Source organism: Odontesthes bonariensis, chromosome 4 (genome assembly GCF_027942865.1).
Source record: "Odontesthes bonariensis isolate fOdoBon6 chromosome 4, fOdoBon6.hap1, whole genome shotgun sequence".
Lineage (NCBI taxonomy): Eukaryota > Metazoa > Chordata > Actinopteri > Atheriniformes > Atherinopsidae > Odontesthes > Odontesthes bonariensis.
In genome coordinates, this window is record NC_134509.1 from 25,685,966 (window position 1) to 25,830,144 (window position 144,179).

At 39.8% G+C, this 144,179-nt stretch overlaps 5 protein-coding genes across 5 annotated transcripts; 3 read left to right on the forward strand and 2 right to left on the reverse strand.

Moving 5' to 3' along the window:
- Positions 1 to 8,091: 8,091 nt before the first annotated feature.
- ccdc85al (coiled-coil domain containing 85A, like) lies at positions 8,092 to 37,764 on the reverse strand. Its single transcript, XM_075464500.1, has 4 exons — positions 37,072 to 37,764; positions 34,696 to 35,794; positions 12,655 to 12,712; positions 8,092 to 9,194 (listed from the first exon to the last, which is right to left on the reverse strand). The coding sequence occupies exons 1-4, from the start codon at positions 37,315 to 37,317 to the stop codon at positions 9,176 to 9,178; spliced, it is 1,422 nt and encodes a 473-aa protein (XP_075320615.1). The 5' UTR covers positions 37,318 to 37,764; the 3' UTR covers positions 8,092 to 9,175.
- A 1,186-nt stretch (positions 37,765 to 38,950) lies between these two features.
- sec23b (SEC23 homolog B, coat complex II component) lies at positions 38,951 to 48,746 on the forward strand. Its single transcript, XM_075463692.1, has 19 exons — positions 38,951 to 39,111; positions 40,436 to 40,663; positions 41,055 to 41,112; positions 41,256 to 41,342; positions 42,020 to 42,256; positions 42,452 to 42,534; positions 42,645 to 42,789; positions 43,906 to 44,064; positions 44,256 to 44,371; positions 44,487 to 44,610; positions 44,752 to 44,832; positions 44,948 to 45,037; positions 45,280 to 45,386; positions 45,797 to 45,950; positions 46,156 to 46,233; positions 46,405 to 46,566; positions 46,702 to 46,788; positions 46,933 to 47,154; positions 47,718 to 48,746. Exons 2-19 carry the CDS (start codon positions 40,443 to 40,445, stop codon positions 47,805 to 47,807), a joined length of 2,301 nt encoding a protein of 766 aa, XP_075319807.1. The 5' UTR covers positions 38,951 to 39,111; positions 40,436 to 40,442; the 3' UTR covers positions 47,808 to 48,746.
- A 7,602-nt stretch (positions 48,747 to 56,348) lies between these two features.
- On the forward strand, positions 56,349 to 63,183 carry LOC142379358 (germ cell-specific gene 1-like protein). Its single transcript, XM_075464501.1, has 5 exons — positions 56,349 to 56,637; positions 58,218 to 58,265; positions 61,947 to 62,099; positions 62,273 to 62,384; positions 62,889 to 63,183. The coding sequence occupies exons 1-5, from the start codon at positions 56,349 to 56,351 to the stop codon at positions 63,181 to 63,183; spliced, it is 897 nt and encodes a 298-aa protein (XP_075320616.1).
- Positions 63,184 to 64,456: 1,273 nt separating this feature from the next.
- tmc5 (transmembrane channel like 5) lies at positions 64,457 to 73,802 on the reverse strand. The gene is made up of 21 exons (XM_075464502.1): positions 73,644 to 73,802; positions 73,048 to 73,234; positions 72,429 to 72,598; positions 71,511 to 71,588; positions 71,011 to 71,127; positions 70,771 to 70,873; positions 70,056 to 70,137; positions 69,693 to 69,953; positions 69,393 to 69,535; positions 69,139 to 69,283; positions 68,790 to 68,942; positions 68,335 to 68,501; positions 67,760 to 67,835; positions 67,577 to 67,674; positions 67,382 to 67,477; positions 67,185 to 67,260; positions 66,544 to 66,677; positions 66,201 to 66,374; positions 65,948 to 66,026; positions 65,725 to 65,814; positions 64,457 to 65,637 (listed from the first exon to the last, which is right to left on the reverse strand). The coding sequence occupies exons 2-21, from the start codon at positions 73,119 to 73,121 to the stop codon at positions 65,140 to 65,142; spliced, it is 2,814 nt and encodes a 937-aa protein (XP_075320617.1). The 5' UTR covers positions 73,122 to 73,234; positions 73,644 to 73,802; the 3' UTR covers positions 64,457 to 65,139.
- Positions 73,803 to 74,533: 731 nt separating this feature from the next.
- nomo (nodal modulator) lies at positions 74,534 to 100,990 on the forward strand. Its single transcript, XM_075463694.1, has 47 exons — positions 74,534 to 74,689; positions 75,737 to 76,001; positions 76,098 to 76,237; positions 76,360 to 76,515; positions 76,605 to 76,690; positions 76,789 to 76,934; positions 77,010 to 77,157; positions 77,853 to 78,035; positions 78,216 to 78,373; positions 78,476 to 78,590; positions 79,262 to 79,359; positions 80,913 to 81,096; positions 81,195 to 81,325; positions 81,610 to 81,765; positions 81,857 to 81,935; positions 82,039 to 82,230; positions 82,892 to 83,140; positions 83,727 to 83,816; positions 83,900 to 83,945; positions 84,021 to 84,121; positions 84,473 to 84,579; positions 84,673 to 84,745; positions 85,528 to 85,680; positions 85,917 to 86,054; positions 86,893 to 86,982; positions 87,102 to 87,207; positions 87,358 to 87,508; positions 87,604 to 87,781; positions 88,205 to 88,346; positions 88,460 to 88,591; positions 89,078 to 89,214; positions 89,313 to 89,400; positions 89,595 to 89,658; positions 89,758 to 89,853; positions 90,792 to 91,013; positions 91,468 to 91,550; positions 91,791 to 91,950; positions 95,002 to 95,128; positions 95,407 to 95,520; positions 95,677 to 95,804; positions 95,978 to 96,119; positions 96,336 to 96,419; positions 98,501 to 98,611; positions 98,713 to 98,814; positions 98,930 to 99,049; positions 99,169 to 99,261; positions 99,534 to 100,990. Exons 1-47 carry the CDS (start codon positions 74,674 to 74,676, stop codon positions 99,663 to 99,665), a joined length of 6,012 nt encoding a protein of 2,003 aa, XP_075319809.1. The 5' UTR covers positions 74,534 to 74,673; the 3' UTR covers positions 99,666 to 100,990.
- The last annotated feature ends 43,189 nt before the right edge of the window (positions 100,991 to 144,179 follow it).

The following is a 144,179-nucleotide window of genomic DNA, read 5'->3' on the forward strand; positions in this document are numbered from 1 at the left end:
TTCTGGCTAATATGACCTTGTCTCAAACACCCGAAACACAGTCCTTTTGACTTTAGAAAGTCAATACGTTCCTGGTTCGTTTTCTCTTTGATCTTGTTACAAGTTTCCAAGGTGTGATTTCCTTGACAAAATAGACATGGAGTTTCAAAAGAAGTTCCTGTCTTAGATGAGCTTGCTTGCTTCGGTGTTGCAGCTGCACTTTTCTTTTCCACCACCACATTGGTTGCAAAGCTTGATCCTTTTGCTCCACTCTTGACCACTTTCCCAATTTCCTTGCTTTTTCCTGCTAGTGGTGGGTTTTTGCCTTGGAGGTCTCCAAAGAGTGGATCCGTGGCTACCTTAGACTGTCGGTCAATGAAAGCGACAAGGTCAGCAAATCTTGCTCTGAGCTCTCTTTTCTCCTTGATTTTAAATGCTTCATTGCGCCAACTTTCTCGCATCTTATAAGGCAGTTTGGATACCACCATCCTCATATTAGTAGGATTATCCATTTCCTCCATCAATTCGACATCTTGCATCGTGTTGCAACAACCAGTTAGGAATAAAGCATAGGTCTTAAGTGATTTTCCGTCTTCAGGCTTGATTGGCGGCCACTGTAAAGCTTTATCAATGTAAGCACTTGCAATCACCAACTCATCTCCATAATGTTTCTTTAAGAGTTCTTTTGCTGCTTTGAACCCCTTGTGTGATGGCATGTGTTCGCAGCTTCGAACAAGCTCCTGTGGTTCTCCTGCAGTAAACTGTTGTAAGTAATACAACTTGTCTTGTTCACTGTCCGTCTTCTGTTCAATGGCTCGTTCAAAAGCTCTAATGAACGATCTGTAGGTAAGTGGATCACCCTTGAACACTGCCACCTCTTTCTCAGGAAGCTGAGCATACTGTTGTTGCTTAGCATCTCTGTAATAACATTTTGGTTTTCCATTACTTTCAGAAGCCCACTCATGCTTCCATCATGCTGTTGCACTGCAGTGTTTACTGTAGCAACCTGACGTCTTACATCTTGCAATGGCCTGAGTGATGCCTGGCTTCTGTAAGAAGGCCTGCTCTGGGAGAGAGGGACGGGGTTTTCCTCTTCCTTCACTCTTGCGCCACCTGTTGTATGAAAACGCATGTAGCTGCTCATGCCATCCTCTGATTTCTCATACTGTTTCAGTATTCTGACTTTAGCTCTTTTTTCTGCAATAGCTGCATCTAGTTCCAACTTCTCTTTAGCCGCTTTGATACGCGCTTCCTCCATGTCTAACTCTTGTTTCCTTTCCAAAATAGCGGCACGTTCCACTAGACCAGAGAGCTTGGCTTCTTCAATAGCACGAACTGATGCACGAGAAGACACGACAGTTGAGTGTCCAGCGTGTGAGCCCTTCTTGCTATCTAGCTTATTGGACTTATGGCTCACTTGTGACACACTATCATCAGGGTTTATCTCTTCTTCAGCTTGTGATTCTTGGTTTATTTGTTGTAAGCTCAATGTCTCCTGCTCCATCCATTTTTCAGTTTCTTCAGTAAACTGTCTGATATCAATCATTTTAGGCTCAAACCAGTTGTTAATATCTGCCTCTTTCTCATCTTCAGGTAAAAGATCTCCTAATTGTTCAGTGATGGCAATAAAATCTTGGAGAACTGGATTAAATTCTTCCTGCATTATCTCTTTCACTGTTGGCAAATTATCAGATAATGTGATTAAATTGGTAACTTCCCTCCTTAAAGTTGTGAGTCGAGCTAGAAATCCTCTCCTGGTGCCAAGTAGCCTGTGCAGTTTGTCCTCAATTGCCTTCTCAGTTAACTTGACTTTCCGTTTGGTGGCTATTTCTTCAGTGCCAACTGTTTCAACTTCACCATCCGCCATATTTCTTTTCTCAATAAAGCTGTGTGCAAACTGTGTGCATATGAATCAAAAGTATTCCACTAACACTTTTCTTCATCCAATAAATGCTTTACAATTTCCAAAAACACACGAAGCTTTCAGTAATCGGTTTCGGGCTTCAATTAACAAGTTAGCATGGATCTGCAAGTCACTGAGTAGCTGACTAGCATTAGCTTCTTAGCTCGAACAGCAAGTCATTCAGTAGCTAGCTAGCAGTAGCTTCTTGGCTTAATTTAGCTTCAAACTAGCACAGTTTGTGGATTCCTTCCATCTAGCAAACGATCTCTTTAATGGCAATTCGTCCTCTCATATTTCCAGAGACTGTCCTTTTTCATATGTTAATTCAGAAGGCTTACCACCTCGTTTGCTTTGAGTAAATCCTCTCCAGAATGATGCTCCAATCTGACACACCGTTCAGAGGTGTTAACTGCTAGTTGGCTCCTTATTAGCATCCAAAAGTTCGGTTTTCAGTCACTCTTGGTCCATCCGTGAGCAGTTTTCTTACTAATTGTAGTGGCACTTTCTTTCTTAAATTTCCAAATACCACTTAGAGCTGCAGACACAGTAATTTCTTCACGCGCACGACATGACAAGTTCTGAAGGTTTAGGTGTCTTTACTTAGAAAATAAAAAGGTTACAAAATCACTTGCCGCACGGTAAGAAAACTATATGCTCCCGTGCCTAACGCAGCTCTGAATAAACTGGCTGCACGTTCTCAGTTACGTCACTCTAAGGGAGCGTCATCCAACATTTTTTATATCAATAATCATTTTCTTGAAATTAGTAATTACACAATGACATGAAATAAGAATTAAATAAAATATAAACTGCAACTATAAATTGTACATATTTTTTCCACATTCTATATTTTCTGGCTTATGGCTCTTACACAGGCTGCACAGAGATCAAAACAAGAATAAGAGCAGCCAGCACAGCACAGCAGCACACATGTTTAATGTCTGCCCCTGTACTTTAATGATGGCAGAACTGATGTTGATGGGCTGACTTGGATCAACTTCTTCAATTGATTACCCATCTCTTGCCCAGGCTCCTCTGTGACAGACGGCATACAATGCCAGAAGGAGATCACATTAACTGACCGTGTTATCCAAGAGTACAATGCCTTAGCTGGCTGAAATGATTCCAAAAAGCCATGATTTACCTAATTTGGCTCCAATATTGTTCTTCTTTCACAGTTAACTCCAACAAAAATTAATATTGATAATGGCATTCCAAATTAATTGGCGACGCTGTCCTCTTCGGTGTCACTGCTATGTTCATGCAACATACAGCAACAGGCTAGCTATCTCATCTTTCAGTTATTCTGAGCTTTTCTCCTGTTAAAAGCTACTGATAAGCACACAGGTAGCTTGTGATTCACGGTCTCACAGTCGGCAGAATGAACAATATATTGAGTATACAATACATTTCAGCCCACTCATATAGGTAAGAGATATGATTGATCAGTTTAGTTGTGATTTCAAATAGATCTCTCATTAAAATATAATTCCCTGCCCACTATGATTCTATTGAAGGCCCACCAATCAAATAGCTGAGCAAATACCCTTGCCTTCCTAGAAACACAAAGTTGGAAAGATTGTGAAAAGATGACAAAGTGGTTTCTTTTAGTTAACCCTTCACATTGTAGCACAAACTGAAGGGAGGAACTGTCTGACAGCACCGCAACACAGGTAAGGTAGGTAAGATTCTTACATTGAATAAGTACATCATTTTAGAGTCTGAACTAACCATTTTCAACACTATTGCTTGGCTGTCTTTCCATTCGTTCACATTGCTGTTCTGGTCACATCATAAAAATTACAGTTATCTTACTAGTTAAATGTGTGATTCATTAGCTCCAATACTTCAAGTCAGAATAAAGCACAATAGTCAGTCTCTGCAGTGGAACGCGTCTATATCTATTCTCAGAATTAAGGTTAATACGTCTCCTATCTGAGCTAAGATATGTGCAGAGTGGTAATGACAGATCTGTTATCTCTGTTGGCCATTAGCTTTAGTGTGCAAAGTCATTAGAGGATGTAATTAACTCCTATCGTTTTAGAGACAAGTTAATAGCAAATGAGTCTAAGCCGTATGTAGTATTGACTTGATTATGCTGCTTATGTGGGTGACCTACAAGCAGTGGGAAGTTAAACAAGCTGTGTCGTTAGGCAGCATTGAAAAAGTGTGCGTATGATCACAAACAAGTTGCTTTCACGATCACTTGCAGAATGCAGATGAAGCACAATGCGTCCTTAGTTTGCAAATAAGCACAGTGCAAAGACCTTCATCACTTGTTTGTACTGAAAGAACTTAGGGATTTTACGAATTACAGATAATGAAAAACAATAAAATACCTCCACATCTCACACTTGTGTGCACTTACTCAAATCAGAGGCGCTCCTAATATGATGCTCTCGGAGCACTCGAAGTTCAGGTTCCCTGTAGACAGAAAGAAAATTATTGGTTATGTGGGGGTGTAGGTTACATTTCATAGCAGGAGGGTCACTGGGATGCCACCGTTTACAAAAATAAACAAGGTTCTTTGATACGACGGAAATTTGAGAGTTTGTGTGTTACAATAAATCACAGTTGGTTTCCGCTCCAGCCAAATGATAAATCACTGATGGCCCCACTGAAATCCTCCTGATGCAAGAGTGTAATAAAACTCCAAACGTCCTGGCAGATGAGCTGAGGCTTAATATTTATACAGCGAGCCACTCCTTATTCACTCCCTGAAGTCACATCGGGGGAGACGGTCAGCAGGGAAGTCTTTTAGCTGTGACAAACTGCAAGAGGCTTCTTGTTTTTATCAATTCAAAATTGCCCAAGTCTTAAGATTAGCAAAAACTGAAAAGGTTACAAATACATGTGTTTCAATAGCAAAGACTTTTCCATAACAGAGTGAGTTTATAGGTTTAATGCAGCAAATGCGGTAATATGAATGAGGATATAGATGAATATGAAGGTTCACTGATGACTCGTCTGGGTTGTCTGGTAATCAGTGACTGGAGAGAAGAACACTCAGAGTGGGGATTCCATCTCAGGAAGCGAATGTCCAAGTCAATTTAGGACCCCAGATGGTACCTGAAAGAGACTAGAGTAGGAGGAAAACAAGAAGTACTGAAAGCAATAGTGATGATAGTCAAACCATGTCCAGAGGACTCCTGGGTGAAAGCCCCATGTCTGCTATCATCGTCCCCTCTCATTGCAGGTCGTGTTTATTGTGTATAAAATACAATTTGAAAGAATGAAAAATCCTGCATCTAGCGTGCTAAATATCCTAATAGACTTTCTGTTGGGATTAATTGGGAATTCTATGAGAACAAGTGGAGTTTGTCCATGTTTCTTTTTGAGGAAAAGAAAAGAGAACATTGTTTGTTGTCAAACCTGTTGTATGTTTATTCCAATTACAGACTAGTCCTCAGTTTTTTGCCAGTTGCTCCAGAAAAATAGGAAATTCATGAGAGCTCAGAGTGAGAGGCCTCGTTACGTCCATTAAATCAGTCCATCTTAACTTTAGAGCTGCTATGATTTTCTGTCAGGCAAATTTGTCATTTCAACTGGCCAAAGATTAGAATTAGAATGATGATCAAAAAAGATAAGACTAAACCTTGAGATTCGGCTCATGCGATTTTCACTCATCACTTCTGACCGTATCATTGAGGGTGCCTTATCTTGGTTTTCATTTTCATTTTTACAAGCTTGTAAGGCATCTATTTTTATATCCTAAAATAACTTGCCTCTTTTGTTTGATTTTGCCCTGGAACGTCAATTTGTCCTTTACAGTAAAACGTTCAACACACAAAGGAGGGCATTTGTTTTTACTGTTAGCATCTGCTCACATTCATGCGGTATTTGTTTGTTTTTGTATTTGATTTTCATTTTCTCTATCAGCAGCTATTAGCAGTATATGAGACAATAATATCCTTCTGCCATAATAAATTAGAACTGGGATGTTTTGGTCACAATGTCTTCGCTTCATGTGCCTCTTGACAGCAGCCATAAAAATCTTCATCCTCAACAGATGGACAGTAAAGAGCTCGACAGGCGAAGTGTTGCCATATCTGACTTCAGCTGCATGCATTTGCAGGTAGAATATGTGTGCTACAGCCATTCATCTTGAGTTGGCTTTTGTCAACTGATAGACTGATTGTTTGTGTAAATTAGATTTCTTCCTGTTGTTAGATTATTGTTACCATACAGATTGATTCTAAACACTAGAACTAAACACCAGTTCTCACTGGTGTTTAGTTTCTTTACCAGTCGGAAGATTTGATGTGGACTTTACAGATTTAGCCTTGCAGCGGATGGGTATGCAGATGGGGAGGATTGACCTGCTGTGACCTTGGAAGAGTGCCCCGGCGGAGGACGACGGCGACCTCAGGATGAGCAGGATGTGCTGCAATGCAGCAGAGCAGTTCAGGGAGCTGCATGCTCTCACCCAGACACATACACAAACACATAAACTGCAGCATTATATCATGAAACAGCAAAACATGCACAGATGCACACAAATCAATATAACCACACACACTTTGTCTTCCTGGATAAGCAGGCAGGGGTGTGTCCTACTCAACATGCCGTTCTCTGACTGGCTAAAAAAGACACCACCTACGTGAATGTGCATATTGCACAGCACATACACATGCACTTACCCCACATTTACATCCACATCCCTTCATAAACTCACATGTGAACACTAAGAAATAATGCTCTGAGATGAGCACACAGGCACATAGACTACAGAGTAGAAATAATACACGAGCTAATGGAAAATCTGTTTAATCTATAAAGGAAATGTTAAAACGATTGTATCTGGTCACATATACACACTATTTTATTATCCCCTTTTCTCTGCATCTACACATCTTTAAACAGGCAGTTTTTCCCCTTCACTGGAGCAGCATTTACTGCATCACATAAAGAAATCACTTAGTTCTCTTAGCCACTATAGATCTCCCAGTCAGCCCAGCAGGTTATCCCATAGGAGGACAACATGCAACATCAATGCCAAGATGTGCGATTTAAATACCAGCGCAGCATAAACCCTCATTAAACAGATTTTCTGAGGCCAATAAACATGCACTAATGACTCTGAGTAATCAGATCAAAGCAGATCAGCGTCAGTTTAATTTCACTTGCTCTATGAGCATACTGGTAATTGTGGGCAACCCAATATACATGTTTTTGTGACCTTACGGCCATTTTCATTTATATTCCGTTGATGTTAACACACTTGACATTAATAGCCCCTAGCTTAGATAGCTAATATCTAAATATCTCTCTAGTGATATCTAAAGTTTTTATATTAAGAAGTGCAAAAAAACATCTAAATTAACACATTCAGTTGTTGTCTGTCGTTGTCTCGTATGTTATTCTTTGTTGCCACGGAGCTTTACTATTGTGTATAGAAAATACAGCAGTGAATTACTCTGTTGCGATGGCTGACATTTTCCTTCTTTGAGCTCTGTATTTTATTAGTGTCAATCCCACATCACCCTCCGCACTCACACCAGTACCAAATGGGTATCAATACACCTTGAAAGTGGTCCCCAGTAAAAACACCTTTGTTATAAATTGCAGTGCTCTGCTTTCGTATGTATATGTGTGTGTGTGTGTGTGTGTGTGTGTATGTGAGACGATACATTTCTGATTAATTTGTGAAAATGTACATCTCTACCATAAACTGATAAACACACGCAGACAGACATCAAAAAGATTTTTGTGTTTTAGTATTTCATAGAATTTGTCAACTGTAAAGAACAATAAAATATCACCGCCCGTATCTTCTGACAAAATCATTAAAACAGAAGCATAAATGGAGGTGTTGTAAATCCTTAGCAGTGCAGCAGATGTTGCAGGATGTGAGGAAATATGATGGGTGCAGAGGAAGGAAGAACTGCCTGGAGCTTCTCCAACAGGAAATTCTTTCCAGTGTGACGCCGTTGTCTCCCATCTGACAGAGTGAAATGTTGGAACATGTGAGGGTGTCACTGCTTCACGTGTGATTGTCTGCAGGGGTTTTTGCTGGTGTTTAATTGATTTGACTGAAGAAAACTTTTATATTTGGTCAATGCTTAGAAAACAACTTATACACGAACATTGACTCATAGATTTGCTTCCAACCTTGAAACAGCCACGTCACCAGAGTCACCAGTGAGTCATTTCTTTTCAATGAAATAAAACATGAACAAACGGTGCACTTTTAGATAAAGAGGTCTGTTTATTATTCGATATATCATATGCATTATCATATAATAGTTGTAATACCAGTAAGTCAAAAATAATAATCATATAATATTTGTATATATAGATATATAGAAAACTAATCCAATAATCTACTTTTTACTTGGACTTTACTTCCTTGTAAAAAACAAAATGGAGAAATGTATCACCTTCTCCCCAGCTTAAATATAGGCGCTTTAAGGGAGAAAAGAAGATAATACAAAAAGAAAAATTACACCTGAACATTGCATCTCATAGAACTATAACATCTGTCAGCAGCTAGTAATTTTGACCATGTTGGTTTAAGACACAGGAATATTTTTTTTTCTTCTTTTCTTTGCTATAACATCTTTGAGAAATATGTTTTGTTTTTATGTTCAGTTGAAGTGGCAGAAAATGTTTCATGAGGAAGGGAGACGATGTCAGCCATGTGATCATCTGAATTTGGAGACTGAGAGGCAGAACATTAGATTACACCAGTCTCATTACACACTTTGAAGATAATGAATTTCTTGGATGAACAAGAAGAGGAAAAAAGCAGAAAACAGGGAAATAGTTGGAGACGGAGCAAAAAGTGTGGGAAAAATAATTCTGGTTTTGAACAGCAGGGTAAAGAAAGTTTTCTGTGCTTCTCCACCGATGATCTACATTTGTAAACAGAGGGTAGCGACACAAACAGTGCAATGTCCTCTTCATCTTCTGACCACACTCCATTGTCCCTTCGTGTCTGTCAAAGTTCTCTCCAGGAGGCAGACTTGCCACAGCGAGCAGGGAGCGATATCCATTCAGATCCATTAAGCCACAGTAGTCCTTGTGAGTTTTACCAACCATAACAAAAACATCCTCCTTAATAAAAAAAAAAAGATCCCACCCCATCTGCTCAAATTCTTGGTATGTAAAAATGAAAACGTGGAGGCAGGCTGTTTTGAGGACTGTGGACATGGATGAGGCCAGGGACTACTGACCGTCAGGAGCCACGGAGGATGGCTTCCAGGGGCCCTGGAGTCTATCAAGGCCAGAAACGAAGGAGGGCTGCCCCACTGCTACCCCTCCTCCTTTTGAGAGGCGTGGGTTGCGAAGTTGTCAAGAGGAGGCATCAAAGCTGTAGAGGAAAAGGTAGAAAACAATATTCTGTTTTGATTTAAATTGATTTTGATATGATTTCATAAACTTGAAGGAAAGAAAAAACAGCTGACAACAGCACCTGAGCCACTGTGTGCCTGCATTTTTGTTTGGTGGGTAGGTAGTTTGTTCAAGCTGTTCTGCTCCTGTTTGCTCCAGTGTTTTGTGGATTTCCAGTAGATTGTGGTTTCATTCAGTATATTAAACTCAAAATCCATTACCATTAGTGACATACACAATGCTGCTCAATGCAAGATTTGACTTATTAATAGTACAACAGGTCAAGATACTTTGGATGGTGGAGGAAATAGTTTCAATAGAAGGTTCCCGGTTCAAATCTCGGCTGCGGGTGTTTCTGTGTGGAGTTTCCTTGTTTCTTACTGTAGCTTTCTCTAATAGTCCAAAATGATGCATGTTAGGTTAAATTTAGCTGGTTCTAAATTCTACATAGGTGTGAGTAACATAATTTATGTCTGAATTGGTCCTATGGGCTCCAGCCCCCGTGCAACCTTGAATTCGATAAATTGGGAATAGAAAGTGGATGGATCGATAATCCCTAGCTGCTGTAGTATGCAGTTTAAAGGATGTTTGCTGGTCAGTGGATTCAAACTGATTGCGCATTACTTATAATTACTATATTGGGGGTAAAAAGTGTAATTAATTGGTTATTCCACTCTAATTCTCTAATAGACCTTAATCAAAGAAGACATTTGCCTTGTTATGAGAGGAAAGGGACATATGACACTAATAACATTCAAGACTGCTCAACCTTATGTATACAAGTGTCCCTCTAAGCGATGACAGCAAACTGACACAACAGTGTCATAACCCGGTACCTTTTAAGTGTGTGTTTGTAGGTTCAGTTTAGGTTTTTCCTGCATCATGTCTTCTTCCTGTTTTATTTTTAAATGTCTGTGTCTATCCCCACGTCCTGTTTAAATTCCCTCCTGTGATTACCTCTCCACCCTAATTAACTACACCTGTGTCTCATTGCCTCGCTCTCCTCTTGTGTTTATGCTGTCTTCCCCTTCCCTTCTCTGTCAGATCATTTGTCAGTTCGACTCATCATTCCAGCATCTTTTTTAATGTTTCTAGTGTATGAATTCTGCTTGTTTTACTAGTTATGGTTTTGGACTAGCATATTGGTACATCTGCCCTGTGAATTGGATTTGTTAGTTTTGACCATTGAACTGATTAAATGGCTTCTGAACTTTCCATCCACTAGTTAAATGGAATCAAGCAACCACTAAAAGCTGCAATACGCAGTAGCCTAAAATAAAGCATTGATCTGCAGCTCTGTTTTATCCAGGGCCTTCCCAGTTAGTCAACACATTCTCCCTCCCATGTCACCATATACAGAATTGCTGTTTTATCAAGAACCTTTTGTGTCAGTTTTCAAAGCACGGGGTACTGCATACTGCCATGTTATCCATCCATCGTGGTTAGTGACGCAGTGGTTGTGCCAATAGTTGACTGCAATAAGAAAATGTAATTTTATAGTGATGGCTTTTAAGTAACTAACATGGACTACATAAGGAGGTCGGAGGGGAGGACAGTGATAGAAAACCCTCTACCATGGGACGTGTTTGAGTTCAATCTACTGCAGATTTTCCACTTCCTATTTCATGTTTTTATTTTTAATTCAAACGCTGTTCTACTGTACTACTTTACTTTAAAAGTACTTAGTTGAGATAAGGCATTAATATTACTTACATGGAAAGGCATTAAAATTTACGATAAAGTAGCCTAGATTTTCATGCAGAAAGCTTCACCAAAATGCTCCAAACTGAAATGGCGTTGCATCCCGTTTCCAGCTCAGGAAACCTTTTATGTATCAAAGTGAGACTTGTAGGTATCCTCTGCATGACAAATAGAAAAAAACAAAAACGATGCAGCAACCTCCTGACTAACTGTCAGTATGGGATAAGCTGAGAGTGTGAAGCCCAGCTGGGGCCTTTCTGTGTGGAGTTTATATGTTCTCCCCATGTATGCGTATCTCTCCGGGTACAAACATGCATGTCAGGTTAGTTGGTGACTCTAGATTGACCCTAGGAATGAATATGAGCGTGCATGGTTGTCTCGTTTGTCTCCGTACGGCCCCGTGGACTGTCGATCTGTCTAGGGTGTACCCTGCCTCTCACCCAATAACAGCTGAGATAGGCTCCAGGCCCCCCCCCCCCCCCCCTTCTTTATATTTATAGATTAGTTTCCTTGTAGCTGCACATATTCCTCTGTCATGTACACATTCCAACATTTGCAAACTATCATTAATAAAGGAAATAGTCGCGACTTGTCATGTCCTCTGATAAATAGGTAGATAGATATATGAATAAAAGCAGTTGCCAAAGGCTGCAGAGAATCAAAAGAAAGTTAGTAAGATGTTCATCTCTGCAGGCTTTTGTGTTGCTTATCAGTGACAGATCATTTTGTTCCAGCCTGCGTCTGGTCACCGAGGGACAGCCTGACTTTATTCTCCATTGTTTGCACATCCTTGTTTTCTTTCTCTGAGCTTGCAAATCATCTCCTGACACAAGTACACCTTCTTCTTTTCCTCACCTGAGTCCCTGATATTTTTGTAGGAGGTAAGAGGGAGAGGAATTAGGCACAGCTATACTGATGGAATGAAAATATTATTGTGAAAGAAAAGGAGAATATGCATGTTGGAAAAGGTCATGGCACATGAGGGGACCATTTGTGTGGTTTGGGATTATATGTTGTGTGCATGTGCATTTTTCAATGCCAGGAGTAGCCTATGCATTCTTGCCTATCCTCCAGGGAAAGCTATGCCTTGTCCTGCAGTCATTAAATATTAACACAGCCATCTCGCCCTCCCACTGATGCCTGATGAAGATGTAGGATGGCACACAGGGACAGGAGAGGGTCACCTCTAACTCTGTAGTCCCACTGTAAACCCATTGTGATTACACCTGGGCCAGACCAAGCATTCAAACACATTACTCATCTGGAGGGAAAACACTGGACAAACACTTCCTATGACCCTGCAATGACTGCAATGACACAATATCAGTATGTTTTGTTGATCACCAACTGATAAAGATGAGAATGAAGTGCAAATACATTTCACTGCATGTTGTACTTGTATAACTATGGATATCAAAAATAAAAAATCTGAATCTGAATTTAACATTGCTATACATTGCTATACATAACATTCTCCTCGCTCATGGATTTAAAAATTTGATGTAAATCCTGCAAATGTAAATTGCTCCAACCCAACAAAATGAGAATACGTTTCGAGACGCCAGCTAAAGGGAGCAAACCGAATGATAAAATAGAATAATGGGAGCTAATTACAGGATTATGAATCCTTGTGGAAAGAACAGACAATGACCTTCATTGACTGCTCTTTTTCTTTCAAAGTCTCTAATTAACACAAAAGAGGTTTGTGGTAAAGAAACAAGGTGCAGAGGGATTCTTACCTGTCCCATAGCTTGACATTTCTACAGTTGTTGCTGCAGCAGCCGGCTGATATCAAAGCTGTGGGAAAAAGAGAGGAGAGACACAAGTCTTCAATGTGCTGTTTTGACAAGTGAAGAGTGTCTCGTTAATCTAATGATTTAGAGCTGACATCTATCTGTTTAGACAGCCAAAGCAAAGGAAAATTACTCATAAATAAACATTTTGATGGACTACCAGTACCTGCTTTTGTTATCCTTTGGAATGTATGTAAAATATGGAACTGGAAATACAACTCCATACATATTAAAGCTTTATATATGGAGCGTATGCCACTCACAGATCATGCAAAAAGAAATGGCTGAACAGAAGGAGACAGGAGAGAAAGGTTGGCATTTTGGAAAATAAACAGAGTGCATCTTGATGAAAGTGGACATGAGTAAACTTTCATTCTCTTAATATAGGAAGTATAAAAAAAAAAAAATACTAAAGAAAAAGTAGAGCGGAGTGAGGGCAAAACATTTTATCAAGAGACCCCGGTTCATATCTCCATATTTAGTGATTATTAGAGTAGTGTCACTTTCTATTGACATTTCCTCTTCCACAATCAATGAATGCAGAAAAGATATTAAAGAACAATTCCCTCAGAGAGTATTATGCTTGTCTGAGGATCAAGTATCACATTCTAAATTCCAGCTGGTCACCTGCTGATGCTTAGTTAAGAGCCTTGTGAGTCACTTTCTGATACACAGGGACCTGCTGCATATTGCCATTTATTACTCTGTGGTGGAGACGTACCAGCTGAGCCAATAGTAAACAAGGACAGACAAATGTCATTCTATAGTGCTAACCTATCAGCAATACAACTCATATGAGGAGGTTTGACAGGAGGAGAATAAATAGCACAGTCTCAAGCAAGGGACTCCTTTATGAGTCAAACTTTAAGACTTGTCACTTTTAACTTCCTTACTCCTACTACTGTACAGTACTGCTTTGTTGTGCATTAAACGTACTCGCTAAAGGTTAGACAAAAAAACTATATCGACCAGGTTAGGCAATAAAACTATATTGGTAATGATGGGCATTAGAAGTACTTGGTTAAAAGTTTCTTTTTTTTTTTTTTTTGTTGTCGTTGTTAAGTGGAGCTGCTTGAAGTACCCGAGTTGTTACTTGCAGCTGACAGCTGTCTCACTTTGGAGAGTCCCGCCAAGAATCCCAACAGCGACCCAAGCTAAAAGCCAACCATAAGGTGGCCAAGAGGTCTAAAAGAACTATTATGTGGATTTTTATGTCATGCCGCTTCTGCATTTGATACTTTGCTTTGTCACTACGTTTTCTCAACTGTCAAAAATGTCAGTAAACATGGATGGTATTACTTTCTGATGCTCCAACAAAGCTACAAAATATTCCTTAATAATTGTGAAAACATCCTGGTTCTGTGTTAGAATACACAATAAAATGTGTTTTACTGAGAAAAGCTTCTCTGACACCTTCCAAGTTGCCATGGCAACACCTCACCATGTCATCTTACCAACTCTGGAAACCCTGTACATGTAAAATGGTGCTTTGAGACTGCACCCTGCATTCAAAGCCGACACAACATCAGTATACAAAGAAGTAGGAGTAAGAACAGGTTGGCAAAACTTTCAGGTAATTTCCAGTTGGTTCAATTCTAATGTGAATTTCAGGAAAACGCATCAATATTCCCATCTCTGGATTCTTTGGCTTTAAGTTTGCTGCTTTAAATCTCTGCTGCAGTGGTGCAAATGACAGTGATTCACCTTCACAGGGTGGCTAAATGGCAATCTATTCAGGCACAGACTCACGTGATGCAGATTGATTTATATAGGCCTTAATCAAAGATGACAACAGGGACAAAGCAATCACTTTGCAGCTTGAAAGATAGATGGAAAAGTTTTGTACACCAAGTCAAGTTGTGCTATCACACGGTCCTCCTCATATCAACCTGATAGATCCAAATATACTTTCAACTTCACCTTTCTTAAACATTTGACAGGCAAGTCAACTCCATGTTGACATCTGTGACCAAAGACCTGCTGTTTTATTTATGCCTCTCAGGAAATATGTTGCTGTCAAACAAAATAGTGTAAACCTAAGTTTTCATTGCGCAGGACACTGTATTTACTGTCATACTTTTATGGATTTGTATATATAGTTCTGGTCATAATGTGGTACACTTATGCTGTGAAGAAAAAAGGGCTTCGCCTTAGCTTAGATCAAAGCCTTTAAAGCTGTTGTCCCTTCTTACCTCCTTTGCCCTTCAAAATTCTTTTATCCTTGCCGCCTTGTTTGATATCTCTATCTCTTTCTCTCCAAGCCAACAATTTCCTCCTCCCCAGGAGTCCATAATCACGTTTTCAGCACATTTCCTCTCCTTGGTGCGGCAGCATTTTTGCATTAAAGATTCATAACACTGTTGTGACGGCCACATTGTGCCAAAGATTCCAGTTGCCCCCTACACTGCTATCCTATCTTTTTCCCTTGCAGTGTTTATCTTCATGGGACAAAGGGGGAGTTAGGCATGATTGCACAAATATATGAAAACTCCTTTAAAGAGTGTGGTGGATGCAGCAGTGAGCTGGAGGGTATTTTCATTTGGGGTCAAGGCGTGTGGAATGGAACTGATTTCATTACTTTTAAGCTCATAGCATGTTGGGGTGGAAAATCACATGCACCTTGCCTCTTCTTAACACGTGAGCACAAACAAACACCAAGAAAGTGTACACACAGAATAGCTGATAGCTATTTAGATGGTACATCTGACAGCAGAAGTTAGACTGAACTCATAGTGGATGAATACAGAAGCTAATTGAGCAACGGCATCCGAATAGCCTCTGAATCTGGTTACATAATGATGCCAAAATTAAATTCAGCATTTTAACATTCAATCATTTTATCCTTTTACAAATCAGCTCTGTATTCATTTTGGTTATATCAGTGTTGAATTTTTTTTGACCGGGTCCATTACTCATGCAATTACTTTCATGTGATTAATGTTCCTAAAACAAAGAGGGTTGGATCCCTTCTGTTCCTCTGTTCAGACTCTGAAACATCCCATCTAATCCTTGAACAGAACTCTTTGATACCTTGTTCATAGAGAAATGGATATTTCTGGCTAACAGGTTTGCACTGGAAATGGCTCAAATAGTGTGTGTCATTGCTAAAGGTAATGCGAGTAAGTCTTTTCAACTTATACTACCAATTTCTTTCCTTGAAAAAATACAGTCAACTCAAAATCACCACCAATCACAGCTGTATAAACATCCTCCACAGCTAAGGCCAGCTTCACACCAACTGCGTTGCATCTCACCCATGAACAACGCTGCAGCCACGTACCATCGAGAATTTCAGCATGTTTTCTATTTCTCATGCGTGAGGTAAGTGTCAAGGAAGCAGATCTCTGAAAAATATAAAGCTAAAACATTTCTTTGGTCATTATGTTGCCCCTTGTATTAGAAACAAACACCTTTCACCATAGTTCCAGTGTTTGGGCAATATGTCATAGACATTTAAAATATAGCTCACCTGTTGTTATAATGATGATTTTCCTCCAATTCAAGAAATTATATGTGACTAGTCTTAAACTGTACCTGGACAATTTTCATGTTTTCAGTTTTCCAATCATATCAACCATGGACCGGACAAAACTCTGTGTATTTATGACCCTTACCGAAGGCGTCGTTATGTAAAAAGATTGTGCGTGCGCCTATGGGCTTCATCCACTGTATCTGCATGTCTGCATCAGGGTCCACGTGAAAAACAAACTAACTTCCCAACGATGGAGGGTACAGAAGGTGGTCAGCTAAATATCTGATAAAACTTGTGTTGCAGCAGTAACTTGGAGTTACAGAGCCATATTGGCATTAATCTGGGCTGCAGGGGTCATGTTCCTCAAAGGACCTTGCACAGTGTGCTATATTCACAATCTTTTACAACAGAGCAAATCGTTGTTCAGTGGTGGCACAGGGATTATCAGTGGAAAGCTAAGTTTTTTGTGTCAGCTCAGACAGGCTAAAGGACAATGCACTACATTAACCCTCTTAGCTTTTGTCGAAAGAAAGAGAAAACAATAATAATAATAATATTGCTTGCTCAAAACTGAATTATTAAACTTTGTTAAAGAACATTAAAAGAAGCCTGATTAGTACGGTTGGCACATTCTACGGGCAGATCAAAGCAGAATGAATTCATTCAGCTCTCAGTTCCAGCATGTGTGACTTGAACTTGGTCAGGACTGCTATACTGAATTCACAATGGTTGGATTACGTTGATATCGGGCTGCATTAGTACAAAAGCTGCTCAGGAAACTATACATAAAGATGTTGCCGTCAATGTCTGTTGATACCAAAATACTGTCAGCCAAGCTGATTCCCAGTTTCCCAACACACCGTAGAGGAGAAATATCCCAGCATGATAAATATCCAGAGCATCCTGAGGAAAATCAACAAAACGACAAAACTACGAACTGGATGTCTATTAAGGTATCTTATAGTGAGAGGCAGAGCAACGTGACCTCTTCAGAAAACAGCTGTGTTTCTACAAAACAGCAGTGCATCTAAAATATGCAAGGTTCCGAAAAAAATAAAGGCTTTTAATCTCATATTTGAGGTATTGGCCTTTGTTGTATTGATTTTTTTTATTCATTTGACATTTAAGTGATATTGCTCAGCGGTATACTCACTTCTGCTGCATAGGCTACTGGATCTCTAAGCTTAAGGTGACATTGTGTTGAAGTTGGTGCAATATGTAGGCAAACATCCAGAGCACATTTTGATTCTTTCCAGAGACATTAATCTCAGAGATATGTTGGCACTCTACAGTAAGAATGTTCAGGTGATATTTTGGCCACGTAGCATCAATATTTGACACTTTCCAGCGAAAAGGATGGTTGCTTTGACATTTAACAGCATACATCTGTGGCATATCACTACAAAAATACACATTTAGAAAGTATATCAGCATCTCTGCATGAAATATGGAAGCTGAAAGCAAGAACTATTTGAAACAGTACTGTTCCTTGTTAAACATAACAAGCTAACTGAGGTTCCGGGTCTTAGACTGCTAAAGCAATAAAATAATTATCTTGAATGGATTTTCTGTCATGAGATCAGCACACAAACAGACACACACACGGGTCACAAGATTAACTGCCGTCTTGTGATGGTGTAGTTCCGCTAACCCCAAAATCCAGAGAGTCCCTTTACAGAGAAGTTGATCAATGTCCAATGAAACTTGCTCTCTGTGAATTCTAGCCAACATCTGTGACCTCTTCAAGGGGAGTTAGAAAGTGAGCAAACATACAGCACACGTGGACGGTGTTTGTTGATCTAGTTATGGGCAAGGTGTTCAAACTGAAATTAGATTCAACAGGATATGAGAGGTGTGTAGAGGAAAAAAGGTTTGATGTGGGTCAGAGCAAGAGTATATAGATAATGTGATTAATCCAGAATAATGTGGGAGCTAAGCTTCTTAAATTCCACCTCGGTACACAAGAGGTCGAGTGAATGGCTCTAAATTTCCCCACAAAGAGATCTGTGAGATTGGCTTGGGAGAAGCTGATCCCATACTGAATAAATCAATGTTACGGATGGGGTACCCTTTTCCCTTTGCAGCTAGACTCCAAACTCTATTAAAATGAACTCTATATTTCTCATAATCACACAGTTCATAAAGAAGATTCAAGACCATTTTAAAAACATCTTGTTAACAACATAATTAAATGTCTATTCTTTTATTAATATAGCTGAAATAACAGAAATGATTTCGGGGCACTGGGCAATAAAAAGATATGCAGTTCTGAAAAAGAAGAAAATCTGAATTACTGTATCCGTGTGATTTGTCAAAAAACGGTAATTAAGTTGATATTGATGTCTGAATCGAGCCTCTAGACACACAGATCTGTTCACCTCAGTGCTGCTCATCTCTCAATAGTCTTGTCACTTTCTCCCCATCTCCCCACTCCTTTTCTCTCAATTTACAGAATCAATACAAGGTAATTTCAAATGGCCATTCACTGTGATCTTCTAAAAATTGTCTATATAAATTATTCAGGCTGGCTGTGCAGGGAAGCCTGTTGTGATGCACAGTAGATCGGGGACCTTCGGGTAAGCTGGCAGTCAGTAAGGCAATCAGAGAGTCAGAGAGTCAGGCTGAAAATGCCTTACTGGGGAGATACTCGGCTGAGCTCTGTTAGGTCGCAGCAGTTCATGGGTGTTTTGCGCAACTCGTACAGATAGTCATTTATTGATGGTGAGATATCTTCCATCATGTCTGATTGTATACTGTATGTTCATAGACAGTGGTGGAATGAGAGAGTCCGTATTGAAGAACCTAAGGAGCTAGAAACAAAGCCAACATTTGTGTATAGAAGAGCTGGCACAGCAGAGCATACTCTAGTCTACACAGACACTGTTGTTGCACCTCTAATTCTGCAACAGGGACATCATTTCATCAAACCATTTTCTATACCCACTTAATCTAACTCAGGGTCACAGGGGAGCTGGAGCCTATTCCAGCTGTCATTGGGCGAGAGGCGGGGTACACCCTGGACAGGTCGCCAGACAAATAACCATCTACGCTCACACTCACTCACACTCACACAAAAAAAGCATATCTTCTCTTCAAACAGCTATAATTTTTAGCACTCAGAAATTTTGCATTACACCATTGAAAGATACAAAATAAACATCCATCCATCCAACCATTATCTTCCGCTTGTCCGGGAATCGGGTCGCAGGGGCAGCAGCTTGAGCAGAGAAAGTAAAATAAACAAAATATGCAAATTCTTGGAACAACAATAAAAGTTGGGCCATGCCCCACATTTGGTCCAACTTCTGTGTGAAACCATTTAGTTTTTCTCTGTTGCCAAAACACAAAACCCAGTACTCTAAACCAAATGACCAATTGCCTAAACACATTTAGTAAAACTACCCCCCATTTGCCACAACCACAAACACAATTCACCTGTAGACACTGTTCACAAAACCCATCCCCTTTTTCTCAAAACTCTAAACACATTTTGCCTTGCTAAAACACATTTTGCATATATCTCTGCTCCAATATGCATTGTGAAGCTCATGTGATGCAAAATGCCACCCACAGTCAGCAAAACTTGAATACAATGAACATACCTGGTGTCATTCAGTAAACACAACGACTCATAATTGAAAACACCTATTGCAAATGATGTGACCACACCTAGATAAGTCAGTTTGCTGAAGGTTCCAAACAAAAATGGATGATCAAGGCAGAAGAAGAGGAGTTCGTGCCAGACCCCATGAATTTCTATTTGTGGATGAGGCTGGCTTCAACCTCACAAAAAGGAGGAGGAGAGGCCGTAACATCATAGGACGGAGAGCTATCGTTGATGTGCCCAGCCAACGTGGAGGAAACATCACTCTCTGCGCTGCCATGAGTTCTAGAGGGCTTCTCCACCGGCATGCTGAACTTGGTGCCTACAACACTGAGCGTCTCCTCACCTTCCTAGGAGAGCTCAGAGATGTTTTGCATGACAATGACCACCCAAATGCTGGGCCAGCTGATCACCACGACCAGCAGAATCCTGGGCCGGCTGATCTTCCCATATATGTCACCCTCTGGGACAATGTTAGTTTCCATCGCAGCATCCAGGTCAGAGAGTGGTTTAACATCAACCAGCAATTTATTAATGTGTGTCTGCCACCCTACTCTCCATTCCTAAACCCAATAGAAGAGTTCTTCTCCTCATGGCGGTGGAAGGTCTATGACCGCCAACCTTACACCAGAGAGAACCTTCTCAGGGCTATGGACCTGGCCTGTGATGATGTGGCTGTGGAGGCGTTCCAAGGCTGGGTGCGGCATGCCAGGGCATTCTTCCCACGTTGTTTGGCTATGGACAATATTGCCTGTGACGTTGATGAGGTCCTGTGCCCCGACCCAGCCCGACGACGTGATGCCGCCCAATGATTTCAGTGTCAATTTACGTTATGTACAACGTACTGTAATAAAAGAAATCGCACCCTGAACATTGTGTTTTCAATTGTTACTGCACTGTATCTATTGTGTGTAATGGATCCTCCATGGAGTTTACAGTACTCATTTCTGCATTGAGTTGTGCTATTACTGCATTTTCTGCATTATTCATTATTCCTATGAAATGCACAAATCTATAGTAAATGCCCAATACATATTTGAGAATAAATAAGGGTTGCTCAAATGCATCCTGGCAGTTGTGAAACTGTAAAAAGAACAGTCTCACACTCTGAAAATTGTGTTTTCAATATTTTTGGTAATGTGGTTAATGATGCTCAGTAGTGTTTACATTTTTGCAGGCCTTGAGCGGTATTGTGGTGTCAAAGTTTGCTTTTGAGCATATGAGCAACTGTTTTGGTGTGATGGGTTGGTTTTGAGCATATGAGCAACTGTTTTGGTGTGATGGGTTGGTTTTGAGCATATGAGCAACTGTTTTGGTGTGATGGGTTGGTTTTGAAAAGAGACTGTGAGGTTGTGTGTACGTAGCTTTAGAAAAGTGTTTTGTGTTTAGAGTTTTGTGAAAAGTGAGGGCAGTATCGTGAAATGTGTTTAAGCAATAGAGAAAAACTGTATTGATTTTTGAGTTATCCTCCAAATATAATTGGCAAAAAAACACAACCTCTCAGAAAACGTGATGGAGATCCAAACTAAACTTTTACTTATTCTTCCTTTGTCCGTGAACCATGTCCCCACCATGTTCCATGAAATTTAGCTTGGTGTTTTTTTTTGTCATCCTGCAAACTAACAAATAAACAAATGGCAATGATAACATTCCTCTTTCAAGGCAAGAGCTAAGCTGTAGGAATCACAAAGGCAGAGGTAACAAAGGGGAAGATATAACTTATGAATGGTTCCCCATTTCACTTGAATATTTGATAAGAAAATCAACCCGGGATTGAATCCAGGAAGCAATTATTTTAGCTTGTCATGAAGACTAAAGACTGAAAGTGAAACACCTAGCATCTGCATATTTGACATCTAAATTCCATCAATAATACTATAGCTACAGTGCTATAGCATTTTGCAGATTTTATTTGAACTGTCACATGCATATCACATTTTGTAGAGTGTAACAATACATAAATAAGAGAGCAAAACCTACCATACTTCTGTTTTTAATGGGAAGTGTCTCATTAAGGTGTAGCAACTCGAAGCCTCTGTTTTTGCAGTGGCTCACTGTACAGCTTAGACAATGGATAGAAGGAAGCATGTAACTCAGCAGAATAGAATTAAATAATTGCCTGCCTGCAGCCTAATCAAGGCAATAAGGACAGAGTACGTTTGTGTTTGTATGCAATTCCTCTGGTTTTGGAATTGCAGCGTCAAAGACAAACACATATACATCAAATATAGTGCAGACTCAGGTAGCCTCTTCCAACCACATGCAGAGATGTCTCAGTTAACTCTTGAGTTTCACTGTAGTCTCACCAAAACATCTGTGAGACTCAGATTGAACCAGAAGAGATCATGATTAGAAAAAAGACATAATATTGCCAGAAGGGTCTATAAACATGTCTGATATAGCATCATCCCAGAAATTTTTCTTTGTTGCTTTTGTTTTGTGGTGAAGTTCCACATCACTGCAATACGCAATTTACTATGATTCTCAAAGGCCAATTAAATATTTAAGGAGACACTTGCAAGATAAACTGCTGTTGTCCCATTTTAACATGTCACAACCCATCAGTCCTCAGTGCTGATGAATAATATAACAGAGTGGGCATACACTAGTGTGTAGAGGATTGTAGCTCTTGCATGCAAACAGAAGGATGGAGATGACAAGACACAATCTGAAGTTTCGCCAGCAGTGATGGATGTTAAACTTTCAGCCATCTCACAAATTGCAGTTTCATCTGTCACCAAGGGTCCACATTTGATAACATCTTTCTGTGTAACTCTCACAAGCCTGTGGACCTTGATCACCAATATCCTGGGACTGGAACTTGTTTTTTTAAAAGGGTTTCGTCTCTCCTCAACTGACTGAAAACTACTAACCATTTTGTGCTTCTGCCATATTAAAATCCCAGTGGATTCAGTTTGAAATAATGCAAAACATTGTATCAAATATGAGAAATGTGCAAGCAGCCTACAGAACAATGCAATGAAACACAGAATACACACGCAGCTCGCAATGTAAATGAGTTTATATTCTCTAACCCAACATCTTTGTGAAAGAAAATCTTACATTTTATTTTTGAATACTACAAACATCTCACATAGCTTTTCTCATATATAAGTGGTGAAAATTTGTTCTTTTTTATACAGGACAAAGAGACTGCATTGCCAAATTAATGAGAAATATCAACTGTGTGTTGATTCTACTTGAGAAATAATCCTGAATTCATCATTAAAAAGCATTCCAATTTAAAAAAAGACCATCTGCTGCAGTTCAAGACGAGTCAAGAATACTCCTAATGACATGTCTTACCTGCAGCTAAACCTGCCCGAAAGCTGGTTGAAAGACGTCATTAAATGTTCCCTTTTCTGTAACTGTAAAGAAAATGAGCCAGCCAGACTGGAGAAGTTGGTGCTTATGAAATAGATTCCACTATACAAAAGGAAATCTCACAAACCATAAGCTGAAAGAGACCTAGTAAGAGATAATGACACAAATATAATGCCAATCATCTCATGTTGGTAGGATGAGCCAGTCTATTTGCAGTAATGGGAGCTGCACACATACGTTGCTGTCATTCTCATCAGGAAAACCATTACATCAAATGCTCATAATGCACAACAAAGGCAGAAGATGAATTCATGCTCTAGGAAATGGATAAATACAGCCATTTGACATGTTATATTCCTGATGGGTTATCTCACTTTCTATTCTCTCAGTTGATGGTTAAGCTGTAAAAGCCATCACATAAAAGCAGCAGCAAAAAAGCCTGGTACTTGACCAGTGATTAAACACAAAACTGACAGGCACAGGCAAACAAGCTAGATGAGCGTGTTTTTTTCTTTTACAGGTGAAATATTAAATTCATGAAAATGTGCAAATTACTTAACTGAATGCAGTCTGGAGCTTTAGTAACAGCCTTAATATAGTTCAGTGTTAAAGGATAAGACCGGTTTTTTGACATTGGGCCCTTGATTTCACATTATAACATGATGTTCTACTCACCCCTGCTTGTTGTTGGTCATTTGGAGCTGTTCCGAAGATATTCGAGAGGCGTCTGGCTGCTCTCTTGAGATATTCGGCCATGAAACGGTTTCCTATGGGCAAGTTTATACAGGCACAAACTATGCTGTTTATAATTTATTAATTACTGTACACTAGCACTGATAACGTGGAGGTGCGTCGCTTACTTAAAAAAATCCGGGTTACTAATTTTGAATTTTAGCCGAATGAATAAATAGGCAGCAGGTCTGTGGGCTGTCTGTGGTAGTAGCACGACGAGGACGTCAGTAACACCCACTTTACGACAAAAATTCAAAATTACAGTAACCCGGATTTTTTTAAGTAAGCGACGCACCTCCACGTTATCAGTGCTAGTGCACAGTAATTAATAAATTATAAACAGCATAGTTTGTGCCTGTATAAACTTGCCCATAGGAAACCGTTTCATGGCCGAATATCTCAAGAGAGCAGCCAGACGCCTCGCGAATATCTTCGGAACAGCTCCAAATTACCAACAACAAGCAGGGGTGAGTAGAACATCATGTTATAATGTGAAATCAAGGGCCCAATGTCAAAAAACCGGTCTTATCCTTTAACATTATCTAAACACATGCCCGCTGTTTTGAAGAAGACATATACTGTATAGTGTCATGCTAAGACACATAAAACCTGCTCCAAAAAAAAGAATTACAGTTCAGAAAAGCAACTTCAATTGTTGGCTTTTCTGGTGTTTTTTGAATAGTTATTGTTTTAATTCAAAAATAGATTTTACAGCTTCATACAGGTCAAGAGGCAAAACTGCTCTCATATCCCGCCAAACTGCAGGGGCTTTGATTTAAAACAATCAGAAATAATTTAAAAAGTATTACTTTCATGTAATTTTTTTATAGCATTCCTTCAGAGAAATTAAACAATAGAAATAACTTTCCTAAGAAACCAGTTATAGTTAACCTGTTATAGTTTTGAGTAGAGGTGTGGAAATGTCTTCATTCTAAAAATGCACAACAATACTAACATGGACAATTCTGCATCAAGACATCTGTCAATCAAAAATTTGCAGACAATACAAAATAATAATATACAATTGTGAACTGATGATTTGTTTGGCTTCAGTGGAATGATAAAGTCACATTGTTACTATGGTATGCTATGTTCACTCAGTGTCAAAAAAGAGTGAGAAATTAAAGTGATTTATATAATATGAACAGAAACGAGGTGGGTTACTCAGACACAACTGCTAAAAAGATGCAGCTTAAATAGGAAAATCAGACTGATCTGACAAGTTGTATTTATCAATAAAAAAGAAAAAAATCATTTGAGGTTGCAAAACACTGACATACATCAATACGCATGTTAGATAGATCAAATGAGGATTTCTATCAACATATAAAATGCAATCAAATTGAACTTTGAGGCCACTAAAGATTTACGTCTAGTTTTGAGACAAGAAGGGTAAACCTATAAATCTACTGTCAAAAACCTCAAATTGTCCAGAGCAATTCAGAACGCATTTATTTGGCAGCAATTCACTGGGCCACCCTTACATGCCCTACATCGGGAGGCCCACTATAACCACCTTGTAGTGGATATGTTTCTGTCTACGTGACAAGCTTGCATGACCGATGCGTAACTGTTGCCCAAGTGACGGCTCATATTAATGACACGTCAAACTGACAGTCAAGAGACAGCTCCAGGGCACAGGCATGTCATGTGTGCCAGTTTTTTTTAAAAAGAAACCACTCTTGTGACCCCAAAACATGAAGAAAAGACAAAGAAAGAGTTAGAGTTACATTGCATTCCATTTATTTATTAGATGCTTTTGCCCAAAGCAATGTAAAAGTGAGAAAAACTCTGAGAGGCCATGCTGAGTTCAGTATCATGCCCAAGGACATTTTGACCAAAGGTTTAAAACCATGAAACCTAAAAATGCACAACTCCTCTGTGAATGTGTTCAGACTGCAGAAGGAGAGATCACAGCCAGGTACCTTGAAAAACTTACTTTTAGAATGGGCAAAAATTACAGAGCTGTGATCAAAGTCAGTGGTGGCTATTTTAAGAAATCAAATATCATATGTCTCTAACTCTGAACTTTATGTCAACTTGCATTGTCGATCCATCCTTTCATTTTTTACCACCTATTGACCTGGTCAATAGGGCAGCAGTCTAAGCAAAGATCCTCTGACCTCCCCCTCCACAGCCACCTCCTATATTTTGGGAGGACACTAAGGCATTCCCAAGCCAGCCAAGAAATATAATCGCTCCAGAGAGTCTTGGATATGCCCCGAGGCCTCCCCACACACATGTCAAAGAGACCTACCCTGAGAGGCATCTAGGAGGCCTCCTAGCCAGATATGGAGAAGCAGCGACTCTACTCTGAACCCCCTCCAGTTGACTGAGCTCCTCACCCTACCCGTAAGGGTAAAACAAGCCACCCTTCAGAGGAAGCTGATTCTCCCTACTTGTATTTGCGATCTCATTCTTTTGGTCAAGTTGCCCACAGCTCATAACCATGGGTGAGGGTTGGAACATAGTTTACCTGAACAGTTTGCCTTTCAGCTCAGCTCTCTTCACCACGATAGACTGATATCTCTGCATATCTCCAGATTGCTAAACTCCTCCACTCAAGTCAGCGACTGCCAACCTGGAATGGACAGTTCAGTCTTTTTTGATTGAGGACCATGACTCCAGACTTTCATCCATCCATTTTCTATACTTGCTTAATCCAATTTAGGGTTGCAGGGGCTGGAGCCTATCCTTATCAATCTTTGCGCAAGGATGGGCACACCGTGGACAGGTCGCCAGTCCATCACAGGGCGACACAGAGATGAGACAACCATGCACACTCACACTCATTCCTAGGAACAATTTAGGGTCACCAATCAACCTAACATGCATGCAACTCATGCATACACAGGAAGGACATGCAAATTCCACACAGAAAGCCCCCAACTAGGATTCTTTGTGGAGCACTCTTGTTGTGAGGCGACAGCGCTAACTATGACCTCAGACTTGGAGGTGCTAAATCTCCTCGTGGCTTCTCACATTGAGCAGCACGTTGTTTGCAAAAAGGTAAGATACAATTCAAAGCTGATTGATTTGCATTGTTTCCTTCAGAACTGGCGTTTTTGCATTCACTGCATCTTACTAAAATGTACTGCACTGTAAAACTTTAGAGTTTTGAGGAAGATATATATACCTTTGGAGGACACTGCGATCAAATTACTAATTAAGTCTGGGTAAGTTTTTTTTTGTAATGAGGGCCATCAACATAATTTCTTCTTTGTCAAAAAAGTCAACCCAAATCTGCCAAACATCAATTCTGCAGCCTGAAAACTGTACATGATGGAATCAGTTAATTTGTTCCAGCTTAGGTCCCTAATTCACTTCCACCGTATCACCTGATACCCTCAGACTGCCGACTCTCTGCATGGCATCACCTACAGCTGAAGCAAATGCAACATAGCTGAATGTGGTTTCTGCTGGTGACAGTAGGGCTGACTGAGATCCCCTCAGGACCAGTCCTGCCCTCATGCATGGCAGCCACTCAACTTTCAGCTAATTACCTGGCCTAGCAAGCTAATTTCCTCTCAACTCAGTGGTCTGTTCCCTGCTGGCATGTCGTAAGAGCACAAAGGCTGTTCTCCAATCCACTGGGTTTGCGTGTCTACTGCATGACTGGGGCTACTGTGGAACATTTGTCACATACCCCTGGGGTTTCAGCTGGGGCAATGGTAGTACATGCCAAGCAGCCTCCTTCATAACTCAAACTTTGGAGGTACTGATGGGGGAAATATTTAACCATGAATGTTTTATAACTCTAACCTAATAGTTTTAATTTCTAATCCTAACAAAGTGATGTTATTTTCAAGCCAACTAGAAAGAGATAATGTTTAATTGCAATGTGATGTGTTTTCATGTAACCAAGGTAACCAGTAAAATTGCATCTGAGAAGTTGAAACTCATGTGTAAAATTGAGATTTTTTAAGACCTAGCCATGACTTTTTTCTAATCCAACCAAGTATTGTTATGGATAGAAAGTATGTTGGTCTCAATCTCACCTCACACAAAGACCCATGGTTGAAATCATCCATCAAACCACCACTTTCACCTTATGAGAGCTTTTTGCCTAATTAAACAAGATTGAAGAATGACATCTGGTGAAAATGCGCGAGTCCTATTTCCACTCCCCTGCTTGTAGGGGTTGTACTTTACAGGGTGTCATTATGAGCCATATTGAGGGATATAAACAAAAAACCTATATGACCATTTCAGTTGGACAACTTGTTGATTGTTCATGAAGTACGTCAAAATTAAGCGAAATCAGTCATAGCCACCTTTGAAAGAGGAAGCAGTCAGCGGCATGATTAAAAATGACAGTGATATTCACCAGAGGTAGATAAACAAAATGCTTAATCATGCACTCCTTGGTTAATGACAGCTCTGATGGTGTATGGGCAAGTGTGTTTGGGATAATTGGCCTCAGCTGTGATTTTAAATTCAAATGCCATGATAATATTTAAATGTGGAATTTTTTTCTCTTTGAAAGATTGCAATGAAGACATCAACCTCGAGAATAACACGTCTCTCATGGCCTCACACTCAAAGTATCACTAGAATGTTTAAAAAGCTATCTTTCCTCTGCTGTTTTATATGATAATTTTATATGATAAAACACATCGGTAGGAGAAAATATTATCCTTATTTGAGAAAAATAGGGTCTTGGGTAATAAAGACATGGGACTGTGTGCCAAAACATATCAGTCTACACTGCATCATGGTACTTTAGTAAGTTTGTCAAATAATAAGAGGTAAAGCTGGAATGATAGCAAGGCTATAGTACTGAGCATCGGCCTAATGCTCTCTAAATCCTCTAATGCCAAGCAGCTGTGACAAACATTTGAGTTTCGTGCTGCTTAGGGTGTAAGACTTCACAGTTTGTCAAGGGATACTTTCCATTCATTGCCTTGGCAAGTATGGAAGGAGAGGACAGAGTGGAGTCAGAGAAAAAAAAAGAAGATGTGTTACAAAGAGGAAGACAGAAAGAGTGAGAGATGGAGGGGAAGAAAACAGCCGGTAATCCGACCAAATGCTTCCTCAACCTTCTTTCCTCAGCTCAGCCTGGCAAAGAAGCACATCCTCCAGCCTCATCCAAAAGAGGGCTTTGTAATCACAGTTCTCTCTCTGTCCGACAGCTGGTTGTTCACAGTGGCAGTCAATTAGGATGAAAGGAAAAAGGAAGACAGAAAGAGAGAAAAAGAAAGAGATAGCCAGACTTTCTCAGTGACACAGATGAGGGAGAGCATAATCTGAGGCCACAGCTTCAATGATAATTTCCTGCTGCCCTGACAGGCCACAGCACTTCAAAACAACAGCCAAAGGAGCTGGAGTCCAAACTGATGCTGCACTCACAAAGATACAGATGCAATGAGACAGGGGAATATTCTTTGCTAATTCAATTAGAAATTTCATGTTTCGTAGTGGGTAGTGATGTTCTCGAACTTTGTAAATTCCTTTGGGATAAAAATAAAAAAAAATAGATAAAGAAATAACATAAATGTGAAATAATTCTGTATGGATAATCCGGCTAGATACAAAACAAATTTATAATCGTTTGATTTTGATTTTTCTTCCCCAGTACATGTGTGCCACAATTATGGATCAGCGTTCATAACTTGATAGGGCAGCCCATCCTCAAGGGATGAATAAATATGTAATGTTACATTTGTTGGGTTTTTGTGGGGTACTGACATAAAAGGTTCAGTTGAGAAAAATATTTCATTATGTTTTCCCTAAATCTGTGGAAGTTGGTTCTTTATTATATATAACACTTTAAATGTCGCTGTCAATGCCTGTAAGTTTATATTCTAACAAATGCAGCTTAATACATAGCCTATAAAAGCATAACATTATATGCAGCATAACAAGGGTTAGTTCTTTTTAAAAGTGACAGATATCAAAAATAAAGCTCAAACTTTTTACATCTATACACTGTCTCTAATACTAGTGTCCAATAAAATGGACTAGACTTAAAAATATCCCTATTATAGGACTTATATACAGCTTGGAACAAGAAAAAAATGTTGTCCTTTTTCTTAAAAATGTCTACATTTCATAGCTCTGAATGGGAAACTCAAGCTGAGATAATTTCTCTCAGCTTCACCAAGAGGCTTCACTGATGTCACTGAATATGTCAGCAATTATGGAATTAAACTTTAGGCTATATTCATATATAACACAGGCCATCTAAAATATGGAAAACCAATAGTATGTTGGGTGCTGGAATATGATTTTTAACTGTACTATTTAAATATATAAAATGTGACAACCTCTTATAACATTTGTCAAATTTAGCTTTGCTGATATAATGATCACACTCCCAGCACATAAGTAGGGTATCTTGTGTTCAGCCGTGTTAATGTCCTCACATTTGATTGATAAATACTTGGAAATTGGAATCCAGAAATCCTAACTTCTACTTTTATAACTTATGACATGAATTAAACACAGCACTAGAACAAAGTAAAAAAAAAAAAAAACTGATCATGCATTTTTCATACTTCTTGATGGAGCTAACTGTGGCATTACTTTATAACAGTTACATAAAACAATACTGCTCCTTTATCTGAAACAGTCAATACCTGGTGACAATGTTTTGCATGGAAGATTTAGTTTTGGTTTAGCATCACATCATGTATCTATTTAAAGCACCACATCCACAAACATTGCTTCGGAGAAGCAGTTATCTGCTATTTGAAGTGAACACTCAGTTTGTTTGAATGCTCATCACTGGCATCACAAGGGCAAAAGTTCCTTTTCACACAGTGCGTCTGTCTTTTCCCATGCGACCTATTTTTTCTCCTTACGATCATCTGTGCAGCTTAAGCTAATACTCAGAATTTATGATTGCTAAAGCGGAAAACAAGATTAGGTGTCTTGCCTTTCTTGAAAAAGACACTCAAAGCAGGGGTCTTTTATGCTTTGCAAAAATTCAACCCTCCAGCCTGGGTCAGAAAACCACTAGTCTATGGCTGATTATGGGGATTTTATCATTTGGAAAGACAGATCTTTTTTTATTTTAGTCAACACTGAACTTAAGGCGCCACAATATATGCATCACTTAGAAAGACTGAAAAATTAGGTAGACTGATAAATCTAGAAGAAGTCACTGTACATGTTTTTAAATACATTCCTTAGTGAATTGTGTTTTCAGCGATGCTGGTTTGCCTGTATGCAAAGTTTTGAAAAACTACTAAGACGTGATGCATAGCATAGGTAAAAAATATCTATTACATTTGTGTACAGATTTGGATCACATCATTTATGAAATAGAAGTCAGTGCTTTGGCATTGACAAAGTCATTGGTTTTTACGTTACAATTGTCATAGTCTTGGTCATTGTTAAAATGAGGAAACAGACTTAAGCAATCTTGTTTTCATCCACTGGAATATTTACATTCACTTCCACGTTTTTACAAAGCAAAACTAGGCAGGCCTCAGTCATTTTGGGGTAATTTATTAATCCCGCCTGCAAAATAATGACAGAATGTGTGCGATAAGCCTCCCAAAAGATGCTACAGCAGATTGCATTAAAAAAGCTGGAGAGGTCAAAATGTTGTTTTGCTTTCCTTTTGGATTTTTGTCAGGAATTTAAATGGCCTGAGCATCAGCACTGCTGAGTGGCAGGTTAACATAAAACATTCATTGTCAAAAAAATAAGCTCATACAATATTCATGGATGGGACACTTAAGCACACAACCAAACACACGCACACACTCTCACTCATGAAAGTATATAAAAAATGAAATAATACTGGCAAAGGGCTTAGAGGATAATCCAGGCGGGTGGAGTGTACTACATCGCCACAGGAATTTAATACCCTCTTCTTCCTAAAATGGACAAGGCTGCAATGTTAGGTCACTGGATGGCACACATGGACATGAACACAAATCTCTGATTTGTGCATCGTTTGACCTACCTGACAAACAACTCTGTTCATAAAACTTTCTTAACCTTCATTTTCTTTATTGCTTCTGTAGTTCTGTAGTTAGTTTATGTAATTTTTGTGTATATAAGTTCATTAGCAACAGGTGGATGGTATTCTTGAGTCGAATTCAGAAGCGGTCAAGTTATTATCTGCGCTACCAAATTGTAAATCTTTAACCTCTGGCTGCATGATGATTCAATGTTTTGATCTCACTCGTAATATCATGTCGTGACATTTGATGTTAAAACCCTTGACAGGTCAGTGGAGTCCTGGAGACCCCTGTGGGGACATGTTCACGATATGAAAAGCAGCCATTCTGACAGATACCAAGACATGATATCCTAACGTGACTCCATAGCAGCACACACTCAGACTTAATGAAGTTTTTATGGCCCTGGTTAAAGGCTATTTGGTGCAGGCTTTTCACTCAGAGCTAAGATCACAACAGTTATGCCATAGTTGGCAGGCAACCAAGCCCAAGGGCCAGAGAGTGCCCCATGCACTCACAACATTTTGCAGTTAAGGATTTGTGAGGCATTAATTTGGTGTGGCTTTTGCCAACATCATATGGGTTTCGGTTTACATCAAGATTGAGCCCTCTTATAGCCTCAGGGTGCATAGGGAGCTAAAATCGAAGCAGAATCAAAGTTGTGTTTGGTGTTACACCAAAGTCAAACCGTCAGCAGATATGGCCATCTTTGGAGTGTTGGTTGATGAGCACAAGCTACCCATTGATAAGATGAATGTGTTTGCCTTTGCTTCTTTGATAGCCCGTAGAAATTTAGTTTTACATTGGAAATCCCCTGATCCACCCAAAGTGTCTGTCTGGCTCACTGAATTAATGTTTTTTTTTAAATTAGCGAAAATTAAATGCTTTTCGAGAGGCTCAACAAAACAATTTTACAAAATGTGGAAACCTCTAATTGAATACTTTAAAAATCTCCTTCCATAAGCCTATGAAGCCCTGAGATAGATATTTATTTGACCTTGCCTAATTATTGACATGTACATGGATATACAATGCCCCCTTTGTCTGTCATTATTTTTATTTTCATTATTATTAGTGTTTGTTTATTTATTCTCTTCTTAATTTTGTCATTACATTATGGACACTTTAATTCTTACTAGCATAACTACTATCATTATTAATGTTATTTTCTTTTATCTATTTATTTAATTTATGGCATTGTTCATTTATTTAACTTTGCTATTTATGCTTATGAATTTTTTTTTTTTCTTCCCCTTTTCCTTTACAGCAGTATATGGGTGTTGTTTTTCTATTTAGTTAAAAAGAAAACAAAACAATTCAAGATATTGTATCTTACTTTGTGCTTTCTTGAATAAAAAAAAAAAAAAAAAGAATCAAAGTTGTGGTTGTTGTTTATCATAATCCGATGCAATCCATAAAGATTATAAAATGGCAAAAGAGAGCATCTTTACAACTAAACTATCATTTTTGAGGTGCAGTGACTGTAGTACTTTAAAAAAATCTCGAGCCATTTAATGTTTTAGTTTCTTAAAGTTGATAGAATCTCTTCATGGGGGATTTTGAAGGTGCTTCACTGGGTTGTAAACAAGAAAAATTATAAAAGAACGAGAGCTAGATTGTGTCAATTTTTTCCCCTTCACACTGCTGGTCAATAACAGCATAATAATGGGTCTGACTGTCAAATCATCCATGCTGGAAAGTTACAACGAAAAGTACCTCAGACACGACCTCAGAGATGTGTGACTTTCATATGTCATTCAACAAGGACAAACCTTTAGTTTCCATGATACTTAAGGCCCCAAAATATTACATTTTCATACATAAGTGCAAAATATCTCTATGGCCCTTTTCACACATGCACTACAGCCCTGGAATTTTCTGAAGGGGCTGCAAGTCAAACTGCAAATGGCCTCTTTACATGTATAAAGTGCTGTCATCTACACAAACAGTTGTGTTTATCGTCATTATCGTAGACATGTATGAACCTCATCCACCATCCTCAACATATGTAACCAAAAAACACTGCCAGTGCCACAGCACACTTTTTAGCAGCATGCCCTTCCTCTTGTATGCTCTACTCAGGTGCCACTCTAGAGTATTTCTAGTTGAAACAAAACATTTTTCACATGAAGAACTTAATGTATAAGATATGAGGAATTGCCCTTTAAAGTTACATGAAGTTCCCTAATCACACAACTGCTGGGTTGACTCTGCTATGTGCAGAATGTTTATATTTCCATTGTAATTTCAGCTTCATATTGCAAAGTCAGGTAGATATTTCACCTTGAGGAATTTGTCCTTTAGCATCTGAGAGCTCTGTGCCACTCAGCACTTTTTCCCCATGACTCCAAAAATCATTATCAGCCACTGCTGGGTATTTAAACAGCAGCCAAGTTGGTTCTTTGATTTTTCCACCTCCTCTCTGACATCCATAACTCCCATAGATATCCTGGAGATGGACATGACTAGAACAAAGATTTGGGGTAAATCACTGTCTAATAAGTGTGTGCGTCCTTGTGCTGGCAGCACTGCAATATTATCCCACAAATCTGAGAATCTGGATCATTAGTGCTGAATCTCTTCAACTTGAAAAAGATATTCCTAAAACTTATATTTTCTCTCTCATCTCTTGAGTCAACCCACATTCCTCTTGAGAAGTTAAAAAAATCAATAAGGCTATACATTTCGCAACAGTCAGAATGAGGAGGAGTATCAAGTATATCTTCTAAATCCAATAAATGCTTTCAAATCAAATACTGCAATGCCAAACCCTCAAAAATGTTAGTTTTTAAAGACAGTCTGCTTTTAAGGCTTTATGCCCAGGGTTAGGTTTGACCATTTTAGTTCTTTTTTTTTTTTCAATAAAAGATCAAATGACTTGATGAGATGACAACACAAGCAATCACAGAAAAGCACAGTCATAAATACAAACACACACCTACCATTCACGCCATTATAGATGCTCCGATGATGTGGTGACAGATCATCTCCAGCTGGCCTCCTCTGCCCGTCTCTCACAGGGCTGCCAAACTTCACGTGGTCAGGGCTCATACTGTACTGATGCCTATGAGTTTCGGGGCTGCTACCCTGGACCACGCAGACCTTTTCATGGTGCTCACTGGTTCCCAAATGTGCATGCCGGGATTCAGGGCTCCCACAGCCTGTCCCACTAATGCTGCTTCTCTGGTGCCTCTGATAGAGCTCCCCGCTGCCACCCTGGCTCAGGAAGTGCTGCCTCTGGCCCAAGAGGAGATCAGAGCTGTGGTGCTTGGGGTGCTGTTCTGGACTACGCCGGCCTATGTTTCTTCCATATTTTTCTGGGCTCAGACCCCGCATAACTCGGCTGTGGTCAGGAACAGATATGGAGCCACAGCGGGGGCGGCAGAGCTGGGGCAGCGTGTAAGGGTACTCCAGGCTTGTGCTTCGGTGGCGCCCAGCTGGTTGCTCAGGACTGGACACGTCCCTGTCTCCTCCACTTCCTCCTGCTATTCCACTGATGCTGCTACATCTGGGTTTGTGGACAAGTTCAGGGCTCCCTTTTTCCCCACCACTGCCAACACCCCCCACTCCTGAAGCAAGGTGTGCTTGCTTATGGTGAGGGTGATCGGAGCTGTCAGCACTGCCTGCGCTCGAGGTGCTGCTCCCGTCCCCCACATCTCTCATAAGCAAACTCTGCCCTGGTACCAGCAACAAACTATTCTGGCTGTCTATGGAGTTACGGCATCCTCCCATCCCTATACCCCCTCCACCTCCACTTCCCCCCACGCTACCCCCTCCACCCACCATCCCCTTCTCTTCATCCAGTAGCAGGCAGAGCTCCTTCAGCTCCAGGTTCTCCCGAATCACCTCTTCTTGTCTAAGCTCCAGCTCCTTAAGCTTCTGAAGGTAGAGGGTCACCTCTTTGCGCATGATGCTGGCACTGTAACGTCCAAGACGCTGCCATTCCCTGGATACACGTTTTCCTTTTTGACGGTCATCATCTAAGAAGCAGCACAAGTCCCGCAGTTCACGATTGTCCTCTTGCAGCTTCTGATTGATGTCCTGAGAAGGAGGGAGGAAAGGTAAAAGAGAAAAAAAACAATGAGATAAACTGGGCATTAGGCTCTATTAAATCTAATATAACAAGACAGTGCTCAAAAAAGACAGATTTGCTTTTGAATCATTACGAAACAAAATAATTTTTTTATTGGGATGATACCAAATAAATTGCTCCAGCCATTTTCCAATTTGAATCTATTTCACTTCTCTTTCAGATATCACTCAAATGCTGCTTGCACTCATAATGAAATGAAAGCCTAATCCTCTCTGTCTTTCCCATAAAACAGCAGAGTCACTGTATTCAATGGGAAATACATAATGTAGATTAGTATCCTTCATCCATGTTGGAGAAGCCATGACAGACATTCGGCAATATTGGAGAACAGAGATGATATCCCCTTAACATTTTTCACAAAGCAACATTAAGCACCCCTTTTTCACCTCCAAAAGACATCCCTAATTCATTCTGTAACATTTTAACTCTGGCCTATCCTCATGCTCCCTTTCCCTGTCAAACCCTCCAGCTCTTTCCTGTGTAATTAGGCCGCTTTAATGGGTGGAGGTGACAAGGTCTCAGAGAGAGGCAAATGATCCCAATGTGCTGCTGTGGCTACCTCAGGCAGGGTCTCAACTTTAACTGTAAACACTGTTGACAGTATGCTGTATTACTCTTATTAAAAAAGGCTGTTGGAAAAGGTTAGTGAAAGTGCAATAGGCTGAATACAGCTTCAAAGCAAATGCCACATTTTCCTACAGGCTAATTGTATTTCAACATGCTGTAGATTTTTGAGGAGGAATATTCTAAGAATGTGAGGTGTGTGCAGACAGAGAGAGATCTGGACGCCAGATTTGAGCACCATGAATAGAGGGTGAGATTCACAAAAGGATTTTTCTTCTTCTGCATTGGAGGATACATTTCTGGCCCATGAAGCTCACTTAGACTAGCACTGTCTTCAGTGAGTGGAAAAGGCACGATTTGTAATTGATTTTGCTCACATGCACAAACATCACCACTGTTGTTAATCTCAAAAGCCTTATTTCCCCCACACACATACTAAAGTTGAAATTTAACACTAACCCTGCCCCAGGTTGTGCATTTACAAGTGCATGCACACATCACAATCTAACGAAGGCCTACACAATCCCACAATGAACTTCAGTGATATTTCAAACTGTGGTTGCAGCGGGGCTTTCTAAGCAGCATACCCCTTCTGCTTTGCGCGTTCTCAGGTGCGCTCCAAACCTATGATCTCATCCTTTACCAATGCGCGCCCCCTCACCTTCAGCCCCCTGATCTCGTTTAAGTGCAGCTGGAGGCTGCGATTGACCTCTCGGATGAGATTCCCATGGTCCAGAATCACGCTCATCTTGTCGGCCTCAGACCGCCTCAGCCGGCGTACCAGGTCCTCCTTCGTCCACTTGAACAGTTCCTCATCGGTCAGACCGGAGATGTCCTCGGCTGGACTTTCAGTTTTCGCTATCGACAGCTGGAGATGGGGCTGGGGCGGCTGAGTCGCCTTCTCCATTGGCACAGCTCCTCCGGCACCGACAAAAGGTAGAAAATACTTTGAGGTTCGTTCACAACCCCTGCTCGCATCCGCTCCCCGGTCGACTTAGGGGTGGAAAATGATTACCGATTGGAGATCAAGGGGCATAGTTTGGCCTTTTTGTTGCTCCACACTCTTCCACTCTCTCCAAGAGCAACAGCTGACGATGCCGGCTGGGTGCGATAAAGCCGAGAAGAAGATGTGTTCTTTATCACTGCATCATCCTCACAGCCGAGATGGACTCCATGCAGCCACTGTGCAGTGTGAGTTGCGTCCTTTATCCAGTGTCCAAATTCAATCCGGAATGTGGTCAAAAATTAGAAAAGCTTTAGTGGAAACACGCCTTCCGCTTGTAGGATGCAAGAGATGTGAGTGTCCGCTGTACGAAGCAGAAACAAACCGGGAGGAAAAAGCTCCTCTCTACCTTTCTCTAGCTCTCTCCCTCCAGGGGTTTGCCCCTGACCAAAAATACAGCTCGGTTGCAGCGCCACCTAAAGCTCAGCTTCACTCCGAACAGGCTGCCAAAAATATAGTTCAGCGCTCTCAGATTTTTTTTTAAAAAACCAACGTGTAAACTGATAATTGCCAAAAATATTTACAGAAAACAAATCGCTACTTTTCTAAGATTAGCAAGATTATAGAGGTGAGCGAAAATAAGGTGTCCTGTTTTAAAACTCAAATGGCTTTCAGCTGCACGATAACGTATGTACTCTAGAGGTGCAGTGCGGTGTTGCATTCGGAGGTTTATTGGTTGTCTTGAGTTTATCAGATTTCATCCATTGTCTCTCACTGATTTTTAAGGAATGTATTTTGAACACAGAGACGTCAATCGTAAGATTGGAAGAAAGTAAGTGCATCACGACTATTGGAAGAACCGTTTGACTCCAGCACCATGGACAGCTACTTAATGGGGACCTATAAAACGATAACACCCACCCCTCCCAGAGCTGTACAGATCTGTAGACATTTCCATGGAAGATATAGTCGACTGTTCCTTTTTTAATCCTTAAATAGGATGAGAATGACATCTAGCTGTAATTGAATAATAGGTTAATGAGTGGAATTGATAATAAGTAGTACTGTTTGATTATTTTTTCTCTATTTTTTTTTCTAATTTGTCATAAAACTACTCTAGGGTCCTGAAAGAAACATATTAAAGTATCTAATCTTTTTTAATTGGGAGTAACGTAGAAATATTATGGTAGAGACCGTGCAGCATGAAAATAAAAAACCGAGTCTCTTAACTCTATCTCTCAATTTAGAGCAGTACTCATAAATATTCTTTAACCCCTGTATACGGTGGAAGATATGATAGCAAAGTAAACATGCTGATGAATGAATAATAATACATATAGATTAAAATATAGATTAATTAAGTAATACGCAATGATCTTCCCATACTGGCAAACTGTTAATAGATGCAACTGCCCGCGACTACCACTGGGGTATACGGAAACACACACGATACGGTTGCCGTCGTGGACCATTGCAATGAACTCCATTTCCCATGAGTAGGCTACGCTCTTCCCCTGCGGAAGAACAGCACGGCTAATATACGTCATAGAAAAAAAGGAGCCAATAGGAAACGCCTGAACTCAGAGTAACACGTCATTCTAGTAAAGTGCAGGAGCCGGCTGACAGGGAGCGATCCCCACACCGACGTCTTTCTGTCCTGTACGTCCATCTGTTTGTAACTCCAAATGCTGTAATTTGCCTTCAACACAACAGTCGTTTTAGTTCCTGCCAAGACCTGAAGTCAACTTTATATAAAAGGTAAGAGTTTGGCTTAATTTTGATTGAAAGCCGATCGCCCGTTTTTCAGCTTCCATTTAAGAAGGGACAGGAAGTGGGTTAATGCTACATTCCGTTAGCTAACCCTGCCAGCTGTATGAGGCGGCGTTAGCTTCTAGATGGTTGCTATAGCTAATACTCCACTAGGATCAACGAAAGTAACATTTCGTGTTAGATTAATTGGGTTTTTACAGCTGCAACCGTTTCAAAATGATGTTTTGCTTTAGCGTACAACTTGTAAATGGAGGGATACCACAACATTATTTCTGATCCGGAGGCTCACTCGAACCGTAATCTGTGATGATACGTGGCTTGTAGCTTTTACTATTGATTCAGTGTGTCCGGGTGCATACTACTATGTGCAAGTATATCTCCCTGTGTTTCTCTGTATTTTCCCAAATCTTTCTATTCTCCTACTAATCAATAAGTTACTATCGTGAAACAAAAAAAATACATGAATTGTAGTTTTAAAAAAAACAACATGATAAACATTCCTTGGTGTAAGATCAGACTGAACAAGTGCCATGAGGATGTCATCCAAATCTCTATATGTTGGATATATTATTGTACATTTTACAGAATCTAGAGTGGCACTATCCAAACATTATAATTTGTTGAGCAGCTGAAGGGCAAAGTGAAAATGCTTAGGTGATGTAATATGAAAATAATCAACAGGTGCATCCCTACACGTTGCACTGTTGATTTATAGTGCTACAGGATTTTAGATATTTTATTCTCTCAGTATCTTGTGCCCAGCTGACTGTTTGATGCGTCATTGGTAGTTTTTTCAAATTCTTAAAATCTAGCAGAAATCATTTGTAGATTTGGCAACGGTGAGAAGGAGACAGTATGCAGGTAAATCAGGCAGCTGCTTATTGATGCTTTGTAAAGGGCGTCACTAATGTTTCATTGACACTTGCCAACAAAAGTGGAGCCTAATTGAATTGAGCCAGTCAAAAGTTTTGACACACCTATCCATTCATTTTTAGATTCCTGTTCACTGTTACCCTCGTCATCAAAACATGCAGATCAGGTTTCCTGATGACATATTTGTGCGTCATGTTTTTGAAGATCTGTGTCTTTTTTTAGCACAGAAGAGAAAGGATCCGATGGAAAAGGAGAGAATGTTCACTGTCATGAGTAGAAGAGAGCAGGTAGACAGAAGAAAAGAAGTTAGTTTGGAGCTGCACAGTTTGGACTAGCAGTGTCCCAGGGATCGCTTCTGTTTTTTTTTCTGCTGGAGTGAGGATCTCATTCTGTTTCTTGTTTATTTATTAATTTATTACATTTTTGTTTTGTGGTGAAGCTCAGCAATGTCGACCTACCAGGAGTTCATTCAACAGAATGAGGATAGGGATGGAGTGAGATTCAGCTGGAACCTCTGGCCTTCGAGTCGCCTGGAGGCCACAAGGCTTGTGGTCCCTGTTTCCTGCCTCTTCACACCTCTCAAGGAAAGGCCCAACCTGCCTCCGGTCCAGTATGAGCCCGTTCTGTGCAGCCGGGCCAACTGTAAGGCAGTGCTCAACCCACTATCGTAAGTTTCACAGAATACAGTGCCCAAACCTACATGAGTAGCTGAAATATTTATATTTATCTATATCTATCTATTTATCTATCTATCCATTCATTTATTGTTTTTAAGGTCTTTAGGGCTAAATTATTCTTTCTTATTGGTCAGCCTTTACAACAGCCCTTGGTTGTTGGTAATCATTTATGTCCAGTTCCACATCAGATTTTGACATTTGTTCTCTCTGGCAGTGGGGAGACAGGGAATTGAATATCTTTTAATCGCTCATTATCTCAGAGTGCTGAGTTGCACTTTGGTACATTAGAACTGCAAACACACCTTACATAATCCAGTCCGGTCACATTTGCGCTCCTGACATTTACATGAAAATCTTTTTTCTTTCTTTTTCCTTTTATAGTCAGGTTGACTTCAGAGCCAAAATATGGGCATGCAACTTCTGCTTCCAGAGAAACCCTGTAAGTAACGATATTCATGCCGTGGGTTAGTTATTGTGCTTTCATATACCTATTGCTGTCAAAGCTTGTGTAACCCTCATAACTTTATGTGGACTAGCTGGTTAATCTGGATCTTTCTCTCTCACTCTCTCTCTTTGTGATAGTTTCCTCCATCTTATGCAGGTATATCAGAAGTGAACCAGCCAGCTGAACTCATGCCACAGTTTTCTACCATTGAGTATATAGTACAGGTAAGTGCTAAATTTATATCTGCACTCTGACGTCAGCTGAGTTACTGACGTACTGAAGATGTACTGTGCAAAGGGCAACATTAATTGGTTGTTAGTATGTGAAGGTGGAGAGTTATTCTTTTTGTTATTCAGTCTCAGAACCGTGTTCAGTGCACACTTTCACTCTGAGACATCAGCATACTGTTGTACTTTGTGACATTTCTCAAGTCCCATAATGCATTAGCTTCAGTGGAATATAGGATTTCTATTTGTCTGCTGGGATAAGGACTATGATAAAGGACACTTGATTTGCTACATTGAAGACAGAAGTGTCATCATGACATGTTCTAATGTATTAAAGAATACAACAAGCTGTAGTTATCATTATTAGTAGTAGTGCAAATAAACTGTCAAGGCTTTCTAACCACTGAGGATCTTGCTGCTGTTGTGGTCAACAAGTGAAACTTGGTGAATAATTCATACGGTGTTCAGAAGAAATTCGAGCTTCTGAAGATCACTGGGTGTCTCATGTCGCTGGTTATATACAAACCAACTTTTAGCTTCCAGGAAACCAAACAACTATTTAGCCAAAAATCTTTCTATTTCCAGACAGTAAAAATATAAATTATTTGTCACTGTAGTGTTAATGAGGCTTGAGTTCTCACTCGTGTTTATCCCATTCCCGTAACTCTTTACAGCGTGGGACCCCAGCCCCTCTGATCTTTCTGTATGTTGTGGACACGTGTTTGGAAGAGGAGGACCTCCAGGCCCTCAAGGAGTCCCTTCAGATGTCCCTCAGTTTGCTACCACCCAACGCTCTGGTGGGCCTCATCACATTTGGACGCATGGTCCAAGTTCACGAGCTCAGCTGTGAGGGAATTGCCAAGAGCTACGTGTTCAGGGGCACCAAGGACCTCTCCTCTAAACAGATCCAGGTCAGTCCATACGAGAACATTTGGTTATCAGAGGAATGATTTTAGATACAAAGAGAAAGATTGTTGTGGGGACTAAATGTGGCATTTACAATGATATTTATGAACATCTATTTCATATTGTTGTGATTACAATTGCTTTAAAATAGTCTTTCAAACACATTAGCTGACATATAAAATCTGTTCTGCTTGTTTCAGGAGATGCTCGGTTTGATAAAGCCAGCAGCATCAGTACAGCAAGGTCGCCCTGCAGCCCCCCAGGATGCTTCTGCATTTTGCAGGTATGGAGGAGTGAAAATACGTTTCATCAATAATAGCTACTGCCTTTTCAACAGGGCTCAGAATAGTTTACTTTTGGTTTTTCCTAAGATTGTTGTGTGTTTATATCCAGGTTCCTTCAGCCTGTGCACAGAGTTGATATGAATCTGACAGACTTGCTTGGAGAGCTTCAGAGAGACCCTTGGCCTGTCCCTCAGGGCAAACGACCACTCCGCTCCACTGGCGTAGCCTTGTCTGTTGCCGTGGGCCTTCTGGAGGTACAACAAACTCTAATGCTATGCAATAAGTGGATGTAAATAACACTGAACTAGCTCAAAAAATACATTTCTGTGTACAGACGTACTAATTTACCCTTTTCATACAGCTGATTTGTGAGTCATTAAAATGCTTCAGCGTAACTCGAACTTTAGCCTCTCCATAACAAAATTGCCACATGTTACTGACTGATAATCATATGTGGCCGCAGTAGATTTGCTCTGTCAGTTCAAAGGCTGGTTCCACTTTTCCTTCTGTCTTTTCCCTCTACCATCATTACCCCGTCTCTTCTTCTTCTGATAATCTGTGTGGTTATATAACCTCTAGTGCAGGAGATCATTTCCCTGCTGTACTTTCCTTAACCAATGGGAGATGTGCCCTGATTTTTGTTCTTTCTGTGGCTCCAAACACGACTTGATGAATGAGCCTTACACAGAAAGCAGAGCTGCCAAAAGCTTTCAGCATCCAGTAACAGCTGGCTTATTCTGTGACTGAGGACAGTGTGTCCTTTTCTAAATGAATCATTGTTTACTTTTAACTTGATTTCAAAGGAAGGAAATCAAATTAACTGGTTATTACATTTGTTTTGCATTTAAATGGCTCGTTGCCAAATGTTTCATCATGTTGTGAACTTTCCCAGACTTTTGGACTTTGACTGTTGTTGGTGTTGGTTGTGAGGTTTGCACTTAGCTTAGATAGAGTCACTGAACACTTATCAACACTTGTTATAGTTCTTTTCTAATAGTGCTAAAATAGCATTGGCAGGGTGGAACATTTTTCAAATAGACTGGATAAAGAAACTTAAGATATTGTTATCTTAAGTCTCTTGTTATATTGTACATACTTGCCTTTAAAGGGTTGTCATTAGTTAATTTATACTCATTATCAGCATCCCAGGCACAAAACCAGTACTTTAACACAAGTGTTATTTATAAATGGTATAGATAACCAATGTTGTTGCTTTAAATCAATGTGATAATAAATTTGTCCTTATTCTGTAGAATAAACAGTTTTAACTACTATGTGTTGTAGGAACAAAATAGGTAGCAACATTGGTTTTGCAAATTGAGGTATAATGGAACCCACTGAAATCCGGTTTCTCCCCATCTTCTCCTCAGGGCACATTCCCCAACACAGGGGCTCGTGTGATGCTGTTCATCGGTGGGCCACCGACCCAGGGCCCTGGCATGGTGGTGGGAGACGAGTTGAAAACCCCCATCCGCTCCTGGCATGACATTCAGAAGGACAATGCACGCCACTTGAAGAAAGCCACAAAGGTGATATATGCATGGAGCAATTGCAAAAATCTGCAATCATACCTGTGTTTGACTGGCTCCTTTATCACAAATAACCCAAAATAAAACAGTCAAATTTATTTCCCAAATAGATGTATATGATGTGACTGGGTATTTTCAATTGATATTTCATGTCTAGAGTTTTTTTTTTTTGTCATTTATAACTTCCACAGTACTATGAAGCTTTGTCCAACCGGTCTGCAGTAAATGGCCACAGTATTGACATCTATGCGTGTGCTCTGGACCAGACGGGTCTGCTGGAGATGAAGTGCTTATCTAATCTCACAGGGTATGTTAGCGCTCGCTGTTTAATTGGTTGACATTATTGGATATGTATTTGTTCCTCCTTTTTTTTTTTTTTTTTTACACGTAACTAAGTTTCTGAATGTTTTGCTATGTTTCAGGGGACACATAGTCATGGGAGACTCTTTCAATACCTCACTTTTTAAGCAAACTTTCCAGAGAGTTTTCAGTAAGGACTACAATGGAGACTTCCGAATGGCCTTTGGTGGTGTCCTGGAAGTAAAGGTAAAGAAGTCTTTCAGTCACTGTAGTGCTCAGTTATAAATGTTAGAAACTTGCTATATCGAACTTGTGTCGGTTAGATTTTCAAAAATAAGCTAAGGCCATTCAGTTGATGTGAGAAAATGTTATTTTCTGTCTTTGTAGACGTCAAGGGAGCTGAAAGTTTGCGGCACCATCGGACCGTGCGTTTCACTCAACTCAAAGGGCCCCTCTGTTTCAGAGAATGTGAGTCACTGCCCCAGATGAAACGGGGCAGCTCTGATTTCTGTCTTCCATGACATTTGATCTAAGAGCTATCATTTACTGACGTTCATCACAATGTGTTTTCTGTTTTCTGTAGGAGATGGGAGTTGGTGGAACATCCCAGTGGAAAGTGTGCAGTCTCAACCCATCCACCACTTTGGGCATTTACTTTGAAGTTGTGAATCAGGTAAGTCTTTTTTTTTTTTTTTTTTTTTTTTTTTTTTTTTTAAACTTCAGCTTTTAAACTTTGATCAGACTACAGTGTGCAGAGGAGTACAGTTGCTAATCACATCAAACAATTGAATAACTGCAAATATTAGTCTATGGAACTCTTGAAACAATGGCGTATTGTGTGAGTACTCCTCACAGTACTAGCCAGTTTGCTCAACCCATGCAAAAGAGTACTGATTGTTTTGTATGCGTGTATAGCACAATGCACCAGTCCCCCAGGGCGGCCGAGGGGCGATCCAGTTTGTGACCCAATACCAGCACTCCAACACACAGAGGAGGATACGGGTCACCACCATCGCCAGGAAGTAAGACCCTGATTTATATGATTAGTGATTTCAAACAAGCAAGAAAGAACCTAAAACTGTACTTTATTAAATGTCAACCTGATATGTTCTGAACAAACTGAAAAGATTTTCTGAAGGGGAAAAAAAAAAAAAAAAAATGTCTTACTTCATGGACTACCCAATGTAAAGTATAAAGCCTGATATCTGCCTGAGAAACTAGACACGAGATGACGAGAACCAATATTTGCCTCACTGTAGCGGATGTTTGCACACCTGCAGTTCAGGTTGACACCCTCAGGGACCTGTAATTTATGCCTGTGCGTCATTCACACCACACCCACACTCACCTGCACCTCTGCTATTTCCACTGTCCTACTTTTTTTTCCCCTTTCTCATTTTTTCCTTCCTTTTTGCCTTTCTTTCCACTCAAGCTGGGCAGATGCCCAGTCGCAGATTCAGCACATCGAGTCGTCTTTCGACCAAGAAGCTGCTGCGGTGCTCATGGCTCGCCTGGGAGTCTTCAGGGCAGAGTCGGAGGAAGGACCGGATGTTCTGCGTTGGCTTGACAGGCAGCTCATCCGCCTGGTGAGTGACGAGTGTGTCCATGTTGGTCTTGACAGAAATAACATCACATAGTTGGCATTGTTAGCATTTTGTGATAAACGTAGTTCGCATGCGTCATTTTTTTTTTTTCCTATAGTGATGTCATATATGGGAGTTCCATGTTGCATTTGGTTAAATCTGTGGTATGTCTGGTATTTGAACCATGCTTTGCCTCCAATGTTTTCAGTGTCAGAAGTTTGGTCAGTTCAACAAAGACGACCCCACATCCTTCAAACTGTCAGAGTCCCTGTCCCTTTACCCACAGGTAAACCATATATTTTAAGTGTTAACTTTTGACTAAACCTAGTTTTCATTAATGTGATAGGGGTGTGTGCTTATTTTAGAGCGCATCGATAGTTTTGATTATATTAAATAAAGTTGCATGAGATTGTTTTTTTAAAATTATCATGATTGTAATATTCTTCTCCACTTGCAGTTTATGTTCCACCTGAGGCGGTCACCGTTCCTTCAGGTTTTCAACAACAGCCCAGATGAGTCGTCCTATTATAGGCACCACTTCGTCAGGCAGGACTTGACCCAGTCCCTGATCATGGTCCAGCCCATCCTCTACTCCTACTCCTTCCACGGACCACCAGAGGTCAGCCTCGTTCCCTTCACAACACCATCAATGCTCTGTTTGTCTCACTGGTAGCAGATCATGTGCTTCTCCTTGAAGCATCTGTAAGTGTTTGGTTGTAAACTGCGTCCTGAATGAATGGTTTGTTCCTCGCAGCCTGTACTCCTGGACAGCAGCAGTATTCTGCCAGATCGAATCCTGCTGATGGACACTTTCTTCCAGCTGGTCATCTTCCACGGAGAGGTGAGGCAGGAGACCACTAGAAAGGAATGCTTTGAAGAAGAGATTACATGTTTGTTTTTAAGACCTTTTAAAATAAATGTTTTAACTGTAATTGAAGGCAAAGTTACAGAGAGAATTTTTTCTGTTTCTTTTTTTTTTTTCAAGACCATTGCCCAGTGGCGAAAGGCAGGCTACCAGGAAATGGCAGAGTATGAGAACTTCAAACAGCTGCTCCAGGCTCCTCTGGACGACGCTCAAGAGATCCTACAGACGCGCTTCCCGATGCCGCGCTACGTCGACACTGAGCATGGAGGCTCTCAGGCTCGCTTCCTCCTTTCCAAAGTTAACCCCTCACAGACTCACAACAACCTCTATGCATGGGGACAGGTACAGAATAAAAACTTGATATGTTCTTATTTTCGTTTTTACTTTATTCAGAATGGTAATTGCCTAATTTGCAGATTGTCATTACCATTCCAGTTTCATTGAGAAATATGTGCAGGTGGGAACATTTTGATATGATCAAATTCTGTTGATTTGTATTCTCTTTTCGCAAGTTTTACCAGATTAAGACTCTCAACAAATAACAGAGCTTTCGTGACTATATCTAGAATACATTGTGAAAGTTTTGAAAATTCTCATTTCCTTCTTTCATCAAATTAAAGACTAAAAGCCCAGGATTGTCTACTGCACATGGAAAAAAACAATCACGACTGGCAACTCAGAAGAAGGCCGTCAGTAAACAAAGGTCTTGAATGAGTCAATCCCTTATTATAAGTGGGGAAGATTTCACATCTGAAAATGACATTAATCTTCTTATTCCCAAAGTCAAAAAAAACGGCTGCACTCTAATCTGCTGCATGTCCAACTACAGTATGTCGGTGACGTCTGAGTGATGCGTGCTGGGTAAATCTTTTAATGGCTATTATGGTTGTCCTGTGTGACCGTAGGAGACAGGAGCGCCGATCCTGACCGACGACGTCAGTTTGCAGGTCTTCATGGACCACCTGAAGAAACTGGCAGTTTCCAGCTCTGCATAGATGTCTGTTCCTCCATAAAGAAGAGGAATACAACATTCCTGCCCAGCTGTTGGGATCCAGCAACATTTCCCATGTTTTTATACAGTCGGCTGTATGTGTTTAGTTGATTTTTCATTTTTTCTTTCTTCTGTATTGACATATATGACATTTTCATGATACAAAAGAAGCAGTGGGGACATTCCTGGAAATAAAATTACACATCTGGTCATTTTCATTAAAAAAAAAATATATATATATATATATATATTTTCTTTTTTGAGAAATGACTCCTGTTCTCCAAAACCAGACTGTCACATAAGTGGGATCTAATTCTCTATTTCTGTTTTATATCAGGTGTTACCTCTGACATGCAGAGTGATAAGACTAATAACTTTAATTGTTTTTTGTTCTAAAATGTGTGTCTACTGCGTCAGACTCGGTTGAAGGTGCTGTGTAATAGAACGCCTATATATACATAGCTAATGATAACATTTAGAATTTTTCACATGAATAGATTATAGTAGTATCTCTAATGCCTGCTTAAAAAGACAAAAGAAAAAAAATGGCGAAAAGGACTTGATGCTCATTGCTTGTTCATCAGTTTTTTTTTTTTGACAGAGACATAAAGGGTCCTTCAGGGATTATGTCTCAATGTTTTCCAAGAAAATTCCCTCACTAGATAATGAGGCTCAACGTTCCGAGGAATGGAAGTCAATCACATCAGCTCAACTGAGACCGACTCAGTTTTCAATGACGAACTTGTAGGTTTATTTTTAATTTTGTAAGACACTAGTTCTCATCAGGACTTATTGACCATCTGGTATTTTGTTCACAGTGACAGCCTAAGTGTCTGTAATCAAACTTTAACATAGTGTGAAACTGTGTAAAAAGGACAGTTGTGTGGTTTAAAGCCTGTCTGGATTCTTCATGCTATCCATATAAAGTCCTTCCAGCAGGGAACAGTCTCTGTGTTGTCTGTCCTTCCACCAATAAGAGAGGCACTATTTTCACTCGCGCTACATTTGCTTAATCCTTGTATGGTCTTCATTTTTGGGACCATCTGGTGTCCCTCGGGTCAAATTAAAACAGTTCTATAACATAAGATTTTACTTCATAAACCATTAACATATATTTTCTTTATCTCAATTTCAAACAACTGAGATAATACATAAGTTTAATGAATACAATCAGTCTCTACTATAACACAATTAACAATGGAAATGTGACTACTCTTTTTGTCACAAGGTTATAATTGATGTTAAAAATCCACTATACTCAAGACTTGGGTGTCATAAATCATGCTTATCTTGGAGAATACATGGAAGCTCTTCAGAGACATTTAGGCTCTAAAAATTGCTCTCCCTGTCTCAGCATACCACAGACTTTCAGTCCGCTCCCCTCTTGACCTGTAGACACCAGCAAGGATGAGGATGCCAAAGTAGGCATGCAGATGCATGATGTCTATCTCTTTCCACGGGTCACGAAAAAACACGTCTCCCCTGAAGATTGGTCATATCCATAATTATATGAACTGAGTCAGGAATCAGCAGCTCAAAGGATGACTTTATATCCTGAACAGAAGTCACTGCAAATCGTGTGGGCCCAGGTACCATCCGTATTAAGTTAGCAGCTGAGTGAAGACCATTCAATTAGTCCATTCTTAGACAAATATGTCTGTGAGGCTCTTCAAATTCACTTTCAGAATCAGAACACTCTGAATTGAAATCTAAATTATCCTCATATTTGGAGACATCTTCCTCTTCCACATCGCTATGTGCCTGACCCTCTTCAAATATGAGTTCCAAAGCCCTCTGGCAGCTAAATCTTTTGGTCATACTGATGGTGGAACACTGTACTGTGATTTAGAGGTATCTATCTCTTTGTCTCACCCCCTTGATGTGCAGGTGTAAAGCATATAGTGTGAGAAAATTTTTGATTTTTACAATGTTATGGAATAACATCCCAAAAAAAAGTGAGAACAAACAGCTTCTCTGTGCGTTGATGATAATAATGTAACATTGTGTGTCTCTGTGTATGCGGGTCAAACTGACCCGAAAACCATATGAAGGATATAAATGTGTGGGGTATAGTAGCATGTCTGCTCAAAAGGTTTTTTGTTTGTACATATCTATCACAGAAAATAAGCTAAGGCCATTGAGTTTCAGGCAGAAAAAATGTATAGGCCTACTTGTACCATTTTTCTTCTTTTAAAAATTTGAAACGGGTCAATTTGACCCGAAAACCATACAAGGGTTAAACCCATTTTAATTCAACGCAACAACAGAGCAAGAATAAACAGGAGCTGCAGCGATTCCAGATGACCGTTTCATTGGTTTACTATAAAAGAATGTTCCCCCTGCTTTGATTTTCAATCAGAAATGCTCAGTTTAAACACCGGGCATCTGTCTGTCTGCGTTTGAGAACAGGCTTTTCTCTGTTTAGTATCGGAAATGCGAAAGATAACATGCAACAGTGACGAAAAATGATCTCACAAAACTTAACAAAACAGTAGGTGGCACATCCTCAATGCAGATTGTAGTCAGCAATCTCCCTAAAAATTGTTTTTTTTTCTATTCATCGCTACTGTGGTAAAGCCTGCATGACACACAATCCCAATCGTAAAACCACTCAGTCACCATCCACTGTCACGGTAAGCTGATTTCAGAGCAGACAGTATGATTTCGAGGATCAGTGAATGACAGATTATGAAGAGTAATCCTTATGGGCTCTGTGTTAAGAGGCAAATTCTTCTCTTATCAGCTTTAAACAGAAGTCGTCGCTGAACTACAAATGAGGTCTGTGTCCGTCCAGGGCTTAGGCCCTTACTGCGTTGCACTCCGAAGCCACATATGCTCCAAAGGTATCCAAGGGTACTTAAAAAAATGCCGTGCTACAGCTGTTAATCTCTTTTGACATGGATACTCATGCACAATACTAAGAGCTCATTTTCAGTCCATGCATTTAGTGGTTAATAGCAGAGCTGTGACATAGGATTTGAGGCCACACTGTGCATACATATGATTTCATGAAAAGAAAAATAAATATGTCTTCATTTAAGCTCTTTGTTTGCATATTTTGCCTTTGCGTGTTCGAGGAGATCCAGATGGATAAAACGTCCAAATTTGTCAGTCCTGTATCTTTAAAAATATCTTTTTTTAACATCAGTCCAAGGCTTATGCAAAGCTGCAAGGAAATATGATGTCTTAGGCTATTATCTTCTGAAAAAAATCCTCGGGATCAGTTGAAGCCTAGCAGTTACAGAAATCCATCCTTTCTTCTGTACTTGATAACTTATGTAAGATTTCTGTGGAATATGTGTCATAGTTTGTTCATAAGTAGTTTAAAACAAATATTGCTAATATCATTTCAGAGCTGAATACAGATCACATTTTGAAGTTATAACAAATATCTTGAAGGAACTGAAGGTAGTGTCTGTTTATGGGAGTGTGGGGCGTTGCGAAATGGAGCACAAAGTGCCCATAAATGGAGTAGCGGGTCATTCGAGGCCATGTGTCACTATTTACACTGAGTGCACAAGATATTCCTTTTTTAGTTGTTTTGCTCTGACATTTTAGTTCATTCTTGCTCGTAAGACAAGAGTACATACACTGAGTACGCAGTGCAGGAAACATCTTTTCATCCTGATACCACAGTGATCACTCAAGGAGCTTCGGCTTCTCTTAATAAGATATGATTTGTCCTGAAAACTAAAGTGTCATCACAAAGTATTGCTTATTTAGGCTATGTTCAGCAAAGAGAAGAGTTCCGTTTAGGGCCGGTCTCCACCGGTTACAAGCTGAGCACTCTCTCTGATTCTCACACTGAGCTCCGAGTAAGAATATAACTTCCAAAAAAGAGAAAACATACGTGTGTTGTGTGCATCACGTGGTGTGGAGAGTGGCAAGAACAGAGAGCGATGCTGTTGATTTATGGCCGAAGACAAATGCATGGCAGAAAAAAGCATACTGTCAATATTTCACACACCCTCCAAAAATACCTAAATCATGTTTTTTTTCATTGGAGTAAAACACATGATTCCATATACAGCAGTTATGAAAGAGACATAGAGGTGTAAAGTTGTGCTCTTGAACCCAATAGCTTTGGTGACCTGGGTATACTGGATGAGAGGAAATGTGGCTTTCATCAGCACAAGTAGACTGAATCTCCACCATCTTTGTCACAGTAGCTTGCATTGATCTTAGTGTTTCTGGTTCGAAAACTGAAAGTTTTGGGCACTCCTGTACCAGGGTTCTGAGAAAACTTAAAGGTAAAAAGAAGATACGCAGAATAAAACTGATCATTAAAAGGCATAAAGTTAAAGTTTAAACACTCACACAAGTGTAAACGTTTGCAGCTCGATCAGTGTATTAATTTTGCTTTGTGCAATTTAGAGTAAGACAAAGGAAATCATCCATCCATCCATTATCTATACCGCTGAATGTGTCGGTCGGGTCGCGGGGGGGCTGGAGCCGATCCCAGCAGTCAATGGGCGAGAGGCGGGGTACACCCTGGACAGGCCGCCAGTCAAAGGAAATCATATCCATGCAAAAGTTTGGGCAGAGATTTCCCCAGAGATTTCAGCTTGAATTTTACTAAAGTCTCAGGGCTTAACTAGCTTGTAAGGGCTATAAATTGTTCAACTCCAATCCAGGTGATCCTTTCAAATATTCTGACTCCATAAACCTTTGAAATATTCAATGACATATAGTAACTCATAGAGAGGCTAATTAGGACATCCTGTTTGAAAATTTGAAAATTGAACCTTTTTGGAAGAAATGAGCAAAGGCATGTCTGTAGATTTAAATGAAAAAAATCTATCTCCAAGTATTAAACACAGAGGTGGATCGTTCCAACTTGTGCCACAGCCAATGCCAGATGGAACATTTCACTATAGAGAAAAAGCATGGATTCAATTGAATACCAGCAATTCATGGGGAAAAAAAAGGGATGAAAAAAGGACGGCCTCTATAACAAAGTAATGATCCCGACACACCTCAGAATTGACATTGGACTATCTCAAGAGGTGCAAGTTTTGCCGAAGCCTTCACAGTTCAGTGATCTAAAGATGATCGCAAATCTGTGAACACATCTCCAAGGAGCAGTGCATGCAAACACACAAAAAAACAGAACATAAAGACTTGTGGGAAGAGTGGGGAAAAAAATGATCAAATGCATTTCTGTGTAGTGTGTGTTGTGTGCATGGGATTGCTTCATCAGAATGATCCTCCTCTTACAGTGGATGTGTGAACATTCATTACCTCTCACTGTGGCAAACAACTTGAGATGTGTCAACTTGAGAGCAGGGATTAACTTCTTGTTATTGCTACAAACTCAGGAGACAATCTTTGAGCATCTACACCGACATCATAAGCAATATTTACCACACTTTAGCCAAGTCATTGGACTTCTAATGTACTGCTGATAGTCCACAAGAAACTTCTCAGCTGCTGGCGGCAGCTACTGAGTGATTTAAAAACAGAGAGCTCTTCTGAAAGGGGTGGAATGCGGAGCCATTGGTACTTAAGTTGGTCTTCGTCTGAAAACACAACCCGCTATCAGAGAAGTTAATCAATTTCCTTCATTATTCTTGTGCCTTAAAAAATGTTGCTGGGAATCTCATCACATGCAGATGGAACAGCAGTCATCTTTCCCTTGGCAAAGTCTCAAATACTTGCGGTATCACCGGCAGCTCATTCATCGGGATTTGGGGCACCTTGGTGGAGAGCCTAAACCAAATTTAGTTCTCAAAATCATGCCAAAGTGTGGCTTAGCCCCTGGGATCTAAGATATCGGCTCGCTGCTGAGATAACTGAGACGTCATGCTTGTCTGACCTCGTTTATTCAGAGGAAAGTGCTGCGGCGCAGTTCTGATTGGAAAGGATGGACTGAGGTCTCTCGTTGTAAAGTCATTTCAACGGGCCACCATCAGTTCGATGATGAAAAGCAGTCGGTTTATCAGCCTGCCCTCAGCAGCTCTCTGAACGAAAGATCACAGGTCAGCTTCTTTGAAAACACACTCTGAGAAATGAAGGCGAACAGTAGCAGAAACAGCACCAGTGCTCTGGGAGATTTAAAAGGATTTACTGCGATTCACTGGATTTTATTTGAATGAATTACTGTTAATGAGTGTAAATGGGGGTTGTTGATGGAGATTGTTGACCTCTGCATGTCTGAGAATCACCAAAAAGATCAGAGTCTAATGTTTAAATGTTCTACTCCTAATGGTTATCCCTTATTATGTCATCAAAATTCGGAGAATTTTATTGAGACAAACAAAAATAGAGCCGGAGCAAGGACACAGTAATAAATGACAACAGGACACTAAGCAAACTAAGCATGGTTGGCAAGGACCTGGCAAGGGACAATGAAAACCTAGAAGTATATGTACTGGGAGGGAAGACTGCGTGAATGAATGCAGGGGACTAATGAATACAAGGAGCAGGTAGTAACATGGTGAAAGTAGAAGGGCAACTGAGGACATCTAGGGATAAAGTCAGGAAACAGCAAGACAATAGCAGATATGACCTGAAAGTACAAAGGAAGCTGGAGTAAAGCAAATAACATCAGAAAAAAACAAATGACTAAACAAAAGCCAGAGAATCTAATCAAAACTAACCAAAAGACAATAATCCAAAGCCCAACAAAACCCGCCAACTGTAACAAATACAGGTGAACACACAGAGTCATAATTCATAATACCAGGTCCTTAACATCTGTTATTAGGTTTTATCTTAGGTATCATACTGTGTAATAGCTTCTCATGTTCCTTCTTCTGGAACACTCATTTGAAATTGCTACATTTCTCACTGCCGTCTTTTTCTGTAGTCTGTTGATCCCCACAACGTTCGGTTGGTCAGCCATAATCCGTTTATCAGTCTGGATCTGGAGGTTCCGCAGGATCTCAGCTTTGTCATTCTCCACCATCATTCGAGGTATCTCCAACTTTGACTTTGGGATCCATACTCGGAATAGATGTTCCTGTACACTATTCCTGCCAGATGGCTTTCCATGTACGCCACCCACCCTGCTACTATGTGCTGCACTGTCTCAGAGGTCCCTTTGCATAGCCTGCACCTGGGGTCCTGTCTGGTGTAATAGACCCCAGCTAGCCCCTATTGTTCTGATGCTCAGCACCTATTCTTGTGCTGCTATGATCATTACATTCGTGCAGTCTTTCAGAACAGCATTTTCTAGCCAATGATGGGATTTCTTGATTTCAGCCACTTAATCAATCTGTTGGTGATGTGTACCATTGACAAGAGCCTCTTAAAATGCAGAGATGAGTCTGTAAAGTTCCCTAAGTATGAATGTGTTCAGTTTGTTCATGCCCATTTCTCAGTAAAAATGCAACGCTGTATATCAGTGAAAGAGCTAAATGTGTTTGCCCTGTCTCATATTCTGTCCTCCTAGTATCAATGAACCCAGGTCAATATGCAGATGTTGGCTTCTGAGAGCTTATTAAGCCTGGGCCTTATGGCCCTGTGAAGGTTCTGAGTTGACTTCAGAGAGACATCACTTAATTCAGACCAAGTAAGTGTATATAAACACCAACTCACCCATAACCAGAGGCGCACCTTGTCAACAGGCATGGCAGGCAACTGCTTGGAGCCCCGAGCCACTAGGGGGCCCCCGAGAGCTGAGGTGCATTCAATCAAAGATTGTCTAGCTACTTTATAAACTGTCTCAAACAGTGGCGAACGTTCGTGGTGAACATGTTTTCTTTGAACAGTTAAATTTAAATGATTTAGTCAAAGATTGTCTAGTTAACATGTCTTTGGATCTGGAGGTCATAGTATCAGCATTTGCACAAGCCAAGGCCCGTAAGCAGCATTTCTAAAAGCAGTGCATACTGTAAATTGGGCTTATGAGGAACTTACTACTGTATATACTTTGTAAATATGTACTGTAAATATTTTGTACAAAGTTTATATTGGGTTTTCAAAGTAATTTGCGGTATTTTATTCAATTTTTTTTAAATTTTATTATTAGTCTTTTTTAGTTATTTATTTATTCTTTACATGTATATTTTATAACAATGTTTTTCATATAATGTTCAGAAATGCAGTCACATTTTAGTTTTAATTTAGTCATGATATTTCAATCTGCTTAAATTGGATCAAGTGTTGAAATTGTCCCGTTTAGTGAAAAAAGTCAGTGTGATGCTTCAACTGTAACTTTACACTCATTCACAGCCCGATAATCACCTCGCATTTGGCATGTTTTTTATTCCTGGATGCAGGGAGGGGAGGCGGCATGATGACTGAGAAGGGGAACATCATAAGAAAATCCTGCGCTTAACGGAAACCAGCATCAAATCCTTTGACAACGTGATGTCAGACAGGCTGGGAGCCACCGCGTGTGACTTTAAAGGAAATGTGCCACTTTGGCACAGAGTTAAGTTCTGTGTTGGATATGCTGTCTGTTAGTGGAGGATTTTAAGAAACAGAGGAGTGCCAAATGAGAACACTTGGTCTCACCTGGTGTGTTTGGTAATTAGCCGGCACTCGTGCGTCTGTTCCACTCTGTACCTAAGAACTTTCGTGCGCATCCTTCACACGGACAATGAAGAAGACTCGCAAATCCAGGACCCTTCTGTCGGTCGGCTTGAACTTCTTCGCCCTGTTTTTCGCCATAACCGCGTTCGTAACGACGTACTGGTGCGTCGGCACCCAGAGAGTTCCCAAACCAAAGTGCAGCAAGCTGCGGACACACAACTGCATAGACTACGGGGTAAACGAAACGGACCCCAACAAAGTTGTGTACAGCTGGGAGACCGGGGACGACAGGTTCCTGTTCCGTCAGTTCCACACCGGCATCTGGACCTCATGTGAGGAAAATATCCACGATGAAAGTAAGATAAGGTGTGTGTGTTGTGCGTGTATGTGACTCTAAAGTCATGCTACACTGTTAGATAAAGTTATTTTCCTTTTAAAGAGGCATTTTGAAAGTTCCCTTATATTTTGTTTACATATTTTCAATTTGTTTAACTATCTATATATTGGTAAAATTGATATGATACTTTAAAAACGAATTGTGGCACATACAGTGGCATTTACCGGCATCTGTTGGCATTTTTTCTAATATTTCTTAGTCATTTTTTTTATCTTCTCTTATTGACACAGATCACAGCTTTTACCATCACCACTGTTACTGTAACAGATGTCCATCCTGCATAATATGTGACTCTATATCCAAACATCAGGCCTCGCTTAGAATATGCCATTTAATTCTATTTCTTTTAAACACGTTTTGTAGAACACTTTTCACTTAACATGTGATTTTTAAATAACCCACTAGACAACTTAGAAACTCTGCTTTCCATTTATTCCAGTCTGTTTTTGAAATGCAATGCAAACAGCAGCAGTTGACAACTTTAAATGAAATATATATGTATATATATATATATATATATATATATATATATATATATATACATACTGTATATTGCAAATGGGGGTAAACTCTGACTAAGAGCAGGACTTATCAGAATGTGATTGTTTCACAGTTTCAGAGACACAAAAACAGTAAAGGAGCGTGCATGTCCTTCCTCATTTAGATTACATTTGAGTATTGCAAATTGATAACACAGGCTGCAATCCCGTTGTCACGAAAAGCCTACAGTCAGGTCACTTCAGGCGAAGCTGACTGGAGTTTGATGCTGCAACATCCATCATCAGCCTGTAGCTGTGCTCACAATGCATACGATTCTTAAGATTGGGAACAATCCCAGATTCTGATTTTCAAGAAGGAATTGTTAGTACATCTCTTTTTCATCAAGTGGCTGTGCCATTGAGGGTGGGCTGAACGGTTTGAGTTGATAAGGATTATGTAACTGGGGGCCTTGATGAGTTTTTCCTCAAAACAGCTGTTGCCACCCTCCTTCTAACTGATTAAAGAGTTCCAGTCATAAGAAATCCAATGACAAGCAATGCTCGACGGATGACAGAAGGAAAGCATCACATGTGCAGGAATACACTGTGTCAAGGGTCATTTTTCTGTAAGTGCATGTACCCTTTTTGACGAGGATGAGCGGTTTTGCAGTGCATCCTTTTTAAACCATATGTTCATCAGCCTTGCCAGCTCACCATCTGGTGACACTGACTGAGGGGGGCAGAAAAAAGGCACGTTTCTGACACATGCCTCATTTTCAACATTGATTTTTTTTTTTCATTTTTGAACTTAACTTTGAATTTTGTGTTGCTGTGAGGATTACCCAGGTCACACTGAGCTGTTTGTGTTGAACAGACCTAGACAGAAAATGGGATTTAAACATATATTAGGACAGAGGCTGAGCACCACAAACCGATTCCTTTAGACCTTTTCCGAACACTTCCACCAACAAATCACTCACTGATTCCCGCTTATTTGCATACAGAATTCTACGGCTAATGTGCATCGCTTCCATGATTTTTTTTTCTGCTTTGCTGCTAGGCGAGAGATGTCGAAGTTTCATAGATTTGGCCCCGGAATCAGAGAAAGGTGAGTACCCTCTTGTCATCGTCAGGAGTTGCAAACATGATCAAAAGGTCTGCAGCAGCAGGCCCACAGAGGCCCAAAGAAGGCTGTGGCTGAGGTGTAGGGTTTGTCCACCAACTGGATGTTTGTCGTTTGGCTACTTAATAGATCAGAGTGTCCCTGGGCAGGACAATGAACACCACATTGCCCCTGATCAGCTCATCCAGCCCAATCACTCATCAGAAATTGTAAAATACATACATTTTTCCACTTGTCTAAGACAATCCCTAGGCTGTTGTTTCTTTTGAGAAGCATTCATTTAACTTGACATTGCCATGAAGAATGTCTTGAGGGGGAGTAAAACTTACGCTGACTATTGAAAACATTGTGTAAGATGATTCTCAAACTAGTAACCAATAATGTAATAGTGTAATAAACATTCTATTGATAAGAATCTCCTTCCATTTCCTCCTTCTTTTCTATAAGCTTTTGTGTTTATGTAAACAAGCGAGACTGTGAAAGTGGGTTATCATCACATAGGATCACATATAGAAATGTAGGACATTGACATGTTGATGAATTGATATTTAACCGTTTTATGCTGTGGAACAACATAGCTATTTTATACTCTATAAATATTTATAATATTTAATAAAGCTGTCATCATATCGAGCTGGTTGAGAAGCACTTTGCAAAGCTTTTTGTAGAACCTAGCCAAGATAGAAATATAAATGTGCATACTGTAACTGTGGGCCAACAGCTGTAAGATAAAGTTGCATACTTGTGAGACGCAGCAGTTTTTAATGCTGCCACAACCAATGTTACAAATTACAAATGCGACCGTTTTTTTAAAGGAATCGATACTGCAATTGCAGCACATTCTACTTGTAATTTTGTCAAAATTCATTGCTTTAAAATCCTCGTTTTAAAGAAATTAATGAAAATCAAGCTTTTAATCCTGCTGCCATGGGCACATGGTGCTTTTTAAGGGCTATTCTCTGTTTAAAAAAAAAAAAGCGGTTTGCAGATTGGTTGAGCATTTCTGCCACCTCATACCAAAGATAGTTCAGAAAGCTTCATAACAACCATCTATCGGTCGAAATAGTGAACCAGTTTATCAGCTCTGAAAAAAATCCCACTGACACTCACTATCACTACTCCGTCAATTGTCAAACGATTCTGAAGTTGTCGTGGATGTATAACGGTTCAAGCTCTGATTATCAGTGATGCTTACATGACTTCTCAGTGTATACACTACATTATCCATATACTGCTGTCTCAGGTCCCAATCAAAACTAACAAAACATTTTCTCAGCAGGTGACATTGATCAGAAACTGCAGTCCACTAAAGCTTATAGGATACATTGTAATACCATCCCTACATACTGTAGTGTATGGGATTGTCCCCTGGGAAGAAATAATAGTAACTATAAGTAACTACAGTCACATGAGTAAATGTATTTGATGGTAACCACGCTGCATGAGAATCATATTATATCAGCAGGAGTAGCATTATTTAAGAAAAAGCCCCAAAAATGGGTTCATTTTATGCCACATTTTAAAGAAATGCATCAGCCATGCGACATCTCTCTCAAATTTAAGTCAGTTTGATTTGAATGAGAGTGGAGTTATGTTCCACTGAAAACAGAAAAAGAAGATCTAAATGTAAGCATAAACATCGCTACAGGGAGTGATGAGAGGGCTGGTGAGTAGTGATGAGCAGTTCAGCAGCTTAATCTGTCCCCTTTAAACCTTTCAGTGGAATCCAGCCATTACCAACTGACAAGCTCGTCCCACACTATGACCGGACACTACAAGATAATTGTTAGGGCAAACACATCAACACGTATTTGGCAAAAACATTTTGCTTATTGCTGACCCCCTGGTGGTCAAATTTTGTCAACGTACCAACTTTGGTTTTGCTCTTAAGTTTTGTTTTGAGTGATGAAAGTGATACAGACACTAATACATTCATGCTTACATCGTTCATAGCATAATTGAAAATGTAAAAAAATGTGTGCATTTTCCTCTGAAACTTCCAATTGCATTCATAAGCAGCTTTGAATTCGGCTCGCATGAAAGAATCAAGTAGTACCTCAGTTTTTAAATGTGAACATGTGCCTGGGCTCCAACTTTGACTCACTGGTGGCACTTGTGTGCTTTAGGTGCAGACATTACTCTTTGTGAATAGAATTAGGATGCTGTCCAACAACCGACAGCATAAGGTACATATGGGGCTTGTTTATCTGTAATTATAATTACATATAATAATATATATATTATATATTATATATATAATATATATATAATAATTATACAGCCCCACCTTCCCGGACAATCGCTCCTCTCCCTGCTGCCTTCGTGGCCTGAGAAACAGCTTCTATCTGTTAATACTGTTAATACTGTATATTTCAGATACCTTATACATTTTCTTTTATTCTTATTTTATATTCATTTTTATTCATATTTCACATTTAATTTTAATTATCTTTTTTTATTGGTAGCAGGACAAGGAAGAATTTCACTGCACATTGTACTGTGTATGATTGTGTATGTGACAAATAAAACTATCTTGAATCTTGAATCTTGAACCAAAGTGTCTAATATAAAAACATCCTACTCTAAGCCTGTGGGAATAATGTGGACTGTAGTGGCAGAAAAAGAAAAAAAGAAAAGTTTTGTTTTGTTTTGTTGCCTTTTAATAACAAAAAGGGAGCTAAAACTACATTTATATCATTTTTATCCTCTCCACTACACCGTAATGTTTTTGAGATGTTTTCTTTGGCATACCTTTTGGTTTATACCTTTATTTTTTAATTCTTAGCTAGCACAAAACACTCAGATGGTAATCTTTTAGAATAAAATCATTGAAGCGTTACTGTATTTTGCTCACTACCTGTCAATCCTGGGAAATCTCAGAATACCACATCAGGAAGGGTGATAGGCAAATTATAAGAGAAGAGAAGTAATGTCTGATCTTTATGTGCAGTCAGATTATATACACTAGATTCATAGGAAAGCTGAATTAGACATCTACCTGTCTGGAAACCTCAGACATCAGTTTTGGCTTCATATAAACTGTACACTGTACCTTTTAGCCCCTCTTTCGCACCTGATGAACCTCTGGGATGTTAAACTAAAATCGATCTATTTGGTTTTTATTGGACAAATAAGTATTCTTCATTAGTTTCATTAATTTCTTTCTTTTTTTGTACATTACTATTTAGCCATTTGGGTTTCATCCAAAGCAACTTATGTGTGAGGAAACAACTTGCAAGAAACAATGGTCCTCACACCGAGTGATGAATCAATATAAGTGACAGTATAAGTAGAGCAGATAAAGAAGTGTAATAAGAGCAGGTTAGGAGTGTTAGAGGTGTTAAAAGAGTAGGTGCTCCCTGAAGAGATGACTCTAATAAAAGGTAGAGGGCAGCATTGTTCTGATAGCACTTAAGAACTCATTCCACCATAGTTACCATAAATCTATTCATCATCAGGTATTTTATGCAAATGAAAAAGTTGCTCTTTATATTATATAACAGATTGTGCTGTCCAAAGAAGGAAAGTATGCTGGTGTTACGTGTCATTGTAAAACGCACATACACGAAAATGAATTAATTGAAATGAAAAAATATCTTAAAATTCTAGTGTTTCCATTTGACATACATTTTTTGTTAATGATGTTGAAATGTGTGCATTTTACAGGCATGCTGTGGCTGTCCTTGGTTTCTGAGCTGTTGTACATTTTTCTACTGCTGGTGGGCTTCAGCCTCATGTGTGTGGAGTTGGTCCACTCAAGCAATGTCATTGATGGACTCAAGCTTAATGCCTTTGCTGCTGTCTTCACTGTGCTCTCAGGTAGCCATTAATTAGCATTTAATGCACCACATTTAAGTGTTGGATTCTGGTTTTTAAGATTATTTGTAATTTTTGGAGAAACCGTCTCTTGAGTATTACATGACTTTTTATATTTATAAAAACAAATCCTGTGTCTCAGTAGTCATTGTGCCCATTTTCTTTTCTATTCTCAGGTCTTCTTGGTATGGTGGCTCATGTAATGTACACCCAGGTCTTCCAAGTCACTGTCAGCCTTGGCCCACCTGACTGGAGGCCCTACAACTGGGACTATGGCTGGTCTTTCTGGTAGGACTCCACAGACAAGCACTATTAGGAAAGCAGATGAGAATTTCCACCCCTCATGTTATAGCTGAATGTCACCTCTCTCCAGCGTCACTGGCGTTAATGAAATAGGTCCAAAGCTCTTATGTTATGGCGGGATTAGGCTTTGGTATCCAAAGCCGCAATGCAGGCGTGATTGGAATTGCATAACGGGATAACATTTCACCCTATAAATATCCACAGTATGGTGAAATAAATTTTTCAGGATAAAAAAATTCTTGAGAATTTGTTGGAATTAACCAGCATGTATGGAGTATTGATTTGACTGTCTGATCTTGTGTATTGATTAAGCCTGCTTGAAGGGCCTAGAGCCATTAAAGTGATTGACCATCAGTAATCACCCCAAATACACTGGTTACTGACTATTTTCTTCATTTGTTTTTTATATCTTTCACACCAGTTACCACATTTAATGAATCAAAAAGTGAAACCTCTTTCTTTTTTTATTTGCCCTGTATTATATATCAGCATGGCGTGGGCATCCTTCACCTTCTGTATGGGCGCATCTGTCACCACCCTCAACACCTACACGAAGACGGTCATCGAGTTCAGACACAAGCGCAAGACCTTTGAGCAAACCATCCGGGAGGAGCATGCACGGGAGGCTTACGGATATTTCCGGGAACGCTCTTTGCACTCCATCTCTAAATCTGTGGATGTTTACTCCAACATGTCCCTAAAATGTGGAAGGAAGACTCCCATACCTGCTGACTCTTTGGACTTGAGTGACTTTGCAGGATCTTTGGGGGAAGAACAGTGCTGAGGGTGTTAAAACAGTTGCACGTGACATTTCGCTGAATGCATACACAGATACTTTTGATCCTGTTTATGCATGTGGATTGCAGGCCACATTGTTAGCTCCGTTTAATTGCAAAACTGCCTTAACTGAAACAGGTCTTGGAGCTTCGAGGCACACAGAGCTAAGTGTGGGAAGTGCAGCTGAGAATTAGAAAAAACTTAACATTTAATCAAATGAAATGTATTTCTGTTTGTGTAACTTACCACAATTTAGAATTAAAAGAAAATGTTGAGTATACCCATATAAACATTGAGTGTTTCTAAGTTGCTAACAGCCTTATTGAACATGTTCAGTCAAAATCAATGCAAAGACAAGGTGACAAGGTGTTTGTTTTGGAATAAAGTCATACATACTTAGAGCAAATTGTGTGCTTATATACAGTATATCAACTGTAAATAGATTGTGAATATGTTCGTGCACAGAATTATATCTGGAAATAGTGTATTTTTCTTTTGGATGCTTAAAATTACAGTTGATCCGTTTTAGATCATTTAGAGTGAACCAAACTGATGAACGCTGGGTTTGGGGGAAGTGTGGGGCAAGAAACAGAAATCCCAAGATTAACTTAATTAGGATTTACATAGAAAACAAGGAACATAAACATGGAAATCAGAATGGTAATACTAAAACTAAACCAAAACTCCTTGACTCAATCTGTTATTTTTTTCGGTAGTTTGATTTCCCCCGAACATTACATGGAAAGAGACATTAACAAAGTTGATGCTTGGTTGCTTTCAATTATTCTCAGGACAGCTATTATGCTTCACACCTCACTTAAAAGGAGCTTATCCCAGCTGTCATTGGATGAGAGGCAGGGTACTTAGAGTAACAAGTCCATTACTGGGCCACACGGTAACAAACAAGACAAAGAACCATGCACACTCACTGCTAGGTTCAATTTAGAATCAACAGTTAACCTGACATGCATGTTTTTTGGACAGTGGGAGAAAGTCAAGATACCCAAGAGAACCCATGCATGGGGAGAACATACAAACTCCATGTAGAAAAGCCCCAGCCAGGATTTGAACCACCTTCGTGTGAGGCAACAGTGCTAATCACCACAGCATTGTGCAGCCCTAAAACAAGACATTATATGAATAATATCTGCAGAGGACAGTGCTGTGCTATCAGACCATGCATCCAAAAAAATTACATTTTACTTTACTAGTGGTGAAGAGAAATTTTATTTTGATGTAAAAGCTATTTACATTTCCCAAAGATTACAGTCTCTGTCAGGTTTGTATTTCCACATTTTTTCCTCATTAATCTAAGCCATTTGTGAGTAGATTTTTACAAATATTCAACCAATGAAAAATATTAAGATATTGCAAGTCAACCCTCTTTAATTCATTTGATCCCCAGACTCTCGGCAAAACCTCATAACTCCAGCCAAGCTGCACCGTTAATGAAGACAGCAAAGCTGTGAGTAAATTACGATAATGCTGTCCGTCTTCATCTACTCTGACAAAGTTGTTTTCAACTCTTTCAACCCTTTTCTTTTTCACACAATGTTTTAGCCTGACAACTGATGTTCTATACCAACAACTTGTGTTCCACACAAATTGCATTTCAAATGGAACAGGATTAAGCCTTATGCTCGTTTTGATAGCTGATCAACATACTGCACGGTACCAGGCTTCTACACAACCAAAGAATAATACATTAAAATATATTTTGTATAAAAATTGGATAAAAAGGTGGACCAGCACTCTCTTCTTGCCCTGCTGCTGCAGCTATCCTATTTCTTTTTCATGTATAGCAGAAATGAAGGTGTTTAGTCTGGAGAAATCATCACATCTTTGAACTGATGCAAGTTAATTAAAAAGTGACAAGGTGTGATTAAAGTCTTAAAAATCCATTTGGTTATTCTTTTCATATTTGTTCCGTTCTCTGTGGAAAGATAAAGTCACAGTCCTTTGTTCAGTAACCATCATCGTATTCATTCTGCACCTGCTGCCGGGCCAACATGGCCTGGATGAGAGCGCTGGAGCCAGAAGGAGCTGAGTTTTCTAGTGAAGCGGACCCCGACTGAATCCTGTCCTCTTGCTCTGCTCTCTGCCTGGCTTGCATGACTTGAGTCATGACACTTGACACTGGTGAAGACAAGTCAAATGAATCATCTTGTCTGTCCTCTGCTCTTAGTCTGGCTTGCATGGCCTGTGTGACAGCACTGGATCTGTTAGCCGGGTTTTCAGAAAAATCTTTTGCACTATAGTTTTCAGCCCTCTCGTCACCCTCAGCTCTCTGACGGGCCAGCATGGCTTGCATCAGAGCGCTGGTGGTGGAAATGTTTGAGGGAACAGACACTGCACTGGTGCCGCGTCTCTCCTCGTCTTCCTCAAGCTGTTGGCGAGCGAGTAAAGCCTGAACCATGGCGTTTGAGTTGGACTGACTTCCGGAGGAGCGGGAACTCTGGTACTGAAAAAGAAAAGAAAATATTTAGAGGCTGCTGAGAAACCTGAAGTGCAAAGTGAATGTGTTTCATGAAAGATTTTCACAACAAACCCCTTTTTGTTTTTTCTGTTTGGGCTTCTTGGCTTGAGATTTCGGGAGGTTCTGTAGCTTTTCCAACAAGAAGGAATTGTCTTTCCCCCTCTGGTGAGAGAACAATACTTTGAGTAGCAGAAGCACAGACATAACTCCAGATAAAATGGCATGTGCCAAAGAGAGCCAACATTAACTCAATATAAACCAAACACATATTTAACTTTTTTTCCAACACACTCACATTAACAATTTGCTGTCTCAGGAGGCTGATAAGCTTCTTGCGGCCCTGAGCGATTTGCCAGAAGATGTACATGATGACACTGAACAGCAAAAATGTGAACAGAACAGCTTACATCATGATACAAAGAGCCAAGGAAAATTTAAACATAAAAACATTAGCACAAATGCTGTTTACATATGATTTACAAGTGGGTTTTATCCAACCCAAAACACAGAATACATACAATAAATCAGGACGTGTGATATACACTTACAGGATGATGATTGTGATAAGAAAGTAGAAGATTTCACTCCTGATGACGTTTTGATAGATCCACACAGCCCACTGAGAACCTGGAATTTCTTCCAGATGATCTATCCAGACTCCAACCGCACTGAAGGTATTGTTGAGTCCCCGAAAAGGACCACACTGCTCTGAGGGAGTCAGACTAAAAGGGCAATGCAACCACAACAAAAGCGAGGTCGGAGTTGAGAGGATTTACAGTATGTACAAATAAAGAGCTTAGCTTGTGCCAAAAGATTGAGTTAGAATTGTGGGTAGAAAGAAATATTTCCTTGAATATGTTTTGCTCGTTCTATACAGGTAAAATGAGTTACCTCCAAGCAGTGTATGCAACAATTGACAGGGCTCCCACAAAAAAAGGGATGAAGAGTATAAAGATGAAGATGGTTTGCATCTGAGCTGCCCTGCCTGATCGCCGTGGAGGCTGGCAGTTCTGCGTCAGGCTGACCTGGGGAGGTGCAAAAGAAAGACACATGGGCAACCCTTTATACATATGTACACCCCCCCCCCACAAATTTCTCTTGCAATAACTCATGTACTTTAATTTCATTCTGACCATATCTCAGCCCAAAATGAAAAATGTCAGAGCTCTGAATAGCATTGCTTTAAAGGTCATTCAGCATGTGCATGAAACATTCAGCATCACCAGATCTACCTTGGATCAAATAACAAATCATACTTCATAGTTCATCTCATTTTCTAAGACTGACCGACCTCACACAGTTCAGCCATTACGATTCCCCTGTGAATCTGAAACCCTGGCTGTCTTTTCCATAACACAAAATAAAGATCTTAGTCTATGTAATGAATGGATTTTAATTAATTATTGACTCAAGCACACAATAGAGTAATATGAGCTTTTTAGAGTATAAGAGGCCGCTCAGGCAGCAATTGCATTGTTCTGCCTGTTATACACATATAACTCGGGCCTCTAAACCTGCAAACCGGTATTTACCTTCTTTAAATAAAACAAGATGAAGAATTTGAGAATCTGGATGGCAGGTAGCAGAGGAGAGAAGTAGATTCCAATCCTACAAAGAAAAAGATGGAAAAAAAATCTAACTTTAACATAAATATAAGCAACATTTGACATGAATATGAGTTGGAGCCACTGTTAGATCCTGTAATATGTGTTGAATGTGTTGTTTTTACCAGGCCAGAGTCTGTGCATAGATGAGATCAAGAACATTTCTGGCAACATCAAACTCTGGCACCCCAAGACGTGGTTGTAATTTGGTCCCAATCATGCTGTTACACAGCAATACAGAGTCTGATTAGCATCTGAGCTTGTATTTCCACATTTCTGTGACTGTGGATGATTTATAAAAGAACAACTGTGGAACTCACTTGCTGAGAAACTCTCCAAAGAAGGATCCCAACATCAGAAAAAGGAAATCAAAAATGACCAGGCGGTACAGAGCCTGCCCTACTATGGGTTCCCAACACTGAGAGGAAAACAAGTGTATGAATTAACTTGAACTTACACTGGTGTATATAAAAAGGCATTAAAAGCTGTTTTTAAAAACGTACCGAAAAATTCTGAGACACTACACACATCCAATAGTAACATAAAACACCCAGAATGGACATCCTGAGTAAGACATTTCTGCAGTTGGAAACAAATGAAAAAAGATTTCATGGATTATTGTTGGTTAAAAAAAGTACTTAAAGAGTCAGGAAAATAAGCTTGTTTGATTTTTTTTGAAGAGCTAAATGAGATTTATTATCAGTGAATTTAGGTATACTTAGCACTGAGTTAGCATTTTATTTACCACTGATTAAACTTGTGACACTGAAGCTGTTGCCAGCCCGGCCCATTTTGCCTGTTAATAATTTATCACTTAAACACACAATCCAAAAATAAATCCATGGACTTATAGCAAAACTAAAAACCTATTGTTATGCTGGGGGACTCGAGATAGTTGTTTCTCCACCTTACCAGCCTTAAATCTAAACTGAGCTGAGCTGGATTAAAGGACTATTCTAATCCAGGGAAAGATTTTTTTTTTCTTTTTTAACAAGTAAATAGATTAATAGATTGTAACAATAAACTACAAATGCTGATGTTGTACAAATCTATCATATGTATCCCTGTTATATTTTACCTGATTACCAGGGCATAAATCTGTTTGCGCTGACTGGAGTAGTGTTCAAACTTGTTGAAGAGGGAGTAGAAGAGAGGAATAACCAGGTTCATCAGAGATACCACAAACGGAACCAGGAGAGTTTCTGCCTCCTGGAGTGGAGACCAGCTGGCACTGTCTGTCACCCGCTATAAAGATAACAGAGAATCAATCGATCATAAAACCCTCTACCGCTGGTGAATGACTTGACACATTACTTTCAGTAAGTTTTGTGACACATGCTCATAAAGACGAATCACTCGGACAAGTATCATCTACAGGTTCCTTACAAATAATATACCCACAAATGGATCGCAGCTAATTATATTTTTCAGTAAATGTCACTTTAAACAGCAAGAAAAAAGATCATTTCTGCACCTTATTACTGTTGTCTACATTCAACAAAACAAGTACTATTCAGTTCTCGAGTTGGGTACCTGCTCTTCGTAATGGCAGAGAAAGAAGATGCTGGCTCCACAGCCAACAGCCAAGCTGGTGGAGAGAAACCAGCTGCCCAAATGAATCCCAAAGTGCTCCAGCTTCTCCGAAAGCGTCAGCATCTCCCTCTGGGCTTTTTCTGATAAAGATTCCTGGAAAGGCAGCAAGACGTTAAACACAGCATTGCCAAGTTGTGTATTTAAACAAGAATTAACCTCTAAAAGGCTAACTCTAAAATTTGAGAAAGTGTTATTTACAGAGCAAGTTGAGTTTACTTATTCTACATACTACATCTTTCTCAACTTGCCCACTTAGATGAGAAAACGTTTGAACCACAGTAACAGTGACCTTGAGTTGGACACGGAGGTTGTTCTTGCACTGGGTCACTGCTCTCTCATTGGTTATGCTAAAGTCCCAGCTGCACAGAAGCTGCCATGCACTGTTTGAAGCTGCGTCTGCTAGGACATAGTTTTTCTTAAATGAGCTCGCCATGCTGCATGAGGATAAAGACAGATTGTAAAAATCACAAGATACCAGAAGGAAAAAAATCTACCATGAGGTAAAAATACTGGTCCAGAAGTTATGCAGAGGACCAAACTGACCTGAAAATAAGCACTATTCCACACATCACCATATAGACTGCTATGGTAAAGAAATAGGCCAGCTGCATGTCATACTCCACTGGACCTCTGAGAGTTTCATCGCTGTAGCCTCCATAGTACATGACAGTATAGTTGAAGTAACCCTAAAGAAGCCAAAACATTTCAAGGTAAGAAATGTAATCTGTTGTCAGCTAAAGATACTGAACAAAGCAGATTCAAATCAAACCATAATTACATGTAAAAACATTTTTTAGATGTAGCCCCGTAAAAAGGCAAAGGTGTGCAGTGTGCTCCACTTACAGCTCCAGTCAGTAACTCCAGTCCTCTGAAGCTCACATTTGAGGGTATGTTTGGCGAAGGGTCATAAACAAGGAGTGGGATTGTAATAAAGCCAAAGTTAACCAGGAAGGAGAAAATGTTGAACATGAGAAGCCACTTGAGGAACACAAAATAGGTGAGAACACTGGAGCCAAATTTGCCACCAATCTCTTTCATGGTGCCGTGCCACAGTTCCAAGGTCTGCTTGGCTGACTTTACACCGTAACCGCACCTTCGTAAAGACTGGGACAACAGATTGTTACACATATAACACATATACATAGCATAAAGTAACCGGTTATGAAACAGATTACTTAACTCAGTAAGAGTTGATGAAACACTCACCAGGGAAGCATTTTCGGAGAATTCTGTGAAGCGTGTGAACTGGCGAGATTTGTTGTAAGACTTGAAAATCAGCACTTGGTTCCTGTGAAGATAGTTCACAAGATAATTTGGTATAATCATGAAGTCCACAGGTTAGTTAAAACAGCTGTGACAATGACATAATGCCTCAGTTTGTACTAAAACCTTTGTTATTTTATTATTTCTTGTGAAGGTGAAGCGAATAACGATCATCGTCTTGGTGTATTTTTTTCTTGCATTTTTCTGCTGGGAAACACTGCGTCCTGGTTTTCACCTTGCGTGTTACCAAGCACAGGACTCTGTGCCCCTGCATTTTTGCAGATAATGTGGTCATGTTTGCCTTATCAAGCAGTGACCTCCAGCCTACACTGATTGCAGTCAAGTATTAAGCAGTTGGGATGAGGAGCTGAAAACTGGTAAGCAGAAAAAATTTCAAAAAACAAGAGCCCAAGATGTTGACTGGGGTTCTTAATGATGGCACATAAGTTTTAATGCCATAGCTGATCATCTAAGTGTCAAATGACTAATTTTCCAAGGATCTGTATAACCAAAACCCTAGGTCACATTATAAATAATTTAGTAATATAATTTATTACTGCTTATTTTATGGTTCCCAGCACTGTGTAATGGTTAGCTAAATGCTTCATGACATACGTAAGGGACTGCCAATCACCTTTTACTGCAACCCTTAACCCACCTGATTTGTTGCTTCTCTTCAAAGCTCGATGGAAGGGCCCGGATGGCCCTGACTTGGTCTCGCGCTGACATAGCAACAAGTTCCTTGACCAGGTTTTGTTCCTCTGTCAGGCATGAAACGACAAGACAAGGATTGTCTCTTATCTTTCCAAGAGCTACAATCCTGAATGCATATCGGGTGTCACACTTCACACTGCATGGATTAAACAGGTTTAATCTGACACTGGTGATGGGCACGCACCATTTTCTATCTCATTTCGGATGACGCCTTCTGTAAAAGCTGCATGGGAAGGATCTGCATCAGGAAACATGCTCATCCTTCTCATTGCCATTCCTCTCCATCTCATTGTCATGTTTCCTAGATGAACACACACGAAAATGAAAGTGTGTTTTTATGCTCAGTTTGATTTAATAGGAGATTTTCTTCATTTAAAGATCAACTGAGAAATGCATGGGTTTTGTGGCAGCTGTCTAATGCAGCCTTTATCAGTTTGATAGAGATGTTGTTCTTTTATTTGTCACTTTGTGTTCTCTCAATTTTCTTTGAGATATGACTGTTGCAATACTGGCTGAGCCTGAAAGCATTACTAATTACGGTACAGGCTGCATGCTGTTAATCCAAGACAGCCTCTCCATCCACTTTCAAGCCATGACAACAATGTTAGAGCTAAAGTGCGTCCAGAAATACAACAAATGGATAAAGACAGTGCAGCATGGAGTAAAATCTGGTTCAGTCATTACCTGACATTGCAGTAGGAAGTTGGACAGTAGTTGATCGAACAAACTGAGAAACAGGGCCAGTTTGAAATGTGCCGTGATCTGAATTTTTAGAGAGTGAGGAGGAAATAAAGAAGTATCAACAAACATGTCACTAAGCAACACAGAAAAGCCTAAATCAAACAAAGCTTGTTTCCTATAATTACACAACAGTGTATACTTGTGTATGAGTATCCAAAGACTTATTATTTTCCATTCATCATCATCATCATTAAAGGGTTCTCTATTGCATCTCACATAATCCAAGATTTTGTGAAGGGTTGTTTTTTTTTATTTTCTACATGGCACATTTAGGCACATTAAATCCAATTCAGTCTCAAGAGCCATAGCCAGTCCATAGAGCTCTTCCCAGAAGCCGTCATAGTTTCTTCAATGCTTGGAAGGAGTCTTCACAGTGCTTCTTTAAGTTTCCGGGAACTTGCAAAATCCCAAAGCTGTCGTCCAAATATTTTCTTGGTCACTCAATTTTTAAGCCTTGACTTCTGAGCTAAATTTCATCCATAGCGCAGTTTCTTCTACGTGATCTTTAGCGACAGCTAATTTTGCACAGAATTTAACTGAAGCTTAAACTGAATATACCTGAAAACCAGGAAAAAACGAGCCACTAAACAGCTGTCAGTTCATATTGTAGAGTAAATCAAAATGATAAGAAACTTCAATTTCTGAAAAGTAATCTAGTCTTGATAGCTGTAGAGTTAAAGTTTTTCTAAATCAGAATTCCCTGAAATTCCTTGGCAGTTTTTATGTGTCAGTTAGAGTTGATAGACGTTTTTGCATTGATTTTATCAGACAAATCCAAGTTCAAAACTTAGAGGTTTAGAAGAGCTGGTATACAGAGTTAACTTTAAATTAATCTTTGGCACTTTGTGGAGTTGAACTCACTGAGGTTGTGCTGCCGTGAAGGACTCCCTGAGGCTGTGGGGATTAGGCCCATGGGAACGCTCTCGCTTCCCCTCCAGCTCTCTTCCTGCCAACCACCCCAGGGTGCTCCCCGTGCAGCATCTCTCACCTCAGCCCTGTCGTAGGGATTAGCATGGGTTTTGCTAGAAGACCTAGAGGCCACGAACAAAAACATAACAAGTTGAAGTTTTTGTGTATGATATCTGTGATGTTTTCAAGTCAGTGAAGAACCTGCCATTTCAGTTTGCGATTATGATGCGATTTTTGTCTAAAATGTATACAAAACACATGTGGACGTTCTTTTGCAACACTTTTTCAAGTGTACTGTGTAATCCTCTTAATGTAAGCCAACATCTGTAGAATTTTCACAGTGATATCCATTAGTTAAATTTGTTTAACCCTATTCACTTCTATTCTTTCCCTTTGAACAAGTGTAGCTGCTGTAGAGGAGCTTATTCTCTAATGGATAATTTTAGGAGCATAAAATCCTACAGGGAGGTGCAGGATTATTTTTTTCTGAGTATGATTACATTGTAAAACCTTACAGTTCATACAACATTAAAATGAAAAACACAATATGTGTTTGTGTGGCACCACAAACCTTCTATCAACTTCCAGCGTCTCACTGTCATGGTAAGCCATGTTGAAGATTCCTCCATTACTGTAATTGGACATGAAATCCTTGTGATCCTTTCACTCTTTTTTTGAAGATGAAAAGGATTTTTCAGTTCACTCTGCTGCTGTTTGTCCTGAAAGTGTAGATATTTCAGTCCACATCTAATATTTTCCTGTAAAGAAAAAAAGAAAAGTACTTAACCTTCATCAGTGTTTCACCCCTCATTCAGCTTTAATATACTCCAAACAAGCTGCACCAAGTGTGTAGGCAAAGTGCTTTAAAACAGTGACGGCTATGTTGTTGGAGGGAAGCTTGTGTAATTCAATCTTCTGCTCTCATCTTCATCTGCTAATCATTAATTCATTCAGGAGGTTTGGTTTCCACCACAAGTAGTGACAAACGTAGCTCTGTGGTTCTAACACAAAGTTAGTAGGTTAACACAAAACAGAGAAAAACAGCCTGATAATTCTGCTTTTCATGGAGAAAAGAATGTGAACAACATGGATAAATGTAAATTTCTTTAACTGTAAAGAGAAGACATCTTAATATAATATACTCCATTCTATCATTAAACAGCTTACCTTACTGTGTTGTAACGCAGATGCAATACAAAGCTGTCCTGATGAAATGTCAAAGATTTGCATGTAGCTGGATGTGCACCCGTGAATCAGTCTTACTGTCAGTTGGATAACACACAGGACCAACAGCCTACCAGGAAGTGTGAGCCCAGCTCATAAAGGTAGAAGTCCACTGCTTCTGAAAAAGTCATAGAATTGCCCCACGGTCACTTCCTGGTGTAGGAAATAATTAAACCCTGTGGCCTAGCATGTAATTTGTAATTAGCACCCTTTAAAGAGCCTGCCCAGGACTTTTAAATGTTGTTCAAGTGCCTTATGAGTGTTGACTCGTGGCGATGCGTCCAGACTGGACTCCTATACAGACAGAAAAATGGAAAATTCATTAGTAAACAAATAATCTGTGACACAGCAGTTTATAGAGGGTAATTTATCTTGTCCAATACATGTTTGCATATTTAATTTGCTGTATTACCTGGGATTTTCAACAATTTTGATAGAAAACTTTACTAATACTTGTTTTTTTCTTTTTTCTAGATAGATAGATAGATAAAAAAAAGTAATTGCCTCTCAGACACAATCAGTTTTTCTTCTTTTGTCTTTCTTTTCTTTTCTTTTAATCTAATCGTATAATCCTTCTATGATTAGCGCAAATATGTCAATTAATTAGAACTTAAAATAGTATATCAAAGAATTTAAATATTATGTCTCACTACCAAATATGTCCATAGTATTGTAAGTAGTCTGTGAGTTATTAGGGAAAATATTGAATCTTTATAATTTCCTCCTCCCTCCTCGGTCTCTCCAACGAAGGGGAAAAAGAAATGTTTGCAGACATCTGATATTAAGTTGCGGTTGAGAGTCTCTTGGGGCCGGATCCTCATTCAGGAAGTGGTCTGTGGAAAAGGCTGTGTTTTTTTTTTTCACAGCTGGGGTGTCACCTCCCATGTATTTGACGAAGTCTGCCAGGTTAATTGTTAGTTAGCAGCAGCGTAATCCTACAAATAAATATACTTTCCCGTCGGACTAAGGAAAGATGGAGGTCGACTCAGGTAACTGAAGTTTACTTCGGTCCTCAGTTTGTTCACTAACTCAACTAACTTCGGCATTAGCTAACCAGCTAACACTTCTAGCATCGGGTTTGGATCCACCAGCTGCTAACAACAGGCTAAGTTTGTCCTGCTAGTTAACGACTTCAAACTGTGGATCATCTCATGGAGATTGTTTGTCTGCATTAGTTTTGAGTCTCTTTACCGCATTTCTTCGCCATTGTTTTGTGGTAATGGGACAAACACAAGTCCTACAAAACGTGTTGCTCCTTTAAATAAAGTTTACCAGAAATGTCGACCTTACTTCATGTTCAATTCATGTTGTTTCTTTTAGCAAAGAGAAAAACGCATGTGATTGAATAAAAGCAAACGCGATAACCCCTCAGAGTTGTAGTGTAAAACTGTAGATAAAACGTTGTAACTGAAATCTTCTTTTACTGCTCCAATAATTATATTCATGCTACAGTGATCGGTCACTGAGTATGAAATGAACACGTCAAGATAAGACATGAGGGTGAATGCACAATCTCATTGTCTAAAGTGATTTTTAGAGAAGTAATGTTTCAATTCTAGGCCACAATATGGTACATTTTATAATGACTGGTAAAGAATATTATTGTGATGGTAGGAAAAAGCTTTCCAACAGACTGGAAAAGGTATAGAAACCAGGGCCACAAGTTCAGATTTTTAACTGAAATGTTACTGTATGTATGAGTAGACCACAGTGTAACACCAGCCACATACGACTAAGGCCCAATCTTCCTCCTCCTGATCATAATCCACCATTTTGCAGAGGTATGGTGCCCATTTTTTTTAGGGATCAAGGTCAGGTGGTCATCCAAATATTTCCCAAAGCTCCTGTTGATGGGCTAGATCCTCCTCCTTGATCTCTAAAAGAGGCACCGTACTTCTCCAAAACGAAGGGGTACAGTCATGGGGGCAACCTGGTATTACCTGTGTTACATAGACCTGTTGCTGTTTGTCTTAATAGATATTGATGAATTACCTGAAGTACAACATTATAAACCTTTATTGTGTCTGTCTTTCAAGTTTTCTTCACTGATCGAAGTGGACGAATCGCAGTTAACCCTCTGCTGGACCAGCTCCCCAGCTACCAGTCCCTCCTGTACCGCAGGAAGCCGTCAACCAGTGGCACCAAACGACGGAACAGCTCCAGAGCAAGGCTAGGCTCCTCTGGCAGTGGGAAATGGGGCGTGAGTACCGTCAGCAGGGATGAGGAGAAACTGAAGAGTCAAGCGGAGCAGCGCCCCATCAGAGAACTAGCCAAACCCATGGCGGAGAAACGTAGAGACAAGTAGGAATCTCTTCCTTTATATGATTCAGATCTGTTCTAATGTGTCAGAAAATGTAACATAATACTGCGTATTTATTTGACTGTGTGGCCTGTTAGAACACAGCGCCTGGAGGAGGCCAGCAGCTGGAGACAGTGGAGGCAAAGCACCAGCAAACATCTGAAGAGGCTGAGGGATGATGCTGCAGAATGGCTGAGCTCCCTGAAGCTTTGGAGGGGCGACATCCACCAGATCGAGGGTAACACAAAGAACTTTAGTTTTACTTTAGTTTACATGAAAAACATTTCCAAAATGTACAAATCAAGGTTATGCTGTTTTAAGTGAAGCTCCGTCTGTTTTCCCTCTTTCACTTCTCTTTAGGGATGTTTGGAACGGGCATCCTGTCTTACTTCTCCTTCCTGCGCTACCTGGTCATGCTCAACCTGATCATTTTCCTGCTCATGTTCGGCTTTGTCATGTTGCCCATCATCATTGCCCCCTATGCTGCAGGAAATACCACCTACAATCAACACGATGGTGAGAGGGCAATTGTTCGTTTCAATCGAAAGTGTAAAATAAAGATGTTATTTGGTATATTTGATTTGTTACTTTTTTTTTTTTTGCAGGTAACGAGTGCGGCGCCTATCCAAGCAGCGCTCGCCGGGGTCTTGTCATCTTTCATGAGCACATTACAGATCTACTTTCTGGTGGTGTAAGTACCTACACTTTACATTTGATGGTCTTTGGAGGAAAAGAAACATCCAGGTGGATTCTGTACTCCTTCTACTTCCTGTTGTGCTTAATTTTCAGGGCTTCCTAGAACAAACCTACCTTTTTTATGGCTTCTACAAGGTGAACAAAATCCACTTTCCAAACGCCACATATAATTTGGCGCTGGCGTACCTGCTGGCAACTATTGCGTACTTCTTCCTCAGTCTTATATGGATTGTTAAAAGGTACTAAAAAGGTAAACTCATGAGAAATCGAATTCACGTAAAGGGAAGGGGTCTCAAGTTGGTCCTCTCTTTAAGGTCGGCCACTGGATTCAAACGTAGCCTGGTTCAGGATGAGGATCGTTTTCAGAGTTTTTGCAACAAGATCTTTGCTGGCTGGGATTTCTGCATCACCGACGGGAATGCAGCGAAGCTGAAGAGGAGCAGTCTGCTGTATGAGCTCAGGGTGAGTGTGATAACCCTTTCTTCGTCAGTTTGAATCTAGATTACAAGGATTTGTACTCCAGCGTCCTCCATATTAGCAAATCTGTTTTGAGTCAACATAAAATTGGCGGTTTGATGAATAATTGCATCATTTAAAATAAAATTTTCCCTGTCGAGTTTTGTGAAAGCCCTTCATGTCTTTTTTTATTTAACTGTTCACAGTGAGGAGGGACGCTCTGTGGCTGTATAGAGAAAAGCGTGGCACCCAGCCTTTGTCAAAGCGCTTTGCCTCACTGAGGAATTTAATGAATAAAAGACATATGATGGATGTCTGATATATGTCTGTTTGACTTTAGACGTCTCATTTAAGGCTGTTCACGGTTGCTCAGTGAAAGCTTACGTCCTGTGAAGGCCACATTGACTGAGCGACTATATTTTAACGCATGGAGCAGTAAGGTCTCAGAATCGTAGGCCACTCGCTGTCTCTATGTTGTCATCCTCACATTGTACCCGTTTAGATTGCTGATGCACTTATTTCTTATTCTGGTTTATTTAACTTCCATAGGCCTTTCTAAATGAGCCTGCCATGTGATCCACGATCCAAGCATTTGTTTCTATGTCCAAATAATGAGAAATGAGTTATACTGTTCTTTGCCCAGAAGTAAGATACACATTTATGTTAGAAAACTGACCCGGGTTGCCTCTTAATGTCCTCAGACTGATTTGGAGGAGGAGAGGATCAAACAGAAAATAGCAGATCGCACTCGGAAAGAAAAATGTCGGATTTACGTCATCCGCCTCATCCTCAACCTTTTCGTCATTGGCGTACTGGCTGCTTGTTTCTACAGCATTTATGTGGCCACCATCTTCTCCCAGGAGGCACAAATGAACTTCGAGAAGGTACTAAAATGTTTCAGATGAGCAGGCAGTTTCTCCTCCACTTTTTAAGTTTTTTAATCCTTTATCTGATCTGATAACTGCTCTTCCTTAATGTGACACCTGCATGTATGTATACCTACGTCAAGAATCCCGTCTGTTTGAAGTATTCTTTCTTTTTTTTTTTTTTTCTTTTTTTTAAAGCCAAATTCAAAAGAAAGACCCTTTGTGGAGCTCATCTATGAATATCTGCCCTCCATCGTTATCACCTTGGCCAACTTCATCACCCCCCTCCTCTTCTCTGTTATCATCAACTATGAGGACTACTCACCTGCCTTTGAGATCCGTTTTACTCTCATGAGGTGCAGTGGACCTCCATGCATATTTACCCATCCTGTTCATAGATGGTGGTGTTAACTTTAGAAGTAGTTGTGATTCTCCCTCTTTGTCTCATTTCCTCACAGATGTGTCTTCATGCGGTTGACTAGTATTGGGGTTTTGCTCTTCACTCTCTGGTCTCAGATCACCAAATGTGAAAAGGAGCCCTGTGACTGTGGCTACAACTACAAGCTTTACTCTGTAAGTGATTCTCTTCTGCTCTTATTCAGTAGAAATGCTTTCTTGTTATAATTTGAGTCTGGCCCTCATTTTTGAGCTTGCTGGACCTTGTCTTCTCATACTGCATTAGAAACAAAAGGTGCTTGTAAAGTCCTTTCATTTAAAATCTGTTGTTGTTACACATTTCTACAGGGTTTTAAGTGTTCTTATTTGTTCCTTAGAGCACAACCCCGGGGAAACAATCAGAGATTAACGCTTTATTGCTCTGATCTAGCTGCAAGCCCCATCCCAAAAGCTGAGGGTCCCCTGAAAAGTACCACCTCTCTTTTGAAGCTCAAATCTGACATTTCTGCCCTGGAGCTTGTTTTTCAGCCCCTGGTTCCTGCTGTTGAACTGAGGGGCCAGAGGAAAGGACCCCCTAAAGGATCCTGGTTGCTGGAAACAATTCTTGCAGTTTAAATTCAGCTTCCGTCACTCTCAGGATAGCGATCAGTTTCTTTAAGTTTCCCAAAGATCCTTTCCAACAGAGTGGATGATAGGAAGCAAGACCTGCTATGAGTGTAATTCATTTTGCACACCTGTACTTAACCTGCTGTCTGATGTCTGCAGTAAAAAAAAAAAAAAGCCTGTTAAAATCCTGTCTATAAGAAGGAGCTGTTTAAGCCTCTCCGTGTCTGTGTTGTTGTCGGCAGTGCTGGGAGACCCGTGTGGGCCAGGAGATGTACAAACTCACCGTCTTTGACTTCATCATCATCATTGCAGTCACCATCCTTGTGGAATTTCCTCGAAAGTAAGACCTCACTTTTCCCAAAGTAAAACAAAGTTGTTTTCATCTTAATGCATTTTAATAGAGAGACATGATTTTAGTGGTAAATTGGAAGTATTCTGTGTTGGGTAACAACTCGACACATTTCAGAGATAAATATTGCGCTTTTCACCTAACTCCATCCATTTGGCAGCTTTACTTCACACACTGAAATTCAAATTGCACACAAATAATGTCAGCTGATGAAATGCAGCACACTTAAAGATTCAATTTGTGTAGAAACACAACTTTGAAGGCTTGTGATTCCGTCCCAGAAAGGGAGTGAATTCAACCAACTCTTTTCATATGTTTACAGTTACAGAAAGTCTGTAAAATGAATCAAACTTGTACTTAGTTTTTCTCCTTTCTTGACCCCTCACATGTCAGGTGACCCTTTTAGGGAGTGGGGCCTTAACCCAAAGTTCCGAACCACTGGACTTAATTAACTTTATAATATAACACCTGACGAGTGAAATTTCATGTCAGTACTTCTAATGTTATCTGTTATAAAGTCTAGATTTAGCTAATTCTAGTTCTGTTAACTCAAGTAAGATTGCTTAATGCAGACAATTTACCATAATGGAGTATTTTCTTAGCTTCTGATGTCATAAATGATTATTCTTTATGGTGATAAGTATCCTGTTTAAAGGACCATTTCGGTCGTTTACAACATCCAGCTGTATTGCCCAATCTACCCATGATTTAGCCGTAGCAAAGATGCCAAAAAATGTCATCCGACCCTGACAGTGTTGCTTGCACGGAGATTTCGGACTGACAACATAGCCATGGGGGTATGGATTTATATTGTGCTTTAAACGCTATTTTTATACCTCTTCTACAGCTCCAAACAACATAACACTTACGTGGTAGTGAGTAGAGGGTCCCTAAAGCCAAACCGAAGTGTCCCGAGGTCTTCATGTGGTCGGATATAGAGTCCAGAATTAATTTAATCAAGCCAGTACCTTTCCGGAAATGTGTCTGCTGCAGCTGCCGCTACAGACCGTGGTGAAGTTGGTTTGATATTGGTTTGAAAAAAAAGACACCTTATTTCCTTATTGTGAATATCTGTCGAATATCCAATATCAAACCAACTTCACCACGGTCTGTAGCGGCAGCTGCAGCAGACACATTTCCGGAAAGGTACTGACTTGATTAAATTCATTCTGGACTCTATATCCAACCACATGAAGACCTCTGGACACTTCGGTTTGGCTTTAGGGACCCTCTACTCACTACCATGTAAGTGTTATGTTGTTTGGAGCTGTAGAAGAGGTATAAAAATAGCGTTTAAAACACAATATAAATTGATGCCCCCATGGCTATGTTGTCAGTCCGAAATCTCCGTGCAAGCAACACTGTCAGGGTCGGATGACATTTTTTTTGCGTCTTTGCTATGGCTAAATCATGGGTAGATTGGGCAATACAGCTGGATGTTGTAAACGACCGAAATGGTCCTTTAATCTCTGTCAGTTTCTTGCTTTGGCCTCATTTTTCCCCCAAAGAGCTTTCTAACACCTGCATTTCCCGGTCTTTCTCAGGCTGTTTGTGAAGCACTGCGACTGTGCGCTGGCTAGCTGGTGGGGCCAGCAGGAGTTTGCTATTCCTCAAAATGTGCTGGAGATCGTCTACGGTCAGACCATATGCTGGATCGGCACGTTCTACTGTCCGATGCTTCCTGCCATCTGCACCATCAAATACTTCTTTATCTTCTACATCAAAAAGGTGAACTCTGCTTTTCACTGTGAAATGTTAACTCTGAAATGATGATGTCAGCCATTTTAAAAAACCCTCTGTTATCGCTTTCGATCCATCTTTATCAGGTATCATTAATTAAAAACTGCCGTCCGGCCACACGTCCGTTCCGAGCATCCAGCTCCAACTTCTTCTTCCTCGGCGTGCTGCTGATTGGTCTTGTTCTCGCCTGCCTGCCTGTCACAGTTGGTGTAGCACAGTGAGTAATGCCCATAGTGTGTTAAAGATTAAGTCTGTCATGTAATTTCATGTCTGCAGGTGTAATAAAACCTTGAGGAAGTGTACTCCTATCAAGCACATTGCTGTAGTCCTGGAATTTCTAGACATTTTCTGAAGGAACTGCATGTGAGAATGCACATATCTGGATTTGGTTTTGAGTTTAGCCTCTCTGTGGTATTCAGGTGTGAAAAAGCTAAATCCGAATGTATTCACTCATTGTTTCGGTTTACAGGATTGTACTTATTTAGACTTGTTTTTGCACAGAATACACTGTTCCCAGGCGTGTGGACCATTTGTTAATTACACCACCTCCTGGGAGGTGGTGCCAACTACCGTGTCACAGCTGCCTCAGGGAATCCAAACTCTGCTCTACGCTCTGTCCTCGGAAGCCTTTGCTGTCTCTTTCTTTGTCGTTACATGGTGCGTTGTCAGTCCGATATTTTAACCTTCAATGAACACATTTGTTTTTATGTGGCTGGCTTCATCTTAACGCTTCAATTCTTCTCTACAGTTTGGCCATGTTTTATGTGATTGCACTCGCCGGAGCTCACAAGAAAGTCATTAACCAGCTAAGGGAGCAGCTAGTCATGGTATGTTCACACAGAACTCTGTAGATTTGACTGTGGTGTGTTTTTGTCGCAGAATACAGTGTGACCTCAAACCTATCATCTTGGTGTTGTTTTTGTTCCTCAGGAGGGGCGTGACAAACGTTTCCTGATCCAGAAGCTGTGCCAGGCCCAAAACCTCTCAGCAGTCACATCCCCAGTGTCCAAATGTCAGCCCCGCAGCAGCAGCAGAAGCAGCCCAAGTTACCACACCAGCTTCTCCAGCAATTTCAACGAGGCCGTGTTCCTGGCACACTCACCACCAGACTCCGCCACACATGTGTGAGGAAAGGACCTGATGTTACAGAAAAAAACTGGAGGCTGGGGCTGAAACACAAAATGAATATCTGTAAATTATCTTTTTTTTTTTTTTTATTGTGCATACACTACAACACGAGAGCTTCTGTGAGCCCGCTGACATTAATGCCTCATTTATTTTCGGTTTTCTTCTTTTGACAATCGGAATATTGTTAAACTAAACCAAAACAAAAGTTGGAAGTCAGCTGTCATGTTTTTCTTTACTGTATTTACTGACATCTTTTCCTTCTGAGAAGGACTTCAATTTAAAACCTTTAAGATTTTAAGCACTTTAACTGTATTAACATTATAACTCCTATTTCATATTACTTCAACCCATTTATATCTGTGTGTATTTGCTGTTTGTGTTTTTACATTGTATAATAATAATAATAATGCGGATGAACAAAACATTTCATCTGTCATTGCGCTCCTCTAAGTAACTTAATGGGTCTATTGATACTACTGATGATGTTGCAGACGGATTTGAGGGGGAATGTGTTTTTACTTTTTTTTTTTCTTTCATATGATGCCTTTATTATTTTAGGTGACTGCATTTTAAACCAAAAGTACGTAGAAAAAAATAAATACCATCTCTCAGTACTTTGTCTGCTCTTTGTCGGTCCACCTCCAATCCGCCAGAGGTCGCTGCCGACGACGTCTTTGGCCGCTCACTGACAACCGGAGGCAGCGTGTTGTGTTTCTCTGCTCGGCGAGAGATCAGTCAGTCAGTCAAAATGTTGCGAATTACGATCCGAGCAGACGTTGGATCCCTTTGGATTTTAGTCTGCATCGTTTATTCTCAGTTCCTGACCGTATCCTCTGATGACATAGTGGTGGCTTGTGGTGGATTTGTGAAATCCGACGTTGAAATCAATTACTCTCTGATCGAGGTGAGAGTGCTAAAGTTCCGGTTAGCATGCTAGCTAACGGTTAACTGATTTGTAGTGAGGCAAAGGTTAGTCAGGCGGAGTTATTTGGTTGAATGTCAATTTGAATGAAATGTTAAAAATAGGGGTGTTTTAGTTCAAAGCGGTTTCTCCGTTGCTGTCACATATAATGGTACATTTAATCTAGTTTAACGATGATTTAGTTCATTGCCACATTGCCAATGTGCCTTTTCAACGCAGTAACGCTTTCCTGACAGTTTATACTGTATACGAAGTTAACTTTAATGTGCATGTATCACACGTGGCTGTCACTCCTAATCCTAATATCTGTAAGTGTTGATTAGGAAGATCTTAAGTGGTCCACGTCACCAATCTTAATCCTGTCTCATTCAGTGTGCTGGGGATTAGCCATTTGGTGCTTAAACAAGCGAAGTCAACTCACTTCCAAGTTGAATGGTTTATGTTTTGATTCTACAAGTTATTTAAATAATGTGCCATATAACTTGGTATACAAATGCCTCAAACAAATAATATATCCGGTATAGTAACCACAGCTTTCTGTATGTGTGTCCTCCTTCCTGCCCCCCAGATTAAACTGTACACGAAACAAGGTTCGTTGAAATATCAAACGGACTGTGCTCCCATCAATGGTTACTTCATGATTCCGCTTTATGACAAGGTATGAGAGTCACTCACATGAGTCCTTCTGACTATATTTTTCAGTGGTGATTGTAACGCACAGTTTTAACCCCCCCCCCCCAGGGAGACTTTGTTCTGAAGATTGAGCCTCCTCTTGGATGGAGCTTTGGTAAGACATCCTCGTAACCCGCACATTCATCTGCCGACGGTCAGAGACTGCATGTAACTTTATGTCTGCCACCAGAGCCCACCAGTGTTGACCTGCATGTGGACGGAGTCAGTGACATCTGCACCAAAGAAGAAGACATCAATTTTGTTTTTACAGGATTCTCAGTCTCTGGAACGGTGAGAATTGATGAGTTACAACTTGTGCCGTTTGGATATGCAGATCTGAATTATGCAGTCAGAGATGCCTGCTTGATTCTTTCTGGAAATAAATCTGTAACGATCATCTTTACAACATTTGCTTTCTAACACGGATGCTTTTCATGATTTCTCACTAGTTTTGTTAAAAGAAGCTCCGTCTAGACATTATTTTCCAGAACATCCATTGCTACAACCTTGACTTAGCACTGCCCAAGCTTATTTCAATTTTTTTAATTAATCTAAATAGCTAATTGATGCATGATCTGTGTTACTGTAAGTTTCGCCTGTGTTCAATCATTGGTTCTTGTTCGTGTCGTGTGTATTGTCCAGGTTCTGAGTAAGGGCCATCTCCTCGGCCCGGCAGGAGTGGAAGTGAAGCTGAGCCGCGCGGGAACAGAGGAGAAACTCCAAAGTGTGATCACGCTGCCTGGAGGAAAGTAAGTTCCTCACACAGGTGCCTCAGCAGTCATCGTGTGGTTGAAACTGTTTGCCATTAAAAGACTTTTATTTCTTTGCTCTTGCTAACACAGGTACACCTTCTTCAAAGTGCTACCTGGAAATTATGATATCACAGCTTCCCACCCCTCTTGGTCTCTTGAGAAGGTTAGTATATTTGTCATCATCTGCACAGACAATATGTAGTCTGTGTTCTGGTTGCTGTGAGTTTAGTTAATTACTAAAGCTGGAAAGTTTAACTTTGATCAATGGCTATCACATGACAGCACAGTTTGGTATCTAAACATGTTAGAAAAGCACTTTTATACTGTATTATATAAATAGATTTTGATAAGAATTTTCTAAAATCTTTTAAAGTGAGCAAATGACTTTGCAAAGATGTGACCAAAGCTTTCTGTGCAGTCGCTGAATCACAGGGTAACTTTATTTTTTTACCTAAATGTTTTATTAAAGAAAACAAAAAAAAAGAAAGAATCTTATTTTTGATTAAATTTCATTAGAAACAACATGTAAACTGTTAAAAGTGGAGATGGCATCGGTGTACATAAAAGAAGTCAGAAGAAAGAGCCGAGTGTGACTTAAGAGTCTTCTGAAATAAAAGTGGGACATATCAGCAGGTTTGTAATTCATGATTAGATGTATGCAAAAACTTTTTCATCCCCATAACAAAACTTGAACATATTGAGTTCTATGTTGTCACAGTTCTCACTTAAAGTCATTAGTACTTTAGTACTCAAAGGTCTTTTTCATTTTATATCACTTAAGGGTAAGCTTCATTACTCTCTTACTCGCTCAGCTGATAAAATACCTCCTCAGGCCAGTAGAGTTATAAATAACAAACTTCCAGCAGTAAGCACACTGCTCCTGATAGCGCAGTTATTCAACCCCTCATTGCAACTTTGGCAGAAACTTTTGCTGTCTTCCTGTAGAGTGCCACCTCGGTGCAGGTCTCCAATGCCAACGCCCCGGCCGCCGACCATCTGGTGGTCGGAGGCTACGATGTCTCTGGGGAGGTCCGCAGTGATGGAGAGCCCATGAAGGAGGTCACCTTCCTACTGTACTCAGCCACAGTCAAGAGAGAGGTAAACTAACCTTATTTTACAGTGAGGAGACGAACTACATCTCAGATGTTTTTTTTTCCTCATCTATTCCACATTATTTGTAAAGTCTTTGTATATTGTTTTTAACTGAAAAAACTCCCCACATCTTCTCAGGAAAAAGGCTGGTTTTGTTGCAGAATAGTGTAGAATAAGTCATTTCTTTGTTTAATTTGACACCACACGCGATAGGAAGCATCATGGTTTGTTTTGCTTTGCAGGACATCAGTGGCTGCAACACGTCCCCGGTGGAGGGTGCAGATTCTGGGGACAGCTCCCTCATCTACCTGTGCAACGCTCTGTCCAGAGATGATGGCACCTTCAGCTTTCCCTCGCTGGCCAGCGGCGAATACACTGTCGTAAGTTCTTCTTTCTTTCTTTCTTTGGAATGAAAAACAAACAAAAACTGACCATTTTATATATTGTCATATGTCTGATTTCAGTTCCTGACTGTAATAAAGAAATTAGTCAGTGTATGGCCATTTTCCTCAATGACATGAGCAGCTTTTAAGTGTCACAGCACACAAAATGAATCCCATCAAAGACAGTTAAGTTGCTCGTCTTTGGAGGTGCTGACATCCACAGTTCTTTATCAAGCCGCTGCACCTTATTTTTATCACTTCCTTTGATATTTAGATGTGACCGCTTTGTAAAAAGCCAAATAAAAAAATCTGTTTTGCAATTGCGGTTGAACAAAAGTGGTTCTCATTTCTTTTCATAATTGCGAGTCACTGCTCTACCGTGTAAACATGTCTGACAGTAGCTCAAAACGGACAAACCAAACACTGCCTCTAAGCGGGCCTTTCAAGTTTTTCACAAGCGCTATAGTTTGTCTGATACATTTGTCAGGGAAAGGTGTGTGTGTGTGTGTGTGTGCGTGTGTGTGTGGGGGGGGTTGCTGTTTGCAACTGAAACCACTAGATGTCACTCCATCCTACACGCTGGGTGTATTTCTTCTTTTTTTTTTTTTTTACTCCCTCCCAATGCTTCCAATGGTTATTTAGCAGATTAAATCACAAACTCTACCAGCAACACGAAAAATATGCGATTTCTCCATTTAAATGCACTGAAAAGCTATTGTTGAAATGATGCCAACCAAAAAACACAGTTTAATTCAATCAATTCTTGCTTTAACCTTCACACTAATTGAAAATAACTCTCTTTCAAATGCATTTCATTCTGATTCCTTCTCCCCAGGTGCCTTTCTACAGGGGAGAAAGGATCACTTTTGATGTTGCCCCTTCAAGGATGAATTTCAAGGTGGAGCACAACAGCTTGAAACTTGAGGTGAAATTATTATCTTTACTTTTCTTCATTTGTAATCTTACAGATATGAAAGAAAACTATTCCAAAGTATCACAGCCAGACGCCTGTATGTAAAGCTGTTTGTGTGGCTCTGTGCGCAGCCTATCTTCCGCGTGATGGGCTTCTCCGTGACGGGCCGAGTTCTGAACAGTGCTGGTGGGGAGGGTGTGCCTGATGCCACAGTCTCCCTCAACAACCAGATCAAGGGTAAACATACCAAAAATACTTCATCTTTCCCGTTGGCTGTCTTTGAAAAGCAACACGAAAACAACAGACCACTGTGGGGGTGATCTACATTTTTTTTTATCGTATTCACACCCTTACTCTGTAATTTGCTTTGCCATTCTGTTGTTCCAGTCGTCAGTAAGGAGGATGGTTCCTTCCGGCTGGAGAACATGACAGCTGGTACCTACACCATCCGTGTTAATAAGGAGCTTATGTTCTTTGAGCCAATAACAGTAAAGATTGCCCCAAACACGCCTCAGCTTCCCGACATTATCACCACAGGGTATGTTTGGTCTAAGTCTGGTGTTTCTGTCTCATGGCCACATATGGCCATATTACTCACAAGCTTTGTAAACCCCTGATGTTTGTCCAACGCAGGTTCAGTGTATGTGGTCAGATCTCCATTAGTCTCCTGCCTGAAGGAATGAAGCAACAGGGCCGCTACAAGGTCTCTCTGACGCCACAGGGCCAAGACCAGGCTTCCAGTCGGACCATCGACTCGGACCCTCAGGGGGCCTTCTGCTTTCAGGCCAAACCTGGAGACTACAGCGTCCATGTAAGGCTCCAGCAGCATTTAGGTTTTGAGGAAGTACATATAACTTCATCTACATGGACTCTTTAAACTTTTATGGGAAAATCTAAAAGTTGCTGGAAACTTAAGAGGTTGCACATGTCATTTATACAGAAATGGCAAAAAATAAATCACTATGAAATGAACAGCTGACCGGACGTGACATTTGATGAATAATAAGTAGAAGTTTGAACCCACAAATTCACACATGCAGAAGGGAAATATCTGAAAACCAAAAAGAAAGAAAAGCTCAGCATCAAAAACTACGAGCTCAATTTTCAGAAATGGTCCTGAAAACGTGATGGTATTCGTAAACCAATCGGATTTTAAATACATTGGCAGATGCAACCTTTTAGTGTATATCTTAAAGTGTTCGGTATAGCTTTGATGTCACCTCCATCTGTTTAGGTCTCTCTCCCTGAAGCAGAGGTGAAAGCAGGCCTGGCTCTGCAGCCTCAGGCCCTTCAGGTCTCTCTCGTCGACCGGCCTCTCACAGACCTCCTTTTCACCCAATTCATGGCTTCTGTCTCTGGAAAAGTCTACTGCCTAGGTAACAGCGTATCAGTTGAACTTCATCATCTTTAACAATACAGATTTCTTTGTCTGTAAAGCAGCTTGATATTTTTTTTTTATCTAAGCCTACTTTGTGTTCACTTCTTCCAGCTTCCTGTGACGATCTTTCTGTGACTCTGCAACCGGTGAGTCGGCAGGGAGAGAGGAGGACGGTGCCTCTGACTGGCAGCAGCGACAGCCTCGGCTTCTCCTTTGACAACGTTTTGCCTGGGAAATACAAAGGTTACTCACGATTCAACATGCCTTTGTTTTTCACTGTGTTGTCATTTTCATAACTTTTGTAAATCGACATTTCGGAGGAGCATAAATGCAAAGTCTGCATTACTTGAAGAAGTCAGCCAGGCATTGTCTATAGACTAATTCCTTCTTCCTGTGTGCACGTCTGTTAAATTCCCTCTAATTATTCTGTAATGATTGTTGGGCAATCAATTTTTAATTACCACCTTTCGATCATAACTTTTCTACACTGCCAGCTTTCTGGGGGCATACAGACAGCGTTTCTGTGCCTTCCGGTGTGCCATCTATCTATATCCTTGTTCGGCACACACAGGCTGTTATTTTGCCTGCACGCTGCCTGCACGCACAGCTTCTTTAAAGCATCGTTTCACGGGTGTTAGAGTTGCCGAGCTCAGACTAGAATGACATCTTTACGTCCTAAAGACTCTGTGGAGAGCATCAACCTTCTTGTCCCATATTTACTACCATCAGTGGGTATTTCTCATGAGGAGTGGTGTTGGAAACATAAGTCCGTGGAAGTGGAGGTTCTCGACTCGGATGCCTTGGGGGTCGAGTTCAGACAGATTGGCTACATCCTGCGCTGCTCCCTCTCCCATGCCATCACTTTGGTTAGTAATCACTTAATACAGAAGCACTAATTTCTATGTTGTCATTACAAATGGTGGCCGTTCTACAATTACTAGCTGTGTGTCCAATGTGTCCGCAGGAATTCTTCCAAGATGGCAGCAAACCCGAGAATGTTGGCGTATACAACCTCTCTAAGGGAGTCAATCGCTTCTGTCTCTCCAAACCTGGTGAGTTTCATTCCAGTGACCTCTCATTAGCTAAACATACTATCAATTAGCATACGGAGCAAATATCAGAGCGTAGCAACTTTCCTCTTGTGTATAGTTGGAATGCAGTGTTTTTAGCCAAGAGGTCTGTGTCAGACTTGGCTGAATATAAAACTGGAACAGAGTCATTAATCAACTAAAACGGGCTTGTCCAGGTGTTTACAAAGTCACCCCTCGCTCCTGTCATCAGTTTGAGCAAGATTTCTACACCTATGATACGTAAGTAACCAGCTGGTGTGTGCATTTATTTTGGAGCTAAAACAGCGTTCACTTGTACATAAATCACTCTGCTGACGCCTGTTAATTTGTGTGCAACAGCTCGGCTCCCAGTATCCTGACCCTCACTGCCGTGCGGCATCACATGACGGGACTCATCACCACAGACAAGATTCTAGATGTCACAGTCACAATCAAGTAATTAGGACTCAATGAGGCCAGGCGCATTCTAGCTAGATACTGTCTGCTACTGTCTGCCCTTGATGTTTTTTTTATTTAAAATTAGGGCTGGGCAACGATTAAAATTTCTAATCTAATTAATCACATGATTTCCCTGATTAATCACGATTAATCGCATTTGTACGCAAAATCCAAAAATGAATTCAAAAGTAGTGTATAGCTTTTAGCATTTAGTTTTATTTTAAATGTACTGCCATATGAATGAAAGTGCCATAACATTTGTTGTGCAAACACACTTTTAACATCAGCATTTTTCTGTAGTTTTTATGTAGAAGCCTCACTCCACTGTCTGTTTCCTTGAATGACTTGCTGCTATCAGTTGTGTGTTTTGCCTTTCAAGTGATATTTTAGACTGGAACTACTACGCTGAGAAGACAATTCAACTTGGCAGTGTTTACAGATGACTTTGGTTCTGTCGACTCCGCCGTCTGGAAGAACTTTAAAATGAAAATGGCCGAGTAAAAGTTCCGTACCCTTCTCCATGTTTGGTGGATCCGCCGATTTCTTTCTTTTCCGGTTCCGCAGCAGACAGCAACAGACTTTTACAAAATAAAAGCCTTTGAGCAACAGACTTTTACAATAATAAAATAAATAATAAAACATGGGTGGTCCGTGGCATAGTGGGTTGAGCAGGCGCCCCATGTACAAGAGATTATAGTCCTCGCTGCAGCTGGCCCCGGTTCGAGTCCCGTATCGGACGGCCCTGTGCTGCGTGTTGTTCCCCCTCTCTCTGCCGCCTGCTTCCTGTCTCTCTGAACTTTCCTATCCAAAGCCCAAAAAATGTTTTATTATTATTGCGCGATAAAATATTTATCGTTAAATAATTAACGAGTTAACTCGTTATTATCGCGTTAACTCGCCCAGCCCTATTTAAAAGTGGTCCTCTCTCCGTTCAGATCGTCCATCGAGAGCGAGCCAGCGCTGGTGCTGGGTCCCCTGCGCAGCCTGGAGGAACAGAGGCAGGAGCAGCAACTGCAAGAGATTCAGCTGCGCCGCCAGGAACGGGAGCGTCGAGCAGCCGAGGAGGAGGGAGGTGCCAGAGACGATAGTCCTCCTATCCAGGAGAAGGCTGATGAGCTGACAGGCCCCTTCCACTATGAGTTCTCCTACTGGGCCAGGTCAGTTTGCAGAGAAAGGACTTTTAAAGTGTAGTGTGCTCAGTTCACACAGCATTAAAATGTTGGATTATCTAGCTTGTTGCCTAACAAGTTGGTTCATGAAAATTTTATTTTGGAGACATCATCAATGTTTCAATTCAAAGAAACACTGTCTTTCTGCCAAGGAGTCTAAATATGAACTGTCACCCGACTTTAGCTGCTCTTATTACATTTAGTTACTCACGACTCAGGAGACATCTCTTTGAATAAAAGGAGCGAATATTTTTAATACTGTTATTTATCTTAAGGATAAAGGAGATGCTCTGTCGGCTGACATTGAATATTTAGAGAATTTTTTTTCACAACACTGAAATTCTTATTTTTCCATTAATAATAACCACCAGATCTTAGAGGCACTTGCAACTGAGCCCACGTTATCATGCAGTGAGTTGATGTTTACAATATGACTGTACAGGGCTGGTGAGAAGATTACGGTGACTCCTTCCTCTAAGGAACTGTTGTTCTACCCTCCTGAAGTGGAGGCAACTATTACAGGAGGTAAGTGCCTTCTAAATCTCTCTAATTGTACCAATATGTTCAGTTTGATTCAAAGGTTTCAAGACATGTACCCATTAGTTTTGAATGAGTATGTGTATCCAAACTTTTGACTGAATGTGTGTCCTTGGTTTTTCTTTTTATTCTTTGCTGATGTAAAAGGGAATCACTGGAGAAAAAAAAAGACGAATATCAGTCTGAAAATTGAGTGAGATGCAAACAAAATGCTCTCTCTTTTACCAGAGTCGTGTCCGGGTCGGCTGGTGGACATCACTGGGCGTGCAGGACTCTTCTTGGACGGGAAGGTGTCGCCAGAGTTACAAGGTGTGGAGATATCCATCACTGAGAGAGGAGCCGCTGCACCGCTCATTACCGTGGCCACCAATGAGATGGGAGCCTACAGGTATGAGAGAAATAGCTTGCCTAAAATGCACTTGGAAGATATTTGATATATATTTTTTTTTTATTTCAAATAATGCTACCTTTGGGTTGTTCTTTAAAAGTTATGGTCTCACATTGGTGCTAAACAATGTCCACAAGTATGTGTGGCTCCTGCATGATCTAAATGTCTTCATCAGAATAAAGGATAAAGTCTGCGAGGCTTTGTCCTCACAGTCATGTACCTGCAAATTTGTTTTGACCACGTATCAAATCAAATCAAATCAAATTTATTTATATAGCACATTTCATGTACAAACAGTTCAAAGTGCTTTACATAAAATAAAAGCATTGCAGCAGAGAGTGCAAGAAGCATTAAAAAATACATAAAATAATATAAAGAGAAACAAATAAAATCATTTAAATGAATTTAAAATCAGGCAACAGTCTAGATAAGTTAAAAGATATTTCATGCATAGACACATGAGAACAGAAATGTCTTTAACCTGGATTTAAAAATGTCCACATTTGGTGAAAGTTTAATCTCCACTGGCAGTTTGTTCCACTTGTTAGCAGCATAACAGCTAAATGCTGCTTCTCCATGTTTAGTCTGGACTCTGGACTGGACCAGCTGACCTGAGTCCTTGGATCTAAGAGCTCTGCTGGGTTTATATTCTCTGAACATATCACAGATGTATTTTGGGCCTAAACCGTTCTGGGATTTGTAAACCATCAGCAGGCTTTTAAAATCTATTCTGTGACTGACTGGAAGCCAGTGTAAAGATTTTAAAACTGGTGTGATGTGTTCAGATCTCTTAGTCCGGGTTAAAACTCTAGCAGCAGCGTTCTGGATGAGCTGCAGATGTTTAATGCTCTTTTTGGGAAGTCCAGTTAAAAGAGCGTTACAGTAATCGAGTCTACTGGAGATGAATGCATGGATGAGTTTCTCCTGGTCTTTTTGGGAGAGGAAACCTTTAATTCTGTTATTTCTGAGGTGGTAAAAAGCTGCCTTGGTGACAGCTTTGATGTGGCTGCTGAAAGTCAGATCTGAGTCTACGTATATCTGTCTGTTGAGTATAAGCAAGCTGTTCGCAGAAGCTCGCATACAGTCAACATGGACATGTCAGGGCAATATTGGGCTTTCAATCAAATCTTTGACTTGTTCTTTTTCTGGAGCAGAATGACCCGAAAGCATACTTCTCTACACACCCACTTAGATAATAGTTATTGATGCTGAATGTTTCAAAATGTCTGAAGTCCTCTTAACTTCCTTGTTTGACTGTGCTTGGATTGATTGACACACATTGCATCGGGAAAGTTGAAGGAGCTCGGTGCAGATCAGAGAAAGATGATCATAGATTTACACGAGTCAGGAATGTCTCTTGGAGTCACTTTTAAACAACTGCAGAGTTAAAGAGCATCAGTTCAAACATTTGTATGTGAGAAATAGTTATTGAAAAGCTTCCGGATACTGTAGCTTCTTCCCACTGTCCACAAACGTGCACGTTAGGTTGATTGGTGGTTGTAAATTAATTGTAGGCTCAGTATGAACTTTTGTCTCGTTCGTCTCTGTTGGCCTTGAGACGGGCTGGCAAACTATCCAGGTCTACCCTGCCACTTGCCTGACAGCTGGAATAGGCCTTCTGGTGGAAAGTTTGATGGTCAGATGAGACAAAGACCCAGAGGTATATTTGGGAGAGTAAATGTATGCACTGATGTCAGTGGAACCACTAAACAGCACAAAGTGAATGGAATAACGGAGGGTGACAGCCTCACAATTCCACATAACTTCAACCCATCAGTTAGACAAATGCAGTTTGATGTTTATACGGGCCAGTGACTTAAAACCCAAACCAAAACCGGTTGTGCAATGGATAAAGCAGCCTAATGGTAAGCTTTTTAAATGGCTTCCCTAAAGTCTTAACCTCAGCTCTGTTGAATATGTGGACTGCGCTTTAAAGATGTGTGTATGCCGAGAAACCAGGAAATGAAAGCAGACTCTGGTCAAGGTGCAACAGTAAAGTGAATATTGTGTGTTTTGTATGTTTAATTTTGATCCTGTACTGAAGCCTAAAATAGATTAAAACCTGTGCACCAAATTGTTATTTTTATTTATTTGATTTTATTTTTTATTTTTTTGGAAACGAGAGGGGTTGATTGTGCAGAGATTGGGTTGGGAATTAATAATGGCCCAGTTCCATTAAATGTCTCAAGAGGGCCGTGACAGAGAACTACTGTAGCATGCTGAAAAGCAGCAGCACCATTAAATGGAAGCATATTCTGTGGCAAAGCCTGGCGATCCTCTAAAGATGATTAATCACTTTTGTATTCCATATATTCAACAAGGTTTTATGTTGAACGCAAACTTAAAGATGAGGCTGAAGCTAAATTTAGACCTAAATGATTTAAATGTCAGCGGCTGATCGATTTTCAGCTTGAATGCAATAAGTCTTGAACATAAACTCCTCTTGATTAAATATGTGTCAAGATCAAATGTAAAAAAACAAAAAATGAAGGTTGTTTATTGATTTTAATCACCTTAAACCTTCTCATCGTATTTCAGCCTCTTTTTTTTTTTTTTTTTTTTGCATAAGTCCTCTGCCTGAGATCGGCTACCGCTGATGCTTGAGTTATGGTTAATTGGGTTTGCTTTTTCTAAAATGTAAGCCTGTCGGAGGCCGAGTCCATTTAACTCTTGACTCTACGACTGTTGTTAGAAGAGCATTTACATTAACTGCCAGGGTGGAAGATAATCTTCTGAGATTCAAGCACCATGTAACATGAAATGTTTTATGGGGACTAAGTTTGGACCTCTGTGACTTTGTTCATCAGTCACAGTGCGTCTTGCATGAAACTTACTTTTATTGTAATAACTCTGACGCCGCAGCAATTATTGCTGGAGGTCAAATCGCTAAAGCTTACACAACAGCATTTGTGTCACAATTTCTGTGTAAATGATGGATCTGCACTGCGTGCATCTCCTGTGCATTCCAACCACGTGGCAAGTGTTTAATCTCCATCCTGTAAAAATTCCGCCTCCCACCTGATTTCGTCATTTCTGCTTTCGTCCCCTCAGTGTGGGTCCGCTCCACAGCGACCGGCAGTACAACATCAGCGCCAGTAAAGAGGGTTTCGTCCTGAGTCCGGTGGAGGGAACCCAGGGAGATTTCAAGGCGTTCGCTCTGGCCGGTGTCACCTTCAAGGTACATGTTACCACCGTCCTCACATGCATGCATACACTACATCCCGTTAATCACCGGCCCCTTTTGTTATATTCCCACTATTTAGCTGGCTTTTTCATGATCTGTAGTACACTTCTCTGATTATGGTGCTTTAAGTGAATGTGAAAGGACACGATGAACAGCTTGTTTGTTCCTTCTGAATGTACAGAGTGTGGATTAAAAGAGAAGATCAGTCATGGATAGTTGAATCAGACTTTGAGTCCAACCTAAAAATACCAAATATTCTGTGTGTGATCCAGATTAGATCAGAGGACGGCCTGCCCCTGTCAGGCGTCCTTCTGTCTCTGAGTGGAGGACATTTCCGTTCCAACCTTTTGACCCAGGACACTGGCCTCCTCACCTTCAGTAACCTGGTAAGAAAGAGACGGTTCTTTCATCCCATTAAGATCTGCTCCCTGCGCTGTAGTGCATCACTCCGTCAAGCTGTGTGTGCTTGGACCTCTTTTTGGCTTTAGATAAAATGAGTATTTCTGCTTTCCATAAGAAATAATTACCGTCTGTCTCTTCAGAGTCCTGGTCAGTACTACTTCAAGCCCATGATGAAGGAGTTCCGCTTTGAGCCGGCCTCTCAGATGATCACAGTGGAAGAGGGTCAAAACCTCAGCATCGATATAACTGGCGTTAAGACTGCATACAGGTATGAGTGTACCTCGCACTGTTTGTGTTGTGCTGTTTACTCTGCAAGTGTAAAATGATCTGCTTGCCCAAACTTGTACTTTTGTGCTGGTCGACAGCATCGTTAAAGGAATCGCAGGCTGAATTTGTCTGTTGTACATGCACATTTTTGTGGGCCTGTACTTCTGTCCTCAGCTGCTACGGAGCGGTACAGTCCCTGAGCGGGGACGCAGAGCGGGATGTGGCTGTGGAGGCGGTGGGTCAGGGAGACTGCAGCCTCTACAGTGAGGACACCGTCACCGACGAAGAGGGCCGATTCAGACTCAGGGGTCTGCTGGTGAGATACAACAGTTTGTTCAAATGAAACTACTGGCTTTTGAATGATCATTTTCTCCAGGAGCTGTATCAGATCTTAAAGATATACCCTTTCATTTCACTTTACAAAATACAATATGTAGATGGCAAATGAGCAGGCATTATGGACAGAATATGATTGTACTGCTGTTTTTCTGAACATCTCATTTGATTAAAATGGTGCAATGCTTTCTTGCAGCCGGGTTGCAAATATTTGATTCAACTGCGAGCTGAAGGCAATGACCACATAGAGAGGGCCTTGCCACAACACAGAGATATAGAGGTAGGTAACAACCGCTCATCATCCAGATGCCAGGCGAGGATTGTCGTCAACTTTGATTTCCTTTGATGCATTTAGAATGACAATAGAGGTAATTCTGAAATTTAAAACGTTCACTTTAGCAAGTAAAGAGAACAACAGAATAATGAATACTATACAATACAAGACTGTACAGTCTTGTTAATATATAAAATGAAGAGTGGATAAAAAGTCTGGAAGAAGATGTGAGCATATCTGCTGTCTTTGGGATTGAAAGCTTCCATTCGCGGTCGCTTTACTTTTCAGCACAAATACTTCTATATTTGGATTTACAGTGTCTGTACTTATCAGATCAGAGCACTGCGACAGTGATCAATGATCAGGTGTTTCATACGTCCAGGAACCGGTGCAAAGGTCCAGATGCATCTCTCAGGTCTTTGCTGGTTTTATTTTTCCTCCTTCTTAAGGACATCACTTTCTGATGCTGCTGCAGATAGCACGCCCCTGCCACTTCTTCTTGTGTCCTCTACTTATCCAGTTGCTCCAGATTTTATAAAGACACACTGCACACCAGGCTGAGTTAGACCAACATTTGGCTTATAGCCCTTTGGGAATCACCTTTTTGGTGCAAAAATACTTTTTCATTTGTCTGTATATGTCTTTGTGACAGTCTGATAGTATTCGTTTCTACAGTTTTAAATGGGCTCCTGCCTTTCATGTCTATTATGTGTAGGCCGTCTGTGGTGTATAATGCAAATATGATAGAATATTATTTACAGTATTACTTTATTATCAGGTTTGTAATTTAAAAAAGGAAAGAAACGGGCACAACTGTGAATGATTGCTGTCACAGGCTGCTCACGCTCACCTTCCTGTCATATTTATTTACACAAACCCTGCTTAGTACGACTGGATGACACTAATCGAGCATTGCTTTGAAAGTTGCAGCCACAATGAGTTGTGGGACATAATATCCTCTCTTTCCAGTGTTTCCTATGCTAAATGAGTTGATAAAGGAAGCAGTTCAGCTAATTTCCTTTTCATTTAGAGAACAGTTGTTATCACTGAGATAACTCGGATACTTGCAGGTCATTTCCTTCCAAAACAAAACAGACCATTGAACCGTACCCAGGCTCCAATGCAGTCCGGCTCGTTGACATTAAGTCAAACTCACCTTTTGAGAAGAATATTTCCTGCTAACTACAGATGATGTTTAAGCCTTTGGGCTGTCAGGTAAACAATTTTAAAATAGAGTGTTTTTCAAGGGTAAAATTAAGGAAACGTTTCAGGTCTGTTGTCCTTCACAACATTTAAGTTAAAGACCAAAAAAGCTCTGAATTATTTGAACTGTTCATCAGTAACCATTGTCATAGCATCTTGACTGTTCCATGCTTGAGCACATGGAAAGATACTTTCAGTAGCTTCCATCCACTGTCTTTGTTAAATACAACAACTGTGCTTGGCATGCTAATATAAATCCTTATTGCAAAGTGACATGCCAGAAAACTGAATCTGAGGGCGTCAGTGATGAAGGAACATTTAAGCCAAAGTGACCAATGTGCCAAAGTTGGCACATTGGTCGAGCGCTTTAACAGATTAGCGAAGCCATTACTGTTATGTATCTCATGCCTAAAGAAAGGCTTTTGTGTTAACAGTCAAAAGCTCAAGAGTTTTCAGAGTCAAGCGGTTTGAACACTTTTATTTCATACTTCCAACTCAGTCATGAACACTTTAAAAAAGGAAAATGGCTGCTGTAGATAGCGTGCCCCTGTCACTTTGAAAAAGGCTTTTACTCTAACTGAATTGCTGAAATAACTGTGAGAACCCTGTGATTATGACTTAAATCAGCTGCCTTATCACATGGGCCCTTTCTATACACAGAACAAAAGCAACAATAATTCCACCGGCAAAGTTTAAACCTCTCAGTTCACATTTGGAGCTTGTCTGAAAAGTGCAGTCCTTTCTTTGGTGAGGCTTAATTCCCCTTAATTCTCTGTCATTATCACAGCATGTGACATGAACAAAAGCTCTACCTCAAATTCACATTTGGTATTTCATTTACCGGGTCAAGGTATTATTAGATTAAGCTCTGATGTTCCCCTCAGGTTGGCAGTGATGACATTGAAGGGGTCAATATCATCGCCTTCAGGCAGATCAATCAGTTCGACCTCAGTGGAAACATCGTCACGTCTCCTGAACATCTCCCAACATTATCGGTATGACTTGTTATCCCTGCAGTTTAGTGTGTTTAGTTTTCCTCAACCTCTATACCATTAAGTTAAACATTAAAAAAATGATTATTTTTTTCCCTGTACAGGTGAAACTATACAAGAGCGACAATCTGGACAATCCAATCAACACCGTCTCTCTCGGACAGTCCCTTTTCTTCCACTTCCCTCCTCTGGACAGGGATGGCGAGGTATCAGCTTTGAACTTCATTTTCTGTTTGAATTTGATTGAATGTCATTTTTCGACCGACAATGATCCAGAACACTTAGTTCTCAGATCTACAGTCACCTCTCTGTCTTTTTCAGAGCTATGTGCTGATGCTGTACTCCACGCTGTCCCGCTCACAGTACGATTACACTCTGCCCCAGGTCTCCTTCACCTCCTCCGGCTACCACAAACACATCACTCTCACTTTCAACCCCACTGTAAGATACAAAGCGTTTTTAAACTTTACTTCACTAAATTTTATTATAAGACATGTCAAAATATTGATTAGCCTTCTCTTGAAATGATAATGCATGGACTGTATGTGTGTTTCCCACAGCGTAAAGTGCCTGACCAGGATGTTGCACAAGGCTCCTACATAGCTCTGCCCCTCACCTTGCTCCTCCTCTTAGCAGCGTACAACCACGAGAAGGTACATGGCAAGCTCCAACTAATCATGACAAGACATTCATAGAGATTTTCTTGCTCGACTGCTGTTGGAATAAACCTCGCTGGCGTTTGGCCTCGTCAGGGCAAAGCCTAAAAGTCTGACTGGCATTAAAAAGAATTTCCTGTTTTTTCCAGTTTTTATATTCTGTATTCGTTTCCGCTAATCCCATTATTTGTTGCATGGGTAGTTTTAATACTTCAACTTTTCCGAGTAGAAAGCATTTGTTTAATACAGTCTGCTGACCTGTTTTGCAGGTGATTCCGCTCCTGTTACAGTTGGTGAACCGCATCCAGGGAGTGAGGAGCATGGCCCAAGCCAGCAGTGACAGCGCTGCTTTAGATGAAGCCAAACGTCAGGCCAAGAGACAGAAAGCCAGGCGCACATGAGGCGCCTTCACACCACATCTTTGTACACTAAATTGAACGCTAGCAACCTTGGCCTCAGCCTCAAGAGGGCACTGGGTTACACTTCATCAGAATTTACATCCATGTGTTTTCAGTGCTAGTGAACCGTTTAGCTTGGAAAGGTGTGATTTGAGACCGGGCTCAGGAGAAGTCCAGCACAGACCACTCAACATGCGATACCACCACCTCATCAGCCATTCTGATTCCCTGGACTGTCCGCTTTTATTTTATTAATTAACAGTTGTTTTTTTTTTGTTCTGTTTTTTTTTCCCCACAGCCATCATTGTCTGAGATATCTGTCAATACTTGGAATAGAACAATTTTTATACATTTGTTTTTTTAAAGCACTTACGTGCCTCCTATTTCAGTCTTAACATTGCATATCTCGTCAAACAGGACATGGGGTCACAGTGGAAGTGGAATTTAATCAGACTTGTGGCTTGAATTTGATCAAACCAAATCGGATGAATCAGTATAGGCTTACTTATTTCTAAAAAAAACGTCTAACAAAGAGAGTCAAAGACTTGACATTATAGAATAGCTTAAATGTGACCCCTGGTGTTTGGTATTAAGCTGAACTGACCCTCATACCGTCAGAAACATGCGGCTAGCAGCTTTCTACTGTTGCCAGTCGTGTCATATTACTGAAATGTAATCCACCAACAAGTTACTGTGAAGCACTCCACTTCTGGTGGTCTTTTTATAATCTGTAAGTGTGATGTAAGATTAACTTGATTTCAGTGTTTTCATTAGCTCAGGATATAGTTGATGAATAGAATGCTGGAAATTTGAGTTTGAATACTGTGTGAGGACTTTTCTTTTTGTTAAAGTGTAGGCTGGGGGAGGGCGGTAGGGAGCTTTGGGGCTAACTGATAGTTGATTAATTTATTAAATGTGTTTAATCAGATGTGAATGATTACCCAATTTGTATGCTAGGTGTCTTTCAGAAGAGCAGTTGGTAATTTTGAGTTGACTCTTGTCAGATAAAGTGTGTGTTTAAGGGGACTAATTCATAAAAGCAAAAATGAGAATCAAAGGCTCTGTCTCAACTTTGAGTTGAGCGTAGAAAGATAAGACAACATTGTTATTTCTCAAGCTCATTGTTTCACCACAGAGCTGCGTAATATACTGTGAAAGCTCTGGAACCACAATTATTTTTCTGTATTTAATCTCAGTTGTTGCTCACTTTCACTGGAGGATGAAACACCCTCTGATTCGAAATCTTTACCACTTAGGCCACATTTAGAGAGGCTTATTGTTTGGCTGGGGTGTGTGTGTGTGTGTGTGGGGGTGGTCTTTCATTGTCATTGTGTCAGAATCTGTTTTTGACTAAATAAAGTTTGACTGAAAGGAAATTAACCTGACTGTGTCACAGCTTTGCCTGTTGGGGGCAGTGTTATTCTAGACATGAATATATGGTATGAAGGGTAAAATATGGTCAGAATGATTGCTCCTCATGGACGTTGTACACAATCTACAAAAGCAGATGTTTTGCTAAAACATTACAAAGTTGTAATGGCAGAACTATCAAGGCTTACTCTTCTGATTTCTATGCCCACAATAGCATTTTTGAGAGTTTTCCCCTCCCTTCATCCACCCCTTCTCTCCGTGTTGCCCAGCAGCATTTATGTAAAGTATGTCAGATAGCAAAGAGCTTCATAAACTATGCATGAAAACAATAGGACCAACAGGGAAAGGAGGAGGTTCTCCAAAAATATTTTCCCAAGTTAGATATTGCACAAAGTTGTGGGACATAAAGCATCGGATCAAGACCAGACCTCTGGACAGTTTTTTTTGACTGCCCACACTGTGGTTGACGGGGTTAAGCAAAGTCATAGAGCTTCCACATTACTCTGGTAACGCATTCTCACTTCTTCATGTAGCACAAGAGGAGAAGGAGAGATGCCATCTTGACTGATCTGTCTTGTCTCTGCATGATTGTGTTGGAACAATATCAGTAATGAAGTGGTTTTCACTGAGTGAGAAAATGGATGAATAATTTTGCTCTGTCACGAACTTCCCATCTTTACACTGGGATTCTGTCTTAAGTGGCTCGGTTTGGCAGCCTTGCAAACTTTGCTAATGTTGGTTTTCAAATTGACTGCCATTCAGAGCCTGGTTACAGAAAGAGAATACGTTTGTTTTTCACCAAATTGAATAATGGAGATAGTCCTTCGCTCCAGTGCCCGAGTGCAGCAATATATCAGAAATGTTTTCATTACACTGAAGTGCAACAGCTCCAAGGATTGGGGTAATCTGCGTGCTGGCTTGCTGAAGGGTCTTACAGGGACACCGTATTAGACTTTTTTCTTATTTTGCCGTGTGGAAAAAGACCATTCGTTTTAGCGGTACAGAAATACAGCATGTCCATTAACTAAGACAATTCGCTTAGATGCAAAATCACAAAGTTGCATGTGGATACTAAACATTTTTGACACCAAACTGGCTTTATAATAAGTTACCAACATCGTTAAACTGTGCAACTTACTTTCACATGGCGAATATGCCATGCCTCAGGAATGTTATGATTCAGAAAAGTTGTTGCAGCAGTGTATTTGTCCATCGGTTGAAGTTTGTAAAACTACCAGGTAAAAAATTAGACGAGTGTAGGTGGTGATCTCTGTCACTCTGTTATTAATTTTCCCTTCCAGTCCACAAACATAATGCTACATTTCAACTTCACTTCGCAAAATGAATCAAGCTTTTCCTTGTTCTCATAATTTACTCTGCAATTTAAGCAGTCAATTTAATCATCCCACCATGCACCATGGATTCGTGATTTTAGATCTGAACAGAAAATTGATTTACAACAGTCCATCTCCACAATTCAGTAAAAAAATGTTTTCAGTCTTTTAACATGCTTTAAGTATCTATTATCTCGCACATAAAACAAGTTTTCAAACAAATCCCTAAAATGATTTTACTCTGACTTTAAAAGGTGAGAAGCTCTCAGCCATTAGTGTGGTGCATTTAAGCTTCTCTGAGGTGTGTTATTCAGGGTCCTCAGCAGTGTATGGCCCCCCATTGTCTGTGAGCAAAGAGCACTGCTCATTTTGAAACCTGATTATAGTTGGGTGGTAATTTTTTTAAATCTTTCATGCTTAGCTGAGTGGTTAAGAACACATTCATCTCTGATGTGACAAACTCAGAGATTAGATTTATTTCTGCTTTACTCAGACTTTAACATGTGGTTTGCCTCAAAGCTGTGAATTTTCAACAAGCTAAAAAAAGAAGAATAACTATGGTGGCAGTAGCTGATGTAAGGTACAGCATTTGCATAAGGAGCCCTGTATTTGCATTCAATTGACTATTTTATCATCTTTTTTATATCCTCTGAACAGTTTCCTCTTAAGTGGTAAAGTATAACTTGCATTTGTGTGTGTATGCACATAAGAAGAAAATTAGTTTATCCAAATTTAATTTTGTGCATGACTCATGGTTCACAAAAATGTATATACATCTAATGTTGGCTCTTTATGTTGCTCCTCGGTTCATCCACTGTTTGGATGCAAACTGAAATCCTACAAATAGTTACTCTCTTCATTGCAAATAGTAACTTCTAGTTACTAGAAGTTAGCAAGTTTGAATAGGTTTAATTCAGACCTTGAGAGTAGGCAATACGAACGCACGCAGCCAAACATCACAGAAATATAGTATTTATCACATGCTTGTTATGTAACATAATGGGGTTTGTGGTCTTTCAATTAGAAGTCGTTCATACAAGTGTTTTCTTTAAATGTCCCTGTTAATTTCAGTTTATCAAGAGGACATCATTTACACTTCAGGTTGTTCCTGAAGCAGATGGTCACATATATAAAACTGCAATGAGCTGATGAAGAGTGGAAAAAACCCAGCAGAAACTAAAGCTTCTTTACTCATAAATATAGTTTTCTTATATGGTAACCTTATCAATTAGAAGCTTGGCCAAAATCAAAAAAGTGCTGCTTGAATTATTTTCCCTAAAAAACTCTTTTTGTGTTCCAGACAGTTTGAGCTTTAAACAACAAACTTTTGTTGTCCCTTATTATTTTGTATTCTTGTCAGAATTGTTTGTCCTCCTCTATTTCTACACGGACACATTTGACACGGTGTTTATGGGAATCCTACGCAGGAAGGGACATCTCCCCGTACCCTGTTTTGTTGAAAAAGAGTGCCGGTGTTGTGTCACTCAGTGCTCAGCCTGTTTGACAGTAGCTGCGACACCATACTGTGCTCCTCTGCTGGCATTTTGACTCAGTGAGATTGAGATGCAGCCAATTAGTGTGAGCCGTGCAGCTCTGCGTCTGTCAGGAGCAACCAGGGGAGTGGAAGCTGCAACAACACACACCGGTGTCTGCAGCTTGATCAGATAACCTTGTCACTCAACTTCAGAACACATGGCAGTATCCTATGGATGTTTGTCATAGTTGTCCTTTTATTGCCAAACTGTCTCGCAGGAATTCTTTAGGATCCCTGATGTCCCCAACAAAGGATTGTTGTTGCATGAGACAAACAGCTAAATTCCTATTATGGTCCATTCTGTAAATTAAAGTTTGTTCTCTTACTCCAAGTGAACTTAAAGATAAATAGTATACTTATCCAGAGTCCTCAGTGATTCAGAAATGTTCCCTCATCTGCTGCATTTGCATCAATGTGTCGCCTAACGTAACCCTTCCCGACTGATGTCACCCCACACTCCAGTGGCTTGCTGCCCAGCCTGATTCCCACTTACGACTCGTAATGCATGAGCTTAGACACAAGTCGTCACCGAGCAGAGAAGAGAGGAGGCAGCGATGGGTGCAGCACAACGTCTGTGGCACACCAGACATTTGATGGGAAAGCAGGGGAGGGGAGGGAATAAATATTCAAAGCGGATGATGACAAGATGTGCAGCGGTGAGGGTGATGTGTAATAGTATCTACTGGATGCTCTTTGTGGGAGCTACCCAGACTGACTCTAAAGTGCCAGTTTCTATCAGCACAGGAGGTGTGTCATGTTACCCTTTTATGAAACCTAATGCCTACTTACTGCTTGCCAGATGTGATGACAGCAGTCTCATCCCTAATGTAATCAGAGAGAGTAATAGTTCACATAAGGCATCAAAAGTGTCACGTGATTCATGACACATATTAAATTATTCACGCTTTTCATTCTCCATGATCCCCTTCTTGCCTTTAGGCTTAGTAGCAACGTCTTTTCTAACAGCAAAAATAAAACAGAAATGAAAAGATTATATTACAACCTCAATTCCACAACGTTTGGAACGCTGTGTAAAATAAAAACAGAATTAAATGATTTGAAAATCCCAAACATACATTATTTATTCACAATAGAACATAAAAAAAAATCTAATGCTGAAAGTGAGACATTTTACTATTTCATGAAAAATATTAGTTCATCTTGACTTTGATGGCAACACATTAAAAAAAAAAGTTGGGACAGGTCCATGTTTATTATTGTGTAGCATCCCCTCTTCTTTTAACTACAGTCTGTAAACATCTGGGAACAGTTGCTGAGTCTTTTGTGAGAGGAATGTTGTCACATTATTGTGTGATATAGGAATCTTGTTTCTCAAATCCAGATTAATCTGACCACAGAACAGTTTTCGATTTTGTCTCAACCCATTTTAAATTAGCTTTGGCCCAGAGAAGTGTTTCTGGATCATGTTCACATTTTGCTTCTTCTTTGCATCGTGGAGCTGAAACCCTCTGAGTGGCATTTCACAGTGTAAGGTGAAGCCCGTTCAAACACTGCTACTACACCTGTCCATGTGTTCAATCCTTTCATGGAATATGCACCTGACAATGATCACTCCCATTAGGTGTTCTCAACTGTTGTCCCTTCCTCTTTTCTTCATTCTGCAGCATCAGTTCTTCACAGTGACTGGTGGATCAAATCATTGGTCAAACCATTCAGCACAGACTCTGTGCACCAGCTGCCCCACTGCCTTTAAGGGATTTTTGGCAGTGAGAATGGTGACAAAAGCACAGACATCATGGTCATGAAAAGGATGACACTCTCTGATAAAAACTGATGCACAATGTCTCCTCCTCTCTATCTGTCTAGATTTGTCTTATGTCTACTTCTGTTCCCATACTGGCATGTGTCTAGTCTTTGGAGCTTTTTCGGAACGGGAGTGGGATTGAGACAGATGGAGCATGGAGAATATTTGAAGGGTGTCTGTAAAAAAAAGGAGAATTTGATCCGACTGCAGTTGAAAAAGTCCTTGAAGAAAGTAATGGAGAAGGACAAAAAGAGGGGGGCATGGCTGCTGACACCCTGGAGGAAGCTCTAAACAAAAGGCTTCCACATTAAGATTTTTGTTTAGCACATCAGCAGATGAGCTTTGAATATTAAATATGTAGCATCAGCTTGCGGCGCTACAAGTATCGATTAGTGCCTAACTAGGAATTAAAGTTGCCCTCTCAGGACACGAGAAGGCTTGTCTCAATTCAATACTCCACATGCTGATGGGCAAACCTTTTAAATAAAACTAACACACTGCAATCCACTGTGTTGTATATCTTGTATAGATTCTCAAAAATGTCCTGTGAAATGTGTTCTGTCTTGGTTATCGATAGCAATTTTCACAAAACCAGTAAATATGAAAAACACTATTCTGATTAAATTGTTATTACTTCTGTTCAACACACATCTATGTCACATATCAAACAAACAAAACTGAGTTTCTGGACAAAAGGCCAGTAATTCATACATCCCTTGGCACTGTCTGATCATTGCATCAGTAGAATCTGTGCTACGATCATGACAAAAATGTCACGTTTCAGGATAATTGGGGATTATGAAACTTGGTTGCACATAAGAATTAAAGTCTCATCTTACCCTTCACACTTTGCTGAACAGTCGTGGAAGAATACTGATAATGCTGCCAGATATGGCAAACATGTTTTGATTAGGCTGCAATACCTTTTACTGATTAATTTCATTAATAAGGCAGGTGATAAGTTAGCCAAGTGATAACAAAGGAGTGTTTTAACTTTTAATTTATTTTGATAACTTTGTGGCTCCTACAATTTAAAAAGATGAAAGTGTGGGGCAGAGACGCTGTTAAACATTGAGTGAGAAAAGGCACTGTAAGTAGATAAAATTGAGAGTGGGAAGAGACGAGGTGAAATTTGAACTAACCTCCAAAAGTGGTTAGCTTGAGGATGTAGATATGACAGTGGAAATGGGTTCTTATGATGATTTGTTTATGCTGTAAAAAAATTATCAATGCATAAGTTTGGAGAAATTAAGTGTGGAAACATTGAACAGAGACAATTGTAAGGTTCTACACATAGTAAATACGATTGTGTGTCAGTTTAAATAATGCTCTGCTAGGCGGATACTCAAAAAGAAATCTGTTGGAAATTAGGGAAGAGATTGCTTTGCTGTACACAAAGGGGAGGTTCTGCCTCCATTGGGAGAAGAGATGCAACAGCAGATGGTGGAAAACAATGGAAAATCCCTATCAACACAAGTTCGGCGAGGAGAGATCTGTTAGAAATGTTTAGATGGCAACAAAGACTTTGGCAAGCACACTCAGTCAGTATGAGGTATCTTCATTAGACACTGGTCCATGAATAGGAAAATAATTCCCCACGGTATTATACAAACGTTCAGCAAAGTGTCAGCGTGAGTAATTATACTGCATTACAGTTTTCAAAGAACGGTTTGGCAATTGAAATATTTACTCACTTTCAGTTACAGATCAATACCTTTCTACTGTATGCTAAAAATAAGCTACAGATATTTGACAGCTTAAGTGTCGCTGTTGAATTGGCAGGGACCCAGCCAGTAATTATAAACTCCATTCCAGAAAACTTTTTCTGAAAATGCAATAAAAAATTGTATTCGTACTTAAAGCAAAAGATTTTAGTTTTTTTCACTAAACAACATCATCATACAAACAAAGATTGAAATGTTATGGAATATACATTAACAGCACTCTGGAAGATTCCACAATCAGCTAATTTTTTGGTGACAGGTGAGGGTGTCAGGATTGGTTATCAAAGGATCATCCACCAAAGGCTTTGTCTTTCCAGGAATGGTTGTGGCTCACCACTTCATGCCAAACTGGGTCAGAAAATGATCAATAATTCCAAAACATATTTCTCAATGAATTGAGCATAATACTATGAAAAAAAACAGCGAGTCTGAGGAAATATCAGTGTGTAAAGGCCAAGAAAAGAAAACCATTGCTGGATGCACATGACCTTCGAGCCGTCAGGCATCACTGCATGACAAACCATCATGCTACCATTTTTTGCTCCATTATAGCTACATGGGCTTGGCGGTACCATGGAAAATTGTTTCACTCAACAAAATATATATATATATATATATATATATATATATATATATATATATCCACCCTGCACAGAAACACAAAGTTCTCTGGACACAAGCTCATCTCAGATGGACAGAAACACATGTTCTGTGGTCCGAGGAGTCAGAAACTCACATCTGGTTCTACATGCCAAAGATGAGAAAGACCATTGAGGCTGTTATCAGAGAAAAGTGCAAAAGTCATTGAGTGAATCAGTGTCCATGACATGACATGCTTAAAGATACCATTGATGCAGAGGTATATATTGGAATTTGGTAGACATATGCTGCCATCAAAGTGTCATCTTTCTGAGGTGGTCTGTAGTTATTTCAGCAAGACAAAGTCAAACTTAATTTTGCATGACTTATGTCAGCTTGGCCTCATAGACAGGGTGTGTGTGCTTGATTGGCCTGCCTCCCAAAGAAAATTAAATGAAGTGTATGAAAATGTATGAAGCGTCATGAAGAGGAGACTCAGACAAAGACTGAGATGTGAGGAGCAGCTAAAATCTTGCATTCAGGAAGAATAGACATAGGGGCAGGGGTGCACTTGTGCACACTCCATTTGTGAAATCAATTTTAATTCCATGTTGTAACTTTTAAGATAAACCAGTAAAAACACGATTTGGTGGTTTTAGAATTAGCCATTTGACATTGGATTATATTGGAATGGGGCCCAAATCAAATGTCTCTCTTTTCCTTATTTATTCATCTGTTTTTGCCAAATTAAGGTTGCTGTTTGTGTATTATTCTTTTCGCAAGTTTCTTCATGAAGTCTGAAAAACTCCCGCAGTCAAACAAGTTATATGTGGAATGACACCGAGTTAAGATGTTACACAAGACTTTATTGTGCCACACACAACAGAAGAGGATTTCTCAAAATAGTTCCTCACATCTCATTGAAGTTGTGCTTATCGGTGCTTTCAAACACTCAAGTTCTATGTGTGTGACTCTCAACTGCACACAACTTGTTGTAGGCCTACCACCAAGCCATTTCCATCACATTTCTGATCTTGTGGCTAAATTTGTATCAGTTTTATCATCAGTTTATCTCTTCCTCACATGTTTCTCTCCCCCAAGAGCTGTTATCCTCACATCTGTGAATGATACTGTCCCTCCCCTCATCTTTTCCTGTCTTTATTCTTACCATCCTTCATGCAGAGCCACCTCCCTTGTCCTCTTATGTGAATAATACATGTCCTCTGAGGCTTTGGATGTGGAAAGAGAATTAGATCTCTGGCATGGGCTGCTTTTCTGTCTGCTCACCACCAAGGACCCTCACGCTCGCCGTGTGTCTGGCCAGCTGCTGAGAGGAATACTGAGAGACCTCAAAGTCCCACTGTTACCAGCAGGTCACTATACAGAAACACATAGGCAAACCCTTTTATGCAGACAGTGTGTGCATAAAAGTGAGACCAAAAATCTAATAAAATCTACAATAAAGCTGTTTTATTGCATAGTGGAACACTCGCTTCTGGGTTCTTTTAATCAAGTCAAATGACAAATTCAATCCAAGTTTCTTTTTACCATAAACCCTTTTTTAAACACAAAACCATAGCAGAGACATAGTTGATAACATAATTGCTTGGCTCATTGCTTAGCTACCAACCTAGTAACAGCCCTCTGCTTTGTATTGCCTAGGTCACTATGTCACCACTGGGACTCGCACATGAGAACAGAGAGCACTGAATCGGTACAAGCTGGCTCTGTTTGTAGCTGTCCGCCATCAAATAGCACTACTGCAGGGACACAGATCTCAACGGGACTCTGCCTGCCACCAGCTGCTCTTTGATGATACAAACAGAGAAAGGGACTTGCGGGAATGTTGGACAGAGGCATCTGGCAGGGGAAGTGTCAGGTGTCTGAGACTGTTATCACCAAAGCTGGCGATGTCTATGGTCTTCCACTTTGTGGTGTGTGGATGCGCTTCAGGAGGAATGTTTGAAGAAAAAGACTCAATAATTCTCAAAAACTTCATGTATCCTGTGTATCTAAAAGTCAGCTGATATTAGATAATTACATCTCGAATGGTGCTTTTGTGTTCAGTTTCTGAGCTTTGTTGGTATTTAGCAACGTTAAAACTTGTTTGCATAAAGTCTAAAACCGATTCTGTTGCTTCACAGACTTCAGGCAATGCTAATGGTATGTATCGTGGCATGAATGTAACAAGGGAAGACATAACAGCTTCCCAGAGGGCAAGGCAAAACGTTGTGATTAGGGACATCGTCTAATTCAAATTTTCTTTGATATGTTTTATAATTCTTTGATCTCAGATTATGCAACTGTCACAAAATAATTTGCGTGTAGGGGTTATCATTCCCGTAATTCGTGATTACATATCTTGTAGTGGTGATGTCATTTGCAACCAAAGTTTGCAGAAGTCATGAATAATGGAGCTGTTGTCTTCTGGGCTTATGTCTAGCTCAGGATTGACATTCTTTCTAAGTTGACAACAGTGGATAGCTGTAGTGAAAGTGTGTATTTCTGCATAATTTTTCAACATGTTGGATTAACATTATAAAGTGGTTTTATAATGTGAAAATTAGTTTTGACTCCTAATTCTGATCGGCTAGTTTTTGCACCTAAACCTGACTGGAAAATAATTGCGGAGCCTAAACCTAAGAAATCAGTTATGATGTGGGTCCTTTGACATTCCTGTAGCCCCACTCCAGGATACTTCCAACCATCTCTTAAAGAGGTTGTGGCTTATTCATCAGTAAACACTCTGCAATAGTGCTTGTTGAGCATTTTATTGATGTGGCAACAGTTCCAAGAAAAGAGAGCGTACTTAGGGCACTACCGTTACTTTTTACTACTTTATGTTATTCTATTTATCATTATGTGTTTTTTAATCATGTGTCACAGGTGTAAGGGAACAACAAAGTAAGAATTTTATTGTAATGACAAAAAACACAATTTTCTCTTTGCATATGACAATAAATCTCTTGAATCTTTAATGTGTATTCATGAATATGCATATTAACTAAACATCATCATGTTTTCTCATAGATCCTTAAAGTAGACACACATACAAGTAATCAGTCAAATGAGACTGAAAAAAATGATTGAATATATAATAAATTAAGGTAAATATTATATCTGTTTATCTGACCTTGATACTGCTGTAATGGAGTATTTAGAAAGAAACAGCAGCAGGAAGATGACTGATTAATTCTTTAAGTCATTGGCTGCCACTATCCGTTAGATGCCAGAAGTCACCAGCCCTTGAATTTAAAATCCATGAGCTGGCTCATAGGGCTGAAGTGAAGACAATGCATAATTTGCATTTATGCTCTCAGGCAACTGTCTGGAACAAATGCACAGAGTATAGTCTTCTCTCTAAGGTTCTCAGTGCAAGTGTAAATATTTAAGCTCATATTTAAAAGTTTCAGAACTGTTTGTCCTTTTTTTTCCTACAGACTAAAGAACTGAGAAACTCGATATATAACAAGTCAATAAGTTGTTTTAATAATCACAGTAAAATGTTTTAATATGCAGCAAGTAAGAATTATTTTCAATATTTTGATAACTACAAAAGAGATTTTGAACACTTTACTCTACTGAGCGGCTTAAGTGTTATGTATTCCTCCCACTTTGAGGCAAGGATGCCAAACAAGTTCTCCAGCACCGTCCTCATCCTGGATAGCCTGTAGTTGTATTGTCCTCAATCAAGTCCTTTCCAGGAAAGGGGTATATCATGCTGCATGAGAACAGGTAGTAAGGCCCAGGGAAGTTGGCATGGGGATTTCCAGGATCTCCCTAAGCCATTTTGTACAAATGTACCTCAATCTCTGCTTTTTACACCACCAACATCAGACACTGTGAAGCAGAACCTGTCGTCAAACAAGGCAATCATGCAAAGAAGCAACCACCTTTGTAGTACAAACCAGAGTTTTGTGGTTTCCCATCAAAGGCACTGGTGCAGTTGGGGAGCTGCAGGATCCTGCCAATCATTCTCCATCAGACATGAAATGTACAAAGCCTGTAAAAAATGGTTATTAAAAAGAAAATATGAACCATAACACTGAGGATAATGCATGTTTTATTTTTCCCAACACACGATGGATGAGTATATTTAAGTAAATACAGTACAGTAAATATGACACGTATTTTCCATGACTTTGTTATATATATATTATGTTCCACACATTTCTTCTTGCAGCTATCTCACTCAATGTAGCTGAAATATGTACAGCTTTTATATAAGCAGATGGAAAGGAGGCTATACCACACAATAAATGTTCAATTTTATTATAATTGACAGATAATGATGCATAAATTGTCAGTTCTGAAAGACATCTAAGTCTTTGGCGCTTATGGAGTCTCAGAAGATTGATTGTTCTAATTGAAATCCCCTTTGACAGTTACAAGGTTACCATCAAACTAATGTTGACTCGTACAGAAGTATGAATAAAATTTGTCCCCAAACGATGACAGCTAGAAAAAATGTGGTAGCTTCTCTTAACTCTTCTAGACTTGTTTATCTGTCTAGCTTTCTGAACCCACACCCATCTTTGCCTTTCTTTGCACATGGTGTTACCCTTCAGCAGTGTGGACACTCACAATCATTATGGTTCTTGGTGTGGATGGGCCTTGAGGGTGTAGTCTTTCACACACCAATTCAACCCTTTGACTTTGTTTTTGTTAAATAAATAACATGGTGTAATGTTTCATGTGTTCTTTTGAAGTTGTGATTTCCTAATTTAAAAACCTGGAAAGAACCATGTGTTGATGCATAAAGCCTTGAAATAGAGCGGACTTTCTTTCTTCATGTGACTGTGCTTTTAGCACATCTTGACATTGAGAAACAGCAGAAAAACTTGCCAACGAAGCCAGTCTTGATTGTTCCTTCAATGTGCAGTCAGACTTGAACGTGAAAGGTGTTGGTGGGTATATCCAAATGAGCTGATCAACTGGATGCTTTGCGAGTGTTTCCTGATGGAAGGCCACAGGACGGCGGACTTGAGTGACAGCTTGGCAGCCAGTACTGGAGAGATCCATCATGGCATGACAGGAAGGATAGGGCTCTGACGTCTTGCCCTGCCCTGACAGGCCACGGCCCGTCAGCTTAATGAAGCTCCCAGTGACAGGTGATGTGACTGTTAGATTGTGTGTGCGAAAGCACGTGTATGGGTGTGGATTTTCACAGAAGTTAAACAAGGGCCCCTGTTTGGGAAAATGTTTCACATTTCCAACAGCCTCATGTTTGTCTTTGATTTGTTGCTCCATTTATACTCCAGTTATATTTTTTATTAATATTTCTAAGACTTGATAGATGACCAGTGCTTTATTTTCCTCTGCTGTTCAATGTGATTCACAAGGAAAACTCTGTCATCTCTCCCAACTTAAGTTTAACCAACTTGTGTGAGTAGCTCAGTCTCCAGGAAATGACCATAGCCTTTTACATCTCTACAAACAGAAATATGTGCATATTCTGTACACAGCTATTTTTTTAATGCATTCAGCCAATGTACATAACTTATTTTGTGGTGACTGGGGTGCCATTTAACACCAAGTCATGTATTATTACCTAACCACAGCCATGTATTATTTACATACCAAGTGTCTACATACCAAGTGTTTTACTTTTTAAACTTAACCAAGTGGCCTTAGTGTGTATGTGAAATTTAAGATTAAAAAATAGTGGGGAAAAACACCTAAAACAGGATGGACCACAGGTTTCAACTATGATATCAAAGGTAAAACAAGTGAAGAAGAGTGATGTCATGCAGAACTGGAGCTCAGGTGAAACTCAGAGATAGGCTAATGTCATGTGCCTCTGCACCTACCCCCTGACGATGGGTTGGAGCAAGTGCATAAAGAAGAAAACAAAATAGTGTTGAAATAATTCTCTGACTTCGCCATTTCTAACTTCCTTTTCCCATTCAGTGCATCTCAAAGTCCCTCACCTATTCGCCTCAAACCACCCACTCATCTTCCAATCCCAATGTGAGAGTATTATGTTCACACCGTAGAATATAGATGAACCCACCACGGTCACCTTTATTGATTTCTCCCTCACCACAGACACAGGGGATAATGGAAGGGTTTTCCTTGCTTGCCCCGATGTAGCGTTGTGTCATTTTTCTTCAGGAAGTGAAAGACAAAGTGAAAGAACTGGACTCTATCCCACTGATTCAACTGACAATACAGTACTTGTCTGATATGTCCACTATGATCAGTATTAATGGTAAGCTGTGGGGTGTATACTGGAAAAGATGGTAGAGAAGCAGGTGAGGAAACTGTCATGGCTTGAAGTTAAAAGCAGACTCTCGAGAAGCTGTAAAAGGTGCAACAGTGTTTATTATTTCACAGGTGGATATGGTCAGAGAGAAGTTGGGGAATCCAAACAGGGGGTAGAGTCATTGAAAGACGGATTTAGTTGTTAGTCTTTGTAGAACAAGAATCCAGAATGTCTTGATAATATTGCTTTTCCTTACTTGGTTTATGAAGGTGGAATCCTTGGGGGAGGGACTGGCTGTGGTGAAGTGAGGCTGGAGAAGCTGGAGGGTGAGCAGGCAGGTAGCTGCAGGGATAAGTAAATCCAATGCAGATATTGACAGAAAACTGACTCTTTTATAGAGACCGCAAGAGATACTCAGAGGGGACCCGATTACCACTTGGAAGATGAAGATAATCCAGCAAAGGCTGACTGCTCCTGCAGGTCCTTAAGAAGATGCAGGAGCTGCCCAGACTTTGCCCAGAGGAAGGGAGATGATTGTTTTTCTTGTAGTTCTCCAAACCATTGTCCTTTACTGGCAGTTGGCTGCCAATTTTAGGTGCGATAACAGTCAAAAGGTGTGGTGTGAGGGACCAAGCTTAAGTAAGGACAAAGGTATTCAAAAAATGAGGAACAATTTCAATTTAATAGTTCCAAAAATTAATAAATCCAAAAAAGTCAAATATGAATAACAATTAAATCATACAAAAAACTAATTTGGGCCCAACTAAAATGAGGTCAACTAATTTAACACTATCAACACAACCAAAAACTGACCTCCAAACAAAGAACCAAAGGCTGTTTAAATAGGGACGGAGTAATCTAAATCTGCCACATGAGGGAGCATAATAAAAGGGAAAAATGACAAAATTAGCTACAGCAAAATATAAAACAAATAAAGCAAAACTAACTTTAACTTAGCACAAATAACAAGTGAATCTTAAAGTGACAAAATTAAGGAACTAAGGCCAAATTTAACAAATAAATCCCCCCCCCCAGTCTTTTAGAAAGAGTGGTATGTTCCAGGCTTCCTCCTCCAGCTGATCTGAATTTGCAGCACCTCAAAGCAGAAGAACAAGTGTAAGTAAATCATTCAAATGATCTAAAATGCAAATGTAGAATAAATAAATACCAACACGATGTGGTGGTGTTAAAAGCATCCACCACATGTGGCAACATGTAATAATTCTTGCATTCTAAAAGTTCTTGGTTACTATTGTGGGTAGAATTGCATGTTTATGTATACAATCTAGGTAGATTAGATAATGCAGAGGATTTAGTATTTTTTATCTTTAAATGGATAAATAAAAAGAGAGTACACAGCCTCAATAGAGAGCACTGTTCTCAAAATAGACCCTTGGTATAGGATACGTTTTTTGGAGACAAGTAATTTTGATGATATTTCTTCTTGCATGTTCTCCATGTGCATGTGTGGGTTCTGTCTGGGTACTCCAGCTTTCTTCCACAGTCCAAAAACATGCATGTTAGGTTAAGAGGTGATTCTAAATGGATCATGGGCCTAAGTGTGAGCGTATGTGGTTGTTTGTCTTATTTGTCTCAGGGGTTGGCCCCGCAATGATTGGCAGTCTGTCTGTACCCTGCCTCTCACATGATGGTAGCCGGGATAAATAAACCCTAAAAAATGAGTACACACCTTTCCTGGACCTTTTTTTTTTTTTTTACAGCTTGATGTAAATATGGTTATATGAACAGCAGGGAACTTCATGTCATTTTCATACTGAATGGAGGCTGATTCAGGTTGTACACTATAGACTGCTGGACTACTCAAAGCAACGGTGGTGAGTTGAGAGCAGCAAGGGGCAGATTTTTCTCTTCTGTGTGTGTCTTCAGTTGGTTGCTCGGATTTCTAATGGCTCCAGCACTCTTGAGGACTTAATTACTACTCAAGCAATACTATGAGATATGGTCTGAATCTGTTAAAACCACTTGCCTTTTAATTGTAGCTATTTCTTACCTTCTAAAAAAAAGAAGACTTTCTTTGTGAGCAAATGACTTTGGAGAAGTACAGTGGTGAAAAACCCTCTCATTTAAAGATAAACAATCTTACAGTGAGGCTTATAACTGAAGGCACATTTTAATTTGGATTAGCTTCTGTATTTTGACAGAGACATAAGAGTCATCCACATTGTGGGACTGAATGATACACCACATCACTTGGAATTTTTGTTGTACTGTGTTAAAGAGCATTTTACTTTAATATGCTGTCTCTATAATTGATTTCCTCATGAGACTCAGTACAGATAGAATATTGAAGTTTTCAGCCTGAGTCTGTGCTCCCTCTGAATTGCTTTTATTTTTTTGGTTTCTGCAAAAGAAAGAGACTGGAACTTTGACTGGAATCAAAGGAACTGGACTAACAAGTGCCCTGTAGGGCTTTGCAGATGTGCACACAGCCCTATTCATACTATCTTCTGGGTCAGCTGTGGCAAAGCTTCCCATTCACGGAAAAAGGCATTGCTGCTACTCCTCCACTCCTTGTCTTCTTTGTCTGACGTGTGTTTTGTGGATGGAGATTGATCCAGGGACATGCATAGTCAGTGCACTCAGTCCATGCATTTACACATATTAAGGCTGCTCACGGTCAGCTGCAGAGGGACCCTCGTGGACTGCTGAGGATATTGAAATTTACGTCACAAAAGTCTCACGCATGAGTGGACATGGAAACTGTAAATTGCCTTTAATCTTTGGGTCAGAGCTTTTCGCAATGATTGTACAAGCCCTGAATCACACAGGTGAGCAGGCCCATCTGTATGGACACAAAATCCAACCACGGATGGACAGGTTGAGGTCCAAACTTATTCTGTGTTACTTTGAGACATGGGGCGTGGTACATGTAGTAACCCCGAAATCTGAAGGTGGTTGCTTTAATCCCCAACTCACCCTGTTCATGTCAAAGTGGCGAAGATACTGAACTCCACATTACCCCCAGTGGGTTCCTCAATTGTATGATGTCACTTTGTATAAAGGCATCAGATAAATCAACATAATGTAATTATTGGTGTTAGTGCCTGCTGAGCTTGAACTCCTGTCCTTTTTTCCTGTGACTCTACATAAACATTCAGACAGGATCTGGTCAGACCTAACAAGCATTACCTCGTTAATGCTGATGAGCTCAGATTAAATGGTCTGATGCACATTAAATCACTTAATCACCTGGTTAATAGGCAGAGTTTAGGGGCCACAGAGATACAGACTACCAAAGGTCATACAGAGTACAGTTAAAACTGTTGCTGTTCCTTCTCACCTGACCTCATTGCATTTCAGGGTCTACCAGAAACTTATCTTGTACATTTAAAAAATAGTATAAATTGTAGATGCTCAGTTTAAGCACTCCCCCAGGGAATCATGCAATGATCAGCTAGAGCTGACATATCAAATTATTTGCATTCACAAATTAGACCAAATATGTTTTTGTTCATGAGAATCTCTTCTTGTAAGTGTTGTCACAGATGTAAATTATAACAAGTAAGCTACAATAATGTTGTCACTTTTAATCAATCTGGCACATTTATCAGTTTAGAGCTTTGAATAAGACCCCCAGCCCTATCTATTATTAAGCGCTGTACATAATATTCAAAAGGGGATTAATATTCAGTAAAGCACAATGAGTCCATCATTCAGTCCACCCGTTCATTTTAAGTATTACATATCACTATTCAGACTGTCACTAATGCAATTATCCCACTTTATTTTTTGACAGCTATGCATTGTAAAGGCACTTAGCACATATGTGACAAGCTCAATGAAAACCTAAGGACATTACCACACACATATTTGACATGGACAATGTTATTAAAGAAATTCTGGACATCTGTTTGAAAGAAACGTATTTTCTTTAGTTATATGTCAGTCAGTATGATGTCTTTTGGTACTTTTTTTAATCCTTCACCCCTAAGTTCCATAAACAAAAAGTTTGAAAGAGTAGAGGAAGGTTGTAGAGGTTTATTTCCTAAATGGCTCTTGGTCAGCTAAATGTCCTAATTGGAAATCAGTTTTCAGTGCCACAGGATTTTCAAATCCCCATCCATAATGTCAGGACTGCTGTTCCAGGAATGTGGGATTTTGCTGGAAGGATCCCCTGGCATTTTCTTAAAAGGTCAAACGAGCTGTTCACTGTTCACTTACAATAAATTACCTTTAGAGTATGCTTTTTCACTGATACGTTCGATAATATTGGAGGCTTTATAGGTGAACTGAGCCCTTAAGTATTATCGCTATTGATTGCAGGTAATCTGTACAGGTTCTGGCATTTTAAAGCTACTACCCAAAGAAAATAGTTTGAATTTTATCAGAAAAGGAAAAACAGAAATTATTGGGAAAACTAGCCTGACAGAATATTGATGCGTTTCATTTACCAGGTAATCTGTGGTGATGTTTGAATTAACCTTTTTTTAAATTGAACAAAAACAGAAGATAAATATAAATTTTAATCTATATGTACCAGCAAAAAATCTAGATGTAGATGACACAAATTGTTGTTTTTTCTCCTATTTTTCTCCATGACAGATTAGAAGTACATTTCATTTAGAGGTTTCTTTCTTGTATAGGGGTGCCTAAAGAAGTGGGTAAGCTCTAAATTTCTGTCCCGATTTTCTGTGGGTGCTTCAATCTCATACCAAAACCTAACCAACCCATCCAGTGTAAGCAACAACTACCAGCCAGAGGTAGAGAAAGGCAGGTCATGTCTTTAGCCCCTTTTCGCACATAAGTTGCAACACAGCCGCATAAAAAGACTTCCTTGTTAATCCGGTGCTCTCCCCCTTAGCTAATTCACACATAGCAATAGAAGGGTCTCAGCGCTGCATCAGTGTGTGCTCACGCACAGCAATCTCAAATCATGGAGCCAGCTGAATGGTGTAAGCGTTATTGGTTGGAGTCGTGTGTTCAGTAATGCCAGCTATAGTGGCCTTGTACACATTGACCATTTTATCTCAGTTACTGTTTCCCTTGCTAAGGGGCACATCAGAGCCTCTTGCCTTTTTTTGTGAAAAACAGTGACTTGCGGCACTGTATGTTGTGCACAACAAAGCAGATTCAGAAATATTATTAATGGTGACTGGAAAAAAAAAATGTTATACTCGGTTACTCTCTATATACCCATTAACCCATGAAGATACAGCTCAGATATTACAGTTAACTATAAATAATACTATAATACTCTATCAAGATAGATAGATAGATAGATAGATATTTAGTATGAACATACAGGTGGATTTGTATCAAAACTCTGAAAGGAATTGTTTTTCACCTCAGCTGCATTAGACGGTGCATCCTTGGCCTTAAAGGATAACTGCAGTATTTTCAACATTAAGCCTCTTTTATGAGTCGTCTGCAATGTTTTAGAACCCCCCTCACCGCTTTTTTGATGTTTACTGCTGTCTCCGGTATTTGCCTAATTTTGATTCTTCTCAACCTGCTTCAGAATGGCAAGCATGGGGCATTTTAAAAGGTCCGTAAAAGCACCATAAACGTCCGTTTTCAAAATAATCAACTCACCAGAGTGGTTACTGGTGTGCACTGGTAATCCATATCAAATTTCGTGGCGAAAAGTTGCTTCTGTCGTGTTTTATTTGACATTTTGTAAATCCCATTGAGTTGTATTGAAGACTGGATGTTCGTTGATGTTACTCCGCCACCGAACCCGGAAAGAGGACATGTTTGTAGTTCTCTCGCACCGGAAATGCTGCTAGGTGTATTATCCTGGTTTGCATTTCCGATACCGGAGACAGCGGTAAACATCAAAAAAGCGGTGAGGGGGGTTCTAAAACATTGCAGACGACTCAGAAATGAGGCTTAATGTTGAAAATACCGCAGTTCTCCTTTAACCAAAAGTCAGTAAGGTATTACTTCAATTTGACTCCAACAGATATCATGTCTGGAAAAGTCTTTAGATATTTAACTCTGGATCTGACCGTTTTTGTAAGTACCAGGCTTTTTACCCTCCAACAGACTTTTAGTTATTGGCAGGCCAAACAAAGCTCAGAGCTGTGCACAGAGATGTTTTGTGTGATTGTATTTGTGTGAGCATGTCTGTCTGCACTATGTCTAGCTGGTTTATGTGCAAGTGTGTTGTATTCTCTCTTCTTTTTTAAGCTGGACTCTGAACATGTGCGATTGGTCCCATAAATGTCACTGTGTGCACATGAACGAATGCACTCTGAAGTAATTGGTTTGGTCTGCAGAATCACCACTGGAACTGCAGAGAACAGGATGAAAGAGGAGGAAGAGAGAGGAGGAAGAGAGACGACGCTTTGCTTCAGCTCATTAACCGACGCCTGTTAGCTTGGAAATAAATTGGGTGAGATTCCACCACTGGAGAAGCTGATTAGTTCATTTTTCTCCTCCCCCTCCGACTGATCAGTCGTAGGTGTAGTGAGGCACGGTCGCGCTCTCTTTCTCACTCTGTCTTACTTACACACACTCCGTATGAGTCCAAGCACACATACATTAAAAGTCAGTGGCCCATGGGTCCTGGAGCAGATGTGAATGAGACAGGTGTCAGATGGCTTGAAGCCTGCCACAACTCAAAGGTCACCTAGACCTATCTACTGTATCTCTGTCTGGCTGGGCTCGCAGCCAGTGGTGGAAGCTCCATCCAGTGGGACAGATGTCTGACGGAATACTTCAAGAATCAGGAAGAGCGATGTGGATTGTTCTGAACTCAAGGCTTAAAACAATTTATAAAAATCTTTCATCTCACCTTCCCTGTCATTATTGTGGAAATGTGAAATGCTTCTCTTTTAATGTTGCAGGCATCGTTGTGATGTGGAGCATTAAAGCTGAAATTTGGAATGCAGTTCACTTGCTAAATATTATTTGCATGCTGTTCAAAATGCAGACTGAGCACTTAACCAGTCTGAAAGGGCTATTGCCACATCCTGAGAAAATGCCCATCCATTTGGCAAAAAGTGCAGAGGAGAGATGATTTTTCAAAATGTGTATTTGCTGCAGTAATTCACTGGAATATATGTTTATCACTGAAGCAGTGGAAAAAAAACAGAGTACTTTGCCTCAAGACTACATTACAGTGCTGTTTAATGAGATTGTCAATACATATTCTATATACACATGTATTCTATTCCTCATTCCCACTTACACACAACTCATTAGAAGCAATACTAGACATCAACAGACACGCTGCAAGGATTAATGTGCCATTTGACAAAAAGGGATGATTTTCTTTAGCATTAAAACATTAATTCCGTGTACCAAAACACACGGAAGACTGGACATGTTATAAACTTCATGCACAGATGCACAAGCATACACACATAAATGGTCAATGTTTTTGGGCAGTCACAAAATGGCTTGTCATGCCCAAACTCCCACTGCTCCTCCCTCCTTAATAACATCATTCATCAGAAAGTGTCAGTGCTGAGATACGAGGTCGATAAACAATTTGGTGCAACATGCCTAATGGCACTCGGAGTCATTTAATATATTCACATGCTTATAAATCCTACAGATTAGAGTTTCTAAACCCTTCTACAGAAGGTTTTATACAGTACTTTTCTAACATGTAGAATCATGTATCATTTTCTGGATCTGTCCTTAATAAAAATCTGAAAGGATGGCTATTTGCTTCTAATTAAGCAGGTTTACACATTTATAGTCCAACTCCAGCAATTATTAATCCCGTAAAAATGCATCTGTGGTCTTTGAAATTGGACATTGTACGTTTTAAAGATTTTATCATGGAAAAAAAGCTATAGTGGCCTTAAAATTGCTTGTGGTATCACTCGTTATCTTTTTTCTCATTCAGTGAACGGGGATCCATGAGTATACTGCCTGCCTTGTCTGCTCCAACTCTGTTCACGCTATGCTCTGTTTAGCATGTTTAATATTAGGTTTATTCAGTCATTTAAACAAGGTTGCATGCCAACTGAAGCATCGTGATAATAATGTTTTCACTTTGTATCAGTTTTTATAATGTTTGAAATGCATATCTAGCTTCCAGCTCAGTCTAGAACCCACAGGGGTTCTCAAGGCTCCTTGCTTGGCCTTGTTGTTGCCGTATTATTGAACTAGGTTTTGCTAGTTTTTGGGATTGGTTCTTCTTATAATTTATGTAGAACATATGAACTGTCAGACCTTGCCTTTTTGAGACGGCAGATTCAAAACAGAAATATTCAATGATAGCGCTTATGGCTGATTTTTCTCATGCATCTTGCAGCACATTTTTTTATATAATTATTTTTTTTGTCTTTTATGCCTTTAATGGATAGGACAGTTGAAGAGAGACAGGAAGCAGGGGACAGAGAGAGTGGGAATGACATGCAGCAAAGGGCTGTCCGATAGGGGACTCAAACCGGGGCCAGCTGCAGCGAGGACTGTAACCTCTATACATGGGGCGCCTGCTCAACCCACTACGCCACCGACTGCCCCCACATACATTTTTTTTTCAAAAAGAACCAACAAAAACAACATCTTATGGGTATGATAACATGGTTAAAAACTATTCTTAGTCGAGAGGGTAAAAGAAATGAGAACACAAGTATTTCTAAACTTAGATTAAGAAAAAAGGGGAGTTAATCCATTCATATAAAACTTGAATCAAAGACAAATTACTATAGAGGCATCAATATGAGATATGTAACCGTTTGTTGTACAGCTGATTTACAATGTAGACTTATCATAGACTAATGTATAAATCCCTCATGAAAATCCAAACTGGTAAAATGTGGAGTTATGGAGTTGACCTTTGGTTGTGTTAAACTGGATCAGACTGATCTTTGTTGGGTTTGTGGAAAAGCTTGAACAGAGCTTAATAACCCCAACTCAACTGCATACTGAATCACTCAGATACACACGCCACGTAATCTTGATCAAGTTGATATAACATCATTGACATTTAATTGCTTTGTGGCCTGCTTGTTATTTGCTTGAATTATTCTATATTGTTTCAGTATGATCTGTATGAAAGTAATCGCATTGTCAAACAAAATAAGCCAAACTGGCCAAGATCACATACACAAGCAGAGCATGCAGGTTTCTGAGTTACTGGATTATACACCCATTCCAGACTGCTCGCGGAGAGTGTTAACTGTTGGATTACTCATGCAAACAATGTTTAGTCTTCCCTTGCCTTGCATCTGTTCATACACATATAATATGTTTGTTACTAAAAGCATCACTTGCTGTCACTCCAGCTCTACAGCCTTCTGTGTTGCAAGGTTATCACATATAGAACCTTCATGTTTGATGAAACCTCTAATTTTTTGCTCGACCTGGGAGGGGGGGTGTCACATGTTGTACAATACACAAAAATGAAAGCTGGATTCTAGACTGTGCTGATCTTAACCTGGCATGCCTCACTTCTGCGTCAGCTCCTTTGAGTGACATATACCCTGAGTGGACATGGCACCGTCATCTGATTGGGACCAAATGAGCCATGAGTAACGACAGAAGACGCCAAGCCCATTGGCTAATTGTCCTGAATAATGAGCCATGCTCTCTCTCCTGATTGGTGTTGGAAGTGGGAGGTTAGCTGTTGGCAGATCCATCCTCAGTAGTACACAGTGCAATGTCACTAAAATGGATTTGACAGATGACTGCTGGGGTGACAAAAGTCAAACATTTTTCATCCAGCCTCTGCGACGTGCAGTCTATGTAAGAAATATGCCCTTGTTATGTGCTCCTTTGTTATACAAGACCATACAAAAAAAAATGCTTTTGCTCTAAGCCTGGCTTACATGCAATTCTTGGCTATTTTATAGAGCTGAGACAATTTGATTCAAAGCTTCTCTGGGCTTCCCTGATCAATGATTTATCTCAACATAGAATTTCTTATTCCTGTATCTGAACCACCTGCTCATTTTCAGATCTAACTGCTAAAAAGACAGCAGCCAGTTGTTCATTATTGGAAGCAAAAATTGTGTTATTTTTCCAAATTAATATTCCTCCAGTGCACAACAGGAGGGAAAATCACTGTATGTTTACTGCCTTTAAGTGTGCCACTGTGCCTACTGGTTTCCAGCTGGTGCTTTTGACAGGGCTGTGAGAATGCAAACAGCTGCTGTGTTTCATAAAGAACACAGATTGGGTTGTGCTGGAAACAAACTATGACCAATATGTCAAACCTGGTTAGTGGGATATATTTGGAAACTAAATAATAACTGGAGAAACATTGAAAAATGCAAAAAATAAATAAATAAAAAATCTGAAATTTATAAAGAACGTTTTTTTTTTCCAGGTTCAGATCAAAGTGTGCTAGTTATGAAAACACCTAATCTGCTCCGATAGCAGCGGCGCCCAATTAGTTTGGAATTTCAACGAATTAACTATAAGCATGAACTAGTTCCGCTTTAATCTATGTGAAATGAACATCCAACTACTTTGTATGAAGTGTGAACTTCCACAATACTGTCAAGACCAATCAGGCCAAGTAAAACGTTGTGACCACCACGTTTTAAAGGTCATAGCCATTGTTGCATTTTGTCTGCTTAATTCAACAACTCAAAAACAGATCCTACATGCATGTGAATTCAAGGCAGCAGTGGCGTTGTCTTCTTCTTGTTTTCCTGCTGTTTAATATTTAATATCACCATTCACATCTGTATTGAGCGGCATTTACGATCATTATTTGCTACTGAACCTATAAATTGTGTTTGCAGCTATGTTCATTAAAATTGTTGGGTGTTTTAATAAAGTCAACTGATTAAAACATCCATTTGCAAAGGAACCAAAACAAATACAACAAAATGCTGTTGTTAAGATGTTAAGATAAACTGTTTCTCTGCAATGTTGCCCTCTACAAAAATGGTTGGAATGCTCTTAGAAAGAAGATCAAACATGTAAGGGAAGAGACATTTTAAGCCACATTATGACACAGTTGTGGCTCTCTGGCTGTAGAAATTCAAACCAATGCTAAGCTAGTTTTTGTGCTTTTTCTTCCCGTTTGGTTGAATTTAGGCACCAAAATTGATTGAATTTCTGGACCAGTGCTACATTGTGATGTTAGAGAAAATATCACAACTTCACATAAAACTTTTAAATAACCTTGTGCAGAGATGAAAAGGTAGTTTCTGATTCATTGAGACTGGACTTCAACTTTATGATAAGAATTCACTGTTGTGATAGTTTGTTCTGCAGCCCCAAGGTCAAAATAAATACTGCTAATTGGTCCACGGTAATTTATTTGTAGGGTTACTCTAATAAGAAGAATTGGTTATTACCAAGCCTGACATCAGTCAGGGAACAAGAAATCAGCCAAACCACTGAGTGTGTTCAATTACAGTGCTTTTTCAGCACTCACATCCCATATTTTTAAAGCAAAGGAAAAGGTCACGGTCACAAAAGCTTGTTTAAATTGTATATCTGTAATAGGGCACAAATCCTGGTCTCCGACATCCAGTTCACCACCCTGACCTCCACGCAACTTGGATTCCACCTTTATATAAAGTTTCTTCATGAGCAATAAACAGGCAAATCGGGAGTGCAGGAGTCAACAAGTAATCATACTTTTGATCATGCAGCTGTTGTTACATCCTGGTAAGACAGAGAGATGACAAATGGAAAATATTAAAACCAAAAATATGAAGAAGGCGGACTTTCATTTGGCTGTAAAACATGGGATTATGTTTTAGTATCATTAGTGATAACTTTTTTTATTTTCATCAGAGGCAATCTCAAGCTAAGCCCCGGACAACATATTATATTACACATTTTAATTAATAGATGTAGCAGTCTGAGCTTGTTTATTATTTTGTGCTTGATTTTCTTTTTTAGGCTTTCATGGTAAATCTAAGTCTCCGCACTAAGTGCTCTGTAGAATGAGAAACTTACATTCTCTCAGCTACTAAAAAACCAAGTCATGTAAAACGTAAAATGTAATAGTGAAACATTAAACCACCCCATCCTTGCTGGCACTCGTCTCAATTCAGTCATAGGCTGCTCATCTAGCCCATTACACACAGCCACATAAACAGTAATACACCTCTCCGTTCTGGCACCTTGTAGCACAGCAGGTTGCCTCTTCTTGTCATTGCCTCCGCAATAAACACAAGAAGAACAACAGCAGTATGACGCTATCAGTATGTGGGTTGAGGCTGCAAACTCTCTCATCCCATGACCGAGCCGACCTACTAGTGCGTGACTATGGTGGGAGACAGGTACATTAGTGCCAACTCTGATAGGATGTGGTCGGATTCATTTGTAAGTCTACATCAAGCAATCATTGTCTTAGATTGCTACAAGTTGAATTGCTTTGCATTTCTGCTCAGAGTAACAACTGAAGGATCTTGCATTGCCTGAGAAACTTACCTCTAAATTTCCATTGGATGACATTACCAAATAATCACAAAATAATTTTAGTTGAGCATGAATCATGTATAGTTTACATCAAAGCTAATAATTGATCCTTTGTTTGCTGTTTGATATTGAAATAATTCTTACAGTCGTATAGTACTATTGTGTTCATGTTTGCTAGCCCAGTAATAATGGCAAATTGACATAATCTGACTTCTGACTTATGACATCTGAGCGTTTTTTACAAAAAATTGTGGTGTTATTTTGCATTCTCACAGTGTGAAATATGTGGACTGGGGAGTGTCTCTCCGGAGCACCAAGGAGAAAGGCCATGATGCAAACATTGCACCAGATATTGCTGTTTTTTTTGTTTTCACAGCATGTTGAGTCCTGGAATCTATTGCTTCTACTTATCTGCTTTGGAGCTGGGAGTACACTGAGCGTTATTTGTATGACTGGTGGAAGTGGAGTACTGAAATTCTTTTAAAACTTTAGAAAGCTGTATTATCCATCTTATTGACCAGTGTCCCCATCAACGTTTGTCCAGGCTGCAGTATCAAACAGCACAGATGTTTCAAGTCAGGCTGCAGTACCATGCCCTGATCATGTGACTGAAATATATACATTCATTGCAGAGGTGATGTTCACTGTGATGGATGATAGAACTTAAGTCATTTTCAAGCTAATTAGAATTTTATACCCAAAGGAAATGTGTAGAGTCTGCCAGGAACAAAAGCAAAGGTGCATCCAAAAACTCTGAAATTTAGCATTAATTTCAAGATCATCCATTTCATATCATGAATTTGGCAGCAAACACGTGCTCATTTACTCTTCCAGAAGGCAGCAGGAGCATCATTTGCATTCAACCAGAGCATTTTTTGCATCCACTTGATAAATGTGAGTTGTCCGCTGTCCTTAGCTCTGCTATGCTTTCCAACAACTCCTGTGGTAAATATGTAGCTCCTTAGCTCCTAAACACTATGATTATCAGCTAGTTGCTCATTTGTCTGCCTGGTGATTGGTGCTAAGCATTTAGAGATTTTGAAGTAATTCCAGATGCACGTTGCATCTGTAAGCCACACAGTGAGAGGGGAAACAAAACAGAGAAACTGTGAAAACAAGCATAGGATCGAACACCTGAACAGACACCAAACATGTTGTATATTTGTGAGTGGGCCCATTCAGAATGTCATTTGACGCCTTGCTAATATATAAGCATTGAATAATGGGCAAGAACTACACACCAAGTGTTATAGTGAGCTGCTGCAACAGATGAAAGAGAAGGGAGGAAGTGTGGCATGATATGTCCCATGTGCATCGCTCAGGCCTTCCTCAAGAGAAGCAGTCATACCAGCACGAAGTGCTGCTGTGTTTTATAGGCCACACTATAACACTTCTGGTGGTGAGAAAATGATGCTCCACAACTGGGGTGAAAATAACTATATAGTCTTCAGGCCCTGTTTGCATCTGGTGGCTAACATGCATCCTTGTTGATGGTGGACAGTACTTTATGTACTGGTGTAAACATGTTAAATACACTCTCTATCTCCTATTGCATCTATTACATCACAAAGTGGATTGAATTGTTTGAAGTGTTATTGTATGAATACTTATATTCCTTTACAGTTTTTCTCTATTGGTTTGGCTCATTTCTTGAAACAGAAATTACATTCTCAAAATTCTAAGATCATTTGGCATAACACTCTTATAGTTCAGCACAACACCATAGCTAACCTGCAAAAGCACATATCTCTCCCAAAACTGTTCACCCATGCTTAAGACCTGATTTCTATCCCATGTAAAGAGTCAGTGCCACCCAAATTGCAAAGATCTTTTTCAATTGCCTAGGCTCATTTCTTGAAACAGACTGGACGTTTTCAACACTCTTTAGTACTTTTTGCTAAACTAAACTGAATGGTTCAGCAAAACACCATGGTTCACCAGCAAAAGCTCATATCTCCCCCTAAACAGTTCAGCCATGTGTCAAAATGAAGTTTCTTTCTCATTCAAATAGTCAGTGCCCCCAAAATGCATTGTCCTTTTGGCATTGTGTGAGCACAACAAGTCAAAATGTTTAGATGTTTTGTCACTATGGCATAGGACTACCTAACAGAATACAATAGTGTATAAAACTGAAGGAAAAAAGTTTCACAGTAAGAGTAGCCTCAAAGCACACACAATACACTCATACCAACAATTTTTATTTACATAAATACTGTGAAGTACGTAACTTCCATACAGTATAGTATTGTAGAAGGAAAAGAAAAATATACATAGCACACATATACTGTAATATAAACACAAACAAAAAAAACAAGCAAAACTAGAAAGCTGCAAGCAGCTGTGAGCGGGACCGAGATGTGCGTACGTTGGATGTGCGTACGTTGGATGTGCGTACGTTGGGCATGCGCTGGACGCCGTAGTCGCGCAGCTCTTGCCACACGCACGATACCCTCTGTGTACGTACGAGCACATAATAACCCCAATGTGGAGGGTTTTTTGAAAATTTCTAGGGGGCGCCACTGAGCCATTTTGGTCCGCCCACACACGATACCCTTTACATACGTACGAGGTCATCAGGGTGGACGTGTGTGCCAAGTTTCATGACTTTGCGATGATGATAAGGCTTTCAAATCACAAACGCCATCACACGATTTTCAACGCCGATCCATGTATAAATAAGAACATACTATGATGTTAGTTTGCTGGAATGGATTGGTACGCAGGGGAATAGAACAATGATTAACTTTTGTTGTTGTTGTTTATTGCCTGGTGAATTACACGGTCCAGCCGGTTAAACTGTAAACAAATAAGTTTACAATATTTAGAATTTTATAACATTCAAATAGGGGTGTGTGATCCCAGATCTTGAAATATTTGGCAGTGGTTACAGAGATAAAAATTTGATCTTTTTTTAAATTTTATTTTTTCGGTATGTTTTACAAAGATGGAATGTTTAGCTTTGTTGTTTTGCGTCATGTCTAATTTTGTTTCTGCAAACTAAAACAAATCAATAAACATCCTCTAAGAAATGTGACATCCATCACTTTTTTATTTTTCCTTATGGATAAAATCAGAAAATATTATGATTTTGAATACAAGATCTTTGTGTTCTCATGTTGTTCTATCTCCATTTGTATTATTCTTTTGTCTGGCACTGAAAACAGCAGTACTGTGAATATGCCCATGAACGAATACTACGGCAACTATGCTATATTTACAGTGACTGAGATTCAAACTAGAAGCTTCAGTCATAAAGCCCATAAGAACATGAGAACACAAGAGGTTCTAGAATGTTAAAAGATTTGTTTGGTTTTGGAATGAACAAATAAAAATTCTGCCAAAAATATTTGTTTTTAATTTTTCTATAAACAAAATAGCTTTTTTTGGTCTTACATTTGGCAACATAGATCCGAAGGGGCGGGGCTTATGGAATGTGATTACTTTGATGTGTATTACATCACCTGGCAACCCTGTAGTGATTGCATCATTCTGTTGGGGGCGGGACTTACCACCCACTGTTCCTCTGATGTGAATGATGTCACAGATGATGATGTCAGAGACTGTATATCTGTGTACCTAACCACGGCTGAGACACTTAGTCATTTTGCAGTTAGAGAATTAGAGCGCAAACTCCCGTCTTTGTGACTTCTCAAAACAAAACGCATCAAAACTTATGAACCTTAACATCACTAAAACAACAAACGCCATGGAAGGAACAAGCAGCGTACAGACTGAAGAGACCCTAAAGGTCTCTCTACAGAGTAGGATCCAACCACTGATTATGTCCTGTTTCAGTAAAATGACTAAGCAGCAGTTCCGCAATTTGATAAGTGGAAAAACCGACGAGGCGACAAAACATTTCTTCAAAGATCTTCTATTGAATATTGTTTTGATCACTTTGGATTTTGTCCAGGAGAAAATCAAAGCCCAATGTAACGTTTCCGAAGAGGACGTTATGGATACAATCGGTAACGCCGTTCCGCAGTCTTTTGCAGATCTTCTGGATATCAAAAAGAAGGTGAATAGTAAGTCTGCCAAGTCTTTGACAAGCTTAGTTGTCGAAGAGGTGACTGATAGAATAAATTCCAGTGGCACAAATTTTTTACGTCCTATCAAAAAGATCGATAGGATGGTTCTAAATACATGGATAATGATAAAGGGCTTTTTTGGTGAAGCGTGCAAGCCAAAAAGATATAGAATATATAGAAACAAATTCCGTTCAGCAAAGTGTCAACCAGTATTGGAGACAATTAAGGACGAGGAAGAGGAGGACTTGATAGAAACAGAGGCTCAGCTTCAGGATGCAGTCTTGGACACTCAGGAGGAAGCCGATAATGATGAAGTTGTCCCGGAGATGAGCCATGAAACGACTTCCAACAAGGAAAGTAACTCCGTGCCACAAGACCAGCCATCGGAGATCCAAGACCAGCCATCAGAGATACAAGACCAGCCATCAGAGATCCAAGACCAGCCATCAGAGATACAAGACCAGCCATCAGAGATCGCCTGCTCATTCAGAAAAAACATATCAAAGAAGAAGCGCAACTTCACATTGTTCTCATTTCAGGGAAAAAACCAAAAGCCCCAAAAATGTGTTGTCATAGTTCACAAGAAGCCATCAGAAAACTCCATCGATGACTCAGTGCTTCAGGACCAGAAAGAAAATTTCAACGTTGCACCAAAGAAGTTTTTTTATAAGGATCCTTGCAAACGCACCACCTGTCCACATGTTTTGACACTCACGTGCACAAATGCAGAAGAGTTGCTGGCAGACGACATCATCATCAACTCATTCAAGGAGCAGTTATCTGAAAAACCTGGCAAACTGAAGAGGTTCGTCTCCTCTCTGTGGAAAACCATCAAAGGGCCCTTCTGCCGTGACAGAAGGGTTGCTGTTATCTAGCTCTCACATTTTTCTTTTCATTTCTTTAGAATTTTTCAATTTTAGATTTAGTTTTAGAATTTTGCAATTTTAGATTTAATTTTAGAATATATCAATTTTATAGCAACTTTAGGATTTTATCAATTTTACATTTGGTTTTAGAATTTATCGATTTTATAGCAACTTTAGGATTTTATCATTTCAGTCTTAGGTTTAGAATTTATCAATTTTATAGCAACTTTACGATTTTATCAATTTTAGTCTTAGTTTTAGAATTTTATACATTTCATATGCTCTAGTATTATTTTTTAATGAATCAGTTTCTTTTATGCTTTTTATATCTATTTCTTTATAAATCCTATATTTTTATACCTATTTTTATGTTTAATATTTATACAAAACTATTTAAATCACCTAAAAAATATATTCAAATCACAAATAAAAAAAAAAACTAAATCATATATTTAAATCTCTGCCTCACTCAGTTCAATAAAATGCGAGGTGTGGAAAAAAAAGACGTTTACGACCACCAGCAGGTGGCGCTATAAGTGGATGTCACTATTTTATATGTGCGCGTTCAGGCTGGATCCAGCAATCACCGTATGAAGTTTGGGACAGTATGGATAATGTATGTGGAAGTTATAAGCGACTTAATTTTTTATGGCGAGTCATCAAACTTTGAGGCGTTGCCACGGCCACGCCCTTTGAGTTTTGAAAAAGTTACCCCATGAATTCCGCACTCACAATCATGGACAGCATCTGTCAGGTAACTAACTATGCCTACCATTTGATTGGTCACCTGAGGCGCTTGAAACTCCTTCTTCGTTAGTAAAGTTCTAGTTTCGCCTGATTGTCAATTACTGTCATGAATTTATCAAATGTTACATGAGATTCTATATGGTATTGATGGTATCATGTTCTTGGCCCATTTTGACAATTGAACAGATTATTGTGCATGTGATGACTTATACAATGAAATCATGCTGACATATTTTGGATAGAAGAACCATTAGACCAAGAATCAACTAATCAGTTCAGATCACCAAAATCTATTCACTTGGAAAATGTGCTAAATGTAGGCAAACTGTGCAAACTGTAGGCTACTTGTACTTAATATTTTGCAGAGATGCACTGAAACAATTGACACATGTATTAAGACAATTGCAATTTGATGAAAGCAATGAGAAATTCCATTCTGTTGTGAACAATTGCGAGGTGGTTTGGAGATTTGTCCATGTTATTTTGATAATGTAATTTCTGTTTCAAGAAATGAGCCAAACCAATAGAGAAAAACTGTAATATTTTGTAGAGGAATTAATAGACAGTCTACTGATGTCCTTTTTGTTGCCACCAGCTATGTCCTGTTGGTTAAGTTTTTATTTGCATTCACAGCAGAGCGAATGAGATCCATGTACGGGAGATCATTTAAGATTCATAAAGAGACATGATGTATACCAGGTGTATAAGGATGCTGCCCACTTGTGATCACTGAGGGCATATATACATATATGAATAAAGTATTTTCTACTCTATTCGATACGGTAACACTAGGTGTAACCTGTTTCCATAACAAATATATTATTTTGTAGAGGAATATCTTCCAAAATAAGAAAAAATACAGTAAGTTTATGTATTTCTGATGGCTATATAGAAAAGGTCAAACAATAACTCTAAATAAACAACTTGATCTTGATCTTTATTGTATATCTGAAATCTACAATATAATAATAAGAAATCATAAGAGGTACATAAAATTACTGTCAAAATCAGTATTTCTTTCACAAGTCACGAAGGTTTTGATTGAAGAGTGCCGTCTCCCTTTGTCCTGTTATGACTGCTGATCTTGAAAAGACCCTGCAGACCAAAACGTCATCTGAATAACAGAAAAATGCAAATGGGGCTGCTGAGTTCAACGCTCTTGACATTTGCTAACAGACTGGTTTCCTCATTTTTGTGACAACACGGAGAGTAGGGAGGGCAACAAGATGCAGTACTTGCAGTGCATGTAATTTCCATGTATATAAAAGTGTGTTCTTCGTGTAGTGAAACCCTGTTGAAGCTGTTTCACTGTCTTCCATTGAGTGTAGGCCAAATTCTAACCCTGTAGGTGACTTTAATTACTCATAAGTGGATAAATCCAATTGTGAACATTTACTTGATTTAACATGGTGAATAGACAGTTGGGAGATTGTCCTTCTTGTGTACGACCCACAATGCTTTTCTATAAGTTTGTATCTCTGTGTGGATCATTGGGTTTCCCCATCTGTGGATCTGGGTCACCTCCATACCCATCTCTTCATGTTTGAGTCATTAACCGCCCAGCCCTCGCTGCCTAGCTATGCTTCCATGGATTCATGAGGGTGATAACTGGCCTGGCCTCAGAGAGGAGTGGTGTGTGTTTCTGTGTGGTTATCTGCCAACAAGGCAAAGGGGAACATGGCTGTCCTACTAATGTGGGAACACAAGGTTATTTATTGTTGGCTGGACCTGTGTCATGGATATGGAGATAAGGCAACACTTGGGTAAGAAATCATTAAATGTGTAGGTTTGGATGTTGGTGTGTCTAGTCCAAACATTGACATTGTCGATGATAAGTGTGCTTGTCATTATCACCCTTTCTCATAGACTCTGCTGCAACGGACAAGAGAAGCTTCAGTCTCTATGATCCACTGTCTTGCTTACTTGTTTAATTGAAGACATCTTCCATCATAAATCAAGCATTTCTTGACATTACTAATTGCATTGCACTTTTTGTTTACTGTGAGACAGACTGATAAGCTATCTCTGCTCTGCTAATGAAGTGACTCATCTTTTCTCCATTTTCAGTGCAGTGTACTGCAGTTCAGAGTTGGAAAAGCACGTCTGTTGGCTCCAGGTCAAAGGCCAACGGATGCTGTAACAAATTACTCTTGCTTCACAAAATTGTTTGACTAACATTCATGTAACATTTGTACTGATTTCATTAAATGAGCTAATGGTGTGCTTCTGCTCCTCTTCTTCTGTTTTCCTTTTTTTCCCACAAACGGATAACAGACACATTTCAAGGATGTCAATGTCCTCTGCATGCAAAAGAAGCATGTATGGTTAAGGGGGTAAATCAGAGGCAAAAAAAACCGCTTTATTTTGATCTATTGGTTGTGTAATGTTGTCTGAAGGTTTAAAACATGCCCCCAAAGACAACAACTTAATCGACCATTTAGAAAAGAAGCCTGCTGTCTGTGAAGAGACTGTGGAAATAAGAGTTAGGAAAAACTCCTCAAGTGCCACTAGACAAGCATGACCTGTCTGACCTGTTCATAGGCTATTCAAAATTGTTCATCTCATCTGGAAATGAGAAAAGAAAAAAATCCTCCTCATGCAATATCTGCAATATCTGTTGCTGTGTGGATATATTTTTTTTCCGTGAAACAGAAAATGAGGCAGAATGGGACAACATTTTCCTCCTAAAGTCTAGCATCTAGACTTGTGGGTTGTTAAAGGAAGAGAGGATGCTACACGGTGGTAAACATGGCCCTGTTGCGATGTTTTTTTAGATGTGTTGTGTTCATCAATTTAAAGATTAGCTTATATTTCCCATGAAATAATAAAATGTCTCACTTTCAGCATCTGATGTGTTTTATTAGGGTCTATTGTGAATAAATAACGGGATGCATGGTGGTGTGGTGGTTAGCACCCTCGCCTGACAGCAGGTTTGCATCCTATGTGGGGCCTTTCTGTGTGGAGTTTGCATCACAAAGGGTATGCAGGGGTTCTGTCCCTGTACTCTGGACCACCGTTCAAAAACATGCATGTTAGGTTAACCAGTAATTCTGAATTGACCCTTGGTGTGGGCATGCATGGTTGTTTGTCTCATTTGTCTGTGAGTAGCCCTGTGATAGACGGGCGACCTGTCCAGGGTGTACCCTTCCTCTTTCCCAATGGTTGCTGGGATAGGCTCCACCCCCCCTATCCCAGCAACCAGAAATATAGGTTTATGAAATATAGGTTAAAGAAATATAGGTTTATGAGATTTGAAATAATTTCAATCAGTTTTTATTAAAATTTGACAATGTTCTAACTTTTTTAAAATTGAAGTTGTTGGAGCCTAGTAGATCAGCGACTCCCTCAAACGTGCATGAGCCTGCCATTGTTAGCCACAAGTACACAAGCTACCCAGTGGTTAGGACTGAGAGGTAAGTAGATGTTTTCCAGCTGCTCAAATGTTAAGCGGCTTGCTGCAAAACATCTCTGACACTAGTTCAAAAACATGTCTGCGTCCCTCATATTTCTTAGTCATAACATTTTTTTCCTACAAGTCAGTTTAGTTTGATGAACCAAAGTTGCTTCTTTCTATCATTGAGATTATAATGCTTTTAAAAGAAAATTATCCAATTAAGTAGATGTTTGGCTTCAAAGAAAGATAGTTTTGACAACTCAGATTTCAAGTACTGAAGGCATCTTCCTTCATAAAGCAAGCATTTCATGACATTACTAATTGCATTGCACTTTTTGTTTACTGTGAGACAGACTGATAAGCTATCTCTGCTCTGCTAATGAAGTGACTCATCTTTTCTCCATTTTCAGTGCAGTGTACTGCAGTTCAGAGTTGGAAAAGCATGTCTGTTGGCTCCAGGTCAAAGGTCAACGGATGCTGTAACAAATTACATTTGTTGAGAAAACAAAGAAAATCCTCTTCATGCAATATCTGTCCCTTTCTGTTGCTGTGTGGATACTTTTTTGTTTTTTTCACGAAACAGAAAATGGGAGGCAGAAAAAATGGGACAACATTTTCCTCCTAAAGTCTAGCATCTAGACTTGTGGGTTGTTAAAGGAAGAGAGGATGCTACACAGTGGTAAGCATGGCCCTGTTGCAACGTTTTTTAGCTGTGTTGCTGCCATCAACATAAAGATTAGTTAATATTTTCCATGAAATAATGAAATGTCTAATTTTCAGCATTTTATATATTTTTTTCAGGTTCTATTGTGAATAAAATAGTGGTGTTGCATGCTGGTGTGGTGGTTAGCACCAATGCCTGACAGCAAAAGATTTCTGGGCTTGGAGCCTTTTTTGTGTAGAGTTTGCATCAGCCTTTGTATGAAGGAGTTCTCGAGTCCACCATCCAAAAACATGCAGGTTAGGTTGAATGGTGATTCTATATTGCATGGAAATTTATCTCTGCATGGCTCTTTTATGGACTTTACCTAGGTATCTTTTACTATTTCACAATTCATAACCACAGAATATAACACCGCTATGTTTTGGACAGGTGTGTAAGGTTCCTATCACATGACAGGAAGGTAAGACTGACCTGGTATCTGAACACCAGGTCTAAAAATAAGTTAAGAGAGATTAGTTAAGATGTGCCTTAAAATCTCCATTCTCTCTCTGGTTCCAAATGACTGATTGTATAAATGTCTGTTAGAAAATCCATCTTTTATGATTTCATTCATTACCTGAGTGTGTAATCAATTTTTTTGTAAATTAGTAAGATAAAACATCGTTTCTAACATAAGCAGGATGTGTTGCTAAAATTCCAGTAAGCTGTCATTTCATGAACATTATGGAAAGCCTGGTGGACAAAAAAAAAAAAAGACCTTTGAACAAACAAAATTCTTTTCCAGTTGCTCTCAGAGGAGTTCTGGTAACAGACAGTTAGGGTTGATTAATCAGAGAAGAATCCCGTGGCATGGGAGCTTGGTTGCTACTAAAACGATAAGTATCTATCTTTGCTGCTTCAATTTTGATCAAAGTTTCTTAAACAAGTTGCAGTAACAAAGTAGCCTAGCAAGCCAGACCCGTACAGCAAAAAGCTGTACATGGGTCTAGTGACGCTGGATAGCAGTGTGGGCGGGATAAACGGCTGTCTGTCAAGTTCAACGCCACGCAATAGGATGGCGCAACAACCAATCAGAGCGATGAAGAAGTTTTACGTAGTCAACGCGACGGAATTTACATTGTGGTTTGTAGTCTATGGCCTGAAAAGCTGATTTCTCTTAAGCTCTAAACTCTGTAAACTTTAGCAACATTTGAAACATTTTCAGGCGAGAAAGTAGTCGTTTAGATCCCCAAGGTGTTGAAAATCTGACAAAATACCGGCTATTTACAATTTTGTTCCCACGAATTCGGCGCTGCTAAAGCTAGCCGCAGTGAGCAACGCACTTCCGGTTTAGCCGTTTTGACTACTCTCGTCCCGTTAACGGAATTTGACCGTTCAAATGCCTTACCGGAGAGTTTTGTCAGCTCTGAGACGAAGATCGGCCCGCTGTCTTCGGTACATCATGCTCGCAATTGACTGGGGATTGCTCTCAGATGTAAGTTTACTTCGTTTCCCTATAAAGCTAAAGAGAGCTAGCTAATGGAACTTTTTTTTTTTTTTTTTTACCTCTCTCTGGAACTACACACTGAAACGTCGCACCTCTGTCGTCACTAGGTAGCCCGGCCTCCGACCCCGCTCCTCACGATTTGATTGGCTCGATCAAGTTTTGATTTGGAACGTCGCAAAACGACCGCAAGTGACTAGACTAGCCCCGGAGCAAATTCCATTTGCGGCCGCTAGGGGCGTCTAGATTTCTAGGCTAGTAACAAAGTTAAAGAATGCCGGAATTCAGTAATAATTTAAGTGATGATGGAGACTCTTAAAACTCTATTAAAACATTGAGGATTTTATTATTCAGCCTGATCTGTGGCTTGAGACAAAACCTTTCAGTTCATTTAAAATTATTACCGTAAAACCTCTCAAAACTCCCTTGCACATCTCAAAAGAATTGAATGTGAATACAATAACTCTATAGGTTGATAATTATCCTGAGAGTAAGCAGCAAAATAACCTTTGAACAGAAATAAATATCACTTCACAGCATCAACCAATGACACACTTTCAAGTAAAGATAATATTAAAAGCTTGATATCAAACCCACAAATCTGTTCCAAGCTGCTTCCGACTCATAGCCAAGTCAAAAACAACATGAAGGCAAAGCTGTATACCTTCGCAGAAAAGCCAGGATGGCTTAGCATTTAACCCCTTAGGGGCTGCAGAAGGTAATTCCCTCAACATGCTCTGTCAGATTTCTTCAAAGCACCTTGAGTGATAGAGGCTGTGAACAAAAAAAAGATGTGACGTAGTTTTTGCAGGAATCAAAACAACTGCTTGCGGTTTCAGCTGTAACAGGGATGATACGGTTTTCACCTTGATGCATCAGAGACATGAATTTAATAGAAAAGGAAAAGTGAAGTTGGGTTTGATTTAAATATGACACTGTCAAAGTGCCTAATTTCTGCTCCACTTAATGTTCTTTTCTGATATTTGTTCGCACAATTTTCGGAAGATGACACCCTGAATAGCTCAGTAGGAAAATGGTCTGTCAGTGAATTATTTCACATTATCTTAGCCACCTAGCTTTGTCATTCAGTTGATGAGGTTGTCACCTGTGTATGCTTGGATAACTCTGGCTGGCTGCCAGCATGTCCTGTTGATATAGCAAACGTTATCCCCTTTGCTAGTGAGCTGTGACTAATATGAAAACCCATCTGGCTTTCAAAATCAGCTGGATTTGAACAGAAGTTGGCTCAGTAAAGGATTCATTTGCTCTTTTCTTTAAGGGATATTCATACTAAAAGTAAGCACATATAGATCCTGTTTTTAAATCTATGTTGTGATGAATAATATTTCATCTTTGGGTAACTAAGTATCTAATCTGCAATTTGTGACGTTTTGAATACTAATTTGACATGTGCAGTAACATGAACGCACAGACGAACTGACGTAATTACTGGAAAATAATGTACAAAAATATAACAGCTTTGTTCTGTATAGAATTTTGCCCTTATTCAGTCCCAATACATAAAACCTGAGAATTGAAAGAATCTGTAAATTTTTTGTTACTTTAAATTGCCTTTGAATGCATTTATATACATCCATCCATCCATCCATTTTCTATAACCGCTGAATCCGTCAGTCAGGTCATGGGGGGGGCTGGAGCCTATCCCAGTGGTCATTGGGCGAGAGGCGGGGTACACCCTGGACAGGTCGCATTTATATACATAAAACTATTAATCAACCTCTGTGTACTCTGTATTATTTTTGTTCCAGCCAGTTTCCTTTGTTATAAAATAGTTTATAGATTTTTTTTTTTATTAAAATCCTTTAGGGGAGTGAGCTTAAAGGGAAATAAATATCAACCTTACTACAGTAAATTAGGCAAGACATGAATACCAATAGCCAATAACAGTGTCCAGCTGTGCACATTATGGTGTTCATTCAACATTCAAGTTAAGAATTCATGGGACTACCCTACGTACCCAATCACTTGAGGTTAAAGTCAAGTCCTATTCATTCATGTTCCTTTAATCCATATACATTAATATTTAATTGACCGTTACCTGAAGCACTCGATAATTACAACACAGTCACTGCATTCCAGGCCACACCTTACTTCACTGAAGTCCTACAGTGCACATTAAGGACAACATTTGATGAGTGGAACAAACTGTTGGATGGCTGCATTTACAAATTTATGCTTTGATCCATTGAAGCAGCTGGGGTTAATATAAGTACTCTTTTACTCCAGAGAGTGTCATTTAAAATGTCCTTTAAGTACATTTTCTACTCTTGCATTCCAAAAGAAACAAGGTTTAAGCTTTTGTGATTCAGAACTCTGACTTTCTTCTTCTTATGTTAGTTTTAAAGTCAAGAGTCTTTTTTATAAAAAATGGTTTGCTTATAATTTATGCTATCATCTTTTAACATTTAGTATGGATAATAAACTTTGGAAACAAAATTTATGTAGAATTTTAGTAAATTTATTTGAAAAGGAATAGGGCACATTAATCTACAACCAGGCACCATGTATTTCTGCCAGTAGAGCTCAGCAGGCCCAATTAAACTACCACATTTTGGGAATCAAGGTTAGATTCTTGCTACTTAATATTGGACGCCATGTACAGAGCTATGCTGAGGTTCAAAGTGTCAACGACAAAAGTACAGCGGGACCTCAATCAAAATTTAACAGGATTTTCTGCAGGATTATGTTTTAAATCAGGAGTAACCATAAACATATAACCATGTTTTCCCTCTCTTTGTGTTTTTCTTTGCTGTTCCCTCTTTTTCAAAGATATTGTTGAGGAATTGTTCCTACCCTCTTTAAAACTGCAATTATCACTCCTATACTGAAAAAAACCTGGGTCGGATCCCAATAATTACAATAACCTCCGCCCCATCTCTAATTTACCTTTAGTCTCTAAAATACTTGAAAAAACAGTTGCCTCTCAACTTCATTCCCACTTAACTCATAATAACCTGTACGAACAATTCCAGTCCGGTTTCTGTCCCTGCCACAGTCCTGAAACCGCTCTCCTAAAAATCACCAATGACCTTCTAATGGCAGCCGCCACAGGTCTACTTTCTATTCTGATTCTTCTGGACCTGAGTGCTTCGATACAATTTCTCCCTCCATCCTTCTCCACAGATTATGTTCAATTGGCATCACTCACACCCCCTTTGACTGGTTTCATTCTTATTTCTCTGGTCGCACTCAGTTCGTTCAAAGTCCTTTAGCTCCCATCCATCCACTGTCACAACAGGTGTGCTCCAGGGCTCTGTCCTGGGACCCCTACTCTTTATCATATACCTTCTTCCCTTGGCAACATATTTAGAAAATTTAACATTCATTTTCACTGTTATGCAGATGACACCCAGCTCTATTTATCTAGTAAGCCAAGCTCTATACTCCCTCCCTCTTACCTCACCTCTTGCCTATCTGAAATTAAATCTTGGTTCACCTCCAACTTTCTAAAACTTAACAGTGCCAACAAATCCGACCGTTTCTCTCTTTCAGTTGACAGCTCCACCGTCTCTCCCTCACCTCAAGTCAAGAGTCTGAGTGTCATTCTTGATAGCAACTTATCTTTCACCTCTCACATCAATAACATTTCCCGTTCTGCATATTTTCATCTACGCAATATTAATCGCCTTAGTCCCTCTCTTTCCTCGCACTCTACATCTATTCTCATCCATAGCCTTGTCACCTCCCACATTGATTACTGCAACTCTCTTCTCATTGGTCTACCTCAAAAATCTCTAAGCTTCAAATGGTTCAGAATTCAGCTGCTTGTATCATTACCAAAACCCCTTAATTTCATCACATCACCCCAGTTTTGCAGCAGGTTCACTGGCTCCCTGTTAAATTCAGAATACAATTCAAAATTCTTCTGTGTACATTCAAGGCCATCCATAATCTTACCCCCCATACCTCTCCGATCTCCTTCACATTGCTACTCCCTCCCGCATCCTTGGATCTTCCTCCTCCATCCACTTTATCGAACCTTCTGCCCACCTCAGCACCTCAGCACCATGGGGAGCAGAGCTCTGCTCCCAAACTCTGGAATTCTCTCCCTCCTGACATTTGCAATACTAACACTCTCCCCCTGTTCAAGTCTAAACTCAAATATATAAACTCAAATTTTTTAGGCTGCTGAGTTAGAAATATAACTAAATTATTTTACTCATAATGTTGAAAACCGTCATATTTCTGCTCCATCACTCACCTCATCTCCCAGTACTTTTCCATGTACCCCTCCTCTGCCCTGTTCTTGCCTGCCAGCCACACCCAGCCAGCTTCTCTAGTTCATTCACTCCTTGCCAGGTTGATCTTTACTCTTCGGGTGCAAGACCTTCCAGCCTTTTCCCCTGCATTGATCACCTGTTGCTGACTGTGCCTGTTTCTGATCTGGATTCTCTGTGTACATCCCAATAAACCCACCTGCCTTCTGCCTCTAACAATGAGTTTCGCATTGTGGACTTGTTTATCTAAGCCCATGTGGAGTCTGTGATTTTGACAGATGGCTTCCCTAGACAACCCTTCTGCCTGTTCCCTTTGGATTTGTCTGCCTGGTCAGACTGTTTACCTGGTTCCAGACTATCACTTCTCCTGCTCTCTCCCTAAACAGAGCTGTTGCCTCAAAAACTAAACTGTGACTTTGTTCCAATAAAGATCTAGTGAGAACTTACTCAGGTTGTCAGTGTGCTCCAATTAGGTCCAAATACCACCTGTTACAGAAAGCTGACAGGAAAGGATACCCCCTGCTTTGGAAAGTGACACTCGGGTTCTGACAAAATGGCAGAATATGTCAAGATACAATTGAAAATGAAAGCACTAAACACTTGTTGATTTTCAAAAGGATAAAAATATATTTAAAAAAAAAACAGACTATACATAAGTATAACACCAAAACTAACAAACACCAGTCTTATGCCAGGTTTAATTGGAATATATGGTTGCCATTTGACGGAAATGAAAGGAACAAGAGAGCAAGCATTAAATTGAAAAAAAAGGGGGAAGGAGGAGGAGGTGAGAAAGAACAGATGAGAGAAAAAAGACAGAAGCCAGTATGGATCTTTCATCATAATCCTGTTACTGTTGAATAATTTAAATCTCTCCTTGCAGACATTAATTTCCTATCATCTACTTTGACTCTAATTCACTGGAAAAATTAATGAGGATTGACATGGCTGCACTTTCTTGTGCTGGGAAAGCCAACATGTTGTGCTTGATAAGCAGGATGTGGTGCCGGAACAATGAGCAGCTGGTTATAGCCCAATCCTTTATTTTACATTTAATCTGAGTCTTCATTAGCTTCCAAGAAAATGGGCCCAAAATTATATATAAAAAATGTTAATTATCTGCAGTAATAGTGATAATCAAAATGATCAAAGTGCCACAGATATGAGAGTTTTCCATTTCAATCAAAATTAATTTACTTCAAAGTAAATGAAGCATTTACATTATCTTTAAAAGGTCACCTTTATGCAGTGCAATAGTCATGTCGAGGACAAAGCCGTGCAACTGATAGGCCATCTGTTTCAAAGATTGATAGCTCACTGCAGCTATCAATGAAACGTCCATGTGCCTCTTAGCATTCTGTAGATCTTCAATGTTTTCCTCAAGGACATCAGGAGCATATACACCATATAAAAAGGACATTTCTTAATAATAGAAAGAGAGACATAGGAGAAAAAGTGGGAGAAATAAAGAGGATGGTCGAAAGACATATACCACTGTCAAAAATGTTTACTCAAACGGTTTGAAATACAGCATTGTGATACGACTTATGTAATATGTAGTATCTAAGAGCTCCTAGTTTTAGGCTGGAAGGAGAGGAACATCGCCAGAAAGATCTGTCAAGTTCAAGACTATAATATGTGATTGGAGAACAGCACTGTGGTGACATTAAACTGTATGTGTCTATATGAGAGCGTTCATTAGACTTACCTTTATTTTCAGCTGTTTTATCATTTTCTGTGTATGAAAAATTAGCTTACAGCAGCTCCTCTGGCAAACATTTATTTCATAATAGCAGATTCGTGTAGAAAACTTTGTTCGAGGACATTACGTGCATATTTCAAAGTAACTTGAATTCTATGGCTTAAAAAAAAAAAAACATCCACACATACTCTTGGCACCTGTGACAGCAACTTAATTGAAATGTCATTTGATAAACAGTGACTTCAAATTTACGGTATCTGTTTAATTTAATTTATTCATCTATTAATTTATCTATCGTCAGTGCCCTGATCTCTTTCTTCCCTTTCTTTTCGCATTGTACTGTTCTGAGTTATAACTTCATCTTTTCACCATAGTGGAGGACAGAGGTGAAACATGCATCAGGTGAGGCTCTAAATGCTGCACTCATCTGACCCATCACCCCAACAATAGAGGCCGACCCTGAGCTGCTCCTCCAATTAATCACCTAACCTTCTCTTCATGCCACTTGCTGCCTTTTCCTTTCCTCCCACCCTCAAATCCTTGTTGACCCGAGACATGCTAAAAAAAGGGAAAGAAA

Bases quoted from the DNA above. Each gene is read 5' to 3' on its own strand.
- ccdc85al (XM_075464500.1), bottom strand. From the start codon at position 37,317: ATGGAGAAGGCGACTCAGCCGCCCCAGCCCCATCTCCAGCTGTCGATA. The intron at 35,795-37,071 runs GTGAGGGGGCGC...CCTCCTTCTCAG, and splicing joins ACGAGATCAGGGGGCTGAAG to GACATCAATCAGAAGCTGCA. The intron at 12,713-34,695 runs GTAGGTGTGTGT...TTTTTCCCACAG, and splicing joins CATCTATAATGGCGTGAATG to CTTTGATATCAGCCGGCTGC.
- sec23b (XM_075463692.1), top strand. From the start codon at position 40,443: ATGTCGACCTACCAGGAGTTCATTCAACAGAATGAGGATAGGGATGGA. The intron at 44,372-44,486 runs GTATGTTAGCGC...GCTATGTTTCAG, and splicing joins TGCTTATCTAATCTCACAGG to GGGACACATAGTCATGGGAG. The intron at 45,038-45,279 runs GTAAGTCTTTTT...ATGCGTGTATAG, and splicing joins ACTTTGAAGTTGTGAATCAG to CACAATGCACCAGTCCCCCA.
- LOC142379358 (XM_075464501.1), top strand. From the start codon at position 56,349: ATGAAGAAGACTCGCAAATCCAGGACCCTTCTGTCGGTCGGCTTGAAC. The intron at 58,266-61,946 runs GTGAGTACCCTC...TGCATTTTACAG, and splicing joins GGCCCCGGAATCAGAGAAAG to GCATGCTGTGGCTGTCCTTG. The intron at 62,385-62,888 runs GTAGGACTCCAC...ATTATATATCAG, and splicing joins GACTATGGCTGGTCTTTCTG to CATGGCGTGGGCATCCTTCA.
- tmc5 (XM_075464502.1), bottom strand. From the start codon at position 73,121: ATGTCCAATTACAGTAATGGAGGAATCTTCAACATGGCTTACCATGAC. The intron at 72,599-73,047 runs GTTTGTGGTGCC...CGTGGCCTCTAG, and splicing joins ACGCTGGAAGTTGATAGAAG to GTCTTCTAGCAAAACCCATG. The intron at 70,874-71,010 runs GTGCGTGCCCAT...CATGCCTGACAG, and splicing joins CCGAAATGAGATAGAAAATG to AGGAACAAAACCTGGTCAAG.
- nomo (XM_075463694.1), top strand. The intron at 78,591-79,261 runs GTAAGTGATTCT...TGTTGTCGGCAG, and splicing joins ACAACTACAAGCTTTACTCT to TGCTGGGAGACCCGTGTGGG. The intron at 81,326-81,609 runs GTGAGTAATGCC...GTTTTTGCACAG, and splicing joins GTCACAGTTGGTGTAGCACA to AATACACTGTTCCCAGGCGT.